At 40.3% G+C, this 144,179-nt stretch overlaps 2 protein-coding genes across 2 annotated transcripts in view; both read left to right on the forward strand.

Moving 5' to 3' along the window:
• The first annotated feature begins 13,286 nt into the window (after positions 1–13,286).
• Positions 13,287–83,012, forward strand: LOC136872033 (probable cytochrome P450 12a5, mitochondrial). Its single transcript, XM_067145856.2, has 12 exons — positions 13,287–13,353; positions 20,376–20,558; positions 26,190–26,323; positions 35,830–35,942; positions 36,460–36,576; positions 48,024–48,100; positions 51,585–51,786; positions 59,001–59,163; positions 65,386–65,555; positions 74,351–74,429; positions 82,000–82,206; positions 82,874–83,012. The coding sequence occupies exons 2-12, from the start codon at positions 20,381–20,383 to the stop codon at positions 82,979–82,981; spliced, it is 1,548 nt and encodes a 515-aa protein (XP_067001957.2). The 5' UTR covers positions 13,287–13,353; positions 20,376–20,380; the 3' UTR covers positions 82,982–83,012.
• A 21,965-nt stretch (positions 83,013–104,977) lies between these two features.
• The window catches only part of LOC136872035 (probable cytochrome P450 12a5, mitochondrial), a 71,211-nt gene continuing 32,009 nt past the window's right edge, over positions 104,978–144,179 (forward strand). Inside the window, exons 1-6 of the mRNA XM_067145858.2 lie at positions 104,978–105,057; positions 116,747–116,932; positions 129,680–129,813; positions 134,435–134,547; positions 135,089–135,205; positions 143,210–143,286. Of these exons, the coding sequence (XP_067001959.2) occupies positions 116,758–116,932; positions 129,680–129,813; positions 134,435–134,547; positions 135,089–135,205; positions 143,210–143,286 (616 nt within the window). The 5' untranslated portion in view covers positions 104,978–105,057; positions 116,747–116,757. The remainder of the gene's footprint in view (positions 105,058–116,746; positions 116,933–129,679; positions 129,814–134,434; positions 134,548–135,088; positions 135,206–143,209; positions 143,287–144,179) is intronic.

The raw sequence follows: 144,179 nt of genomic DNA on the forward strand, positions 1-144,179 counted from the left end.
GAATGGAACTCCTCGTCGACATGCAGGGCATACATTCATTCTATGGCAAAATACTTTAGAATCTATTGCACATAAATAGAATTGATCAGAGACCCAGTTATCAACATCACATAATCACAATAACAGCAACAAACACGCGATTCATTTACGCCGCAGAGCAGAATGAATACGTATCAATTAGCTGTAATTGAAAGCGGAGAATATCACTACAGAACCGCAGAAAAATATATTAAAACAAGGATCACCATACCTGCAATATTAGCCGTCAAAATAAAAAGAAGGATGGCAGTAATGGCAGAGTTTAAATCTAATAAATACCCATCTATAGCTCAGAAAAGCAACTCCGATCGGCGAAGAGCCCATTTTATATTCCTCTCTCACAACCACAACAAACATCAGTGTCAAAGAGATAAAGTTACAGTCTCCGCGGAAAGAATGACCTTCTGTGTCCATAACTGAGAGTGCCGCCCTCTCTAGTACAACCTTGGAACTAGTTAAGTCAATCAATGTAAACCCGCAAGAGGCCTTTAGCAATAATAGAATGGTGACTTTTATGAAACTGCCATTCAAAAATGGCTCACACAAAAAAAAATTAAGGTAACGGCAAAACAAAAACAAGGTCACGAAGGGGGTGAAAATGAAAGATTCCCTAGCCCTCGAATGCTCTAATAGAGTCGGGGTCGAAAAAGGACATGAGTTGACCAAGTGAGGTCGGATATGTTGGACGAAAGTGGGGAGTTTGGCACAAGTAAGTGGAAGCATTGCCAGGACTCAGCCAAAGGCCCCGTAATCGTCAACCCACGCTCCAAAGTTGAGAGCCCATTGCCTCTTATGACAGGCAGGGGATACCGTGGGTGTTATTCTACCACCCCCACTCACACGTGGGATATCATCATGGGAGTTTCTTTCTTTTTGACGACTTCCTTTGCTCTGTGTGAATGTTAGTGGAAGAGACTCACGCCCTCACACCCATCCAATCGGTGAGAATACATGTGTTTATATTTTATCAATTTTCTTCTTTTCCTCGTGTTCAGTATTATTATATTATGTCTCTTTCTTTCTGGCTTCTTTTTATCGTTTATGAGCATAATGGAATTACACTGGGTGTCCAATAGCTCTTATGCTCTTTTTTGCGCGGTTTGATCGTCAATTTTCCTTGCGATGTCTTATCCTTTACATCACGCTTTCCGTTTTTCGTCTCCTTGAATGCCTTGGTATATCCCACTTTCGCCTTCGGGCCTTATTGCCTTATTGATTTGAGACATGATGATCATATAGTTATTGGATGTATTTTGCGATCAATATTAATTGTATTGCTCCGCGATCACTGCTGATCATATGTAATTCCCAACTATATGATTGCTGGAATCTGGTCTTATCTACGAGGCCATCATCATCAGTGTCGTCCGACTCGTTGACTGTCCTTTGTTCCGAATGAGTAAATTTACTCATTTCAGATTCCCTATGGGAATCAACATCTATATCATCTGATGGCCAAGCAGGCATCAATTTTTGGTAATGAGACAAAGTATCTCATAGTGCATTGGCACTGCTGGTGACTACAATTGGCCTACGCAGTGGCCTCCACGGTATGCACTACTAGCCATGCGTCTTGGTAGATGTGCTAGGTACCAACTGATGAGCCCAGCCTAGCACACGGTGGCGAAACGCTGGCAACCAGGAGTGAGTTAGCTGGAGAATTTATAATGTCCAATAATGGACCATTTATATTGTTATTATAAATTTACTCATTCGGAACAAATATTTCAGATTATCTATGGGAATCAACATCTATAGCATGTATTGTCATTGTATTGGTGGTCAGAGGTGCCCAGGTTCGATTCTTGGATGGGCCGTCAATTTTCTTCCGCGTCGCGCTATTGGAGACAACTAAAGGAGAAGAAGAAAACTGAGACCTACTAAGGCAATATGACAAGTACGAAGTATATGGACGAAGCTGACACAACGTACAAGAATGTCAACTAATGTAGGATAAACATCTGGGGCAAGAAATAGTGGTGGGCCGTTTTTCCTTGGATGCTGGTTATACCAATTTATAATACGCGTGTTTGGAACAGGAAGAGCCGATCCACTGTATCACAACCATATTTCGAAGGTAACATTTCCCAGTATATATGACTCCCTTGAGCACCTGGTCGAAAAAACCGACAATATTTGGTTCAATAATACTGTAATATTCTCAGGTGCCGTTGGTTCTGGTAGTGGCTATTAACGCGCAACGGCTGTGGAGCCAAGCTCTGCATTCCATTTTTAATGTGTCTTGGGTTATTTGTAAATGGAATTAATTAAGTACTATCAATATTTTAAAAAATCAGGCGAAAATGCGTAAACTCCTTGCTGAATACAGTTTCGTAATGATACACTTTCCTCTTCATATTCAGACAACACAATACACTATAAACCACCACAGACACACGCAATTGTGATTCCAAACCTCCATATAATATTGGCGTCAGGAAGGGCATCCAGCCGTGAAACAAGGCCATTTAACATGTGCAATACAGTTCGCAGCCGCGACCCCACATATGTGGGAAAAGTGGTAGAAAAAGAAGAAAAGAAAAGAAGAAAGGAATGGGACTAGTTTACAATAGGATATTGTAAATAATTAATACCACTAACTTCCTTTTCGGTTTTCGGAGACGCTGAGTGCCGGAATTGTGTCCCGTAGGAGCTCTTTCACGTGCCGGTAGATCTACCGAGACGAGGCTGGCGTACTGTGCATCTTTAATTACCATCAGAATGAGGCAGAATTGAATCCGCTTACTTTGGCTCTGAAAGGCAGTGACTTAACCATCTAAGCCATTCTTCCTGGCAAGACATTTTCCTCCAAACATAGTAACTCATACTACACCTCAGCTAGAGTTAGCTATCCATCAAGACACTGTTATTTTTATGCTTTCTTAAATAATGTAGTTCTACTATAATGCAATCTGCTTTCCAATCCCTTCTTTGATATCTTCTGGAAAAGTCTTATGATGGCCATATTTAGCTTTTTTTTCTCCTTCAAGTGTTCCAACATCATTTCTTTCCCTCCAGCTATTTGAACCGAATACTTTCCTCTCAATGAACTTAACCAATTCACAGCTGCACGTCTGCCGATCAAGGGACGCTAATGCAGGTCGACAAATTGACAACAGTAAGACACATCTGAGAACAATGACATTTTATGCCATTTTCAGTAACATAAAACCATTCGATTTCTTGAGTTACGTAAAACTTCTGAAAAAATAATTATAATATTTCGGACGTTATTTTAATGAATAATTTAATTTAATTTCGTATAGCTACTGATAGCCTGGTGCAGACATTGTTTGACAGACCCTCCGAAAGCGATGGGTAGCACCTGTCGTATACCGAAAACTGTGTGTTATTGTAGTGGAGGATAGTGTCGCGTATGCTTTGTGAGTTTCAAGGATATTGGAAACGGTACAAACACACATTTTCCGAGCCATGCGAATTAACCATTGAGGGTTAAATTTGGGAATGGAGCCCGAGGCCCTCAGAACCAAAGGTGACTACGCTTACCATTCAGCCAAGGAGCTGGACATATTCATGAATGTGTCATAACTACATATTAACCGTGTGTTTCTAATAAATGCAACTGTTACCATTTTATTACCCAGCGAATTGGCGGTGCGGTTAGGGTCGCATATCTGTGAGATTGAATTCGGGAGATAGTGGGTTCGAATCCCACTGTGGGCAGCCCTGAAGATGGTTTTCCGTGGTTTCCCATATTATCACTAGGCAAATTCTGGGAGTGTGCCTTAATTAAGGCCATGGCCATTTCCTCCCCACTCCTAGCCTTTCGCTGTCGCACCATTGTCATAAGACCTGCAAGTGTCGGTGGGATGTAAAGCCAAAAGTAAGAAAAAACGAAATCAGTTATATCAATAAACTTATATTTCACACCCTGAAATTATCTACTGTTGATGGTAATTATTTCTGGTAACTATGACCGCGCAGCGCGTCGGCCTCTCGCCGCTGGATACCGTGGTTCAAATCCCGGTCACTCCATGTGAGATTTGTGCTGGACAAAGCGGAGGCGGGACAGGTTTTTCTCCGGGTACTCCAGTTTTCCCTGTCATCTTTCATTCCAGCAACATTCTCCATTATCATTTCATAGCATTTATCACTCCTTAATATATAAATCACCTTGGGAGTGGCGACCCCATTGTAATAACAGCCTATATATATTTCATTCATTACATCCCTGACCCGTTCCATGACTGGAAAACAGGTTGTAGGTTTTCATTTTTAACTATGACCCCGGGGCAGAGTGCAGACATGCGCTACACGGTTGTTAATTACGCTGTCTGCGAGTCGCTGTTCACCAAGTAGGCCCTACAATAACACGCATTCTGCATCAATGATAATAATATATTTTTATTTTGCTTTTTGCTTTACGTCGTACTGACACAGATAGGTCTTATGGCGACGATAGGATAGGAAAGTCCTATGAATGGGAAGGAAGCAGCCGTGGCCTTAATTAAAGTTAAACCTCAGCATTTTTCTGGTGTAAAAATGAGAAACCACGTAAAACCATCTTCAGGGCTGCCGACAGTGGGATTCGAACCCACTATCTCCCGGATGCAAGCTCACAGCTGCGCGCCCCTAATCGCACGGCCAACTCGCCCGGTCAATATGTTGGGTATTCAGCCCGAAGGCTGGCTGGATCCTCAACAGGTCCACCATTAGATGTCATAGATGGCCAAGGTGTCACTGAAGAGGCGTACTAGGGAAATAAGGAGTGAGGTAGTTTCCCGTTGCTTTCTTCACTGAACCAGAAGTTGCTATTGCATATCAGTCTGCCAAGCCCACTGAAATGCGTGCACCAACCGACCCTATGAGCAACTATTTCACACCATTCATAGCAGGGACTGGCTGCATAAAATATGGCATTACTAGCATCACTCATACCTCAACCACCTTCATATTGTCAAAGCCAAGGATAAGACTGAGACAGGTCAATGAAAGTAACAAATTTAGTCTAGCCCATACCAGAAGACATAATAATAATTATAATAATAATAATAATAATAATAATAATAATAATAATAATAATAATAATGCGATATACGTTCTAAACATTTGACAAGAGAACCGTGAGGGTCGAACTAGACAGAATTCAAGTAACGAAACTTGTATGAATGATCCTTTTAGTTATCCTAGAATTAATGACAGCGTTAAATCAACGGTAGTGTTATAAAATATTGGTGGAAAATGGCTGGAAGATATTGCTTTGATGATGACGTAAAATGACCATCGTGTCCGTTGTAGACAAATAGCTATAGTTCTATGTTTAAATTACAAGAAATATAGTTATACTAAAAAATTAAAGTTTTGACTAGACGTATAGAATTTGACATTCCACAAACCAACTTTTCTTATACGTACAGTGTATGCAAATATCAATAAATTAGGATTTAATCGAATAGAATAGAATAGAATAGAATAGAATACTCCCGTCCCCCAATTCCGGATCGCCTGGAGCTGGGGAGAGAGCATTCGTTTATTGCAATTCCTTGAATTATGATACATGACTTACAATACCCTCTTACAATTATTGGCTGTTACTATACTGAATATGAATTATTTTGTCCTAGACATTAACAATATTATATAGTCTAGGACAACATGTATCATCCCTACCTTAACTTACTAACTGAACGAATTTTTATTTATTACGTTATAACATTAAAAGAAAAGTTAGAATCAAAATGACAAATTTACATTGAATATATACTACATCTAACCTGAATCTGTCTGGTCGCGACATCCCCCCTGGTGAGGAACTCCTACCACCCTTCCCAGGGATGTCACGACCAGACCCGTCTCATGAGGCTCCGAAATCGAAACCTCGTAGACCCCTTAAGTTGTCAATATTGTTTCCTCACCACTCCTTCGTGTGACAGCCCACATGTGTGCGGATGACCTAGCTCAACATGTAGGCTGCCTCGCCTGTATTCCACTGCCGAGACGGAATCCATAACTCGGCTCATATTTCGCTGACTGATTGACAACTTGTTTCCTCTGGTTTAATATTGTTCACACCTTACTCTAATCTACACGTGCAGGAGTACTGAGTCAACACTATGCTTGAGATAGGATAGGCCTATCTCCTCCTATCTCAACTCTACTATACTACAGCAGCCAGAACAAACTAACAATCCCAAAGCAAACTAAAAACAGGCTAACAAACAACCTCATTGTAAGGAACACATTACTGCTAACATATTAATGAACTAAATTTACTAATTAGAAATATACAATTCCTAATGTATGAAACAACACTGAACAACTATAAGAGAAACATACTGCTAAACTTATAACCATTGTCGCCCTTACTTCTTAGCGACTTAAACTCTATAATGTTCTGTAAAGTTGTATTATATACTTATATGGTTAGAAGATATCGTTCTTATAACTCATACACATCTGCTATTTCAGAGATCTCTTGTTGTACAGTCGTCATATTGCTTCTCTGCTGCGCTTCTAACTTACATTGTCATCATGTTTTGCTTATTACATTTTTCTATTTCCATATTACCTCTCATTCCTCTAATAATACTTATAGTTACAAATTACTTGTCTATCCTCATGCTCATCTACATACATTTACTATCATTTACTAACACTGGTATTACTTTCAGTTATTGCTAATCTCATTTTAATTTCTTACACGACCTGATTGTAGGGAACTCATTACTGTTAGCATGCTGCTGAATTAAATCTGTTACTTAGCAATATACAACATCCAATATAAATGAACACTGAACAGTTACAAGAGAAACATAGTCCTAAACTTATAACTATAGTATTTCCGAGATCTCTTGTTGTACAGTCATCATCGTGCTCATGTATATTACATTTACTATCATTTACCTGTACTGTTATTACTTTCTGTTATTACAAATCTCATTTTAATTTCTTTCTTCCACATGCTTCTTAGAATACAGAAAAATTTAGCTAGTTTTCCTGGGGTAATCCATTCTCTATTTAACAGTTTGGTTATTGTATAAAATTCTTTCTCTCTTTCTACTTTTAATTTATATTCATCACCAAGGTATTTAGTTCTCAGTGCCTCCGTTCCCTTACATGTTCTCAGTAAATGAGCTTCTCCCATTATGTCATCACAAAATAAACACTGATTTACGTTATGTTTCTCACTTATTCCCTTATTTTTGTATAAACCCAAAAGCCACCACAACACACCTCTTAGTTCCCTATTTGTGATTCTATTTTTTCTTATTGACATGTATTGGATAATGCCACAGAATTCTACTAGTGTTCTTTTGGTTTCACATTCTTCTCTGATCGTCTGTTTCTCTATGTCCTTTACTCTAATCGTTAGTATTTTAATGAAGCTGTTTTCTTTACCGTTCATCTCCTTATCCCAATATAGCCCCATTCCTATTTTGTCTAGCATACCTTTTACTTTCGATAACCAATAATTCTCATCCAAGTGTCTCATCTGGTGCTGGTAGGCTAGATTTAATATTTCCCTCCCCTCTCCTCTTTTTAATCTTAACCAATATTTTACTATTTTCTTACTTATGTCTGCTTGGATGCTGATATCTCCACATATAGTTCTCACTCCACTATTTGCTGCACATTCTGGTAGGCCCATTATTATTTTACAAAATTTGTTACTTATGATATCTAGTTCTTTTTTATCAACTTCTATACCCCATATTTCAACCCCATACAGTGCTTTTGATACCACAAGGGCATTAAAAACATTTTTATGTACTTTGTATTGCAAATTAGGCATCTTCTTTTCTAAGGCCTTTATACTTGATAGGGCGGCCACACCTTTTATTTTTGCATGGCGTATCTGTTCCTTCCACAACCCATTCTTTGTTAATATTATTCCTAAATATTCTAATTTATTTACAACTTCCAATTCAGCACCATCTAACAGCCATCGCCTTTCATTTCTTTTTAATTTATTTCCTCTTTTGCAAACCATTACTTTTGTTTTTTTGATATTTATTTTCAAATTCCATGTATTACGGTATTCCACCAATTTTTTGAGGTTACTTTGCATACCTGCTGTTGTTAGTGAGAGCAGCAGGATGTCGTCTGCGAAGACTAGACCGGGGATCTCTTTGTTGTATAAGCAAGGGCTAGTATTATTCTCTTTCGCTAGGCATTCTATTACATCATTAATAAAGAGCAAAAACAGTATTGGTGATAGTTTACATCCCTGTTTAAGTCCAATGTTCGAGTGTATCTTTCCTATCATTACATCTTCTTTGACTTTAACTGAACATATTACTTCGGCATATAGTTCTTCTATGGCTTTAATCATTTTCATTGACATTCCTATTCCGGCCAGCTTCACAACGACAGCCCGTCTGCTGACTGAATCAAAAGCTTTTTGTAGGTCTATTGCTGCAATGTATAGTCTACCACCTTTCTTTCTTATGTACTTATCCATTAACGTTTTGATTATAAATACATTGTCAGTAGTTCTCATTCTTTTCCTAAAACCTGATTGGTATACCGAGAGAATAGAGTAATCTTCTGCCCATTTCATAATTCTTTTCGCTAAAATCCCAGTGTAGATCTTACTTAGTGAGTCCAACAATGTAATCCCCCTGTAGTTGTTCGTATTCGTTCTTTCTCCCTTTCTTTTGTAGATCGGGCAAATTACTCCTTCCTGCCAAGATCTTGGAATTTTTTTCCCCTCAAATATTTTATTGAATATTTTAGTTATTATTTCAATCATCTGACTGTTGTTACCTATCTCTTTCCAGAATTCATGCGTAATTCCATTAGCAGCACCTGATTTTCCGCCCTTCCCTTTTTTCATTACATCTAGTACCTCGTCTGTGGTTATTATATCGTCTAGTATAGGCAGCGTACACTCCATTTGTCTCAGTATACCAATTTCGTTTCTGTTCTCTACCCATGTGTCCTTACCCCCTAATAACCCCTTAAAATACGTTAACCATTCCTCATTAGATATTTTTACTTGATCATAGCTTTTATAACCCTTACATATTGTGCTAATTTTGTTCCATACTTTCTTTGTTTCATTTTCCTTACAGTACTTTAGTAATATTTTTGATTCTTTGTCCTGCCATTTACTTTTCTTATCGCTTATTAAATCTTTGTATTCTTTCCTCTGGTTACAAAAATCTACTCGTAAGGCCTGCGATCCCTCATTTCTATACCTTTTTAAAGCCTTAATCACTTGATTTCTCTTCTCCTTACACTCCTCCGTATACCATACATTTCTTTTATATTGTCTACTCTTACTCACAACCATTTTTTTACCAGCTATTTCTATTGATCTTTCAAGCATTCTTATTGCCTCATCTAGGTTATTATCCTCTATCATATACTCCATGCCTATTCTCAGAATTTCAAAGGTTTTACCCCTATAGTAATCTCTAAATTGTTCTCTCTTTTCCTCATTCCACCTGTATCTTACTAATTTTCTCTGTTCATAGTTAAAGAATTGTTTGTCTACTTCATTATCTTCCTCTCTCTGTAGCCGAATAGCAACTGGGAAATGATGAGACGCTGTCCAATTTTTTACCTGGATTTCTTTAATAAGAGTTAAAGCCTCTCTAGATGCCAGTACTAGGTCTATAACACTCCCTCCTGACTCAACTATATATGTTAGGTTGCCTGATTCATCTCCCAGCCATCCCCCATTTAAAATGTACAATTCCTCTATCGCGCATATTTCTAATAATTTCTCTCCATTTTTATTACACTCTTTGTCTTTGCTGCTCCTTTTTTCTATTAATAATTCCCCGATTTCTTTATCGTATAATGGATTATTTAGGCCAACCCTTGAGTTAAAATCCCCCATTATAATTATTCCTGCTTCTTCATTTAGTAATTTTATCTGATTTACTGCGTCGACGAGTTCTTCAAAGAAATTTTCCTTCTCGAACGGGGACCCCGATGGATGGTTATAGCCAAAGCCAATAAACATATCTCTCCCCTTTTGATTTCCTTTTTTTGTTTTGACCCAGATCATGTCCTCACATCCTGATTCCCATATCTCCACTTGTTTGCAAATTTCATCTTTTGCGATAACTGTTATCCCTCCTGGGTGACGCCCTTTCGTACTCCTTTTATATTTTGTTTTACTCCAGACCTTAAATCCCGGTATTATCACATTTTTACTAGGCGGCAACCATGTCTCTACTATACCAATAATCTCACTCTCTCTCATTAAATCTATAAATTCATCATTTCCCAGTTTACTTAGTATACCCTCTATGTTGATTAATCCCACTACCCAGTCTAGTTACTTGTTCATAGGTATATCTGCTGCTACCAGGGCCTTGCTTCTCGTTATTCGTGGTTTTTCTATTTGTATAATAGATCCACTTGGGGAACTAATTATTTCCTCCTCTGACCCTCTAGCTTCCTCTGACCTAGTCAATCCTTTCTTTGCCCATATGTCCTTTAAATTTAACGCTGGCTTACGTTTCTTTTCTTCTTTTCTCCCTGCGGTGTCTTGCTTTCTCTGGATCACATCTCCTTCTTGGGTAGATCTCCTGGGTTGGTGATGTCCGGTTTCTGTCGTCACAACATCCAGTTCGTTGTCCTTGCTTGGTAGGATTGCACACGTACCTGTTGACTCAGGAGTGCTGGCGTCGCTCACTGTACTGCTGTACTTCCGCTTATCTGACGTATCAGGACAATGCCCTAGCTCACGTAGTTGACCAGCTGTCCATGCCCTGCTCCACGAATCGTCTGATATAATAAGTCTGTTTCCACGTATAAAGGCTTTTAGTCCCGAATGCCTAGCTTTTCCTTGATGAAAGCGTAGTGTTCGTACATTCTCCATTTCTTCCTTGTCTAGATCTTTCTTTATCCATATCTTCGTGCCTTTCAAGTTTCTGCTATTTTCCAAAATTTTACGGGCCTTCAAACCAGATACCATGCAGACTTTTACTGGTCTTTTTCCCATATTTCTTCCTAATCTGAAGGCGTTATCAATATCACTATCATTACACTCTATTTTCAAATTCTCTCTGATTAGAGAGAGTACTCTATCTATCAAGTCATTGAAGTTCTCTTTCCCTGGTTCTGCCAATCCATAGATTATTATGTTTTTCTTCCTCGCTTCTTTCGACCGTGTTTTTTCTTTTTCCTCGAGTTTCCTTAATTTTTCTTCTACCTCCAGTGCTTTCTTCTTCAAACCATGTATTTCATTTTTGTTTTGTAATACACTCTCTTTAATACCCTTCAGTTCTGTTTGTATAAATGATTTCAAGTCCTTGAAATCATTTTTCTGTTCTAGTAGCATTTCTTTGGTCTTTTCTGTATGGCATTCTTGCATGATCTCTTTAATCTTCTCGATATCGTCCCATGTCAGTCCTGGGCCAGGGTTCATCTCCACTCCGCCAATCACTAATAGTACCATCACTACAACTAATGACACTATTGTATGAGTGATGTTGATATCGTTTTTCACCGTTTGTAACGATTTCTTCCTACATCGGGCCTGCCATCTGCCTATCGCACCTCTGTATTGTTCAATTGACACTCCCATGCTCGCGCACTCCTGTACTTCCCGCACGTTCAGCACTACGTCCGTTCACCTCGCTAGCTGAATTGCAACTGAATTTAGGATTTAATCCTCCTGAATCGTTTACAATTGAAGCTGAAATACTACGCATTGTAAAAAACGTGGCCATGTAGTTGTATAGCGCAAGCTAGTCACATAATCTTTCATTAGCACAAGCGAGGGTACTGTCGATTTCCTTTTCATAGTCACTAGCCATGTTGCGAACAGCTGATTTAGGAGTATCTCCGTCTCGACTGGGATTCCAACCCGGGACCCTCTGAACCGAAGGTCAAGGCTAACAATCACGCGAGGAGCCGGATTGCTAAGACTGATTACCTCGGATCGTGTAGGGGTATTTCAGTCGCCTTGGCAATGAATACTGCAATTTATTCGAAACGTCAGCAAACTGTACGTAATGTACAGAAAAACAACAACACGGTTCAACCCGGAAGAATACTTGAATAACTACACACCGTCGAAGCTCACTTCTAAGAGACTAAATCGTAAGTAAAAGCAACACGAAACTAACTTTTCCCTCATATGCATTGTCATTTACTCATTTAATTTGGAATGATTAGACTCTAAAATCCTTTGATTCTTCCGTTCCCACCATTCACTGTATAATGTAGGTTTCAGAAGAGCTGCCTATCAAATTCCCTATGACTGCTTTTACCATGCCTGTTCTATCCTGCTAACCTATGTATATGATATAGGCCTACTTACATTAGAAGGGTATGTTTTGAGCAGTGGGATATGTACGTATGTTCCGTCCTCAGCTCTGAGGCTGGTTGGATTCTCAACAGCTCCCCCATCAGCTGTCATAGATGGCCTAGGCATCACTGAAGAGGTGTACTAGAGAAATGAGGATTGAGGTAGTTCCCCGTTGCTTTCCTCACCGATCCAGAAGTTGCTATTTCATATCAGTCTGCAAAGCCCACTGAAATGCATACACCAACCGACCCTATGAGCAACATTTTCACACCATTCATAGCAGGGACTGGCTGCATAAGGATTGGCATTACTAGCATCGCTCATACCTCAGTCGCTTTCATATTGTCAAAGCCAAGGATAAGAGAGAGACAGTTCAATGAAAGTAACAAAATTGCCTTAGCCCTTATCAGAAGGCACAGTGCACTGTAAACACTAGGTCCTGCCAGCAAAGGCATAGCAGTGGGGTATTAACAAATAAATGCACATTTTTTTACGATTTTGCTTTATGTTAGGTTTCATTGCGACGATGGGACAGAAAAGGGCTAGGAACGGGAAGGAAGCGGCCGTGGCCTTAATTAAGGTACAGCCCCAGCATTTGCCTGGTGTGGAAATGGGAAACCAAGGAAAAACATTTTCAGGGTGCCGACAGTGGGGTTCGAACCCACTGCTTCCCGCATACACGGCCCTAACCACACGGCCGAATCGCCCGGTGCCAAAGAAACGTATAAGGTTATCAAACACGTTTCCTCTTGTGTTTTTACAGAACAATGTATTTTGTAGTGTGGACTAGCCAAGGTCAGCTGTGCAAGGCGAACAACGTATCTCAGAAAGCGATCATCTTTCAAATTGTTGTTGGCCCTCGCGTGGTCTTGGCCTTGGAGCAGATTGCTTTTTTTGCGAAGTCACCAATCTCAAGAACAGCAGGCATCAACTGATGATGTAACCCGCTCTGCAGATAAGGAGGGATCCACTCTTTTGTATTAGGAAGTAGCCACAGTCAGATTTTAACATCAGTCAGTGATTGTCGTAGGTCCTGCTCTGAGCCAGGAAGATCGAAGTTCTGAACCAAATACGAGTTTGAGGTAAGGCTGTAATGTTCAAATTGATTCTGTCGGAAATATGATGTAGTACGGTTTGTCACATTCAGTTCTATGGTAGTTATTTTGATATACTGATCACCTATTTTAATTTTTATTTTTTGCTAGTTGCTTTACGTCGCACCGACACAGATAGGTCTTATGGCGACGATGGTACAGAGAAGGGCTAGGAGTGGGAAGAAAGCGGCTTGGCCTTAATTAAGGTACAGCTCCAGCATTTTGCCTGGTGTGAAAATGGGAAACCACGGAAAACCATTTTCAGGGCTGTCGACAGTGGGGTTCGAACCCACTATCTCGCGGATGCAAGCTCACAGCTGCGCGCCTCTAACCGCACGGCCAACCCGCCCGGTGACCTGTTTTTAACGGCCATTTCAGATACAAGTGTTGTAGTCTATGAAACTTCGCGAGGTCTGTGGATATTTTATTGTGAAAATGGGAAAACACGGAAAACTATATTCAGGGCTGCCGACAGTGGAGTTCGAACCCACTATCTCCCGGATGCAAGATCATAGCTGTGCGCCCCTAACCGCACGGCCAACTCGCCTGTTGACCTGATTTTAACAGCCATTTCAGTTAAAATTATTGTAGTCTGTGAAACTTCATGAGGTCTTTGGATATTGTAGCATGAACATCAGCGTTTATAACTCTAAGAGAATGTGGAGAAGACCACGAATTTGAGAGCCATGTGAGAATGTATTTATCGCATGGATATTAATGCCGGGATGTCTGAGAACATGTTCGGCTCGCCTGGTGCAGGTCTTCCAATTTGACTCCCGTAGGAGACCTGCGCATCTGGATGTCGTATTGAATTTCCTGTAGGTAAGGGTGGTAGAATAACACCTGCCTGTCGTAAGAGGCGACTAAAAGGGGCCCCAGGTTCTCTAACTTGGGAGCGTGTGTTGGCGACCACGGGGCCCTGATGTCTGAGTCCAGGCATTGATTCTACTTACTTGTGCCAGGTTTCTCATTTTCATCTAATCTATCCGACCTCCCTTGGTCAACTCTTGTTCTTTTCCGACCACGACGGTGTTACCTCACTCGATGCCTAGGGTGTCTTTCATTTCCTAACCTTTCGTGGCCCTTGTCCTTCTTTAGCCGGTACTTTCATTTTTTGAAGTGCGGGATCCCTTCCATGTTTTCTCTCTGATTAGAGTTACATAGAGGGTAGTTGCCAAATTGTACTTCTTCTCAAACAATAATCATCACCACCACCGGATGTGGTATGATGACGATAATGCCGGTGTCGGCAAGTAGTCTACTCCTGTCGTATAATACGAAGGGGTCTGCTCAAAGATTTATCGTACCCATCCGACGGACGAATTGTTGCCACCGGCAGCGTCAGATGGCCTCTCTCCATATGAACAGTGCGCAGAGGTTTGGTGTTGAATCCAGACTTTAGGAACGCAATCTAGTGATTAGAAATTGTATACCACCACCTCTCCTACCCCGTGGGCAAGCATACTGATGTTGAACTATTTTTCGAACAACGGAACTCGAACCTCTAAACATGGTGTCAGACCATGTAGAATTCAATGCCACCAGGCGGACTAGAGAAATTTCTAAATGCCAGTTGCCAAGTGAAGCTGTCGTTATAATAGAAACAACCGAACTTAACTGTGATTGGCAAAAGGAAATGTGGCCTGCCATTATGAACAAATCCTCCCGAATACCTGTCTTACATCGGAAGCAACGTATAGTGTCTTATACCTATTTTGTTTCCCGGATAGCGATAAGAGACATGTGATTCAATATAATTTTACTCACTGCCCTACGGTAATTTATGGAGAAATACGCATACAATGTGGAATACCGTAGTGAATCACGGGCACACTTGTTAGTATACTGTAGAATAAAGTGCATTCATTAAAATTTATGAAATATTGTTTTTGCTATTTGTTTTACGGCGCACCGACACAGATAGGTCTTATGGCGACGATGGGATAGGAAAGGCCTAGGAATTGGAAATAATCAGCCGTTACATTAATTAAGGTGTGCAAATGGTGAAACCTCGGAAAAATCTTCATGGCTGCCCACAGCGGGGCTCGAATCCATTATCTCCCGGATGCAAACTAACAGCTGTGCGCAGCTAACCAACTCGCCCGGTTTTTAGGAAGTTTACGAAGTTTGAACGATTTCCCAGTCTTCTTGCAGTCAAATATTATTTCTGTGGATCTGTGGTACATTGTCAACCTCTAGATCCCGATATCGTGGGTTCATACCGGCAGATGCACTCGGATTTCTGAAAAACGTAAATTGGTCCTTTCCATCTCTCCATCTCGTACGTTTTCGGCATGTAAAATATCTCTTGTTACTCACTTCATGTTTAAAAAATGTATATCTCAGGCGTAGGTCATCCAGAAGTAATCTGTGTTAGAGGATAACGGAACGTCGAAATTGACGAGCAGGCAACCTAAATGGTGTCAAAATTAAATGCCTGTACAATATGGTTGAGGCCATACTACTATAATTCTTATTACAAATTACGATACTTAAGTTGAAATTATTCAAATAATTATAACAACAACGTAATCTGGATCATGTCTGTATATATAAAATAACATGTCCTGACCGACTGACTGAGTGACTGACTGACTGATTCATCATCGCCGAGCAAAAACTCCTGGCCATAACGAAATAAATTTTGGGGATAAATTTATAATAGAGTCTAGGTGGTCACTCAGGGAGGATTCTTGTATATTCCGTCGCTAATGGGGTGAAGAGGGGGTGAAATTTTAAATGAGTATATCTATATCTCACTGATATCTTACTGATGTAAAATTTGGTAATTGGAATCTCGCTTAAAAATAAACACGTATTTTTTGTTTTCGGAAAATCCAATTAAGCTGGGTGAAAATGGGTTGAATACCTTTTATGAGGATACTTACCTCTCAAAAACTTAAGATGTTACAGACATGAATATTGGTATTTGGAATCACCTTTAAAAATAAAGAAACACCTTTTTGTTTTGTGAACAGGAGGAAATTGGTGATAAATGTTTAAAAGACTGTACCTACAGTATATCACAAAAGCGTAACATGTTACAGACTTGAAAAATTGGTATTTGGATTCTCCTGTAAATGTAAAGAAATGTAGATAATTTGTTATCGAAAAATCAACTCAAGAGAACCTGAAAAACTAGGCGAATTTCTAAACTGAGGATATCTATAGTATATATCAAGAATTTAACATGTTACTGGCGTGAAATTTGACATTTTTAATCTTTTAAAATTTACGTATGGTGTATATTTTTGGTGTCGAAAAAAGCACCTAAGGGGGTAACGGGGATTGAATTCTTTTAATTAGGATGCTTATATCTCAAAACTGAAGATGCTACAGAGGTGAAAATCGCCATCTGTAGTCCTTAAAAAATAAAGCAATGCTCATTTTGTGTGTGGTTGAAAGAACTGAAAAATTAGTTGAGTTCTTTGTATGAGGATTCTTATATCTCGAAAACTAAGATATTACATAAGTTAAATTTGGTACTTGAAAACTCGTTTGAAAATAAAGACACATGTCTTCTGTTGTCTTTGAAAAGTTCACGTAATGGGAGTGAAACAATCTAAAAATATTTGAATTATTTATATGAGGATACTTATATCTAAAGCAGCTAAAGATGTTAAGGAGGCGAGAATTGGAATTTGGAATCTCCTTTAAAAATAAAGAGTCAGGCATATTTTTGTTTTAGGAAAATCTACCTAAGGTGAGGTGGTGTTTGGTGGGGGGGGGGGGGGGAGTGAGTATAAGTTAAAGAAGGAGCTGAATTCTGTTTATGAGGACACTTATATCTCCAAAACTAAAGATGTTGCAGATATGAAAACTGGTATTTTGAATCTCCGTTAAAAAAAGTGAAATGCGGATTTTGGGGGAGAATCAACTTAACGGGCGGAGGGGAGATGAAAAATCAGTTGAATTCATTTTATAGGATACTTACATCTCAAAATTTTAAAATGTTGCAAACATTAAATTTTGTATTTTGAATCTTCTTTCAAAATAAAGAAAAACTTATTATTCTGTTTCCGGAAAATCATGTTACGAGAATGTGAATGAATTGAAAAATTTGTTGAATTCCTAGTTTGAGAATACTATGTCTCAAAACTAAAGATATTAGTGACGTGAAAAATTTGTATTTGGAATCTCTTTTAGTAATAAAGGAACAGGTATTATGTTTTCGAATTTCCACTTAAGGGGAGTGAAATAATTGACAAATGAATTGGATTATTTGTATGAGGCTACTTATATCTCAAAGAACTAAAGATGTTGCAGACCTGAAAACTTTTTATTGGAATATCCTACAAAAATAAAGAAACTTGTATTTATTCGACTTAAGAGAATACTGTTTCTCACACGTACAGTTGTATGTCTCATGGTCATCTTTGGTCCAAAAGACAGCGCCACAAACGTGGTTTACAAAGAATTTCTGGGGTAAACGGGTTCATGAATTTTAAGGTAATGTCTTAATTATAGTACTGAGGAAAGATTACTGTTATCAAATTATGAAATCCATGCGAGCGAAGCCGCGGGTAACTGCTAGTCTAAGACATTCCTTTAGAAAATATAGTTCTCTAAATAAGTAATCTTTCGTTTCTATTTTGCTAGTTTTTACAATAGTTATTTTTTAATAACTTTTGCCAAAGGAAAAGGCCTTGGGGATAATGCTTATATTAATAAAACACACTGAAAAATGAAATGAGAATCCATAGCCTGTTTTCATTCATTCGACCGGGTCAGGAACGGAATGAATGGAATCCCAATATAGCGGCGAGGATAGTAATTGTGCCGGCTGCCGAAGTCTGTCGCATTCCTCTGGGGCAATTATTAATGACTGTCAAATGTAATGAATCGATATAGAAGTGTGTTACTGTAATGAAACATGACAGGACAAAACCGGAGTATCCGGAGAAAAACTGGTACCGCCTCTGCTTTTTCCACAACAAATCTCACATGGATTGATCGGGATTCTAACCATAGAACCCAGCGGTGAGAGGCCGGCACGCTGCCGCCTGAGCCACGGGGGCTCTACTAATAAAACATACCACCATGTCGAATTTCAAGCAAATTCCTACAACAGTTTTCAAATTAGGATGAAAACAGTGCTTTACGGAAAATTAGTGACAAACATAACATGACTAAGTGGGATATAGCAAGTCGTGTACGAGGACGTTCTTAAAAATGTATTTAAGAGTATTCGAGTTTTTCACAGTAGTACAGATAAAATGCATTTTGGCATAAATATGTTTCATAACTGCGGTTCATTCGAAAATTTGTGTCGTACAGACACAAAAAGACCTTATGGCGACGATAGGACAGGAAAGACCTAGGAGTGGGAAGGAAGCGGCCGTGGCTTTAATGAAGGTACAGCCCCAGCAACTGCCTGGTGTGGAAATGGGAAACCAAGTAAAACCATCCTCAGGGATACCGGCAGTGGGGTTCGAACCCATTGTTTCCCGAAAGAAATCTCACGCCTACGCGTCCCTAAACGCATGGTCAACCCGCTTGGTAGTAGGAATATCTAAAGTCACTTACAGTATATTGATGCACAAGTTATAGGAAGACAGCTGTCTTTTATAGAACATCTCACTACGTGTGGCATTTTGAACAAAGAGTACATGCTGCGTATATTCAGAAAAACCAAACCCAAACCCCATGGCGCAACAACCGTGAAGGGCCTATCAAGCGAGAGCCTGCAGATTACAAGGTGTCGCGTGGTCAGCAGGCCGAATTTTCTCGGCCGTTATATCTTGGCTTTCTAGACCGGGCCGCCAGATAGCTGCTCAATTGAAATCATGTAGGCAGAGTGGACCTCGAACCGGCCCTCAGATCTAGGTAAAAATCCCTGACCTCCTCGGGAATCGAAACAGGGGCCTCCGAATAAGAGGCAGGCACGCTACCTCTACACAACCGGGTCGTCATATCCTTAGAAATACAGCATATATTTGAATACTTGAAGTGTATTTTAGAGGTGATAAAAAGGAAGGGTAGGGTGCGGGGTAAGACTGTCCATCAGGAATACAATTCTGTTAGGCACGTAAAAGACTGAAAAATGTGTGTAGATTTTGCGTTTGGAGGAATCAGAACTGGAACTGTCTTCGTGTATTCACCATGTGAGGCTGCAGATGAGGGTGAAGTTGCCAAGTTTTATGAAGCACTGAGTTACATCGTCAAAAGTCAACAGCAAGGATAGGGAAGTGTTAATGGGCGATTTCAGTGTCAGATTTGGAAGTACAACTGAAGGATATTTCTTAACACTGTTCAACTTCCCTTTCCTGTCATTGGCACAAGAGTGTATATTTCGAGAGATGAATGACCCTACTTTACCTTAGACTTGCTTTAGGTGTTCACTGTGTAATTCCAGAGATGATGAGTTCAAGTCTAATACTCATGAACCCTGTGGTTTCCGATTTTCACACCTGATAGGTAATAAAGGTCACGATTCCTTCCTTCCCAGTCCTGGCCATTTCCTGTCGCATTGTCACTAGCTCCCTCTGTGGAGCATTGGTAGAGCGTTTGCCTCCGGCTCCCAAGAGAGGGGGCTCGAGCCTGGCAGGGGTAGTCGGATTTCTGAAGGGCGGAAATATATCCTTCCGAAAGTGCATACTTTACGATGTCGGCATGTAAAGATCTTTGGTGCCACAATTGATGTTCACCCAACTAAATTAATTAAAACTCAGCCATGGACGCCCAAAACAGATTCGGTTCACTCTGCCATCTAGTAGGCCTACAGTAAAACTATGAATCGAGATTGACGAACATGCAGCGAGGGACGTCAAATTAACAGACCTGCGTACAGTAACTAAGATCATGCGATTATTATTATTATTATTATTATTATTATTATTATTATTATTATTATTATTATTATTATTATTATCCCTTTATCACCAAACTCTCTGTCTTTGTCGGCACGATATTAAACCATTAGGAAATAGAAGAAAAATACATTTTCTTATGTTTAATTGTGAGTAATTGAAAATATTAGAACTGAAAATCAACCATTTTGACAGTTTCAGCTGAAATGATACGCCAAGGCATCTTGAGAATTTGCAGCCTACATCCAGAAACTCGCGTGTTGCTCTTTAACAGATGTACCAGTGCGTCAGCGGTACAACATGATCTTAAAGATGCGAGGCCCTTCGAGGAGATACCAGGACCCAAGCCATCCGAAAATGATCCGACATTCCTCCCAGGAATTGGTGAGTAGTTTCACGTCAATCAATCAATCAATCAATCAATCAATCAATCAATCAATCAATCAATCAATCAATCAATCAATCAATCAATCAATCAATCAATCAATCAATCAATCAATCAATCAATCAATCAATCAATCAATCAATCAATCAATCAATCAATCAATCAATCAATCAATCAATCAATCATCAGTGATTACCATTTTCGGCTGTCCCCCAGGTGGAAGATATCCTGTCAATTATTCTATTCTAAGCCTTTTCTTAAGTGACTTCAAAGAACATTTCCCTTGATAAATTACTTTAATTCCTAATTCCTCTTAATACAAATTAATATTTGCCCCAATTTGTACTGTTGAATCTCCAGTTTTATCTTCGCATTATGATTTCTGCTATAATTAAAATTCCCATTCAAGCTTACTCATCTACTAATGTCTTCTCACTCCATTGACAGCTCGGAGTATACCGCGTAGTCGAGCAGCTCGTCTCCTTAGTATACCCAGCCTAAAGTTCGCAACATTTTCGTAACACTACACCGGAGATAACCCAGAACGTATCATAGCGCTGCGGGACTGCGTAGCTCAGGCGGTCGACCCGCTGGCCTTCTGAGGTCAAATTGGCGGGTTCGAACCCGAGTGTGCCCGGCGGCATTCACTGGTGCTCAAATACGTTAGTCTCCTGTCGGTAGATCCAGTGGCACGTTAAAAAACACCTTCGGGACAAAATTACGCGATATCGGCGACTCCGAAAACCGTAATAGTAGTTAGTAAGACGCAATGTATATGATTATTATTACTAATAATAATAATGATAATAATATTTTCTCGTTTAGGGCCATTTGAGACCATATGAAGTAACCATAAGGCATTTCTGGAAGCCCTTTCTTGCAGCACTAAGGCGTCGCATACTTCTTCTGTCCGTCAATATTTTCTCTCCTTTCCAGTCGCTGTTCTGCTTTTGTTCATCGTGAAAGCTTTTAAAGTTGTTGATCACTGATCTGCATTTTGATCGTTTAGAGATGTCTTTCTGGTCCGACTCATTGGCTGACTGGTCAGCGCTGAGACCTTCAGTTCAGAGGGCGCCGGGTTCGATTCCCGGCCGGTTTGGGGATTTTAATCGCCTCTGATTAATACTTCTGGCTCGGGGACTGGGAATTTGTGTTTGTCCCAACACTTTCCTCTTAAGATCCACACAACACACTACACTACCAATCACCATGAAACACGCAATAGTGAATAGTGATTACATCCCTCCATATAGAGTTGGTGTCAGGAAGGGCATCCGCCCGTAAAACAATGTCAAATCCACATGTGCGACACAGTGCACACCCGCGACCCCACAGGTGTGGGCAAAGAAGAAGAAGAAAACACGTCTTCCTGATTCAGTCCCATGCTCTTGAGATCCCTGCTTACTTCCTTAAACCATTTATCCGAGACGTTAGGTCTGTTGTCGAACACATTTAAAATCTGCTTCGTTAGTCGGGTTGCATCCATCCGCAGAACTTCAGTCGTCGTTTCTTTATGGATTCCATCAAGCATTCATTATCCTTGTATATCTCTTCCCTTTCTCGCAGTCTATACTACTCATGTGTTAAATTAAGACACAGTATTTTGCGAAGGATCTTGCACTCCTGATTCTCTGCTTTTCTCAATGCATTTCCTGTCATTCTGAGGTATTCACTTACGTAGACATTCCGATTTGATCACTAACACTATTGTTATTATTATTATTATTATTGTCCTTTGTATGATTTCTATTCCACGTATCAAGTAATCTTGGTGTGTTCCCATAGAATGTAATCCATAATATAATTAGGGTCTTGTCAAAGACTTATATATGTTCTCTCCTTTACATCCTTACTGCAACACTTAAAAAAATCCGTAACTATATGTAGAGACCTCTAACCTTCACATACTACCTCGTTCATGTGCTTACACCAATGAAGATCTTTCCTTATACTAATAACTAAATACTTACAGCGATACCCTTCAGGTACTCTCAACCCCTTCAGCACAATCATTAAAACTGAGAGGACTTCTCCCTGACTTCTCGACCCTTCTACCATCATACCATTGCTACTGTCTATCTCATAATATTACCGAGGATTTTTTGTAGATACTTACAATACTATCACTTATTTATTACACTATACAGTTTTGTATCATCCGTAAAACGCATTATCTCTGATTCCAGTTCATTACTCAAATATATAGGGAACCATAATAATACTGCATTGAAGTGTTTCCGCTCTTAATGATACGGGATCAAATAATGCTTCACCTACTCTAAGTCTCTGACTTCTATTTTCTAGAAATTTAGCCACCCAATCAATCACCCATTTGTCTACTCCAATAGCCCTCATTTTCATCAGTAGTCTCTCATGATCTACCCTATCAAAAGCCTTGGGTAGGTCAATAGCGATACAGTCCACTTTTACGATATAAAATATCTTCTATATCTTGCAGTAATCCCATTAGTAGAGCCTCGTTGAAATAACCTTTCCTAAAGCCGAACTACGTTCTATTAAAACGCTTAGTACTTTCGCAAACGTGTATAATAAAAAAAGAGAAAGAATGATTTGCCTGAGCTTAATTACAAAACATTTTAATATGACTGGCGTGTATTTACCCCCTTTATGTTTATCATCTTTTCCTCTTTATGCTAGGGCTACAATTGCAACAGTGGTGGTGGTGATTATTGTTTTAAGAGTAAGTACAACTAGGCAGCCATCCTCTATATAATATTAATCAGAGAGAAAAATGGAAGGGGTCTGACACTTCCAAGAATGAAGGTATTGGCCAAAGGAAGGCAAGGGTTCAAAGGGCATGAAAATGAAAGACTCCCTAGGCCTCCATGCATAATACCGTCGTGGTCCGAAAAGAACAAGATTTGACCAAGGGAGATCGGATAGGACAGATGAAAGTGAGGAGCCTAGCACAAGTAAGTGGAAGCAATGCCAGGACTCAGCTGAGAGCCCCGTGGTCGCCAACCCACGCTACAATTGTAACACCTTATTAATTTAGTATATCTCATTCCTGCAAACTGTAAGCACATAAACATTTCAGATATCGCACTATATCACAACCTATTACCTTTCGTATGTCCTTAGTAATCTTATCAACCCCAGATGCTTTTATTGTTTTCAACTTTTGTATCGTTTTGTAAATGACTTTATTAACATCGGTAAATTTCAGTACTTCGCCAGAGTTTGTAACCTCCTCTACCTGGATATTATCCTTATATCCAACTATCTTTATGTAATGCAGACTGAATACTTCTGCCTCCTGTAAATCTTTTCCATCAATGATCCAAAAAGTGTGCTTTCTGGAACCTGTTTCTGCCTAAAAGTATCGGTAAATATTCTTCCATCTTGCACTAAAATTCTTACGACAGTCAATTACCGTTACCATCGTGTCATTCTTAGCTTTCTGTTTTGAGAAATTCATTTTGATGCGAAGTTCTTTCAATCTCTCTTTACTTCCACAACCAGTCCTACTGTCGTGGAACAAAGTATAGACACCCGAGTGAATTCGTTAATAAGACGTTTATCCTTTGTCACACATACAAACAAGATACGCCAAAATTTAGCTTATATCATTTACGTGTAATTATATGGAGTAGAAATAGTTATCGTACTCAATTAAAATTTTTACGCAGCTTGAACAAAAACAGTGCCGGTAGTTTTTCCATTTCCATCGCAGCGGTCTCTTTGAAAATTCATAACTCTAAAAGTATTGATCTGATCGTTACCAAGTTTTAATATCGCCTGAACTAACTTATTTTTATTCTGTGCACTAAGTTTTTTATTTCATCTGATTTTTGTGGAAAAGGTTTTTGTCAATTTTGTGAAACATTTCCGCATTGCTGGGTTATCATAGCCGTAACAATTTCCGCTTGTTATGAAGTTCATGATAATGTCAGGCTAAAATCGAAACTGTGTTTTGCCTGCACGCAATTGCAGAATAAAATAAGCTAAATTTTGTGTAGCTTGTTTCTGTGTGGGACAAAGTATAAACTTCTTATTAACGTATTAAATCGGGTGTCCATACTTTTTTCCACGACAGTAAATCTATTTCTTTCTAACTTCAGTTTCCTTCCTCTTGATTTATCTTTTTATTATAGCGATCTTTACCACACTCTTTAACAACTGTTATATGATCTATCCCATACGCTGTTTATATTTTTACTTATTATTTCCTACCGATCATAATTGCCTTTTAAAATATCCACCATATCTTTCTTATCAACAATACGATATTGGCAAATATTCATACATTTACAACCTTTCTTTTCATCGTATTTACTACTCGTTGGCTGAACGGCAGCGTACTGGCCTTCGGTTCAGAGGGTCCCGGGTTCGATTCCCGACCGGGTCGGGGATTTTAACCTTAATTGTTTAATTCCAATAGCACGGGGCTGGGTGTATGTGTTGTCTTCATCATCATTCCATCTTCATCACGACGCGCAGGTCGCCTACGGGAGTCAAATAGAAAGACCTGCACCTGGCGAGCCGAACCCGTCCTGGGATATCCCGGCACTAAAAGCCATACGACATTTTATTTTTTTTTCATCGTATTTACTTTTGACACGCACAAAAAAGCTTCATCATCTGTTATACCATCTGTCTCTTCAGTTTCTCTATAGAGCTCATCTGGTTTTACCAGCACAGCATCCAGAATACTTCCCCTCTAGTTCGCTCAAACTTTTTCTGATTCTGCTATCGTCAGTCACAAACATTCAAACGCAATTGGTCTGCTACGGATGTCTCCCAGGTGGCAGATTACCTGTCAGTTGCGTGCCCAGACTTTTCTTAATTGATTCTAATGTATTTGGAAATTTATGAAACACCTCCATTGATACATTATTCGAATCCTTAATTATTATTCTTCTTCTTCCACCACTTTTCCCACATCTGTGAGGTCACGGGTGCGAACTGTGTTGCACGTGTGGATTTGGCCCTGTTTTACGGCCGGATACCCTTCCTGACGCAACCCTATATAGAGGGATGTAATTACTATTGCGTGTTTCTGTGGTAGTTGGTAGTGTTGTATGTTGTGTGAATATGAAGAGGAAAGTGTTGGGACAAACACAAACACCTAGTCCCCGGGCCAGAAGATTTAATCAAATGCGATTAAAATCCCAGACCCAACCGGGAATCGAACCCAGGACCCTCTGAACCGAAGGCCTCAACGCTGATCATTCAGCCAATGAGTCGTACTAGTCGAATCCTTAATTCCTATTCAAATAAACTAGTATTTGGCCCATTTTTCCTCTTGAATTCTAACATTATCTGCAATTTATGATATTTCGTACTTTTAGTAACTTCACAGAAGGTTATTTGTCTACTAAAGTCCTTCCCAGTTTAACTTATTTACGATTTCTTGGTCATGTTTTATGTCATTCGCTTTACCCTCGTAGCTAACATTTGGTAAATTGAGATCAATCTCCATCTCAAACGGACCCCGTGGTGTACTACTTAATTTAGGACCTACTGTTGTAAGATACATTTTTCCCCTAATGTTTCAAGGTTCTCATATATCTACCCTCTGTTCAACTGTTTAACACGGAGAGAAAATTCAATTTATTCATACACAATGACCATAACATTCAACGCGTTTATGTACTTTCTCATTTCAGGAAATTTATCAAGCCTCGATTTCAACACTCTGTCAGAAGCACTTTATAAGAAGTACGGAAAAATTGCCAGGTTGTCCGGAGTACGGAGTGATAAGCAAACGGTTTATCTGTATGATCCACAGTACATTGAGACGGTGAGTTTTTACTATATGGCCTATTAGACACTCTTTTTAAATAGTGTCTTCAAGTCTTTAATATCAAAAATTATTTCCAATAAGTACTATAGTCCTTCAGGATAAAATTGAAGCATCACACTGACGGAATATATTCAGCTGGAAAGTGTTAGCTCCGAACAGCTTTGGTAATCTAAATTAGAACACCGCTAATCTAGAACACGCTTGCTCTTAAACGATTATATTTTCGATAAAATTTTCCTGCGTCATTAAACGGTCTTGAACCATATATTTTAATAATTCCCATAGGACATGCCTCAATTGTATACGTAAAATTATCATACTCAGAATTGCTTTGCTTAGTTGTTTGAGAAGTGCATATAATATATTTTCTTTTGCCTCATCCAATTTAAATCATAATATATACTGGAGTGAGATAACACCAAGCAAATAGGAAGTATTGCAACAAATGTTGTTGAATTGTTGTTGTAATCTACGGTTTTACTGGGAAGTAACTCCAATTCAGAATTGAGATCTGTAGACAACAGAAATGCACAAAATATCAGTAATAATGTACAGATGTATTAAGGAACAGAGTCTTGTTTCATCTTGTTTCTGACCGTCCAAGTATAGGGATGATAAATTGACTTGTTTATGTTGGCTGCGTTTAGTCCTGTGCACTGAAGTAGATGTTTCTAGTAAATCACTGGTCCAGTAATTTTGAGGTTGGTACACTTTTCCGTCTGCTATATATTGATTCCAGCTAGATGTGCAGCTAAGTATTTTCCCATCTGAAGTACGCCACTGCTTCTTTCCTCTGCTTCCTTTTGTTCCTGCCCAATGGCTCATTTATTTTCTCCATTTCTACATTGTGGTAAGTTGGATAGTTTCATTTTCCCACGTTTTATGAGTTTTATTTTCGATTAACTTCTTGATTGAGTTAGCTGCGAGAGATTTGGTTCTCAAGTAGGTACTAGTGCATTTTTTGCTAGTTTGCAACAAATGTCGAAATTTTACAGGAAGAGAGCAGATTACATCAGGTCAGTCACAAAGGTCAGTGACATTTTAGAAAGGGTATTTACCCTAAAATGGCAGTGAGCAGGCCATGTTGCTCGGAGAACTGATGGTAGGTGGACAAAGCTTGTGCTTGAGTGGTGTCCGAAAGATCATCTCAGACCAAGAGGAAGACCACCGGACAGATGGGATAAAGACATCCGGAAGATTACTGGGATCAATTGGCAGAACATCGCTCAAGACCGTCCCAGATGGAGAGACTTCGTGAAAACCTACCTTGTTTCGGACTTAAAGGGGCCACATCGTAAAAACGATTGAATATGGCTGATAATGATAGTGATAGTGATAGTGAAGTATACCAGGCGACTTATTCATAGTCATTTAACCCTCGGACACTCGCGCTAGGAATAGATGCAGGGTTATTCGCGCGGGCTACGTATGTAGCCCAAACTGAAATTCGATCTATATGACTTGTACACGCTGTTTTCAGGTTTATTTGGTAATAATACCTTAAATAGTAGTGTATGTAAATATTCTAAGCCAAATTTGATGACCATATGTAGGTTTCCTTTTGTTGAGAAGAGAAAATAAAATCCCTTGGAGAAAAATTTGATTAGATCTCACACTAAGCGTAATCTACAATGGAAACAGAAAAAAAAGAATTACATATTTTAAATTCATTTATATATATATATATACCTAAATACCTACATTAGAACATGTTTGTACGATAGATAAATAAAAACAATATTAGGTTAAAAAAAACTGTCTTAGAGTTTCTGTGAACTTTTAAAGGAATTTTAGCACTCTATCAAAGCACTTATTTCTGTATCGGTAAATTATGCAACACGACCACGTTAAAAATTGTCTCTCAATTTACCTATATAAATATTTGTCGCTGTGGTAATCATTTGTATTATATTTCTATCTATAAAAAGTTGTAAATATTCAAGTTCAGTTTTCACACTGCGAGATATTGCCTGAGGGCCAGGAAAGTGCACGATCATATTATGGGCTCTTGTACGCACATTAGAACGTGGATGATCCCTTAGGCACTGGAAATTGTCCTTGGCAGTGAATCATTTGGAATTATTGCTGCCGGTACTTGCATCGTCATTTGTCGCTGGACACTCGGGTACCTTCAGATTCAGTTTGGTGTACTTCGTGTGTAAGTATATCCTGTTCACTATCGTCACTATCATTACTTTCATCTAACCACTGACTGATAAGAAAGTCATCTACTTGGCCACATGCGCAGCGATGTTTCCTTTGCTCAGTTATTGTCAGCACTGAAACAGCAAATCTCGCGCGAGCTACTGTTGTAGCCCGGACCACTTCTAATCTGTCTGGTGCTTAAATGGCGTGCCTAGTCAAGCCAGAAACACATTAGCCAGTTAAATGCAACATTGACAGTCAGCTATAGAGAGTATCAATATTCCTAGCCACGAATATACTCTGTACTACACCTGTAGCCCGCGCGAGTATCCGAGGGTTAAGGGAAGTGGTGCGTTCAGTAATGGGGTATCAATTGGAAGTAAGCTAGTGTGTTTTAGACGGCAGAGGGGTTATCAGAATCAGATTTTCTTTACGTGTGAGTGTCTAACCATTGTCCCGTTTATGTACAGGGTCGTGTATGAAGTGAGATGAATATTCGTACAGAGCTTTTACGGCCGGAGGCCTCTTCCGACGTCAGCTTCCTCAGATGAATTAATGAAATGAAATGGATGACTTGATATATAATAAAAGTAATGGATAGGTTGAAACCCGGTCCCGTTAAATAGCCTAGTCCTGTCGAATATAACTAAGGGAACTGTTCAAGCATTAGCGTCGCCATCCGACGGACGAATTACAAATGACAGCATCAGAAGCCCTCACTCCGTATGAATACTGAAGAGAATTATTAGAAATTGTACACCACCACCTGCCCGCCTCTGTGGTGTAGTGGTTAGTGTGATTAGATGCCACCCCCGAAGGCCCGAGTTCGATTCCAGCCTCTGCCATGAAATTCGAAAACTGGCACTGAGGACTGGAGTGGGGTCCACTCAGCGTCGGCAGGTCAACTAAGTAGAGGGGTATCGATTCTCTCCTCAGGCATCGTCGAAGTGGATTTCCGTGGTTTCCCAATTCTCCTCAGGGGAAACGTGTAGATGGTACCTAACTTAAGGCCATGGCCACTTACTTCCCTCCTCCATCCCTATCTCTTTTAATCTTCACCTACCCCCCACAAGGCACCTGGTTAGCATAGCAGGAGAGGCCTCCTGAACGACGTACTAGTCCTCCGCCCCTGTCGTATCCCCGACCAAATATCTCACGCCCTAAGACACTGCCTTTGATGCGGTAGAGGTGGGATCAGTGCTGAGTCCTTTAGAAAATCCAACCCTTGAGGGTAAACGGATTATAAAAATAAAAACTAACAAACGTACCCGCGCTTCGCAACGGAACTCTACAATGTATACGGATTTCTCCGGAAATTACTGTAAAGGCAGTGAGTAAGATTATATTAAATTCCAAGTCTCTTAGCGCGATCCGAGACACAAAACAGGGAGCACGCCGTACGTTGTTTCCGATGTAAGCTGGCATTGGGGAAGTTTTGTGGATAACGGTAGGCCACCTTTCCTACTGCCAATCACAATCGAGTTCGGGAGTTTCTACTATAACGGCAGGGTCACTTGGCAAACACCATTCACAGTGGAGGTGGAGACTTTTCATTATAAAGACAGACCCCTTTCCCTAATGTCAGTCACAATCGAGTTAGATATATTTGGTTACAATCGAGGAATACAGCGCTATCTAACGTATCCAAACTCGAGATACGACAATGAGACATTGCACCAACCTTCCCCGGGAGGAGTATACTTTGAATATGAAGTTTGGTCGAGATCTATATAACCGTTTCGCCGTGAACACACAAAGAGTCACGAAACTATAAACCACTGACACGGTCTTGAGTTGACCTAAAACGGAAACATATCTGAGAAATAGGCCAAACAAACGAAATTATGGATAGCGCACCCCCTACACCATTATTTATACAGATACGCATGAACACGTAGAAAATAGGATTATAAGAGAGGACAGCCGGGCAGGACATGCATGCAATTACCAAGTGGATGTATTGGAAAGTAGAATGTCAATCCAAATAGAAGCAAAAAAGAAGCAAGACAGAAATTAAAGCGGAAAACAGAAGTAAAATAGAAATTCAGTATATAGCAAATGAAAGAAAACACCTTACTGTGTGGAATAATGGGTTACATTGCGCTGTACTGTTCAAATATTAACAACACCCCTTAATGGTATTCGGGGATGATTGCAACCTTCATTAGTATTCCACTAATGTCCGGCAGAATGGCCAATTGACGTCTCCCTTGATTTCCACCCGAGGAACAACCACGACTTTGCAGGAATAATGACAAAAATAGCAATACAATACTTCCGTGCTGGTGCTGGCAAGCAGTCAGAGACGTTGCCATGGTAACCTGTAGGTTCGTTGTCGGTCTGTCGGGCACTCAATGAAGAGCATGCGACTCGCATAATATAGTTATTTTCTCCGTCATTTGAAGAGTAAGCGAAATTATGTACATAATAAATGTTGTTTATAATGAGGGGGCGTTTAATATTCACCTCAAGGATTTTACATAAAATCAATAGTATAAGAGAAAATGGAAGAAAGCTGTTCCGTTTTCCTATAAACCCCACCTATTCAGAGATTTTTATGACATATGCATATCAAAACCTTCCCCGGGAAGAGTATACTCTAAATTTGAAGTTTGGTCGGGATCTATCCAGCCGTTTCGCTGTGATGGTGGAAAAAGCAGACAAACAGACGCGACAAATAAAATTACTGATACAGTCTTGTGTTGACATAAAACGGATAAATATGAAAAACTGGCAAAACAAACAAACAAATAAAAGTACGCGTAACCCCTACAAATTTATTTATATAGATTAGCATGGACACATTTGTAAGTACAGACCTTCATTTCGAGAGTTACTGCTTTGAAACTGCATGACATATCGACAAATGAATTGCACCATCAGGCGCCCCTTTTAGTGTTCTACATGGTTGGTCCTATGACATTTTCTGTATCTCCTGTATTTATGGGTTAGATAGAGTTAGAATTATTGAATAGGTTGAAATTCGGGTACAGATTTCACACATTTCTTTATTTTTTTGGTACTAATGTGACAGCTGGATCATAAAATGTGGCTACAATTTGGTCACTGGTCGTGTCAATGCGTATTCTGAATGCAATTATTCTATCCAGCCGATAATATATTCGTTTCTAAAGTACGAAATTAACTTGCAATCGAGAAATCCAGCTCTATTTAACGTATAAGTGATAGAGATACAAACAAAGGTCATAGGTCGAATGCTTATCTCTCCAAATTGAACAGCGATTTTGCTATCTGTTTTGTGACACGACTTACCGTTTAGCCACCAATTACCCGAAACGCAGGTCTGTACCGCTATTAAATTTGCATCTATATTTCGATATTTTCCCTGGCCAAATCTTATACATTGGGAGAGCTTGGAATATTTCCTCAAAGAAAAGAGTGTGCAGGTTTCGGGATTAGCACTCAGATACATGCGGAGTAGCAAGAAAGTAATGCAGTTAATAATGTTCAATTTTTAATAGAAAATAGGCTTATAACTGATTACAGTCGGGTAGGATATACCGGTATATGTACATACAAAGTTGATGTATTGGAAAATAAAATGTCCATGAATAAATTGTCGCGGTGAGTTACGAATATAAGAAGACGGTAACAAGGAGGAATTTTCGGTGCAGGTATTCTTAGGTAAACAGATAAGAAGATGACTTATGGTGTTATCACTTAAGCCGAAAGAGGCAAGGCAGAGGACAGATATTAAAACGGAAAACAGAAATATAATAGAAATACAATAAAATGTTTAGCAAATGTCAGAAAACACCTTATGGTGTGAAATAATGGGCTACACTCCGTGGTACTGTTCAAATATTAACAATGTCCCTTATTGCTATTCGGAGATAATTGTAACCTTCAACGATATTCCGCCAATATCCCGCAGAATGGCCGATTTACGTCTCCCTTGGTTTTTACACAAGGAACAACCACGAGTTTACAGGAATGATGACAAAAATGGCAATATGTTACTTCCCTGCTGGCAAGCTGTCAGAGACGTTGCCATGATAACATGTAGGTTCGTTGTCTGTCTATATGGAACTTTATGAAGCGCATGAGACTCACAGAAAATAGTAACTTTCTCCGTTATTTTAACAGAAAGAGAAATTATATACTTAACAAATGTTGTTTATAATGATGGAACGTGTCACATATAATCCACGGATTTTACAGAACATTAATAGTATTAAGAGAAAAGGGAAGTAAACTGTTCTAGTCTTACTATAAACGTACCGTATATTCAGAGATTTTTAAGTCATATACGTATCCAAAACGTTCCCCGGGATGAGTATACTCTAAATATGAATCTCGATTGAGATTTGTCCATCAGTTTCGCCGTGATGGTGGAATAAACAGACAAACAGACAAAAACAATTAAAACCACTGATACGGTCTTGAGTTGACCTAAAACGGATAAATATCTGAAAAATTGGAAAAGAAAACTAAATAACAGACAGCGGACCCCCTATAACTTTATTTATATAGATTTATATATTACCACTACCTCCCCTACCCTGCCGGCCAACATTCTGATGGTGAAATGTTTTTCGACTAACTGGAATCGAACACGCGTACCACGTTGTCAGGCCATATAGACTTGATGCCTTAATGATCATGGTCACCAGGCGCGATTATGTTTTCTTTATGGGTGAAATAATTGAATAATATTCTAAGAGGAAGGGGCTTTTTTATGCGTCCCGGCATATTTCGCAACAGAGCTCGCTAGCTGCAGTCGCTTAAGTGCGGCCAGTATCCAGTATTCGGGAGATAGTGGGTTCGAACCCCACTGTCGGCAGCCCTGAAAATGGTTTTCCATGGTTTCCCATTTTCACACCAGGCAAATGCTGGGGCTGTACCTTAATTAAGGCCACGGCTGCTTCCTTCCCTCTCCTAGCCCCTTGCTGTCCCATCGTCGGCATATAGAATGTATTTCTTTTTGCTATTTTGCTTTACGTCGCACCGACACAGATAGGTCTTATGGCGACGATGGGACAGGAAAGGCCTAGGAATGGGAAGGAAGCGCTCGTGGCCTTAATTAAGGTACAGCCCCCGCATTTGCCTGGTGTGAATATGGGAAACCACGGAAAACGATCTTCAGGGCTGCCGTCAGTGGAGTTCGAACCCACTATCTACCGGATGTGAGCTCACAGCTGCGGGCTCCTAACCGCACGGCCAACTCACCCGGTATCTATAGAAGGAAGGTAACAAGCGTACATGGGGAAATATATTATCCTTACTGAATTTCAGGTAAGAAAGACTTGTCTAGAACAGGTAGAATATTTCAATCAACTGCTTATGATGTTTTTCGTTATAAAAGGCAATACGGTAAACAAAATCGAATTAGCGCTGTGAGCACGTACTTGCGATACATGTTACCAAACTTACTTCATGTTACAATTTCACGGGAAAACGGATCAAACTCGATGTTTTGCAATTATGACGGGGACATTGTCGTTTTCTGCTTCTTTTAGTACGTAATGATCCTAGCTACATGATTTACCAAAAGGAAATTCCGAAATACTTACAGAGATTTAAAGTGGCGTGCCGTTTGAACGAACTTGTCAAGTCCGCGGCTCAATGAAACAGCGGTCAGAGTCCAGGTCGACTCCCGTATCAGTTATTTCGCGCATTTAAAAAGAAGATTGACTAGCACTATGTCTCCAATTTTAACGTTCACTCTTCCACTTTTCTTAGTTAAATTCATTTGAGTTGCCTTTAATACAGCCAATATTTTCATGGAACGTTTTTGAAGGAGTTAATAAAAAGCATTAGTTGAAAGGGTTGAAACAAATTTTGCCTTCATACGAGGGCAAGTCAATAAGTACCTGCAATTTTACTCCAATTGTTTTTGGTTGGCTCTATGGCGTTTTGTGCTCACCAGCCGATAGATGGCACCATTTTCTACGACTATGGTAGGTTTCAGCGTTATCAGATCAGTACAGCTTGCACTGATGCGACGTAAATTTGGCTGCGCCACTCTCTGTTTATTCCAAGGAAGAACAGCATTCCGTAATCCGTTTTTTGTGGTCTGAGGGTTTACCAGGAGGGGAAATTCATAGAACAATCACTCGCCAGTTATTCAGGATCAGATGATGCTTTTGTTCAATATTGGCATCAGTTACGTCTGCGAATGGACGCCCGGATCTTTCCTCATCCTTCACGCTCGTACGACCCCTTTTGAACTGTTCATTCCACTGGTAAACACTTTGCTGTGGCATAACACTGCCCCCTATTGTTCCAAGATAAGCCAGATACGCTTCCTTAACAAAGTCTGTAATATTTTTTCTATGTTTCTCCTGGCAATGTTCGCCACAAATGTAGCAGAATGCATTGGGGTCATTCAAATCTCTTCGTGAAACTCTCATTCTGATCTGAAAATTAAAAAAAGAAAAGCTTGTTAATTAAAATTAAACAGAACAAAATAATATTGAAGTAATAGATAAATGGATGCTTACAATACTGTAAAGACTTATTAAGACTTAATAAGACTTAATTAAAACAGAATATTAAATTAAAAAAAATAAAAAGGTGCCGATAGCATTATTATTTCAACACCTTATATCTCAAAAACTAGAGCCAATCTTGAAAAACTACTATCATTTATGGACTCAGCACCCTCCATATTTTATAAATTCGCTGAAAAATCATTGGCAACAGAAGAAAGTTTCTTTTTGGTTAACCAAACCAAATCCCAAGGTGCAACAGCTCCGAAGGACCATCGCCTACCAAGCGACCGCCGATCAGCTTCTCCCTCCCCCCACCAAGCACGAGGTGTCGTATGTTCATCATGACGGATCCTCTCGGCCGTTATTCTTGGCTTTCTAGAACGGGGCCGCTATCTCACCGTCAGATAGCTCCTCAATTGCAATCACGTAGGCTGAGTGGACCTCGAACCAGCCCTCAGATGCAGGTAAAATTCCCTGATCTGGCCGGTAATCGAATCCGGGCCTCCTGGTAAGAGTCAGGCACGCTACCCCTACCAACGCGGGGCCGGCTTTTTTTTCTTTATAACCAGTGTAATTTTACTGAAATCTTTTAGAGAGATAACTACAGCTTATTGGACATATCTGGGTTCCATTGAAGGTGAAGGAACTTAAACGTCTGTGCGTTATTAATGCCTGCATTTATAACTCGAATAAAAAATCACATGGTAAAGAAAATTCACATATTTTACATGAAAACAAGAAAATCAAATTCTTATTAACGTTCAGTTTCTATTAAATTTTACTTGTATGGGCTAAATGTGTAATATAAATGTTTTCTCACGAAGAATGTGCCATATATAATGGGGCTTTCACGAAATATATTTCATTTTATCCTATGTAGTAATACAAATATTCCTGTTACAGATTTTCAGAAACGAGGGACAATGGCCAGTGAGACCAGTCTTCGATTCAATTTTAAAGTATCGACGTGAAATGCGGTCCGATTTTTTTAAAGGAATTGAAGGAGTAAAATCCACGTAAGATGTTAACCATTTGTACTTATTATTGGTTGCATGAAATTTCAATGAAAGTAATTCAAAGCAAATATTGCAATAGACCAAAACATAACTTTCAAGATGTTAGTATTAAGTTTATTGGTTTAGTGAATCACGTGCATGTTAGTACATAGCACTCGAGATCCGTAACTTACAATTAGTTACTGTTCTTATTGTTATTGCTTCTGGTGATGATGATGATAATTGTTAATGTTTGGAAGGAGTCGTGAAGGAATAGGGCATACCAGTGTTATTGTATCTGGCTTCTCACAAAGGCAGTCGTTATTCGATTCCAGGCCAGTTTGTGAGCGATTTTCGAACATTAAAGTCCAATTCTCCGGCTTGTGTCACGCGATAATGTTAATGTCCATGATTCATTGAGATTTCCTGAGTCTAGTCAAATCATTAACATCGCAATCATCGTCACCTATCACAGACACTAAGTGAAAATTCATTCATCAGTGTGTTAATAATTATGAATTTTCGTCTTTTTTTGCAGCCAAGGTAAACAATGGCACGATTTCAGAAGCAGCGTTAATCCGGCTATGATGCAACCACGTAACACGAAGTTATATGTTGGACCAATAGATAGCGTGGCTAAGGAATTCATTCAGAGGTAAGGTTGAAAATATCCCTTCTTCAGTTTTTCACACAAAAGTAACAAGTTTACTACCAAAATTTATTAAATAAGTGAATTGTCTGTCCGCCGACGAGGGTGAACAATTAAATACAGACTTCGTTAAAATGGAGGCTGTCTCTAATTTTAATTTGCACTAGGATATGTACCCGTGCTTCGCTACGGTATTCTACATTGTATATGGATATTGAAGTAAATACTGTACGTGCAATAAATACGATTGTTTTAAAATTGCATGTCTCTTAGCGTTATCCGAGAAATGGTATGCGGAGGTCCCCATACGGTGTTTCCAATATAAAGTGTGGGTTGCGGAGTTGTGATGATTACGGCAGGCTCACTTGCCTACTGCCATTCACAATCGAGCTGGGAAGTTTATATTATAATTGCAGGTCCCATTGCCTTCTGCGCGGACACAATCGATTTGAGTACTTTTCATTACAATTTCAGGCCCCTTTCCAACTTCCAGACGGATTACAATTGAGGAGTTTTTATTATAATGGCAGGCAACTTCCCTACTACCAGTCAAATTTGAGTTGTGTACTTATCATTATAATGACAGGCACTTTTACCTGCTGCCAGCCAGCTTACTGCTAGTCACACAGAGCTGGTGAATTTCAATCAAAATAGCAGGTCACTATGCCTAATGCTAGTCATATTTTGGATGGGTACATTTGTTTACAATGGTGGGCACCCTGGCCTACAGCCAAACACAATCGAGTAGGGGAGTTTTGAACAAAATTGCATTCTCCCTTGCCTTCTGCAAGTCAAATCGAGAGGTGAATTATGCATTGCAATAGTAGGCCCTCCTTACTAATGCCAGTTACACAGAAGTTGGAGAAGGACCCTATTCCTACTGCCAGTCGAAGTCGGTGTGAGGAGTACTGATTAAAATAGCAGACACACCCCATCTCGATCGGTACAAATCAACATGAATGAATATATATAAATCGACATACGAAAGTATATGCATGTTTACAATATTTCAGACCATCTAAAGATTAACTGCTGCTAAACGGTACCTCATATCGACAAAGGATTGTATCATAAGACGCAGTAATTAGCAGCCTAAATGGCTGGTCCTATGATATTTTCTCGCATATCATCTATTCATGGGTCAGATTGAGTTAGAAACGTTGAAGACGAGAAATTTGTGTAAGATTATCTTACATTGCATCTGGACCGTCGCGTGGTATGTAGGCGCCCCCACCCCAGGTATAACTCGTAATTTTGTTCGTTCCAGTTTTGATTCGGGGGGGGAGAGGGGGATGACACCCTAGCTCTTTAGAGCCGCTCCATTATCCACCACCTATGGACCCGCCGTGTTGCGGACTGGAAAAACAGGCAGCTATTATAAATAACAGCATCACGGACCACCCACCCTCCACTACATATTTGATATACATACACTAAGATTTCATTTATTCATATACAAAATACAGTGTTTGATTTTTCATTATTTGTTCTTGTTTTGGTAGGTACTCTTTTTTGTCGTCTATATACAAACTTTGAAACATTGAAAGGCATTCGCGTGGCTTATGCATGAGCAAATGTTGTCAGAATTTCTCTAAAGTCTAAGTTTTAGCAGTGTCATTTTCTATTGCTAGAATGGCGAGAGAGAGAGTTCAACCTTTCCTGTGCGACTGTAGAGCGCAAATAGGATTTTATTAGCTTAAGCCTACCAAAGCTTCGTTCGGCACTAGCAACTGTCACTGGTATTGTTAGTAACACTCTTAATGCGACCCACAAGTTTGTAAACAAATCTTCACTGTTTGTGTTTTCGGTCATACGCAATATTTATTTTTGTGTGACTGTGTTCTTTCCATGATCCAAAATCGATCTTACAAGTATAAGTTCAAGATACAGTTCAATGTCGTTGATATCAGACACTTTGGTTGTTTTGTCAGTTAATATCTCTCAAGGTCCCAACAACTTTGTTTTAGATATTTCCTGGAAGTTGAACAACATTACCCAAAAATACCCAAACTTGCTGGTGTTCTTTCAATGCAGTTGACCTCCTCTTAATTGAGTTAAAAACTTTATCCACTAATGGATAAAAAAACTTCTTTCATAAAGGTCTCTTCAGGTGACGATTGCACTTCCCCAGAAGACTCATACAGAAATGCGTTTTCGTTTACGAACCATTTTCTCGGGAAAAACAGGTTCGATACTAAGTTCATCAGCTATTCCTTTAGCGGAGACTAGCAAATGTGCCCGTGCTTCGCTACGCTACTCTACATTGTATACGGATATCGAAGTAAATTACTGCACATGAAGTGAATACGATTTTTAAATTGGATGTGTCTTGGCTTTATCAGAGAAACGGCATTGTGAAATCCACAGACGTTGTTTCCAATGTAAGTGTGATTTGCGGAATTGCGATTATAACGGCAAGTCCACTTGTCTACTGCAATTCACAAAGAGGTTTTCATTTAACGGCAGTTCCCATTACCTAGTACGCGGACAAAATCGATTTGGGGAGGTTTCATTACAATGGCAGACCCCATTTCCTACTTTCAGATAGATTACAGTTGAGGAACTTTTATTATATTTGCAAGGACCTTCCGTACTGCCAGTCAAAAGTGAGTTGCGTTCTTATCATTATAATGGCAGACAAATTTTCTAATACTACTCAGGTTACTGCCAGTCACACCGAGTTGGTGAGTTTCCATTATAATAGCAGGCCACTATGCCTAACGTCAGTCACATTTTAGATGGGTAAATTTGTTTATAATGGAAGACACCCTTGCCTACTGACAAATAGGATCGGCTAAAAGAGTTTTGAAAAATTGTACGCTGCCTTGTCTTCTGCTAGTCGAATCGAGAAGGGAATTATGCATTAAAATAGTGCACAGGAGACGGAGAACGACCCCATTCTTACTGCCTGTCAAATTCTTTATGGGGAGGACTGATTACAACAGAAGACGCCTTCCTTCTGACAGTTACTATCGATTTGCAAAGTATTTAATAACAATGGCAGACAAACCCTTTCTATATCGCTACAAATCGACGTCAATGAAAGAATATAGTCGTCATACGGAAGTATATGAATGTTTACCTTCATTTACAAAATAACTCCTGCTAAACGGTACATCAAATCGAAAAACGGATTGTACGATACGACGCACTTTCTGGCCACATTTAGCGATCTAAATGGGTGTTCCTATGATATGTTAACGGTATGATTGTTTTAGAAAATATGAATAGGGTGAAATTGGTGTAAGCTTTTCTCATACAGAATTACTTTTCAGATATGTGACAGATTAAAACATACAATTTGGCATAAATACGGCTATGGGTGGGCCAATATTCGTGTAGAATTTGATGATCCTATCTTTCCTATAAATGTGTCAAACAAAGAAATATACTTGTGAAAATCACCAAATTTACGAACAATCCAGAAATACGGCCGGCTTGAACTCCTTTATGTACACCTGCCATTTTGGCTCCGATATCGTATCCCTGAGCACAACTGTCTGTCATGTTCAAACCACACTCTTCAATTCTTTTGAACAGTGAGTCAGCGAGAAATTCCCCATTGGTTACTTTGACAACTCGGTAGGCTATAAAGCTTTTTTCTACTTTGATCTTCCCGTCATCATCTTTAGTGACGTAGCGAGTCGTTAATGAAACTTGCTCCTTGTGACTTATGTGTGGAGTACAATCAAGGTTAACGGACAAAATATCTGGCTTCCTTTATTTTCATCAAGATACTTTGCTTCACTGAGTCACCTAGTATAGTTATTAGCTCATTTTGTATTGACACACTTAATAAATGAAATTGTGTTTCATTGTTTGTTATACGTCTTAAGTGTTCCATTACTACATTATCAAATTTCCGTAAAAGTTGCACTAGTCCAAGAAAGTTGCCATTATTTTTGTGAAAACTTCCGAATATGACACACGAAAAGCCGTATTGTGCTCTGCTAGATATAAAGAAATTTCCACTAGCCGTCGCAATACTTCTTCTGATCTCTGTCCCTCAGTTTCAATTTGCTTCATGATGCGCTGGTTGATTGATATCTCTCCTTTAATTTTGTTTCTGCTTCAAACCACGTGGTCAAATTTTTTAAATGGTATGGTGACAACTCATGGGATTTTAAACGGTCTGCCATATTTTTCCAGTTGTGAAAACCCATTGCTTGATCAGAACGTGATTTTGATGAGGGATTAAACAATCTAGAACAGAAACACTGGGCAGAATCTGATTTTTCTGAATAAATCAGCAATGCCCTAGATATGTTTTCTCCATTTTCCAAAAACCGATGCCAAAATTAGTTTGAAAGGTGCCTACTTTCGTAATTGTTTGGGTAATCATGGTCTTCCTTAGAATATTCAGTCGGGCCTTTCAAAACAAACTCATCACGCTGAATGTGCATAATATGCGCTGGCCACGTTGCAGGATCTAAAGTAATCACCGGCACCTGCTCCGATTTGGAAGTAAATTCAATTTCGGTTTCATTGTCTGTTGACAGTTCCATTACTCTTTTATTGCCCTTATCACTATCACGATCACTGTGGTCACGATCGCTTGTAACGGTATCATCAGTAGGGGAAGGTACAGGTACACATTCAGTGTCTTTGGCCCCTTGACTGCTACTTTGTGACGAGGAACTACAGCTAGGTGCAGACCTACTGGTCTCAGCCGCGGGAACATTTTGTGTTGTATTAGTTTAAAACAAATTAGTTTTGGCACTTTACAAAATAAAGCCTCATTCACTAACTCACTTTCCTTGTACAACGTTCTCCTTTGCACCCCTGACAACTTCTTCGGCACAATTCTTGAGTTTTCCACTAATCACTATCACTATGGACTTCACAACAACTTCGTTCAGTATTCATAAAGCTCGTAACGCACAGAAAAATAAACTATTAGCAATTGGCGTAAACAGCGACGGAGTTTCTATATCAATGTCGCTATAAAGTAAAGTAACCAAGACAAGAGTAAACTGTGTCCGACGCGCACTGCGGCTGTATACACAGCTACTACAGTGGATTATGCATAGAGAGAATTTGTGCGCACTCAGCCATAAATCCATTGTATTATTGTATAACATAGAGACCAATACAGTTGTCTATAGAATTAGACTACGAAAACATAAAATATTATATTATACCCACGGCGGCGCCCCCCCCCCCCCGGCCCATGCGACGGCCCTGCATTGCATTACATTTCAGATAATTATATGACATAGCTTTTGGCTCACATACGGGTACGGGGTGGGCCAATGTTCGTATAGAGTGTGATGATTCTATCTTTCCTGTAAGTGATTCAAAGTATGAGTTATGCATGTAAAAAGTACAAAACTACTTAAAATCGAGAAGTAGAGACGAATCTAAAGCTTAAGGGATACAGATACGACAAAAAGTCATAAGACCAAGGTTGAAGATCACTTCAAATTGAACGGAGATTGTGGCATCCATTATCCATTCCGATTATCCCACGAAACACCTCGAACCGAAGTTCTGCAGGATCATTAAAATTCCCTCCATATTTCTATATTCTTCTGGAATAAAAAGTGAAAAATTTAAATATCTTGGAAGTTTTCCGTCCGTTACAGGCTAAAATGTATAATTTTGCCAAATTTCAATATTCTTGCTGGCAAATTATGCCGCAATCTGGTAGCTGTACCAAAATTTCACCAAAATAGTCAATGTACAGACACACACGTTCGTTACGATTTTTTTATATAGATAGATAAGGAATCTGCTCCACGTACAACACCTTTTGGCCTATGTCCGCTGGACTCAATCTGAAAAACCGACCGTTCATGATATCTCACTTATTAATCCTCCTGTAAAAGAATGCACATGAGAAAAGAGATTTAGAAATGAATTTTCATTAAGGATTGTAGATTTCCATTAATTTCGGATGTGCATATTTTGAGAGAGTGCAAAATCATGGTTTCGGTTTCGGATAAACCCCCACTAACTTTAGGTATTCAGAAATAGTATTGGACCCAAAACCTACTCAAGGACAGGTGGATTCTAACTATCAAGTTTGGCAGAAATATACTCAGTAGTTTTCAAGTTATAAGAACTCATATAATCAAACAGACAAACCAACAAACAGACATCAAAGCTAAGAAATATGCAGATGGTCTTTATTACACCGGAAACGGATAACTGTACGGAAATACCGCCAAAACAGTCAATGTACATTCACATGGTCGTTACGTTTATATTTACATAGAGGACAGAGAATCATGGGCACGTTTGTAAATGCAAATCTTCACTTCAAGATCCGGCTCCATGGTTAAATAGCATGCTGGCCTTTGGTCACAGAGGTGACGGGTTCGATTCCCGACATGGTCATGAATTTTAACCTTACTTGGTTAACTTCGCTGGCAAGGGGGCTGTGTGTATGTACCGTCTTCATCATCATTTCATCCTCAACACGTCACGCAAGTTGCCTGCTGGAGTCAAATCAAAAAGACCTGACTCTGGCGAGCCGAAATTTTCATCGGACACTCCTAGCACTGAAAGCCAAACGCCCTTTTACTTTCATTACGAGATTTACTGCTCCTAAATGGTAGATCATCAAACGGTTTGCACCCTCAGACGTTCCTTTTATCGCTCTACATGTTTGGTCTTAAAACATTTACTCATATCTCCCATATTTATGGGTTCTATTGAGTTACGCTATTTGAATGAGGTGAAATTTGGGTACAGTTTTAATATTTTATATTATTTGTCACATACTTATGTGAACATGAAATTCGGTTCGCGTATAGCCATTGGTCGTGTCAAAGTGCGTGACAAATTCGATGACACTGCCTTTCCTATAAGTGTGTCAAACTATGTAACATACGTGTGAAAAGAACAAAATTTACGAAAAATCGAAATACACAGCCAAATCTACCCTATAAGGGAGAGAGATAGACGACAAAATGTCACAGGAACAAAGCTGTAGATCACTCCAAATTGAACGGAGATTGTGCCATCCGTTTTGTGATAGGACTTACCGTTTAGCCGCGAAGTACCTCGAAACGAAGGTCTGCAACGTCATTAAATTGCCTCCATAGTTCGATATTTTTCGGCATAAAAAGTAAAAAATTTAATGATCTTGGAAATTTTCTGTAGGTCACCGGCTACAACGTATCATTTTGCTTAAATTCATTTTTCCACCTCGTGTGGCAGATTGTGAGGCAGACTTGATTTATGGGCGAGGGAGGTAAAATTTTGGACTTTCAGTAAACTATAGCTAAAAATATGCAGATGGTCATTATTACCCCTTAAACGGAAAGCTGTACGAAAATTTCGCCAACAGACATACGGTCGTTACGATTTTATTTATAATAATAGATAAGGAATCCGCTCCATGTACACCATTTGGTCTATGTCCCCTGAACTTAGCCTGAGAAACCGACCTTTCATGATATTTCCCTCATTAATCCTCCTGTCGAAAAATGCACATGAGAAAAAATTAGAAATGGATTTCCATCAACTTTGGTCGATTTCCAGACACGTTGATCTTGTACTGTATATATTGTGGGAGAGTAAAATTCACCATTTCGGTTCAATATAAAACCCCAGTCCATTCCGGGAATTTAAAATGTTATTGACCTTAAAACCTAACCTTGGAGGGGTGGATGCTAAATATGAAGTTTGGTTCAAGTATCTCCAGTAGTCTTCAAGTTGTAAGAAATATGCTTTACATGCACCCACTCTTGCGTTAAGTCCGGTGGGACTTGTACCGAAAAACGGTCGGTTCATTATATCTCCCTTATTAATCCTGGTATAGAAATGATGCACATGAGAAAAAAGGTTTATAAATTAATTTACATTAAGGCTGGTAGATTTCCATTAAGCTTGGTTGTGTATGTTTTGGGGGAGTGCAAAATTACGGTTTCGATTTCGAATAAACCCCCAGTCAGTTCAGGTATTTAGGAACAATATTTGCTCTAAAACGTACCCAAAGACAGGTGGATTCTACATATGAAATTTGGTGGAAATATATCCAGTAGTCTTCAAGTTATAGAAAGGCAGACAAACAGACAAACCGACAAACAGACAAACAGACAGCAAAGCCAAAAATTATGAGATGGTCATTATTACACCTGAAAGGGATAACTGTAAGGAAATTTCGCCCAAATAGTCAATGTACAGACACACGATCGTTAGGATTTTATTTATATAGACTTACTATAAATAGAAGGATTTCAAGGAAGATTGAACAAGAACCCGGTGCGAAGTGGTCCGAGAACAGAATAGAATAGTGAAAGGATGAAAGAATATTGGAAGGAACGGAAGATAAAACAACAAGATATGAAGAACTGAATTGAAATTGGCATGTGGTCCTTAGCAGGCATCAAAATAATAATAATAATAATAATAATAATAATAATAATAATAATAATAATAATAATAATAAATTGGGAGGAAAGAATTGGTGCTGCTTTAGATGCAAGGCCGGCGGGTGGAGTGGCGGGATGGCCACGGTTGGTCCATGGCTCTTCAACTTTGCACTAAGACCGACCACCCGCCATCACCTTCACTATAACAAATCTCCCTGGCCATGGCGTTATCCTCTTGGTGTCCCGCCTCCTCCTTCAGGGAAGGAATGAATACTTGCATTAGGATAGGTTGGGTATGGACGCATGGGTGGACGTTATACAGGTTTTTGCCTGCAAGTGGTGGCTTGTCAACATTGCATTCCAACCGATAAACCGCCATCTCCTTCACCATACCAAATCTCTCTGATCAGGGCGGTAAACCCTAGGTAGCCCGCCTCTCCTTTCAGGGAAGGAATGAAAACTTGCAGTAGTTTAGATTAGGGTTGGATTCCGGGATGGATGCAGAATAGTCTTCGGCCTAAAAAATGGCCACGGCTTGACCACGGCCAGGCAAATCTGCATTCCGACCAGCCAACCGGACAGTGGTTCTGAGGCCACGACTCTACTTTGGCTATACACTTCTGCATTCGGGAGATGTTGAGGGCGGTCCACCATCGGCAGTCTTGAGAATATTCTTCCGTGGTTCTTGCATTCTCATACACCAAGGCGAATGCCGATAAATTTCAAAGTATACCTTACGGCCACCAACCTTATCAAACTTCTTGGAATGACAGACGACGTTATTTTTTGGGAGGCCCACATACCCTCCCGGTATAGAATGAAAACATATGTATTTGTAGTAGTAGTAGTAGTAGTAGTAGTAGTAGTAGTAGTAGTAGTAGTAGTAGTAGAAGAAGAAGAAGTTGAAGTAGTGTCAATCCAGATGTCGATTTGTTGCATTCCTCCATGTCGCCAAAATCTTTGCTGACCTTTTAATATCTTATTAACTACTTCAACCCACATCTACACTATGCTTATCATATTCTTGAATTGGAATTCATCACTCCCACCCCCGTCTCCAGTTACACCCACGACCACCTGAACATGTCTTGAGTGACTCAAGATATGCCCACCTTTCCACCACTCCTGTTGGTCAAATTTCATCTAATCCATCAAACCTCAGGAACTTGATTCTGTAAATCATATTTTGTATTGCGCTTCGCCATTCCAATCGCCAATATTCTTCTCTAACACCACGTTCTTAGGAATTGAAAATTAATGTTTTATTGGTCCACTACGGAATGTTCCAAAAGTTTAATTAAATCCCTTGGGGCTTGTAGAGTGAGCTGAATAGATACAGTTTTGAATAGGAATCCATATCAGAAAATGTAGAGGTGCCAGAAGTAAAATTTGAAAAGAAGTATTTAAATGATTCTGCTGAGTGAAGGAACAGTAGTAATTTAATTTGTTGTGACTAAGTTAATTAAAGTTCTGACTAATCAATGAAAAATATGAAAATCCAGAGCCTGTTTCCAGTTATTTCACCGGGTCAGGAATTGAATGAGTGAAGCCCCATCTAGCGGCGAGGACAGGTATTGTGCCGGCTGCCGAAGCCTGTTGCACTCCTCTGGGGCAATGATTAATGAATGACACACGAAATTAAACTAAATTGCAGAGTGTTGTTGGAATGAAATATGACAGGGAAAACCGGAATACCCGGAGAAAATCCTGTCCCTCCTCCACTTTGTCCAGCACAAATCTCGCATGGAGTGACCGGAATTTGAACCACTGAACCCAGCGGTGAGAGGCCGGCGCGCTGTCGCTTGAGCCACGGGTGCTCTTTCGAACTAACCAACATCCACTAACACTTTCATTAATATTCTAATATGTGATTTTCTCCCTTAGTAATGCCATTAAACGCAGCCATGTTCGATTACTACCTCTCATGCCAGAGAGTATACACTTCCTCTAATCATGGAAGAATACTCTGATGAATACTCTTTGACTCTCTAACCCTTCGCAGCTTCCAAATATATTCAACAGATAGCACAGCGATCCTAACAACTTATATTCTGCTAAGAAAAAGAAGTCTACATACAAACATATCCCATCATGACATTATCTGGGAATACCCGTGGAAGGATAACCTAGCTACGCTAGGAGGAGTGAAATCCACGTATCTTAAAAAAGTTCTCTGTCTGGCAAGAAACGCTCCTTTGCGACTAACCTATGAATTCACAAGAGAACTGTTCTGTAGTGAAGAACTGCGATTAAAAATGTCATTGCCTTCTACGACATTATACCAAAGGACAATATCAAGAACTGCAGGATAAAAGCGAATATATAAACATACGTCATGATTTGCCCGAATGAATGAATTCTGACTACGAACTGCGGCATATCACAACGCGGAAATAAAACCATTGATAAGGGCGAGATTGAACAATATGACTACGACAGCCATATCAAGACGGTTTATCTGACCTATTTACAACGAATGCTGCGGGGCAGTAGGCCTACGTGTCCTCTAGTTCTTGTTGTAAATTTATGCTTGTCTTCTATTCCTTCCCTACCGGCCTCGCAGTAGCGGCAGCGAGCCTGCCTCTTACCCAGAGCCCCGGGCTCCATTCCCGCCGCATGACGTATGTCTATCAGGATCAGGGCAGGTTCGAGATCAACTCAGCCTACGCGAGAAGAATTAAAGATCAATATAACGGTAAAATGGTGGCCTTGGTCCAGAAAGCAGGAATAATGATCAAGAAGATATGTAGCGCTGACCATGCGTCCCCCGGTAATTTGGAGGCCTTCTGACTAATCAGCAGTCTCCTGGTAATTTTCAGATCTCTGGGCTGAGTAGCGGTCACCTGTTAGGGCAATGTCTATCAAGGTAGTAGGGCCATGTGGGAAAAGGAATTCCGTCTCTAAGACTATACATGGCATTCACATTGATTATAGTGAGAATATATTCTTTCATAAGTGAATGAAATAAATTAAGTAAATAAGTACCATTTCTTGAGAGTTACGAGCCTTTCCAAAGGAAAATGAAAAACGATTATATGTTATTAAATTAAAAGTAATCACTTGAACATAGGACATTTTGTGTCATGTTATACTTGTTAATAAATACATTTCATTTTACTTTCCGGTCCAAAGAATGAAGGATCTACGAGACCAGAATGGACAGCTGCCTGATGACTTTATGGAATACTTCTTTCGATGGGCATTTGAATGTAAGTATACCTCTCATGTAATGTCCTTCACTAGACCAATTGACCTTAGCAACACTCATAACCAAGGACTAAATTTTAAAAGAAAAAATTTAAATCAAATCGGAGAAAAGGGGAGGGGGATAATAAAAAGGGCATAAATGGAAGGAAATTATACAAACCTTAAAAATTGAAAAGTGAGAACTGTCTATGTCAATTTTCACTCCATCGAGCTCGATAGTTGCAGTCGCTTAAGTGCGGCCAGTATCCAGTAATCGGGAGAGAGTGGGTTTGAACCCCACTGTCGGCAGCCCTGAAGATGGTTTTCCGTGATCTGCCATTTCACACCAGGCAAATGCCGGGGCTGTACCTTAATTAAGGCCACGGCCACTTCCTTTCAATTCCTAGGCCTTTCCTATCCCATCGTCGCCATAAGATATATTTGTGTCGGTGAGACGTAAAGCAAATAGCAAATGTTCACTTCATTGCATAAGGAAAGAGTTGTACTTACATACAATCAATATTTCTGTATGCGTTAAAGACGGATTCTGCCTCTTTGAATGTAAAATTGACCGCTCAACATCAACAGAAACCATTCTTGAAGTTTTGGTTTTGATTCTGTATTCCCAATCTGTGCATGTCACCAGTATTTCAATGTCCGGATATTTCTGCCAAAATTTGTGTGAGTTATCTCAAGTTTGCTCGGTAATTCTTCTATCACACCCCATTTAGTATCTTTGGATTAACTCTCTTCCTCCAGTCTTGTGACAGCCTACGGAAGAAATTTCAACGTGTGGAGTGCTTAAAGTTCGGTCTCCGAATGTGGGTTCTCAGTAAATCATTTACTTGCGCAACAGTTCCAGATCCTTCGTCATCCAACGACAGAATAAAGTGGTGTTGATTGCTGTTTTGAGAGGAAATTCAACTGGGCAACCATACTCTATTAACACTAATCAGAGATAAACATTGGAAGGGGGCAAACACTTCGAAATATCAATGTATTGGCCAAAGAAACACAAGGGCCAACAAGAGCGTGAAAATGTGAGACCCCCTAAGTCTCCGTACGTAACACCGTGCCGGGCTAAGTGGCTCAGATGATTGAGGCGCTGGTCTTCTGACCCCACTTGGCAGATTCGATCCTGGCTCAGTCCGGTGGTATTTGAAGGTGCTCAAATACGTCAGCCTCGTGTCGGTAGATTTACTGGCACATAAAGGCGACGAAATTCTGGCACCTTGGCGTCTCCGGAAACCGTAGAGGTATTTCGTGGGACATAAAGCCAATTTAATAGTAATAAAAATAATAAAGGGGTAAATAATCAAAAGGGAAAATGGAAGGAAATTAAAACAATCCTTAAAAATTGAATTGAACTGCTAATAATAATTACATTATTATTATTATTATTATTATTATTATTATTATTATTATTATTATTATTATTATTATTATTATTATGCAACGCCGTTGAGGTCGGAAAATAAAATAAAGAGGAGTTGATCATGGGAGGTGAGGGGCCTGGACCAAGCAAGTGGACTCAGCTTAGGGCCCAGTGGTCACCAACCCATACTCGCGAGTTGAGAGCACCTGAGCCCTTATAGTTGCCTCTTACGGCAAGCAGGACATATCGTGGGTTTTTTCTGCCACTCCCACCCAAAGGGGGCGACCAAAGAAAACTTTTTGAAATGTTTACAAGAAAAATATCAGCACAAGAAATCCATGTTCCCCACCTGGTTATAATGGGAAAGTTGGGTGACGGTAAGGCTATGATCTATAACGGTGTATTCTACTGGGATCCTCAGCTATGAAGTCCTCTACCGTGTAGTATTTAATTCCGATTGCTTCTCATGCTCTGCGCAAAGCATGTGCGACGCATATTATGTGATGCAAATTAGAATACACAGGTTTCAACAGCGAAAATGCTGAGGTAATGTAATGTGTCCGGTCAGTAACAACTTACCATACTTTATCGTACTAAATCCCCGAAGATCGGAGTTTTTTTTTTTTTTTTTTTTTGTTAGTTGCTTTACGTCACACCGACACAGATAGGTGTTATGGCGACGAGGGGAGGGGAAAGGGCTAGGAATGGAAAGGAAGCGGCCGTGGCCTTAATTAAGGTACAGCCCCAGCATTTGCCTGGTGTGAAAATGGGAAACCAGGGAAAACCATCTTCAGGGCTGCAGACAGTGGGGTTCGAACCCACTATCTCCCAGATGCAAGCTCACAGCTGTGCGCCTATAACCGCACAGCCAACTCGCCCGTTAAAATGTAATTAGTCACCTTCCTGGGTTATGTAATATTGAGGAGACATTCACCCTCCATGTGTATGTTTATACTCTGATGAGCAATTGAATAAGATAGTTGCCTGCAACACTCCCTTCCCCCCTTTTGACGATAGCAGTGTGGAGTGACAATGACTTCACACCACACTGGTTGAATGTGATGTCATACAGTCCCATGAAAAATGCGCAGCCTCCCAGACACATTTCGGTGGAGAGTCAACGGCAGGCAGATCTCTCTCTCGACAGCATCCTCGGTATGTTCATTCGGATTGATATCTGGTGACCTTAGAGACTAGGCAAGCATCCTCATCGATCCAATGAACCACAACTGGACGGTGTTTTGGTATTACTGTGCGTACAGATCGTCTGCACTGTGCTGGATGTGAACAAAACACACTGCTGGTTCTTTATCGCTAGTCGGTGAGGGACGTTGTCAGATGTACCAGGGTCCCATTTCACTCCACTTAAACAGTGCCCATACGATGAAACAACCACCTCCGATTTGAACAGTACTCTTCTGACAAAACAATCGATTGTCTCAGGTCTTCGTTGACGCACTCGCACCCTGCCATGTGCATGTACAAACTGCTACCACGACTCATTTGTCGAGGTAAACTTTCTCTGTGCTTTGACGCGTGGTCCTGAGCCAGTGTCATTCATTGTGCCTTGTGACGTGCGGTGAGCAGTGGTACTTTTGTGGGACGGTGGCTTCTCTCATTGCGAGGACGTGGTTCTGGATGGCATGGCTGCTCAACTTTGTTGTCCTCCAACATTGAATCCGCGAGTAAACTGTTGTAATGTAGCCGTCTATCCGCTCTTACTCTCCAAACCAGTCGATGGTGACCCCTGCCAACAACCCGTTGTGACCAAAGATATTCATTTTACCCTAATATACGTGCTCATGGCTACACAGAACACGGTAGTGCATGGAAGGTTCATTACCTCTGTGATTTAGGAGATGGAACAGCCCATACGTATGGCATCGACAATCTGGCTATTATCACCATGATCTCGTGTTTTATCCACCCTTTGTTCACCACCTCTTATTCACATGAACAATACGAGATCTGACGGCATCGCAGTCATGTACCACGTCGAACTATTACATTCGCCAGGCTACCATAGTGCCATTTTGATGATAAAACTGCAGCTATCTCTAATTGAACTGCGCATCAGTGTATGCAAATTATATATATGTATTTTACATCCTTTTTTCTTATCTGATTAACAGCAATATCCCTGGTCGCTTTGGATACTCGACTGGGTTCTCTGCAGCTGAATAATAAACCAGATTCTGAAACCGAGAAGCTCATCAAGGCTGCGCAATTGGTTTTTCGGGCAATGTTCACACTCGACCTTCCGCCTTATCTCAGCCCGTCCGAGAGGGAGAAGTTATGGAATGAGATGGTAGAGTGCATGGATTATTTCAACGAGTAAGTAGTATTCCTTCTCCACTCTTCTCTTTATCTTCCTACACTTGCATTTGAAATTACTCCTGCCATTACAACATTACCATTACATAAACATACTCTTAAAATAGCGGCAAAGGCCACTGTGGAACATCCGTGTGAATGAAGTACTCCCTGTGCTTTAGGAATTTTAGTTATCTTCAGCTGAGCAACATAATGTAGGATCCATGACACTTTTGGAAATGTGTGATCCACGGAATTTATTAGTTTCTTTTTCGTATGAAATCACGATAAAATGATGGTGTACGAATTTCCGAAAGGAGTGTTACATGGGGATGCACTTTTATATATCACATAGAGTTACGTATTATATATAAATAGGTTTACTCACATAAGATGTCCACGTAAAATAACTTCTGAACAGTGGTAAAGGATACCACTCAGCTTTTACTTTTTGTAAGGCTACTAAGAGGCTCATGGCAGAACTAGCAGTACTTTTCCAGGGTGTGAATATCTGCTGAGGTGCCGGTACTTGTCTCTTTAAATGGAAATACAATTTTTCCTGCTTATAGGCCTGAACTTACGGACATGAGAAATACATTGCTGTGATTATTCTGAGAATCGGAAAGTGGAATTTACTCAAACTTGCTTCACATTCCAGCCTGTAAAATCGAACAAAACCCAGACACAAAACGATGCCCTACTTATGAAACCTGCGATGTCGACGATCTGAGTTCGTTGGCCTTCTGGCAGCTATGTAATAATAACAACAATGTAACTGGTTCTGTGTTCCTCTGACTACTTTTATGGTTCCTCAGAGACGGGAGATGTCGCAATTTTGTCCCTTATGATTTATTGTACTTGTGGGTAAATCTACCGAAACAGGACTGACGTATTTGAGCACCTTCAAATACCACCATACTGAGCCGGAACCGAACCCTTCAACTTGATCTCAGAAGGCCAGCTCTCTACCGTCTGAACTTCTTCTCAGCCCTGCTTGCAGCTACTGCGGTCAGGAAAGAACTGTGATAAATAGTATGGTTTAACACATTTCACGTCGTCATTGGTAACCAGGAAAGGAAAACGCATATGATACGGCTTCTGAGAAAAATAGAACACGCAACATAAAGGAGTTTTGCATCCCTCGTAGCAAAGAGTTGGCGTCTGTTGACAAAATAAACTAATGAAAGACATACATACCTATAATGTGTGCGTTATTTATTGACCAACGATAGAATAAATGAGAGGCTCTGCTACAATACGACTTGGCTTTCACAGTTTACTGCTGAATACTGCACACACTAATAACTTTATTACCGAGTAACACATCCCTTTGCATTGATGCATGCCTTAATTCATCTTGGCGTACTGGCGTACTGTCCTCAATTCATCAAGGTAATTTCCAATTCCACAATGGTGTTCTGGCGTACATGTAGCAGAGTGGTTAGTGCGACATGGCGTCAATAAACAATCCTTTCATCAATTTCTGCAAGGCCTATTCGATAGTTTACATATCGCTCTAATCGAACGATATCGTCATCACGAAAGAAGTCAGCGTTGAGAACTGCACGATGGAAAATTGCGTCAAAGTGAATAGGGGAGCTGTGACAGTTCATCATCCGGCCAATCAGAGGCCGCTTAGCGGGTCACGTGAATTTTGGCAGCAAATTTGAATTTTGGCGGGAGATTTTAATTTCGGCGCGAGATTGGAATTTGTAAACAAAGCCAGGTGCGTTTTTGACAGCCACAAGCTTCCTTGAGAGCTGTCATCCGCCATCTTTAAGCAACAACGCATCGCTAAGCTCAGTGCAGCCATCTTGACAAGGCTAAACCTCATTTTTGTCAACTTAGGCACGTGTTGGCGGGCAATACGAAAAATTCCACGTGTTATTGTTTGTAAACAAAGCCATATGCTATCTTCACTGCCACGTGCCTTTTTTGACAGCTGTCACCCGCCATCTTGCATCGCTAACCTCAGTGCTGCCATCTTAACGGCACTAAATCTCATGGATGCCACGTTTGGCATGTGGTAGCGGGCAATTTAAAAAAATCCACGTGCTCATCAAAGCCACGTGCTTTTTTGACACCTGTCATCCTCCATCTTGCATCGCTAACCTCAGTGCTGCCAAATTTAGCATCTACATTTGAAATATGGTGGCAGGCAATTTGAAAAATTGCACGTGCTCTTGTTTTATAACAAAGCTATGTGCTTTTGACAGCTGTTATCCGCCATCTTGCATCGTTAACCTCAGTGCTGCCATCTTTATCTACTACCTTTGAAATGTGGTAGCAGGCAGTTTGAAAACTTCCACGTGCTCTTGTTTGTAAACAAAGCTATGTGCTTTTGACAGCTGCCATCCGCCATCTTGCATCGCTAACCTCAGTGCTGCCATCCTTACGCTACTAAACCTCATCCTTTGGCATGTGGTGGCAGGAAATTTGAAATTCCACGTGTTTTTTGACAGCTGTCAGCAGCCATCCTTAATCAACAGGGCATCGTGCTGCCTTCTTTATGGCACTAAACCTCAACCTTTGACATGTGGTGGCGGGCAATTTTAAAAATTCTACCTGCTCTTGTTTGTAAACAAAGCCACGTGCTTTCTAACAGCTGCCATCTTTAATCAACAGAGCATCGTGCTGCCGTCCTTACCGCACTAAACCTCATTCTTTGACATGTGGTGGCGGGCAATTTGAAAAATTCCACGCGCTCTCTTTTGTAAACAAAGCTATGTGCTTTTGACAGCTGTCGTGCGCCATCTTGCATCGCTAACCTCAGTGCTGCTATCTTTACGCTGCTGCTATCCTTTGGCATATGGTGGCGGGCAAATTGAAATTCCACGTGCTTTCTTGACAGCTAACAGTGGCCATATTTAATCAACAGAACACCGTGCTGCCATCTTGACGGCACCATCGTGCTGCTATGTTTACAACACTAAACCTTATCATTAGGCATGTGGTGGCTGGCAATTTGAAATATTCCGTCAGCAGTCATCTTTAAACAACAAAAACTTTAGTGCATTCGCGAACCTAACCTCTCATCCACCATCTTGAAGGTGACTATCCTTAGTTTTACTACAAGATGCCTTCCCGACGGTAATTACAAAAGATGGCAGCTTCTAGCTTAGAGGCTACTACAAAAGATTTCGGTTATACTTAGGCTGTTGAGGCCTCCTTCTCTTCCTCCTCCTCTGTCAAGGCATAGCTCTATCAAACAAGTTTAAACACGCATCGTGAAGGCGAGAGTGCGCACGTGCTGCAGCTATGACGTCAACCAGAGTTGTGCATGTTAAGACTTGCAGATCAAAAAAGAAGTGATTGAAACATAACAAGACTAAAATCAAACACTGTACTCGATGTCGTTAACTTCAACATTGGTTCAGAGCATTGCTTGATGTGTTCAGATCACTAAATAAGTGATTAAAATATACCAAGACTAGAATTGAACACTGTACTCGATGTTGTTACTTACATCATATCAGGGGATACCTTTGTTCTAAGAAGGTCAGATCACAAAAGTGATTGAAACATAACAAGACTAGAATCGAACACTGTACTCAATGTTATTAACTTCAACATATGATCAGAACATTGATTAATGGGTTCAGAACACTAAATAAGTGATTCAAACATAACAAGACTAGAATAGAACACGATACACGATGACGTTACTTAAGACACGTGTTCAGAACCTGTCAGGGGATACCTTTTGTTCTAAGAAGATGGATTCGAACAGAGAAAAAATAAGACTAGAATTCTTATACACACCTTAAAGAGCTATTTACATGTTTCCACCTCATAGGCCTTGAACATAAATGAATTTTAATTAGCAAAATTTTATTCAGAAAACTTTCAAGATTTTTAGGATGATTCTGCAGTTCGTATACCGTAGTTGAATGGACACAAAAGGTTCCATTAATGTAAACCGCACATCAAACCCAAGGAACTTACTACTGTATGTCCACAAGGACATAATTCAACTTGTGAACTTTTTAGTATATGTTTGACACGCAAGTCTTCTACTTGTGCAATAAGTTTATATTATGCGTCATTGTTTTTACTGCAGATTTCATTGTGTCTTATATCACGCAATTTAATGTACGTCATAAGTTATATATTACGTTGCCTATTTTTCTAGTACAACTGAAGATGACGCAAATGCGCGTCGAAACTAGTTCTGTAATTAATATGTTGTAATTACATCTGTTTAACAACATTATTATTATATTGAAAAGGTGGACAGATAAATGTATTTATTGTAAATCGAGTACAGTGTTTGATTCTAGTCTTGTTATGTTTCAGTCACTTATTTGTTATCTGCAAGTCAACATGCACAACTCTGATGACGTCATAGCTGCAGCACGTGCACACTCTTGCCTTCGCGATGCGTGTTTAAACTTGTTTGATAGAGCTATGCCTTGACATAGTAGGAGGAAGAGGAGGAGGCCATAACAACCTGCGTATAGCCGCCATCTTGTGTAGTAGCCCCTGAGCTAGCAGCTGCTATCTTGTGTAATTAGCATCGGGAAGGGAATCTTCTCGTAACACTAAGAATAGTCCACTTCAAGATGGTGGATGAGAGGTTAGGTTCGCGAATGCACTAAAGTATTTGTTGTTTGAAGATGAAAGCTGACGGATTGTTTCAAATTGCCCGCCACTACATGCCTAAGGAAAAGGTTTAGTGCTGTAAAGATAGCAGCACGATGGTGCCGTCAAGATGGCAGCACGGTGCTCTATTGATTAAAGATTGCCGCTGTTAGCTCTCAGAAAGCATGTGGCTTTCTTTAAAAACAAGAGTACGTGTAATTTTTAAAATTGCCCGCCACCACATGTCAAAGGATTAGTTTTAGTGCCATAAAGATGGCAGCACGATGCTCTGTTGATTACAGATGACTGCTGTCAAAATGCACGTGGAATTTTTCAAATTGCCCGCCACCACATTTCAAAGGTAGTAGCTGAAAATGGCAGCACTGAGGTTAGCGATGCAAGATGGCGGATGACAGCTATCAAAAAAGCACGTGTCTTTGAAGAGCACGTGGAATTTTTCCAATTGCCTCCTACCACATGCTAAAGGTAGCATCCATGAGGTTTAATGCCGTTAAGATGGCAGCACTGAGGTTAGTGATGCAAGATGGCGGATGTGAGGTGTCAAAAGTCACGTGGCTGTGTAAAAAGCACGTGGCTTTGTTTACAAACAAGAACACGGGGAATGTTTTAAATTGCCGGCCACCACGTACCTAAGTTGGCAACAGTGAGGTTTAACCACGTTAATATGGCGGCACTGAAGTTAGCGATGGGTTGTTGTTTAATGATGGGGCATGACAGCTGTCAAAAAGCACCTGGCTGTCAAAAACGCACGTGGCTTTGTTTACAAATTCAAATTTCCCGCCAAAATTTAAATTTACCGCGATATGACGTAATCAGTTACGTGACCCGCTCCGCGGCCTCTGATTGGCACGCTGTTGAACTGTCACACCTCCCCTACTATAGTCTCATCTATAATGTTGGCGATTCGGTATCATTATGGGTCGAATGATGTCTCAGTATCGTGTAGCACTGATGTTGACCTTGGTAACTGGGAGAGTTGTTTCGTGTCTGCACGTACTGAACAGTGCGTCTGAGAGTGAAGCCTTCCATACTGCCTCTAAATATGTTGCCGACTTTCGACAGGAACAAAGCTTATGCGGCACTCATCGGTAAAAAGAAAATAAATATACTTAATCTATTATAATAAATTGTGAATTCTGAACAGAATACTTAGCATACTTTTCGCCCTATTTGTGCCGCGCCCCATGATGTATCGAGTTGGGCCTTGCCTTTGGGCGTCGAGCGTGAAGTTGGGCCTCATACAACATTTTTTTTCTCACAGTTTGAACTGAAACGTTGTGACTTGTTACTCTCCGAAGATGGTGGTGTTTCTTTCAGAGTTACTTTAGCTCTTGGACCACCGGCGTGAGGCAAGTTACTAACAGTTCCTGTCTCCCTCTACCGCTTCCATGTTTGAAGAACCACATCATTTTGGTTCGAACACACACGTGGATTAACTGTCCTTTGTTACCTGAAAATGGGTTTCCGTGCTTTCCCATTTTATACCTGGCAAACGATGGGATTGTAGCTTAATAAAGGCCACGGCCGCATCCTTTCCACTCCTATCCCATCGTCACCATAAGAACTATCTGCGTCAGTCCGACGTAAAGGAAATACTAAAAAAAATAGGATGACAAGATCCAGTGTCGTATTAGTCATGCTAAATGGTATGTACTTGTTAATTACTTAAAAACAAAAGCATAAAACCCATTTTTATCTTAGTTTACTTTCCAAAGGAGTCAACTGTGTTGTCAATCATTGCAAATGTGGAATACTTATACTTATTTATATACCCCATGTACACACTCACATTTACCTTTTATTTCCATATCGAAGGTAATACAGACAAAAGACTCATTTAAAAGGCACAAAAATGCAAACGTAACATGGTTAGGATTCTGAATCTTGCAGTTGTTATGGCCTTTAGTCTGATACACCTCAATTGTTACTTTATTGTTCTGTAGTGTTGTATGATTTTGGCTACTGTTTATATTATTCCCTGTTAACACTTTGGGACTTCCTTAAATTTATTTATCTGGGCTGAGTGGTTCAAGCGGTTGAGGCGCTGGCCTCCTGACCCCAACTTGGCAGGTTCGATTCTGGCTTAGTCCAGTGTTATTTGAAGGGTCTCAAATACGTCAGCCTCGTGTCAGAAGATTTACTGACCCGTAGAAGAACTCCTGAAGGGCAAAATTCAGGCATCTCGGCGTCTCCACAAATCGTAAAAGCTGTTAGTAGGACGTAAAGCCAATATTATTATTATTATTATTATTATTATTATTATTATTATTATTATTATCATAATTTAATGTTTTTATCTTGATTGTCATTGGTCTATGATGGCAATTCACATGCCAGTGCACAACACGTACAATTTCACATGCACAACAGGGAGCTGTGATCGTACTTTCATTCATTACAGTTGACACGTAAGTAATGTTCCTGCCATGTAGCAAGAGGGTTACAGAGCAAGATTTAATCTAGTCCAGATTTGACCGGGTTTTTAATGCAAATTCGTGATGCGGTCAAGTAATTATCTGTAGTAGAGCAATTACTTAAAGCTGAACGTGTCTGATTATTTTATAAAATTTCTGGCATCTATTTCTCTACCGGATTTTGCACTGATGTTTTCAATTTATTTTTCTTCTTTCCAGAGTGGTCAGTAAGTACATTAAAGAGTCCCAAGACAGGATAATGCAGAGGTCACCCGACTCTCAAAAGGATATGAGTGTGCTAGAGACTCTTCTCGTCAGGAATGAAAATCCTATGTATGCATTCGTGATGGCGCTCGACATGATGCTTGCAGGAGTAGACACGGTAAGATACGATTAGTTAAATGGATTTTAGATTTTGCGAGGTTTGACTACCATTTGTTCGCATATATGAAAATCCCGATGTTCATACAGTTAATTAAGAGCCTTGGCCTGCCTAAGCTACTGCTGCCTAGACAAGTATCCTGAATACATTTGTCAACGTGATGACATCCTTAATTATATTGCTTGAGACGCTTCACTGCCTTTCATATCAGAAAACAGAGCTATGACCGAGTCATACCGGAAGGTTTGGCACAGAATATGTACCTTGCGATAGCTATTATCAGAATAAATTATCCGTCAGTATGGGTTTTATATGTTACTATTGACATTTTATTTCTTACTTCAAAACATTTGGAGGACGAAATCGATGCACAACCACTCCGTGATGTATAAGATGCAACATACTTCTAGAAAGAGATCGACATCATTATTACAAACTAAAGGTCCCAGTATAACTATTTCTTACCTACAGTACATGTATATTCAATTATTGGAAATGTACCTCTTACACATCTCGAATATCAGTATGTCTTTCTACAGTATCTCTGCAGAGGAGATTGGGTGCCATCTATATATATAAAATAAGAGTTTTATCTGTACATTGCTCAGAATTTAAAAAGGATGGTATTTCTGTATCAGTCGTATCCACAATAACAACGAAATACAATTATTACTTTAGCGTTATTTATGTCTGTCTGTCTGTCTGTCTGTCTGTCTGTCTGTCTGTCTGTCTGTCTGTCTGTCTGTCTGTACACGCATCACGAGAAAACGGCTCAAGAGAATTTAATGAAAATTAGTATGCAAAGTCGGTAAATAAATCGCTACAATTTAGGCCGTAAGTAATTTTATTCACGCTGACTGAAATGGTAGTTTAGGGGAAGGCCTAAAATTTAATTCTCAAATATTTATGTCATTAGTGGCCGTATCTTAATGAAAATCGGTGTGAAAAGTCGGAGAAGAAGTCGCTATAATCTAGGCTATAAATCATTGTATTCGCGCTGAGCAAAATGATAGCCTAGGTGAAGGCCTATAATAGAATTCTCAAATATTTATGTTAATAGTGGACCTATCTGAATGAAAATCGGTATGCAGAGTCGGAAAGTAAGTCGCTATAATCCAGGTCATAAATAATTTCATTCACGGTAAGTGATATGGTAGTTGAGGGAAGGCCTAAAATTTAATTACCAAATAATTATGTTGTTAGTGATCGTATCAATAAATACTACACAACTGAAGTTATATAGTATTAAATTTCCGATCATTTATGTCTTATACATTGTTACCATACCGGCTATGATCACAGAGATATTCATAAATTTGTATTTTTGTTACTAAGTCCATATCAGCGCCGAGTCACGAGAAAATGGGTAAACAGGATTTATCGAAAATCGGTATGTAAAGTCGGAGAATAGGAACTAGAGTCTATGCTATAAATAATTTTATAAGAAGCCCTAATATCACATAGTCGGAAGAAAGCTAAATGTGAAGGCCTACAATATAGAAAGCTCATAAAATTTATCAACAATTACATTACTTTGACCATTGTTTGTTGTCATGTGCTTTGTGTCTTCTGTTGCCATTCATCTCCGATAGATAGGATTACTGCTGCGTGCCGAGTATTTTTTAATTTACCTTACGTCGCACCGACACAGTTAGATATTACGGCGACGATGGGATAGGAAAGCGCTAGGAGATTGAAGGAAGCGGCCTAGGCCTTAATTAAGGTATAGTCCCAGCATTTGCCTGGTGTGAAAATGGCAAAACACGCAATAACATCTTGAGGGCTGCCGACAGTGGGGTTCGAATCCACTATCTCCCGGATGCAAGCTCACAGATGCGCCCCCCTAACCACACGGCCAACTTGCCCGTTCGTACCGAGTGTAACAGTATGCCTGAATATTGGCGGGAAGTAGCTGGGAAGTTAGATAACATTCTTCATTAACGTGCCATTCCTCTGATTTCTAAATTTTCTGATACTAATGGTACGTAACGCACTGCTTCATCATAGCATTCAAGCTGTTAAATTCCTACTCTGAGGCACTGAATGGAATGAGCAGTGTGCATATTTACCGGAATAATGGCAGAGGAGTTGTCACGGCTGTCTGCGGCCTGGTCATTCCAGCTTTGGAACTTTGGACTGTTAGATCGGCACCGCAGTACTACTTTTTAAAGGTGGGGAAATGTGCAGTTTTTCATTTGATCGAGTACTTTATATGATAACATTGCTTTTATTCGCCACTTTACTACTGATGATCCTTGTTGACTTCAGTGAGGAAAGCCAAAAAGTCAGTCTTTCAGAGAATCCCGTAGCGAAGCAGGGGTACATCAGCTAGTATTCATATATATATATATATATATTCATTTCGCGGAACATTATTTGCATCGCTTCTCTGATAGCAAAAACCAGCTTTTAATTCATAATTGCGATCTTATCAGCGCTGCCGTACTTCTTCTTAATGAAGACGCACATAGCATTTTCTTGGGTGATGATTTCGTGGGTGCGTAGGTAATGTCGCAGGTGATTGTTCATTTCCCTTGCCATCCTAACCACCTGGAAAGGAAACGTCCCATCGGGCCACTGACGGATGGTAGACTATGAGGTCTGTCCACTTCCACTCCAATCCAATGTGCAAACGCTCCGTCGAGAGAGCCACGGACGGCACACACGAGATCTGCTGGTGTACAATCCTCTCGCAGCCAGACGGTGTTTCTGATGCCTGCTGTTTGCAGGCCTCGGAAGTAACGAGTTATTCAACATGCTGAGATTGGAAACTTGATTTACTGGTTTACCAAGGAAATAAGGACCAATCAGATGATCTGAATTCAAGCCCGCCCACATCATCACATATGGAGGGTTACGTCTAATATCTTTACAAACGTGGGGATTCTCTCTTGCCCAGAAGATGAAGTTCCGATTTCATGAACTACGGTACATGGCACATTCATTCTGCAGCTTCAGTGTTGCAGATGTTTGCCACAACAAGGCTCATGCTACATAGCACCTGTCTAAATTCCTGTCTGATAATTTATTCACACGCGCAGGCTGGGAAAATTTCAATGTCAAATCTTTGGTGTGGTCACACATGGATGATCGAGGAACTTCTTACTCGGCGAGACGTTTCCTTGTTGATTTCATCGACGATCTAGCCACGGACAGAGTGAAGTAGAACAATTTTCCTGTCGCCTTGAAAATCTACTTCGTTATCCGTTTTTAACATTAATGTGCTGAAAGACTTTTTCTGCATTTCAACAAGTTACCGCACGTGGAACCCTACTGCATCAACAAGTCTCACTATCCGTCATTCCAAATTATTACTGACTACAGCTTGCTCTTTGCCTTTGCTGGCAGGACCTAGTGTTTACAGTGCACTATGTCTTCTGGTATAGGCTAGAGCAATTTTGTTACTTTCATAGATCTGTCTCGGTCTTATCCTTGGCATTGACAATATGAATGTGACTGAGGTATGAGCGATGCTAGTAATGCCAATCATTATGCAGCCAGTCCCTGCTATGAATGGTGTGAAAATGTTGTTCATAGGGTCAGTTGGTGTATGCAATTCAGTGGGCTTGGCAAACTTGACAAGTCTGGCTCGGTGAGGAAAGCAACGGGAAACTACCTCACTCCTCATTTCCCTAGTAAGCATCTTCAGTGATACCTAGGCCATCTATGACAGCTGATGGCAGAGCTGTTGAAGATCCCACCAGCGGAATCGCTGACGGATTGAACATACATACATAGCTTGCTCTAGGGAGCGTGCGAATGAGCCAGTTTCCTACCGTAACGCTCCTAGCGGAAGCGTTACTAAACAGTTGGTGTGTTAGCTATCAGATTGCAGAATGACTCCGACTGTTGTGTGTTTAGGATTTCGAAAATTAAACTGGCATCGAAGTTACTTCAGGGATTTTCTTCTTTAAGAAAAGGGGAAATGCTGGCAAGCAGCAACCATATAAGGAACGTAAAAGAAGTATGCAGTGAAATCACGGTGGAAATGCTTGAGGGGGACGAGCAGTAACAAGCCACCGTACACTGTAAAACTGTAAATAATATAATTGTAGTACATTATTTGGACTTCATCTTTAATCACATAGTAGAGATAGCTTAGTTCTATTTTAACAAAATTAATGTTAATGCTAATTATGCGCCATGTTATTTACAGAACGATTCCCCCAGACATTTGTAGATTGGAGAATGCGAATTCAAGGCAAGCCGTTCAAAGTGCACTCCTTACAAAATGGCAAAACCCGAAGAAAGCTCGTGGCTACTTTTACTGGAAATGGGAAATTACTTAGATGATAAATGAAATCCTTTGAAAAGATAAAGCACGTAGACTGTTCGGTTACTAAAATATTGCAGGCAGAGAACATGTAAAGTAACGTATGATGTAAATGTAACTCTATTGCTTAGTGCGGAGTATAATGGTGCAGTTGAGGGAAGTGGGAACACCCTGTTGAGATGACTTCCAAAGCTTACGAGAAAAACTCACTCAGTGCATAAATGCTACTCCGTTAATTATAAACAAGGTATGAAACAATCAAAGTTCCCGGTGAACCCGTAAATTATAGTTTGTAACTAACTGGTGGCTTGCGAAAATTCTGTAATTCCGATGTTATAGTAAATCCATGTCAGAAACAATACTTTTTGCAAGTGGTTTAACGTCGCACTAACACACCCAAGATTTTCGGTAACGCAAGGATGGAAAAGGGCTAGGACAGGGAAGGTAATATTCATGGCCTTAGTTACGGAACAGCCCCAGCATTTTCCCGTTGTGAAAATGCAAACCATCCTTTGAGTTGCCAACAGTGGGATTCGAGCCCTTATTTCAGTTGAAACTAAATAACTGTCGTTGTGTTAAAAATGATTAAGAAGAGAAATGAACGTGTACCTGCCAGTCAAGAAGCACATCGAATTAAAACACCGAGGAATGCTAATTACGAGGAGGTCGTAGGGCAGTTCCATATGTGTAAAGACATAAATACGCCTGCTGTCAGATACGGGAGGAGTTTTTTGCTAGTTGTTTTACGTCGCACCGACACAGATAGGTCTTACGGCGACGATGGGACAGGAAAGGGCTAGGAGTGGGAAGGAAGCGGCCGTGGCCTTAATTAAGGTACAGCCCCAGCATTTGCCTGGTGTGAAAATGGAAAACCACGGAAAACCATTTTCAGGGCTGCCGACAGTGGGGTTCGAACCTACTATCTCCCGAATACTGGATACTGGCCGCACTTAAGCGACTGCAGCTATCGAGCTCGGTACGGGAGGAGTACATAAATATGAACACTTGTTCCATAGTAAAGTTTTATCATTAAATAATATTTCAGATGGATTAGTATTTTGTTCAGATGGCCAATATCTGGTAGAAATTAAGTATCCTTTATTCTTGTAGGGATAAGCCCATTTTTCTTCATGATAATTGTAATCTGTCTTACCTTTACATGTTGGATAAACGTGACGTTGAATTAAAGAGGAGTTACACAAAGGCCTACTACACACAGATGGAAGTATATCTTTGTTCAGTTTGTGATTTCTTTGTTTGTATATTATCCGAACTGAAATGTAAATTGGGTACACAGAAATGTATTCTTAGAAGAAAAGCAGGAATTAGGATGTGTATCGTGTAAGTCCTCTGCTTCCAGTTCAGTTTGCCTCAGCTTTATTATTTTATACAGTACTTCACTGAAATTCTCTCCGCTGCGTCCTGTCTTATGTTACTAGTTTTGAACATCATGTGCAGAGTTGGCTTGTATCTAGGGTTGACTGACAAAATATCCGCTGCAAGCAGGAGAATACGTAATAGGGTTACATTTTATAACACACTGTAAGGTTTACCATATTCTTGTATGTATGATCAGTCCGTCAGCGCTTCCGCTGGTGGGATCCTCAACAACTCTGCCATCAGCTGTCATAGATAGCATAGGCATCACTGAAGAGGCGTACTAGGGAAATGAGAAGTGAGGTAGTTTACCGTTGCTTTCCTCACACCATATTCTTACGGATATGTAAATTACGTAATCCTACATCCTGAATTTCCATATTCCATAAATACTCCTATTAGTGTAAACTGATTTAAGTTACTTGCTAATTATTAGAAGACACTACTTTTCACAATATAGAAATGTGTATTTAAATAATGTCACCAATATTGGGATCACAGAACCTGAGAGTTTGCAATAACAGCAGATAAATAAGTAAATAGAAAAATAACTAAAATCGTTTCTGTTTCAGACTGCTAACTTAACTGCAAAAGCAGCTCATTTTCTGTCGAGGAATCAGGACAAACAAGAGATTCTTCACGAAGAACTGAAAAGAATATTGCCAAGGAAAGATCAAGAAATTACTGCGAATGATTTGGAAAACATGAAGTACCTTAAAGCCTGTCTCAAAGAAACAGCAAGGTATTATATTTATTACCACGGTAATTTTAAGTCTACGTAAAATGCAAGTAGTGGCTGGTTTTACTAACGTTATATCACATACTGTGTTTCATATTTATCTGTTTGTGGCGCTTTGTGTGGAACCATAAGTTAAGTAGGAGAATCTTATTTTTGGTTTATTTTATATTTTGATAGTGGATAAATTTGTGATCATTTTCGTGAAAACCAGAAGTCTCTATCTTAAAACTGATCACTTTGAGTAACTTTGAAGTTGTAAGAAAGTATATCTTTAATTTCGAGAAAATCGATTAGAAACTGGGATATAGTACTCCAATAATATATTAAGGACTTTCACTGGACAAAGGAACATCAGCTTTGATTTCAAAAATAATGTTTATAAATATTTGGGAGTTATATTATCTGGAAATTAAATATGTAAACATATTCATAATTTGAAAAAAAATAATAAGTAAGTGATAGTCTTGATGACACACTCATATATGCAGAAGTTTTGTGTTAAGACGTACAAGCTATTGCATTTCAACTCAGGGAAAGAAAACACGAAGAGGATGAAGATACAAATTAATTTCTACGTTATAGTAACATAGAGGTGCATGGAGTAGCATTCTAGAATTCCTGAATATTACCAGGTATAAGAAGCCATTCTCCGCCAATATATACAATGTTATTATTAATTTTTGAACTAACAGATATATATTTTCAATTTAGACAGTAATAATTACAATTTCGTGTGGCTATTTCTAGCCGAGTACATCTGCCATGTGTAGGTAACAGCGGTGTTATTGTGGCGGAAGATAATGTTATGTGTATGTTGCAGAGATGTTGGGGACAGCACAAATACCCAGCCCCCCGGGCCACTGGAATTAACCATTGAACGTTAAAACCCCCAACCCGACCGGGAATCGAACCCGGGACACTCTGAACCGAAGGCCAGTACGCTAACCATTCAGCCAATGAGTCGGATAATTTAGACAGTTATGTATTTTGATATTCTGGCGGAAAACCATCTTCAGCCCTGTCGATGGTTACCGTAAGTGTTAAAACAACGTTCTCTCAAATTACCGCCTAAATAACACGATATATACCGCGTAGCCAAATCACTCTGTGCACTCGCTCTCTCTCTCTCTCTCTCTCACACACACACACACACACACAGAGGGAGAGAGATACAGAAGGTCTCCGAATCGCTGCACTGTACTAGAAGTTATATCTTGTAGTTGTGCATGACGCGCCGGTAATTTTGGTTGCATGCTACAGCGATTTCATGGCTGGTAGAAATTACGTTCTGTTACGAGTTGCGTCTGTCTAAGTGTAGAGGTGTGTTTTCGTCGAAATAAGTTGTGATGATGATGATGAACACGATTAATAGAAATACGTTATATTTCGTCGATTAACGTGAATATAGTGGGTTTTTTTTTGCTAGGGGCTTTACGTCCCACCGACACAGATAGATATCATGGCGACGATGGGATAGGAAAGGCCTAGGAGTTGGAAGGAAGCGGCCGTGCCCTTAATTAAGGTACAGCCCCAGCATTTGCCTGGTGTGAAAATGGGAAACCACGGAAAACCATTTTCAGGGCTGCCGATAGTGGGATTCGAACCTACTATCTCCCGGATGCAACCTCACAGCCGCGCGCCTCCACACGCACGGCCAACTCGCCCGGTGAATACAGTGTATACTACAGGGAAAGCCAAGGTTTGTTAACCCGCAGCATTCCTTGTAATGTCTAATGTTACATCACCAACGTTAATTTTTATTATAATTCGTAACATCCTAGGCATAAAATCCAGGTTCTAGAAGCGGCCTTTTTTTTTCTAATGGCACCATAATTTTTTCCTGCATACAGTCATTGAAACAAATCCTCCCTATAATCTGGATTTCCCTCCTTCGGTTTTCCCGTTTATGGTGGTTGGGAGGAACTAGACCTCCGTACCCGGAACTTTCATCTCCTAGTGTTTCAGTACAATAATTTGTGGTTTCCTACAGCCGTCCCTTTCAGAGTCAGTACTGTACGATCTGAGTATACAGTAATTATCTAGTACTTTGAGTTAGGAGATATCTCACTTTCGTTTCAGATAATACTGACACAGCACGCATTATAATTGCAGTTTTTCATCATTCAGTGATTAAAAATCGCCAGTATTGGTCGTATAATTTAAGTGTATATGCTTCCTAGCACGTTTCAGTGATCGGATACCCGTTTAAAAATTCATCACGCCAATGTTGCTTAAATGTGTATTTCTGTATACCTCGTCACTCTACCAGTGTTGTGATTTGGGGACTCTCTCATCGTCCCATATTTGTAGAGGTGAGAGATCTCAATATTCTCGTATAATGAAGCGGTCAACCTTCCACCGAAATTTCCGCTAATGTTGCTTCACTGTTGTAAGTCCGGTGAATTAGAATTTTCTCGTAAGAATGAATATTTCTGAGAAGTTGCAGCCAGCTCGGTTTTCTGCTTATTTCCGATGTAGCAGAGATGTTTCCGCCAGCCTTACCAACTATATGTACCATTGCTATGCGTTCTTCGTTACGTTACTGTTGTAAGACGCCACCGAAAGTGCTAACCATGACTTCTAAAACACTGGGAATATTCTGGAAATATATTACCCATAAGACAATATTTTTCGAAAGTCCTAGAAATACGAGATATGTGCGAAGATATAAGTATGTATTACAGATTTACAGGTCTACAATTGGAGCAGGATTTGAACCAGAGAACTATCCATAAGAAAATTGCCACCCTATTCACAAGCACAAATGGAACAGCTCCATGTATCTTTAGATAACTTTCAGTTTTCTGATTCACAACGGATGAGATCTTCCCTGTGAGCCATGTGAACTTGACTAATACGTGGTTCAAACATAACAAACGACGACCTTACACGGGGCCAAGGCGTGAAACACCGCAAGGTATAAAATAGATATAATTACGACTAGTCAGAGATTCAGGAATCAGGTATCAGATTACAAGACCTTCAAGGGGCAGAGAGCCCTTAACTTGGTGGTCATGAAATGCCGCCTGAAGATGATAAATTGAAGAAAGGAATGTAAACATATGGGATCTACACAAGATGAAGGGAAGGAGAGTGAGGGATTTTTTCAATGAACTACTTGCAGAATGACTAATTGAAGTGGCTGATGGAAACACAATTGATGCAGAGTGGGCAGTCGAGAAGAATGAGATCAGTAAAGCTGCTGATGAACCATTAGTAAAAAAGGCAAGATCAAGTAAGTTTTAGTGGATAACTCAGGAGATATAAGACCTGACTGACGAACGGCGGAAGTAGAAGAATGCAAAAATTGAGGAGGGCAGGAAGGAATGCAGGCGATTAAAGAATGATGGCTGAAAAGGAAGTGCAAGGGTGTTGAAGGTTATATGCTTTTAGGAAAGGTAGATGATACATGTAGGAAAAATTATGAAAAAATTTGGAGAAAGAAAGCTAGGTGTATGGATATTAAGAGGTAATGTGGGAAACCACTTTTGGCGAAAGAAGACAAGGCAGAAAGATGGGAGGAGGGAGGAACGTTTCCAAGAATATTATCAAGGGAAAGAAGTAAGATGAAAAGTTTCTGGAACAAGAAGAGTCTGTTGATGCTGACGAAATGGCAGACCCAATTTTCAGGTCAAACAGCGGCAGAGCTTTGAGAGACCTAAATAGGAATAAGGCATATGGAATTGGTGAAATACCCGAAGAATTACTGACAGCCTTAGGAGAATCCATCATACTGTTGTTACTTCATTTTGTGTGTAAGATATAGGCTACAGGTTAAGTGCCGTCCAATTTTAGATAAACTATTGTTATATTGCTCCCAAGAAGTCAGCTGCTGGAAAGTGTGAAAACTACCGCATCTCACACTTGCAAAATTTTAACATCAATTATTTACAGAAGAATTGTAATACAAGTTGAAGTTGAGCTCGGAAAAGGTGAGTTTTCCTTCAGAAGAAATACAGGAACAGGTGAAGAAATCCTGACCTTCATTCTAATCTTAGAGGATCGAGTTAAGGACAAACCCATGTACTGCACATTGCATCTGTGTATCTATAAAAGGCATTCAATAATATTTATTGGACCGAACTATATGAACGTGATCGGATTCATATACCGAGGAAGAATGATTATTTATAATCTGAACAAAATACCAGTCTGCACAGATTAAAATTGGGGGCGATGAAAAATAAGTGGCTATCCATAAAGGAGTAGGTAATATTGTACTTTGTCTCTTCGTCTTTTCAATATTTACATAGAACAGGCAGTAAAGGAAATCAAAGATAAATTTTGAAAAAAGGAATCACAAACCATGAAAATCAAAACAGATATTTGCCGATAATTTTGTTATTTTACCCGAGTGTGGATATTTTATAATGAAAATGTTGTATGATATTTAGACAGCCTTGGAGAAGGAGTACAGGACGAAAATAAATAATTATAAATCAGAATTAATGGAGTGAAGTTGAAGGAAGTCAGGTGATGCAGGAAATATTAGATTAGGAAATGAAGTCGTAAGGGAAGTAGGCGAATACTGTTTCTTGGCTAACAGAATGACTGACGATGGCAGGTATTACAAGGACATAACATTATGACCAGTACAAGCTAGAAGGTTTTTTTTTTTTTTTTGCTAGTGACTTTACATCGCACCGACACAGATAGGTCTTATGGCGACGATGAAATAGGAAAGCCCTAGGAGTTGGAAGGAAGCAGCCGTGGTGTTATTTAAGGTACAGCCCCAGCATTTGCCTGGTGTGGAAATGGGAAACCACGGAAAATCATCTTCAAGGCTGCCGACAGTGGGATTCGAACCCACTATCTCCCGGATGCAAGCTCACAGCCACAAGCCCGTAACCAAACCGCCAACGTGCCAGGTATAAGGTATCCTTAACAAAATATTTCTCACTTCAGACGTTGATGTAGGAATTAGGAAAGTGTTCTTGAAGACTTACGTATGGAGCGTGGCATTGCACGGAAGAAAAACATAACGGCAAAGAGTAGAACGTTTTGAAATGTGATGTTACAGAAAAGTGTTGAAGATGAGACGAATAGATCGAATCACGAGTGGAGATGTACTTATCGAATTGTTGAGTGGAGAACGATTTGGCTACATTTGAACAGAGGAAGAGAGAGAATCGAAGGAAATATCTTAAGACACCCAGGACTTGTTCAGTTAGACATGAGGGAAGTGTAGGTGATAAGAATGTTAGTACTAGGCCAAGGAATGGATAGCCTATTACAAGCAGGCTGAATGAAAAATTAAGCAACAATCCATAAAGGTGCATGCACTACTACAATTTGTCCTCTTACCTTTCCAATGTTTATATAAAACATACGGTAAAGGAAATCAGAGAGGAATTTGGAAAGGGATGTAATGATAATGTAGAACTGAAAAGGTTAGCACAAAATGTGGTGGCATGCAGTCAATGGTTTGAACACCGAACACACATTAAACAATGAACAAGACGTACTTTCCTACTTATACAGTAATTATCGTTAGTTTTGTTATTAAGGAATACTTAATTAGTATACATCAAAGTATTATACGGTTTAACAATAAAATACGTAGATTAAATAGATTGATGTAATCATCAAAGCTACATGTTATTGTAACAAATACAATGCTTCGTACTTAACTGCAATGCCAGAAATACAGCCTTATATTAAGGTTCTCGAAGGGAAGCAAACATACCTATTTAACGTTATGTTAAAACAGTAGCAATCTTATACCAGTGACTTTTCCCAACCATTTCGCTGACATTTGGCTTGCCATTTCGGCCAACATGGACGGTGATTTTGAGATTACCTGTGTATGAACTTGTCAGATTATTAAAGTCACATCTACACACACACACATATATATATATAATAAGAGTTTTGTCTGTACACTACTCAGAATTTGAAAAGAATGATATTTCTGTATCGGTCATGTTCACAGTAACAAGAAAATGCACTTTTAACTTTTCCGTAATTTCTGTCTCTGTGTCTGTATGTATGTATGTATGTATGTATGTACGTATGTATGTATGTATGTATGTATGTATGTATGTATGTATGTACACGCATCACGAGAAAACGGCTGAAGGGAGTTTAATGGAATTCGGTATGTAAAGTCGGGGGATAAACCGCTACAATCTAGGCTATAAATAATTGTATTCACGTTCGGTGAAATGGTAGTTTGGGGGAAGGACTTAATTTAATTCTCAAATATTTATGTTATTAGTGGTCCTATCGAAAAATACTACATAACTAAAGTTATATAGAATTGAATTTACGATCATTTATGTCATACATTGTTACCGTACCAGCTTTGATAACACAGATATTCATCAATTTGTATTTCTTTTTTGCAAAGTCCATATCAACGCCGAGCCACGAGAAAATGGATTAACAGAATTTAATGAAAATCGGTATATAGAGTCGGGGAATAAGAAACTACAGTCAAAGCTATAAACAATTTTATTCACCCTGGATGAAATTGTCGTGGTTTTTTTTTTACTAGGGGCTTTACGTCGCACCGACACAGATAGGTCTTATGGCGACGATGGGATGGGAAAGGCCTAGGAGTTGGAAGGAAGCGGCCGTGGCCTTAATTAAGGTACAGCCCCAGCATTTTCCTGGTGTGAAAAGGGAAGCCACGGAAAACTATCTTCAGGGCTGCCGATAGTGGGATTCGAACCTACTATCTACCGGATGCAAGCTCACAGCCGCGCGCCTCTACGCGCACGGCCATCTCGCCCGGTAAATTGTCGTTTAGGGGAGGGCGCCTACTATTTAATTTTCAAATACCTATGTTATTGGTCCTATCGTCCGACTCGTTGGCTGAATGGTCAGCGTACTGGCCTTCGGTTCAGAGGGTCCCGGGTTCGATTCCCGGCCTGGTCGAGGATTTTAACCTTCATTGGTTAATTCCAGTGGCCCGGGGGCTGGGTGTTTGTGCTGTCCCCACATCCCTACAACTCACACACCACACATAACACTATCCTCCACCACAATAGCACGCAGTTACCTACACATGGCTGATGCCGCCTACCCTCATCAGAGGGTCTGCCTTACAAGGGCTGCACTCGGCTATACATAGCCACACGAAATTATTATTATTATTATTATTATTATTATTATTATTATTATTGGGCCTATCGAAAAGTGCTACATAACAGAGGTTATAGAGAATACTCTTTCTGATAATTTATGTTTTATTCAGTTTTACCGTACCAACTATGATAAGAGTGGTATTTCAGAGTGGGAAGAAAACTAAATGTGAAGGCCTACAATATCGAAAACGCATAACATTGATCAACAATAACATTACATTGACTATTGTTTGTAGAGATGTTCTTTTGTCTCCTACGCTGATACTCAACTCCCATAGATGGGATTACTGCTGTGGACCGAGTATAACAGCCTGACTGAATATTGGCGGGAAAGAGCTGGGGACTTAGAAAACTTTCTTCTTTAGCATCCCATTCCTCTGGTTCATACATTTTCTGATACTGTTGGTACGTAACACAATGGTTCATTATGGTATTCCAGCTATTCGACCCCTACTCTGACACGCTGTTTTGAATGAGCACTGTGCAGACGTAAGGCAGAGGCTCACCTATGACCTGGTCAAGAATTACAAATTTAGGCCTATTCCAAATTATAGCACCACAATTCACTTAATGACTCAAAATTCAACCCTGAAAAGAGCTGTTTTTTAAGAAAAAATTCTTCCTCTTCGTTTTTATTAAATTCTACATTCATTTTATTCCAAATTAGCAGTGAAGAGGGGAGTTTCTCCTCTGGCTTGAAGAAAACATTTGCCTCAAAGTCAGATAGATTTTTCCGCCACCAGTGTAGTGAATTGAGATTTTCTGGCTCATCGAGTACTCCTAGGAAACATATTAGTAAAAGGGCATAGTTTTTGCCCTGGTACTCTTCACTATTAGACCCCCGCCCCAATAAAAAGGACAAATAGTGTTCACGAAGCACAGCTGTTTGCAACTTGGTCATTCCAGCTCTGGAACTTTGGACTGTTAGATCGGCAGCATAGTACTGTTGGTTAAAAGTGAGAAAATCTGTGGTTTTTCATTTGATCGAGTATTTCATATGAAAGCATTGTTTTTAATCACACCATTCCTACTGAAGTCATTGTAATGACCGATGTTCATTTCATTTGGGAAACCACTAAGACAGTCTTTCTGAGGATGTAACCAGGAGGTGGGGAGTGAATGTCTGCCATTATAATGAAAACTACCCAACATGATTGTGACTTATGCTAGGCAAGCGGGCCTACCATTACAATGAAAATTCCATAACCCACTTTTCATATGAGAAAAGACGTTTGGTGACTTCCCCGTCGCGTTTCTAGGGTAACAATCTTGCTCACTACGTGTGCACTACCTAACCTAGAATTCCGTAGCGAAGCACGAGTACATCAGCTAGTTTTGTAATAAATTAAGGCTCCTTTCACAGAATCTAGCAGAATAATAATAATAATAGTTGTTCATTTCAGTTCGTTCAGTGACGTTGTTTTTTTACGGAGCTGTCTGTACCTCAGTGTCACAAAATCCATTTCTCTTTGTCCACTGTTTCCTAAGTGTGTTTGCTTAACCTAACTGGGGAGAAGAAGGATTTTCTAGAATTTTCTATAATTTTAAATAATGTCAATGGTTATTCAGTAACTTCTGAATCTAATAAATAAACAGATATTGAACATTGTATATCATGTAAGTTATTTTATAATATGTGTATCTGTTCATTCATGCTGAATTACAACTACGTATCTTATATTGACATCCCGGTACCACTGTGTCTTACAGGATTGCACCCATCTCGGCAGCGAACTTCAGGAAAGCGCCCGCTGATATGGTGATCGGCGGCTACCTAGTTCCGAAAGGGGTAAGTTAAAATAAACAGCGTACCTTCAACTTCAGACTGTTCTTAAGATGTATATAAATTGACCGGCAATATTAATGGATTACTTGAATGTTTAAAGGTAAAAGCACGTTAAATTGTGAAACATTTGTTTTAATATTTACAATGATAATATTCACAAAAAAATATCTAAGTAACTAAAGGTAGCAATAACGTATTTCAAAACGTATTGGTTTTTACTGTTCTGTATCAATCCTTGGTGTTTCGAAATAGTTGATATGGCAGAATAGTGCGGTAGATTTAAGCCCTACATATAAAGTTCATCCTTTTATTGGAACATGGCAACCTGATCGAATTTAAATCTACAAAATCGCTGAAATCAGAAGAAGCTGAGTGTTCGCATTGGAACAAATAATAATGTTATTTAACCCCCAGAAAACGGAGTTGAAATGGTTATAACCTAGCCGTGAGGCATGGCTTCTCACAAAGGCGGTCAGGGTTGAAAATCCGGTCATTGGATGCAGGATGTATCAATATTTATGAAGGTAACGGAAAAACAAAGACTAGGTAATGAAGGGGGTGAAAATGAAAGACTCCCTAGCCCTCGAATTCTCCAATAGCGTCTGGGTCGAAAAAGGACATGAGTTGACCAAAGGAGGTCGGATATTGTGCCCTTTTCAAGGCAACAACTGCGGTGAACTTCTTCCTTCTTCTGTGCGCCGGCTGCTCCTGTAATAAATGACATTTAAATGATACTCACCGCTGCATGTAGACTCTTCTTCCTCAGTCGCGGACCGTCCGGATATCCCCGAAGATAGGCCACCCGTCGATCAGGGAGTGAGGAAATGAAAAGATGGGGTAAACTAACTACAAATGACTGTACCCAATGACTGAATTAAAATTTAAATAACAAACTGATTTATTGAATAAAGTGCAAAGTGCCAAAATGAAAGTAAACTAAACTGGTGAAAAATGTAAACAAAGTGAAATAAATAGAAATTTTTTAAAAAAATTAAAGATCTGCCTTACAATAACACAAATGTCTGCCTAATAAAACTGACTGAAAGTCGATCAAAATAATAATGTTCCAGATTATGTTGACACCGGCTTCCAGACGCTGACGTGAATAAATTAAAAACTCTGGTCAGAAAATACCATCTCATTTGAAATATGAACTGTATTCCGTAGAGAAAAAAATGTCACTCAAAATTAATTAATGTATATAATGTCATATATATATATATATATATATATATATATATATATATATACAGAACATCTCAAAGAAACAGTCTGATGGAAGACTATTGGATAGCATTACTCAATACATGCTTGAGTAGAGGAAAAATTCATTTTGTTGTTATGATGTACTGTTTAAAAGCAGTAAATCGAGAAATGATTGTCTGACTAATTAACGTGCCATTAAATTTTGTAGAGGTCCGCTGTCTTTAATTTCGTTCATTTTCCGAATTTTTCAGATATTTATCCGATTTAGGTCATCTCAATGGTTTTTAGGATTCGTGTTTGTCCGTCTGCGATTTAAATCTGTGAATAGATTGGGGATTTAAAGGGAAATCCCAGCATGTTGCTTCCGTTTTCTCTCATGCTATTGAATTTCTGTAAAATCCGTGCGCTACATGTGAAATCCCGCTTTATATTAAACATCTTTTGTTATGTAGGAATACATAATTTCGCAAGGTCACTGGACACTCTTTCGTTTGAGGGAATGCTCCAGGCTCTTCAAATGTATTACTTTTAGGCCCCGGAAAATGTCGTTATATGGAGGCAATTTCAATGATTTGCCGCCCTTAGTTTCGTGGTAACTTATTTCTACACGCTATGTCATTTCACAAAGCCGATTACACAATCGCTGCTCGATTTGGAGAGATCTTCAACTTCTGTCCTGCGCCTTATAGTCGTATCTCGTTTCTTTACACTTTAAGACAGCGCAGCATTTTTCAATTTATTCAAATCTCTCCAACTCGATTGTGACTGGCGTTAAGCAAATTGTACCTCTCATTGTACCTGCCATTACTATCAAAATTTTCCCAAGGTGCACCTTAAGTCGAAAACAACGTATGGGTTCTCCCCGATTTGTTTCTCGGATAGCCCTAAGAGACATGCAGTTTAATATCATCTTACTCACTGCGTGTAGAGTAACTTATACCGAACTCCGTATACAAGATAGTATACCGTAGCGAAGCACGGGTACATTTGCTAGTTTATAATAAACAAGAAAATCACAAAACTCAACTTGAAAGAGTGGCCAGGGTCAACGTTGGTGTGTTAATTTGACACGTAAACACAAAAGGTGTGGATAGAACACACAACACCACGACAAGGGTATCACATTACAAAAGACAATCAATCCCTGTTGGCCTGTAAATCATAGAACAAATGCCTTCACTGTACACACTGTAGGCATAAAAATGTACTTAAATGGTCAAAAGCACTGGAGGTTGGTTGGAGAGTGGGGGGCGGGTTAGGCGGGTGTTTGCTTACCTCTGACTAGGTCGCACAACAAAACTCATAATAAATAACCAAGTCGATCTTCATTTTATCCACAGTGACTTACTATAACATCGACATTCATATGAAACCACAATCACTTGGTCACTCCTCACACAAGACTACAAAGAGAAAATAAACAACACTCTAAGAATCTGAAGTTCCTTAACATATACAAATCGTAGGAATTACCCTGCATGTGTCTTATATTCGTTATGTGTCTTACCAGTACCTCGATGTCCATCCATATGAAGTAAGTTCCCTAATTGAGGGGTAAGTAACACATCACTCTGAATGGTCATTAGTGAGGACTAAACCAGCCTACACTACGTAATGTGAAACCGTCTAGGTTCACGAAGAACGTTATTATTATTATTATTATTATTATTATTATTATTATTATTATTATTATTATTATTATTATTATTATTATTATTATTATTATTATTATTGATTCTTTATGCACAACTAAGAGGCGCGTTTTAATTCATTAGCACTTTTTTGTTTTTTCTTCTTCTCTTCCCAAAATCTCTTCATCCTCTCGGTGTCTTCCTTTTTACGTTGTTTGTGAATTAAAATTCTGAATTTTATTCTATGTTGAATGGTTTCTTCATGAACGCCGATTTCAGTTAGGTATTCACTGATTTCTTTTAGACAATTATTGTGATTTTTCATTGATGAGCTTAAATTTTCTTTGTAAACCTGATATTATCCCTTCTATATAAGTGATGATAAAATTGTAATCACCGTTTCCTGATTGTATCTGTGTTTTTTCTGTAACTTCATAGTTTTCATGTGATTTATTTTTCATCCAAATTCCATTTTCACATTTTGGTCCTTGATATTCCTGAAGATTTTTCTTTCTTGTCTTTCGATCATCTTTATTCGCTATCTGCCACCAATTATAATAATTTCCGATGCAAAATGTGCTTCTGTTTTAACTACTGTCGTAATTTTGCTTTTTTGATATAGTTATTTAATTGTATCTGTTCGAAGTAATTTTGAATGCTCTTTGAAGATTAATAATTATTTCTATCTAAATTACCTAAATTACTTAAATTTATCTACTTGAGCGGTATTTCCATATTTGGTGATTAATGGTTGATTGTTGAAAATTTTTTATTATTATTTTTATAATCATCATCATTATTATTAGTATGGCTCGTAATCACAGCTACAAAACTTGACTTTTCTCTTTTGCAAACTGTAGGAATATAAAATACAGTATATTCATCCATGAGCGCTCGAGCAAAGAAAATTACGGTCTGAAGTAACCTGAGCAGCCCAACGAGATTGTACCAAAGCGTTCTCTCTCTAGCAGCTCAGACAATGGATTCAATCCACACCGAGCTCGATAGCTGCAGTCACTTAAGTGCGGCCAGTATCCAGTATTCGGGAGATAGTGGGTTCGAACCACACTGTCGGCAGCACTGAAGATGGTTTTCCGTAGTTTCCCATTTTTCACACCAGGCAAATGCTGGGGCTGTACCTTAATAAAGGCCACGGCCGCTTCCTTCCTATTCCTAGGCCTTTCCCATCCCATCGTCGCCATAAGTCCTATCTGTGTCGGTGCGACGTAAAACAAATAGCAAATAGCAATATGGTTCAATACACAACAGGGCTGTTATTGTGCCTAACCATATAATTATAAACGTTCATAAACTGGTTATATTGTTCATTATAACGTCATTATACGTCGTCTGGTCCTGTCGCTTTAACCATACTTATCCGGCTCGCATTTTCTAACACCTTTCAATAGTAACTGGTTGAAATGGTTCAGCACCCACTGTAGGTGGGTGATATAATACTTCATGGCAAATTTCTTTGACGTAATCGCCCCATTGTTGTAAGATTGCTGTTGGCTCTCAAAGACGTTGGTGGTTATTTTTAACCTGTCTGACGTCTTTTATATCCTGGGTAGCTCGATGACGAGATTTTGTTTCGTATCACTTCTTAAAATATGAATGTGTAGCAGTTTCTTAGACAGAGGGATATATTACATTCAAGGCATCAATTGCTACAGACTGAGATAGAAATATTTCAGCAGAGAAATCCACACCAGTAAAGCAACAATTATAAAACAAAATCTATATATATAAAAGCACATGGCCTGACTGACTGACTGACTGACTGACTGACTGACTGACTGACTGACTGACAGACTGACTGACTGACTGACTGACTCATCATCGCCGAGCCAAAACTACTGGAGATAAAGAAATAAAATTTTGAGGATACATTTATATTACAATGTAGGTGCTCGCTAAGGGAGGATTTTCGGATATTCCGTCGCTAAGGGGGTGAAAAGGGGGTGAATTTTTAAAATGAGTGTGTCTATATCTCAAAACTTTAAAAGTTTACAGATGTAAAAATTTGTACTTAGAATCTCCTTTAAAAATAAAGAAACAAGTATTCTTTTGTTTTCGGAAAATCCCAATAGGAGGGGTGAAAAAGGGTGAAAAAATGGTTGAATGCCTTTAATGGGGCTACTTATATTTCAGAAACTGAAGATATTACAAACGTGAAAATTGGTATTTCTGATCTCCTTTAAAAGTAAAGAAATATGTATATTTTTGTTTTTGGAAAATCCAATTAATGGGGTTAAACAGGAGTGACAAAATTAGGGTGAACTTTTAGAAAGACTATATCTACAGTACATCTCAGAAACGTAAACCATTACAGCCGTAAAAATTGGTATTTGGAATCTCCTGTAGAAGTAAAGAAACGTGGGTGATTTGTTTTTGGAAATTCCACTTAAGGGGAACTAAAAAGCGGGTGAAATTTTAAAATGACATTTTCTACAGTATATCTCAAAAACTTAACATGTTACAGAAGTGAAAAATGGTATTTTTATCACTATTAAAAATAAAGAAGCGTGTATTTTTTGTTTTCGGTATGAGCACTTGGGTGGGTGGGTGGGGGTGGGGGGTAAAAGTGACTGAACATGGGGTTAAATTCTTTTAATTAGGGTACTAATATCTCGAAAACTGAAGGTGTTTCAGACGTGCAATTGGATATTTGGAATCTGCTTTAAAAGTAAAGAAACACGTATTGTTGGAAAATCCAATGAAGGGGGGGGGGTGAAAGAATTTAAAAATTAATAGAATTAACTGTATGAGGATACTTACATCTAATAAAAACTAAAGTTGTTACAAACGTGGAAATTGATATTTGGATCTCCTTTAAAAACAAGGAAAAACGCGTTTTTGGGGGAAAATCATCTTGGGGGGTGGGAGTGAAAAGGAGTTGAATTTCTTTTATGAGGACACATATCTCAAAAACCAACTTGAAGAATGAAATATGCTTCACAATTTATATAGTATAAACCAAAGTCTTCTATACCAAGTGATAATGCAAGCACAGATGTTTCAAAACAGGCATGACGAACGACTAATTTGTAGATAATAAATTTGAAATGTCCCTTGAATGTTTCTATTCTTGAACGGGTCTCTAAAATTAACAAGCTAATTAGGGGTTTCTTCAAATAGACTTTGGAAAACCCCATACATTCAATATTTTCATTCTCCTTATTATTATTATTATTATTATTATTATTACTCTTCTTCTTTTCTTCGTGAAGCATCCGTATGTACAGGATGAAGCGTAATTCGCGCACTCGGGCGTCGCAGCGCGACTCCTCACATGCCAGCAATAAAAAAATGTCTCTTACAAAATTTCGTCTTGCGAGTACATTCGGCAGAAAAACGACGTTGAAGAGTAGCAATCTGGCAACACTGTAACCACATGTAGGGTAACTACCTCTGTCAGCAGAAGTTAGTCGTACCGTACACTTGGTGCAGTGGATAGAGTTTCGGGGTAGCATGCAGGAGATCGAGTGGTCGATCCTGGGATGAGGCGTATTTTTTTATTTCCAGGTGGTATGGTATCTGGCATCTTAATCGTCAACAGCGATTGCAGTGTGTCCTCTAGAAACCATTTGCACTTACATACTACGATCCTAGAAATGGACGAACAATCGTTTTCATTGGTCAGCTTTGAAAGGCGCCCTTTCCACGTCGTGGGCGTGAATTTATTCGCACCACTTCATCTACTAGATGTGAAACCTCTTTGTTTCAGCTGTCTATTTCTTATTAGTCCAACCAGGTATTTGTTGTTTCATCGTTACAAAATGTTGTAAATGTAGGATACATGTGACCTCAGAAATGGTGTCTTACTGTATTACAGTACGTAATGTCAGATGGAAAGTCATCATCATCATCATCATCATCATCATCATCATCTGTTTACCCTCGAGGTTCGGTTTTTCCCTCGGACGTAGCGAGGGATCCCACCTCTACCGCCTCAATGGCAGTGTCCTGGAGCTTCAGACTCTAGGTCGGTGGATACAACTGGGGAGTATGACCAGTACCTCGCCCAGGCGGCCTCACCTGCTATGCGGAACAGGGGCCTTGTGGAGGGATGGGAAGATTAGAAGGGATAGGCAAGGAAGAGGGAAGGAAGCGGCCGTGGCCTTAAGTTAGGTACCATCCCGGCATTCGCCTGGAGGAGAAGTGGGAAACCACGGAAAACCACTTCCAGGATGGCTGAGGTGGGAATCGAACCTACCTCTACTCAGTTGACCTCCCGAGGCTGAGTGGACCCCGTTCCAGCCCTCGTACCACTTTTCAAATTTCGTGGCAGAGCCGGGAATCGAACCCGGGCCTCCGGGGGTGGCAGCTAATAACGCTAACCACTACACCACAGAGGCGGACCAGATGGAAAGTAGCAAATAAAAAATGCGCCTCAACCCAGGATCGAAGCATCGACCTCCTGCATGCCAACCCAAAACTCTACCCACTGCACCAACTGTACAGCACGACGAGAGCTTGCTGACAGCGGTAGTTACCCTACATATGGTTACAGTGTTGCCAGATTCCTACTCTTCAACTTCCGTTTTCTACCGGATATACTCGCAAGACGAAAATTTGTAAGAGACATTTTTTTATTGCTGGCATGTGAGGAGTCGCGCTGTGACGCCCGAGTGCGCGAATTACGCTTCATCCTGTATATCCGCAGGAAATAAATATGTCCGGCCATAATAGCTTCTGAAAATTATTCAATCACTTTTATATTCTTGTCCTCACAGACTGAAATCATCATGGACCAGAAGATACTGTGTAATCTTGAAGAAAATTATCCAGAGCCTCAAAAGTTCATTCCTGAAAGATGGCTGAAGGATGGTGATAAACTTCAGAAAGCACATCCCTTTGTATATTTGCCTTTTGGATTTGGACCCAGAATGTGTCTCGGAAGGCGATTCGCTGAGCTGGAGTCAGGGGTATTAACTGCAAACGTAAGTATTTTCAAACTTTTTATGAGACTTTGAGAGCAACATCGGTTACGATTCCTTGTGTGCTGAAATTAGGAACACGGTCAGTCTAACACAAACCGTAATGTCCGCAGCTTCTAAAGTTAACTATTTTCACTAGCGAGAGGAATTATACGAAAGCAGTGTACGAAATGTTGAACTTACTAGGCAGAAGATAAGAAAAATTGATGACGGATTATTCATAGAGTATGTAAAATACACACAAATGGACATATTCAATACGTATCTATCCCTTCTGTTATTTGTTTTATAATTTGTGGTTAAAACTTGAAAGATACCTTAAAACAAATTTAATTGATATGTATAATAGATATATAACTACTTATTCTTAAACTTGTAAAGTTATTTCACTGCTGTACAAAGAGTTGAAACAAAACTATGGGATATCAATTCACCATTCTGTAACTCAAAAAGAGAAATTGGAACATTTTGTATTAGCACTACGGAAGGTAATTAATGAAAACATGTTTATAATATTTCAAGTTCCGTACTAAGCCTTTACACTATAAGTGGTTAAAAGTGGAATAAATGGCCGTAATAAAAGCTTTTCTGTTCTAATATTGTCGTCCTTACATAATCCAGTTTAATATTTGTGGAATATTACTGACTATTATTGTTTTTTGTCTTTCAGATATTCCGCAATTTCCGTCTGGAGCATGACGAAGATTTGAAGGAAATAGTTCACGGTTTATCTGCTGTTGGAAACAAACTGAATTTCAGAGTAGAAGACAGATCGTAGTCCTAGGAACCATTCGTCCCGCTGACCTTCCTAATGAAGCAATGTATCGATTTTTGCATATATTTTATTTCATACAATGTTATAATCGCCGTCTTTCCTTACTTGAAGGACTGCGGAAAATGAGATTTTACGTTACGGTATTTACTTTCCGCACTCGCTTATTTGAAGTCGTCTCGGACTGGTTGAGCTCCACTTCGCAGTAATGTAAATACGGACAGTCTAGAGAAGCGAAAGTTAACCTTCATCATCATCATCATCATCTGTTTACCCTCCAGGTTCGGTTTTTCCTTCGGACTCAGCGAGGGATACCACCTCTACCGCCTCAAGGGCAGTGTCCTGGAGCTTCAGACTCTTGGTCAGGGGATACAACTGGGGAGAATGACCAGTACCTCGCCCAGGCGGCCTCACCTGCTATGCTGAACAGGGGCCTTGCGGAGGATGGGGAAGATTGGAAGGGATAGACAAGGAAGAGGGAAGGAAGCGGCCGTGGCCTTAAGTTAGGTACCATCCTGGCATTTGCCTGGAGGAGAAGTGGGAAACCACGGAAAACCACTTCCAGGATGGCTGAGGTGGGAATTGAACCCACCTCTACTCATTTGACCTCCCGAGGCTGAGTGGACCCCGTTCCAGCCCTCGTATCACTTTTCAAATTTCGTGGCAGAGCCGGGGATCGAACCCGGACCTCCGGGGGTGGCAGCTAATCACGCTAACCACTACACCACAGAGGCGGACAAGTTAACCTTGTTGAATTGTTTCCCCGTCTGATGCGGCACTGTGGTTCCGTACCCACCTACACCCAAGATGGATTCTCCGCATTCCCAGCTCAAGAAATCTGCCGCCATCACAATGGTGACTAATGTTTAGCTCAATTAATTTCCGATCGATAACTATCACATAATAAATTACAGTATATCATAATAGTACATTATGCAACAAGACTTTATTGGCAATAATCAAGACACGAGTATGTTTACAGACTGAGCGAAGCGAGTTTTATCATTTCCATACGAGTGTCTTAATTACCATTATAGGCGAGTTGCATGAGACTGTTTATGCTCGACGATAATTATAACTCTATTCTTTTAATATTCATAAATTTCTGTCGAGATGTCGCTTGAGAGTTGAGTTTACTGAACAGAGCGCGGAGTGCATGCGCCGGGTTATTGATTTTCGTAAGTGGATCATAGACCTTGAAAAGTGATATGTTTTCAAATCTTTGACAGAAGGCTATCATAACCTAGCTTTATTTCAAATACAGATTGCTTATTGTACAGTTGATGATGTGAATTTGTGGGAATGTGCCGTGTGGTTGTGGAATGTTGGAAGTAAAAGATGCATTGATGTTAATATATGAGTCCGATATGTTTGATTTTGGAAACAAGTGCGGAGGTAGTACTTTGAGCGTAGGTGCGATAGTATCCTTACCTAATTGGTCAAACAGTTGTATCATAATGAAAATCTGAACTCTGGTTGGTGGAGGACCTGTACTATAATGAAAATCTTAACTCTGATTGGTGGAGAATCTGCATCATAATTAAGCTTGAACTATAATGAGTCTCATAAAGATTCAGTTTTTCGGCATGTAAAACTTATATTTCGGCATCGTCGAGTATAAAGTTAGTATTACCATCATTAAACCATGACCGAGGGATCATATTTATGACTCTGGTTGCTTAGTGGCTGTTAACTGCTTCAAATAACTTTAATTCGATGTTTTATTGAGACATAACTCCAATTTTTGACTCACAATTTGCTTCACGCCGCGCCGGCACAGACAGGTCTTATGGCAAAGTTGGGATAGGATAGCGCTCCGAGAGGGGAGGAAGTGACCGTTGCATTAATTAAGGCATGCCCCAGAATTTGCCTGGTGTAAATATCAAAAACCACGTAAAACTGTTTTGAAGGATACAAAAGCTGCGTTTGAACCCACTGTTTCCAGAAAGCAAGGTGACCCAAACCACGCTGCTAGTCGGTCCATTTACACAGCTTTCATATTTTTCGTTGCAACACAAACACACGCACGCAGAAAATAACAACGTTTTTGCGTGAATCAATCATGGATAAATTGCGTGATAACGTGTCAATGTTACTGATAAAAATACATTCAATTTAAATTAATTCAATTCACCATATTACCGGTATGAAATAAAATATTGTGCGCAACAGAAATGAAAAATATTTGTTAATCGTTTCAAATTTCTGTGAAAAACCTGAGTCGTAAAAATAAAAGATCACTTTCCGTGGTTGTTGAGTACATAAACTTTATACAATTTTATAAAAAGTAAATAAAATTTGTCACCACAAGCTTATAATTAAATTACTTTCCCCCTCATGATCAAATTCTTTAAGAAATACTGTATTGTATATCTGCTAGTTCCATCTGTATGTCAGTGACAGAGTATCATCCTTCAAAGCTCATTCAAAGGTAAGTAAACATCTGAAAGGAGGAATGAAAACGCATTCAGGCTCCAAGTCATACGATATCGTACTGTACCGCAGAATACCCGACAAAGTATATTGCAACTCGCACGTCACCAACTAGAGGATTGGTTCTTCGTCATCCAGTACAGCAAAACGAAATACCGAAGTCAAAATGCCTGCAGTCGGTAACTAAGATCATATGTGGTGATAATTATATAATATTAATTTCGTTTGACTGTTGAAAACCTGGTGCTGTCCTTGTAAGGCAGAGCCTCTAAAAATGGTGAGTGACAGCTGCCATGAATAAGAAACTGCGTGTTCTTGTGGTGGAGAATAACGAACTATGGATCATATAGCCGTTCAATGCCGCCTCTGGATTTTAAATCACAAAAGAAGACCTGGATATTCTCTCAGTTGAGGACCTTACAAAGTAGGGAAAATGTATTTGATGACTTGCCTTGTATATGTGTGTGAAAAATATTGTGGCGGGTTATTAGGGTCTTAAAAACTACAAAATACTACGCAAACTTATAACGTGTTCTGTTATACACTAAATTTCTTGATCTACCATTTACAGTAAATATCATGTTCACTCGCTCTTTGAGTTTTGCACTCAACACAGTATTCCTTTACTCTCACACACACTTTCAAACTCACGTACTTACTCCAGATGATCTCGATGTATGCCCGGCTCATCCAACTCATGTTTTCCACACGGCTTCTTACAGCGCAGTATCGTTCCAGAACAGTTCACAAGCCTGGGAGAACTCCGTGTAGAAATCAAACCCGAATCACTCACGAACAATGACTCGTCACGGATTCGCGACCCCCTCGTGACTCCTTGTGCGAATCCCGCACTCAAAACCGATTCATTAGAGATGATTAGCGTGTGCTAGTTGATCTGTTTATATACGCCCGCTGAAGATTCTACTACCTTCCACTTCCAGGTAATTCTTGACGCATCGTCCATTTTAATCAGCTTACACCTTATTCTAGGAGCTTCCATATCGCGAGTTCAACAATTCGACGGCGCTCTTGTATTCCTCGTTTCCGGCCAACCCACATTATCACTCCTCCGCTTGTATTATCACTCCTGTTGTCCTTATTGTGATATGCCAGCTGTCCTGCGCCTCAAATGTCCACGCATGCCACATTGTCAGCAGATGTTTCCTCTGGGACTTCGGCATCTCTGCGGCAGTAAGAGTCACTTCGGTGGTATGAGGAGGATTTCCAGGTTTTTACACCTATGTGAGCTCGTACCTTGAACCGATAAGGTCGAATTTGTTGTAATCGTTGACACTTCCATTCCTAGGGCGATTTTAAGAGCATGGTTCAGGCAATGTTCCCCACTAGGTAACAGGAGTTGGTTAGATCGTGGCGTCGCGATGCCCGTCGACAAAGTTATAGACAGCCTCTTGCTGTATATGCTCCGGTTGTAATCCGCCTAAAGACTACCTACGCGGTGAATTCCAGCAGCAATTTACCCGTGCGCTGTTCCCTCTTCTTCAGTTAAATTCGGTAGAGTTCTGCCAGCTGATGGTCATTTCATCGTCCCTCTAGCGCCTTCACAAACTATTCGTATACTGCGCCCGGTCAGACACTGTGTAACACCCCTCCATGCAGCCCGACGATGGATTTTCACGGCCCTCACCTTCATCGTTCACCTTTGGCCAGATTATCGAACTGCGCCCTCAACATCATCCAAGCTTTCGTCCCATCGAAGCATAGGGTTTCCACTATAGGAATATGGTCCCGTCGTCCCTAATTGTAGGACTCGGTCTGGTCTCTAAGGCCATCATCATTCCCCGTAAATCACTCAACAATTGCCGCAAGTCCCGTACACCCGACTCTGTCTGATGTATTTCCTCTTGCCTCAAATCTCAGATATTTCCCTAAACTGTTTATCGACCATTTCATTCACCTTTTGTTTGAAGTCACGAACACTGCACTACACAACTTGCGATATTGTCTCGAAATGTTTTTCTACTATTTCACTTACACTACATCACACATACTGCCACGTTCTTCATTTACTTGAAAAGCATGCACCTCTTCCTCAAACTGTGCGGTCCACCCGTAGGTTCTTTCAATTCAGCTGAAATCTCATCCTGACTTGCCATATGTATGTCATGACAGGATTTAAATTATAAATTAAACTCACTCTTATTAGCTTTAAGTTCACCCTGGCTAGACTGTCGCTGCGATGTAAGTTTATCCCTGCTGAACTATAGTTGTGACTATTGCATAAAGCTTATCTAATACGATCTGAAATCCAGACTTAATTTCGTCAATTATTCTAGAAATTTACTCCCATTTAACACGCTATCTATTAACTCGCACTTCTGACACCAGTTGAGGTTGGTTATCAAGGTCCTTGAAAATACATATTAATTCACAGTGGGGTAGTGTGTTTCACTATAAGCTAGATTTCTTAAACTACTCTTTAGAGTTAATTTCCGCTTCACTCGTATTCTTGAGTTTTATCCCTCTCGTTGGCATTACCGTGTTTCGCTGGCTCCCTCGCTCTCGGCCTTTATTGCTTGCTATATATCTATTTGTCCGTCTGTTCCGTGTTGATGGATGAATTGAATTTTAACATAGCACGCCAGATTTAACGGCAGCACTGAAAAGTGGTGACGTGCATTTATAGTGGTTTGTAGGTTACACACATGATTGGTTATGTCATAATATTGTAATGGTTATAGCGTCCGCCATGCCACCTTGCTATGGCCGGGCTCGTCACCGTATCGGCCCACCCCCTTACGCTCGACCGCGCCAATCACGAGCAACACCTAAGTGCTAGGCCGGCCCATCCCACCTCCGTCCGCGGTCCTTCAGAAGAGGACTATGGAAATTAATCGACGATTAATCTGGAGTCTTCCATCTCGCGAGGTTCCTGGATACATCTAGCATCCGGACTGCTCTAGAAGAGTCGGCGCAGCTATATAAGGGAGGAGTTAGTGAGAGCGAGATTGAGTTTGCTGGCGTGAGTTAGCGGAGAGCGCAGTCAGTGATAGTCTGGGCTGTGGGGTCAGTCTGATGGATTATCTGCCTGTTGGAGCCGAGGACCCGTTCCTGTTTCCCTGACGTCGTGTGTGTGAGTCTCTTGAGGCCGGTTGCTGTAGAAGAACTTTGGGTGTTCTGGAGCAGCGCGAAGGGAACACTGGGTTGTGAACTCGGCAGTCGTGTTTGTGTGTGTGTGTGTAAATGCGTAATTGTATTGCTTAGTTAATAAATCTTAGAAATAGGCCGCTACCAGTTTCCGTACTCATTTATTTACTTATTTACCCCGCCAACACTTTACCAATGGTGTTAGAAGGGGGATGGACAAATGTGATAAACTAGTGGATAACCTCTTACGTTAAAACTGGTGTCAGAATCGAGTACCTGGTAGCTCATTTTGTAGTCCACAGAAATTTCTGCTAGTGAAATGAATTCCGAACAGCTCCAGATATTTCTAAGCAAGTTTAGTGAGCTTGAAACTAAAATCTTATCTACATATAGCGAACTCATTTATGTACTGAGATCTGAACGGAGTTGTATCCCGCACCAGCTGAAAACAAACTTAAGTGAACGGAAGGGTGAGCAGTTAAAGTCAGAAAACGAAGTGCGCTCTCTCGAAACCGAGGTAGACAATGACGATGTGCGGGACGACAACGAACTGGACGATAATAGGTCCGAGATGATGCTCCCTGTTGTGGAGTCCGCAGTTTGAGGCCCAGCGGTGGAAGTAAGTGCCCTGCGTGCGAAAACGATGCCTGTGGATACGTGAATGAATGCTGCTAGCAGTGACGGCGGCTACACCATCGTGAAGTAGGAAATTCCATGGGACGACGGGATTACTTCCAAGAGAACATGCCTGACCCAGTCCGAGACCGGATCGACGTCCAAGAAGAGAGCTGAATTCCAATCGCCGGACTACGTGCACAGAAGACGACAGTGCGACGCAACCCCCAGCCATGTTCGACTTACGAGGAGGTTGCTGGAGTGTTCGATGGGTACTGCGGTGTTCAGAAACCGAGAGCCACCTACCGAGTCCAGCTGCAGGAGAGGACTCAGCGCACCGATACAATGCCGCGAAAATTCGACGCCGAGATCGAGTGACTAGGCGACGTGATTGTGGAAGAGTTATCCCGAGGTGACACAAAGCTCGGGGCGGCTGACGTCTGTGAAAAACTACGTGGCGCTGAGACCCGTCCAGGGAGGACTATCAGCAGGAAACAGAACTACGAAGAGGCTCTAACGCTGGCCCATGAGGCTGAGTCAGCGACTGAAACGGCACGGCTGGATGGACCCCTACTAGGAGACGGAGCACCAATGGAAGATACACCGATGACCAACGAACGAGGATGCCACCTGACCAGGACACTTGTTCCGGCACAAAGCTGCGTGCCGGTAGCAACATCAAATTCCGCACCCCAGAAGAAATTGAATTTCAGCAGGGCTAAATCAAGGGCGAGCAAACCAGTCACGGGCCTTGTACCAGAGGACTACGAAGGCGCTCAAGCAGTGAAAAAAGACGCGGGTGTGGACGAAAGGAAAACCACCAATGTTTTGGCTGTAACGCGAGGATTTGCTGATCGTTATCAACGGGAACGAGGACAACGTCTACCGCACCCAGAGGATCCCCCATGTGAAGGTGGTGGCCAACCGAACAAACCGTATTGCAGCGTATCGTGGAGCAGCTCGAGACGAGCAGCCTTAAGGAGGGGTCAGTCTAATGGTTAAAGCGTCTGTCATGCCACCTGGCTATGGGCCGGGCTCGTCACCGTATCGGACAAACCCCTTAAGCTCGACCGCGATAATCACGAGCAACACTTAAGTGTTAGGCCGGCCCCTCTCGCCTCCGTCCGCGGTTCCGCAGCAGAGACATATGGAAATTATTCGAAGATTAATCTGGAGTCTTCCATCTCTCGAGGTTCCTGGATACATCTAGCATCCGGACTGTTCTAGAAGAGTCGGCGCAACTATATAAGTGAGGAGTTAGCGAGAGTGAGATTGCGTTTGCCGGTGTGAGTTAGCGGAGAGCGAAGTTAGTGATAGCCAGGGCGGAGGTGCCAGTCTGATGGAGTATCTCTCTGTTGGAGCCGAGGACCCGTTCCTGTTTCCCTGACGTCGTGTGTGTGAGTCTCTTGGGGCCTACTGCTGTAGAAGAACCTTGGGTGTCCTGGAGCAGCGCGAAGGGAACACTGGGTGCCGACGTGTGCAGACTGCGAACGGAGCTCGACGGATTGAGTGAACTGCGGAAACTACCCCGAGCTGCGAGACTGACGTGTAGACTGTGGGCCGTGAGAGCGCTAATGTGTGTGACTGAGTGGCTGAGTGAGTATAGTGTAAATAATGGAAGATTCTCTGTGTGTGTCATTGCAGATGGAACATGAGAAACTAAGAGAGGGATCGCGAACCGTGTAAGTGTGTAACAGTGTACTTGTGTAAGTTGTAAGCTCGGCAATCTTGTGTGTGTGTGTAATTGAAGTGCTTAGTTAATAAATCTTAGAAATAGGACACTACCAGGTTCTGTACTCATTCATTTACCCCGCTAACACGTTACAATATCATGCCAAGCCATCATAGCGAGCAATTCTACATGTTTACTTTGTCAGAAATAAGTATGTCACCACATTACGTGTATATTGGGCACGTTGATGATCTTTTAATGAGTGATAACTTCATCGCTCGTCTGCCATTTTCTCTCCTGTAGAATATTATCATGCCGATTTACCAGCCAACCGTGAACTACTATAAAGACAGATATCATGTGCCCAACATTTGCGTCCATGGACTCATGATCGGAGCTGGAGGGACAATCCTTAAATTTCTTGTACAGCTATGGGATTCTCTTGGTCTCAACCGGACACGACTTCATCACATCGCTATCGCCGCAATACGAGGTTCAATAACCATACTCCACAATCATCAATATAACATTTGAATAACCATAGGTCATACCACATTCCAAAATTATTCCTGAGCCTTGTGATGGTTATTTCTGTCTGGAGCACTAACAAACTCACCAGTAACTTAGAAGACATATTGTTGTGTAGTCGACATACTTTGTACTTGTGGCAGCTTCCTCATGGGGGAAGCCGTATTAAGAAAATGACAAAGATACAGTATATTCTAAGGTCGAAGAGTGCTAGCCTCGAAAGCGTTTGTTCTGTTGTCGATAATGAATAAATTGTGATTAAAACAGCATGGAAACTTTGAATTTCTGGGATGTGTGTATTACACACTTAATATCAGAAAGCTATCGAGCAGTTTAGCTCAGCACGTTGCGGCATGGCCATTTATGGTCGCTAGCTCTATATTCAGGAAACAGACGATTTCGAATTCCCGTCGGCCATCCCCGATATGGCTTTCAGAAGTTCCTTATTTTAACTCTATTCAAATGCTAGGACGGTACCACGACGTTCGAGCTACATCTGGAAGAGCAGATAAAGAACTGACAACCCGAACATATCCTCGGACACTCTTAACAATGATATTCATACATAAAAGAACGTTAATCATTTATGGAAAATCACTGGGTAATTATGTGAAATTTGCGAATAGTTTGTAGAAAACCTGTGTAGATATATATGTGTATGTTTGACTATATACCGGGCGGCTCACGAGCGCCGTGCTTTCTACTTATAAGTATCCCTTATGCACATGTGATGAATGGGATAACTATTAACTGATTTTCACAGGGGCACTACTGCCAGCAGGCAAGTTACGTCAAAATATTGAGCCCTTCCCACGTCCAGGTACGACACAGATATCAATTCCTGACAGTCAGATGTAATCTCAGGGTATCTCATCAAGTAAGAAAAAATTAAACTTCTCTGTAGGTTAGGCTTTACGTGAATTCCGAGAAAGACGGTTCGACCGTACGCGATAATCACCGATGAACGTCTCCAACATTCGTATAACAACTAGAAATACGTGTTTGATGACTTGACTTCTGAGTGTGGCATTGAATGGAAGTGAAACATAGACGATGACTAGCTCAGAAAGGAGGAGAACAGAAGCTTTTAAAATGTGGTGTTATAGAAGAATGCTGAAGGTGAGGTGTGTACATCGAATCACGGGTGAAGAGATACTGAATCGAATTGGTAAGAGTACGAAGATTTGACGAAATGTTACCAGAAGAAGATATAAACTAATAGGATAAATCTTAAGACGTCCAGGACGTGTTTGGGTAGTTATTCAGGGAAGGTGTAGGCGATAAGAACGACAGGGGTAAACCAAGGTTTGAACATGATAAATGGATTAGATAGATGTAGGATATTGTACTTACGTAAAAAATGAAGATATTAGCACAAAATATGGTGGCATGGACAGCTGCATCAAACCAGTTGTTGGACTGCTGACCCAGACAACACCACCACTCTGAGGGCCCATCCTGTTCACCTGCTCACCAAATGATCAGTTCTTAGTCAACTTCTTTGTGACCAATAAACTCACCGAGGGTTCATCAAAGCTGCATGATCTCACAACGGTACCCAGAAATTTAGCTTACCCATGAACTCAGCTAGAAACTCGCAAGATGTTCTCCTCCATAAATGAAGATAATATAATATCGTAACACCAACATACACCAGGTCGTAGGAAACGAAATATTATCGACTCACAAAATCTGCAGACAATGAAATGATGGCTTCGTTCATACTGGCCTTGGAGTCACCACTGTAGGAATTCCAGGGGATTATCATCATTAAAGACAATTCTGGATCACAGACTTCTTCTTGGCGTCGTCCCGGAAATGCAGCGTCCTAAACACCTTTCATGATCGTGGGCGTCGTTTGGTCAAAAATTAATATTCCTCATTTTCATCCTTACCGTATCATGCCAGCTTTTCTTTTCTTCCTTGTACAGCTGGGCGGGCACTGTTTACGTAAAAGTGGAACGAGAGGTTGGAGACGATGGAAAGTGGTATACTTATACTTAGAGCATGACCATAGTAACGGAGATACTTCTCCCCATTTTATACGCAATTGGCGCTGTGCTTAATTTCTGGCAATTTTTGTCTTTTCTGATATGGCAGACGGAGGAGATGTCGTTTCGAACTTATGAAGTGAAATTGGCGTTCAGTGTTTTTCTTGAATGGCGGGTATTTAGCTTCATGCTGCACAATTGGTTGTCATGTTATTCGGTATAACACAGAATAGGAATGAGATTTCCATCAAAATAATGAATTCAGTCTTCGCAACAGTTTACTGTAAATGTCTTGAAGTCCTAGGGTAAGTTTTAAATCGTAAATCACCGTGATCACTGACATAGAGGAAGCATTTTTGTTTCCATTTCTATTATAAATGACTTGCCATAAAAGTAACACCCAAAGAGTTTTCATGCGCACAGAGGAAGGAGGACTTAAAGTTATAAAGGTACTAGTATAAAAAATAAACCCCGCAAAATTGAAGCTGTTTCTTCTCCAATAGAGCAGCGATAAGAGGATATACTCGTGTACCAGTTATCATATGAAGTTAATTGCGCCAGTCATCATTACAAGCAATTCTACATGTTTACTTTGTCAGAAATAAGTATTTTACCATATTACGTGTATAATGGGCACGTTGATGATCTTTAAATGAGTGATAACTTCATCGCTTGTCTGCCATTATCTCTCTTGTAGAATATTATCATGTCGATTTACCAGCCAACCGTGAGCTACTATAAAGACAGATATCACCTAGACAACATTTCCGTCCATGGACTCATGATCGGAGCTCGAGGGTCAATCCATAAATTCTTGTGAAGCCATGGGATTCTCTTGGTCTCAACCGGACACGACTTCATGCCATCGCTTTCGCCGCAATACGAGGTTCAATAACCATCCACAATCATCAATACAACATTTGAAGAACCATACGTCATGCCACATTCCGAAATTATTCCTGAGCCTGTGATGGTTGTTTCTGTCTTGCGCACTAACAAATTCACCAGGAACTTAGAGGACATAATATTGTGTAGTCGACATACTTTGTCCTTGGGGCAGCTTCCTCATGGTGGAAGTTGTATTAATAAAAATAACAAAGATATATTCTAACTTGTAACAGTGCTAGACTCGAAAGCGTTTGTTCTGTTGTCGATAATGGATAAACTGTGATTAAAACATATGGAAACTTTGAATTTCTGGGATTTGTGTATTACACACTTAATATCTGAAAGCTGTCGAGCAGTTTAGCTCAGTACGTTGTGGCATGGCCAATTATGGTTGCTAGCTCTGTATTCAGGAAACAGATAATTTCGAATTCCCGTCGGCCATCCCCGATGTGGTTTTCCTTAGTTTATTATTTTAACCCCAGTCAAATGCTATTATGGTACTACGATCTTCGGGATACATCTGGAAGAGCAGGTAAAGAACTGACAAGCCCAACATGTCCTCGGACACTCCTAACACTGAAATTCATACGTAAGAGAATAGTTCTCCTTTATGAAACATCACTGAATACTTATGTTAATTTTGTGAACAGTCTGGAGACATGTGAATATGTGTATGTTTGTATATATGTTCGTATACTGTATATTATTTTAATACTCTTGCACAAGAAAGGGTCACTCAGGAAGCGTTCCAACTATCGTACAATTGCTCTGATATCTCATGCGAGTAATATTTTATTGAACATCATAAACCAGCGCCTGAAGTTCTACATAATTCCTCACATATCCATTGAGCAAGCAATATTTGTTGCAAGAAAAGGAACATGGGAACAGATTTTTGATATGAGGCAAGTAATTGAAAAATCTCGTGATTGTGTTGTCTGGAATAAACTACGGCAGGTTCTTGGTGAATTCGGCATTCCACAGCATCTAATATCATTACTGAAAAGTCTTCATCTAAACAACATTGCAAATGTAAAGGTAGATGCGAAAATTTCAGAATTTGTTAAGTATTTCGCAGGGTGTCCGACTGGGTTGCATATTATCACCTATTCTACATTAATATCCATGCGGGATATGTGATGAAGAAAACCCTCAATGCCTGGACTGGTTTCAGATTAATTGGTGGACGGAAAATCAGTAACTTGCGCTTTGCTGATGACAACCCTCTTCTTGCCAGCAGCGAAAATGAACTTGCAGAACAACCAGCAAGGGTAAAAGATGCAATTTTAGAATATGGGCTAGAGATCAACCTGAGCAAGTCCAAACTAATGGTAATTGACAGAGCGGCACAGATCCAGCTGAGAGGTCGATTAAGGGTACTGTAGGTGGTAAATGACTTTATATACATTGGACCGACCATCTGTGGTACCGAAAGTTTTGAGAAAGAGATTAGGGGATATACCACCTGAGGGGCGCGTTGCCATGAGCAAACTCACAAAAATATGGCAGAGCACAGCAATAACAAACGGTACAAAGAAGAGATTAGTTGATTCACTTGTGCTCTCTGTCTTCCTTTATGGTTTCAAGACCTGGACCCTCAAGGCAAGAGATAAGTAGCGTATCGACGCCTTTCAGACGTAGAGTTGGAGAAGGATGTCCCGTGTACCTTGGACAAAGAGAAGAACTAATACATCTATTATTCAAGAACTGAATATCTCCGAACGTCTCTCCACTCGCGTCATAAGGAGAATCGTCCAATTATTCGGGCATATTGTAAGACGGGATACTGAAAATCTGGAGAAGTGTATCATGGAAGGCAAAGTTGTCGGCAGAAGACCACGAGGAAGGATATCGAGCAGGTGGACTGATCAAGTTCTGCGTGCCACCGGTCTGACTCTTCAGCAGGCTTTAAGAGAAGCTGAACATCGTCAAGTTGGCGCCGCTTAATCCAGAATATTGTGTGAAGTGGGGTCACGACGCTCAGCAATGAGTTACACAACTCATCATGATGATGATAAATTATTTAATTTTGTATTTAATTGGAACACCCTGTAAGTGATAAATAAACATATCCTATTCCATGCATTATAAAATATGATTAAATACGTCGAAGTTGAAGTGAGTTATCTCAGGTCGTGCCGATGACACGTTTTCCATGCTTTTTTTTACGTCACCCACACATAAAGACGTACAAGTCTGCCGACAGGCTCTGAATGCGAAATTTTGTCAAATCCCTCTCATTCGGTCATTACTTCTTTCTTTGTGATGGGCATAGTCTTCTGTTGTCCTAAGATTTTATTGTTTCTCTAAGTAGTTCACCTTGCACATATATTAGATTGCAGCAGCCTCGTTTCACGTTACGTGTGTTGATTTATTCCTTTCTTGAGATACACTTTCTGCCTTTTCCGAGTTTTTGTTGTGAGAAACTCATAGAGAACGAGAAAATGAAATCATCAATTTGTGGCATAACTATTTTGTGCTACTGAAATATCTTCTCCCGTTTTAGACTGATGAATCTGATCCATCTAGTTGAATTTTCTTTTCCTTCTTATGCTGTTGAAGGGGCTGCCTGGCCGAGGCGGTAAAGGCGTGCTCGGTTCGCCTGGAAGGACGTGGGTTCGAATCCCCGTCAGGAAGTCGCAAAATTTAAGAAACGAGATTTCCACTTCCGCAGGTGCATATGGCCCTCAGGTTCCATTAGCCCACAAGAAACATGAGTACCAGGTTAATTCGTGGGATCAAAGGCGGCTGGGCGTAGTGCTAACCAATCTACCCCATCACGTGCCGAGGTTAACAATGGTGGAAGCCTTTACCTTCCACTCCTCCAAGGGCCTTCATGGCCTTTACGAAGGTGACTTTGCTTTGCTTTTAATGCTGCAGCATTTAAGGTACTGTTACATTCCATATTCACTGGCATTTTTGTGTATTCTATTCTGACGGTAGCCAATCGAAAAACCTAACATTGCTTGATTTCTTAAGATTTATTGTCCACGAAGCAGAAATGTTTTCCTCTTTGAAATGTATAAGTGTTCCTTTGCCTAATGCATACAAGTAGTGGTACAATTTAGCGCAGAATTCTTCACTGAGGTGCAAAGGCGTACGTTTCTATTATGAGTGGAGTGCGTATAATTTGTGCGAATGTGGTTCATCGCTTTTATTCTATATCGGTCACTGCGTCTGGATGTTTTGGCGGCTTATGACACTTTGAAAGGCTATGCTTATATTTGCTGGAATTAATCTCCAGTAACCTAATGTTATTTGAGACTGAGAGCAAGATGTTATACACTACGTTTCATAAGTAGAAACCGGCCTGCGATATTATGTTTCTAAGGATAGTGTCCTTTGTATGACACTGGTGGTGAATCACAACTCATGTCCTCCGCATTTCATTTCTCCAGGATAGTGCGTCAGAGATTCAAATTTTATTAATCTGTCGTCATGGGAGTGGTGGTGATTATTGTTTTAAGAGGAAGTAGAACTAGGCAACCATCCTCTACATAACGCTAATCACAGAGAAAAAATGGAAGGGATCCGACCCATCAAAAAATTAAGGTAACCGAAAAACAAAGACTAGGTAATGAAGGGGGTGAAAATGAAAGACTCCCTAGCCCTCGAATTCTCCAATAGCGTCGGGGTCGAAAAAGGACATGAGTTGACCAAAAGAGGTCGGTAAGGGTGGATGAAAGGTGGGAGTTTGGCACAATTAAGTGGAAGCAAGGCCAGGACTCAGCTAAAGGCCCCATGATCGTCAACCCACGCTCCAAAGTTGAGAGCCCGTGGGGCCCCGTTTAATTGCCTTTTATGACAGACAGGGGATACCACCCCCCACTCACACGGGGGATATCATCATGGGAGAACCATAGTGGAGACTCATGCCAAGTCTTGAAGGAATTCTTCCCTCGGTCGTCCTCAGCCTTTCTTCTCCGTGATAAGCTTTATAAACTTAAGTGCCTCTTTAAACTGCAGGTGACGTCCAATCATGTTAGGTTTAATTGGTAGAAATTATGTAAGTACTTAAATTTTGAGTTGGTGCAAAATGTGTTATTTCCTTCTATCCTTAACTTTATGTTTCCAGTAAACCTAGTATTTGCATCCCCTCTTTTATTTTAGCAGTTTTGAGCCCCCTTCTTCTTCTTAATCTGTTTACCTTCCAGGGTTGGTTTTTCCCTCGGACTCAGCGAGGGATCCCACCTCTACCGCCTCAACGGCAGTGTCCCGGAGCGTTAGACTTTGGGTCGGGGGATACAACTGAGGAGAATGACCAATACCTCCCCCGGGCAGCCTCATCTGCTATGCTGTACAGGGGACTTGTCGTGGGATGGGAAGATTGGAAGGGATAGACAAGGAAGAGGGAAGGAAGCGGCTGTGGCCGTAAGTTGTAGACCTCGGCATTTGCCTGGAGGAGAAGTGGGAAACCAAGGTAAACCACTTCGAGGATGGATGAGGAGTGAATCGAACCTCCCTCTACTCAGTTGGCCTCCCGAGGCTGAGTGAACCCCTTTCCAGCCTTCGTGTCAATTTTCAAATTTCGTGGCAGAGCCGGGAATCGAACACGGGCCTCCGAGAATGGCAGATAATCACACTAACCACTACACCACAGAGTTTGAGCCCCCTACTTAGACGTTTGGGAAAGGACTATCGGATCCAGATTCCGACTGTCTACGTCTGCTCTGGCCGAAAATCCACGGCCTGTGATTACATTTTCTTCACTGCATTTGCTATCCTCCATGTTTCTAGTTTCCTACGACGATGATTTGTTCCATTACTCTCTCTCTCTCTCTCTCTCTCTCTCTCTCTCGCTGGGTGGTCCATATTACTTTGTAGGGTAGGTAAACAGGTTACTAATATGTTAAAGAAACTGATTTATCTAACTCTCAGTTCAGACAAACATGGCATTAAATGAAAATTCACTAGTCATTGAATTAAACTGAGAAAAATGCGATACGCTGACAAGTTCATAGGAAATGCCGATAGATATGCGAGTTATTCAAACCTTTCCTCTCCATGTTGAACCAGCATAGCTGTCACACGTACAAACTATATAGCGCTGCAAATCCAGTACTTCTGGGAGAGGGTATACGAGAGTAGTCAATACGCAAACATTCGCTTGCACTTCATCCTTCTACCGTACAGGAGTGTAGAAACCGATCATTTTCTTCATTCAGCGCATGGCCTGGCTAGAGAAATATTCTTAGCGTATAAACACCTTGTCTTAAGCGTCCCTTCTTAGTCCTCCGCCCTCACTCGCACGGATGTCTAGCGCTAACGTCACCAATCTATGATGGTTTCACTTCACCTTGTCAGATAATTCGGGATAACTTGTGGCTTGAAAATTATATTTACAAAATATTGACAATCAATGAGCTGAGAAAGCTGCTAATCTCCGCGTAATACGAAACATCGTTTAGGAATTCTTGCAGGTGGATGCAACTAGTTTATTTAGAATATTAGATTGACTTGCAGCTTGGTTGCCGTTTTTGGTCAACTTGAAGATTTCGTCTTGAAAATGGTGAACAACACGTGCAACAAACGTGCCACATCCAAATGAGCGAACGCGTGTCCTTAAAAACGGTGGTAAACACCACAGAAACATTTGGCACTGTTAGACAATACGATTGCAGTCATATCACTCGAACCAAGCAATTGACAGTAATGAAAATGTTACCATATATGGAAAAATTTGTTAGCTTAGGCTAATTCTTGAAGTTATACCTTCTCAGTGTATCTCGATTATTATTTCCTCTAGTGTTGCAAAAATTACCTCATTATCTCTGAATCCACTCAACTTACTGATCTCAGTTTTACTTCCTATTTCATATTATAAGTTCCTGAACTAACACAGTAGAAGTCCGATAGTCCGGCACTTTCGGGACCGGCCCGGTGCCGGATTACCAAAAATGCCGGACTATCGGGCGGTAACACGGAGTTTTGCAGTAAAATTTTGATCAGCAGAATCATTAGTTTAATAACTTCAACTCAAAATTGGGGCAGCACCAAATTTTCATTCAACACATTCAGTTTACATACATGTACTGTAGCTGCAATATTTTAGTGTGACTTAAAAAAGTCTCGAATATCTTTTTGTTTTCGAGATCGTTGTCACTTGGCATAAAAGTTATTTCTGATGATATGTAAATCAATAAGTTCAGTGGCATTATGATCAGTATTACACTCAGCGAAAGTGATTAATTTATTTAGGGTCTCTGCGGCTAGATCACAAGAAAAAATACTGTAGCGAAAAGTGCTCGCAATCAAAACAATGAACTGAACCTGTGTGTGGTGACAGCCAACAATACCGATAGTGTCTAACAGTAGGAGACGCGTAGTGGACACTTCCGGGTGGTTTAGAACCGCACCGTGCGCTTCAGCTGACACAAACGTAAAAACAAAAAAATATCAAAAAAATCCTGGAATGGCGCCGGACCATCGGGCGTACCGGACTGTTGGATGCCGGACTAATGGAATTCTACTGTACTTTTAAAGAAGCCGTTTTTGAGTTTTTCCAATTAGGATAATGGAAAAGGTTGATCCCATTCCTAATGATTTTTGTTCAGATTGATGCACAACTGCAAAATGATTGTTGTACATAAATCCAGCGAAAACGCACCTTTTGTACGAAAAATTGTAAATATTTGAGAAATAAGGGGTGAAGTAAAACATCTACTTGTACAGTCAGGATAATGAAATGGTTCATCTTCCTTACAGCATTACCTCCAAACTCCCATAACAGAAACCAATCTCATTTAAATTAACAATGTATGAGTTTTTATGAATGAAAATACTTCGTTACCATTTTTTGATCTGAAACCAATGTTAGCGTCCCTGATGTCATTTCACTCAATGTTCTTGTAAACTCAAATATATCGTTAAACACTTCTCGTACGTCAGAACTAAGCACAGATGTAGTCATTCTCGCCACAGATAACCTTTGTGAGCACTGGTTTAGGTATTTATTACTTCACTCCAGTCAAGTAGCGTAAGGAAATCGTTGAAGGTTCCTTCATGTGGGCATCATAATGACTTCATCCTGGGCGAGCGTTCTCTCAAGGTAACTATGACCGCGGGGCCGAGTGTACGTAAGCGCTATGCGATTGTAAATTACGGTTTCTGCAAGTCGCTTTTCACCAAGTAGGCCCTACAAAAACACGTATTCCGTATCAATAATAATAATAATAATAATAATAATAATAATAATAATAATAATAATAATAATAATAATAATAATAATAATAATTGTACTGGGCGGTCCACCTCCACGCCGCTAATTCAAACATTGCGCCAGTTGAAACTCCTCTAGTGGAGGAAGCCTGAACTTTAACCACCATGTTTATTCTAAAGTTTCTCAGAAGATGTCGCTATTGTAAATTTTGAAGAGTTCTGAACTGTGTCTTTTTCGATTTATATTTGTTTTCTCTGTAGTGAGAAGTGTGAACATTCTCTTCTAGATGGCACTACTGAAGAACTACAATTGTGCACCCTAGTGCGAAGTGAAGGAACTGTTTTTTGAGAAATTTTGTGTTCATAAGTTTGTTCTTTGTTAAATTTCTTTCAGTCATTTTTTGGGTTGGCCGTATAACCCTTCTCTTTCCGCTTGTTTTGAATTTAGCCAATCCCGATTTTCTCTAATTAATTTTTGACCAATAACGTACGTCTTCTCCGATATGGATATGTTGCTTGATCCTAGCCAATAAAGTTGAGGGGGGTGTGGGTTCTCATTCTTGAAAGGTCTCGAATGTTCCGCGAGGGTATGTAAACTGCTGATTTTCTTGTCTCCGGGCCACTTCAGTAACATCTTTCCTAGTGTGATTATGTAGCAGGGGGCGAGAAGCGCCTCTTCTTTCGGGCAGCAGTTCTTCCATAAGGTAATGGCCTTTTAATAACTTCATTTCTTGCTAGCTCAGCAGTTTAACCCTCGCGGCAGGTTCGAAACCCTCTCGAGCTCCCTCTCATATTGTTTTTGAGGTGACTACGTTTTCATAACCGTTTTTCTTCGCTTCATAATGTAATAAAGTTTTCCTATCGTGTCACCTCCGTAGTATGCGATTAGCCCTTGCATAAGCGGCCTAGAGCCAAATAGGTTTTAAAAAGGTATATTAGGAGTGCAAGTTACGCCTCCACTCAAGTTGGTATTTTGGGGCCATGTAATTGTCCTGTTTCTTTAGTGAATAGGCCTCAGTAGGTTGGGTATTTTTACCCCTGTTCTTGTGTGCCAGCAGGGCAGCTTGAAAGTGGAGTTTGGTGTGGCCTTTGAATAGGCTTGAACTTTGAGAGCGGGTTGCTGTTTCTTAAATTGTATTTTCTGAGTGCCTCGAGCAGGCTTAACTGAGTAATTGGGAGCTAGTGCTCCTTGGCATGGTTGGGGTTTTCTGCCCCTTTGTTGAACGTTGTTCATATGTAAAGTTGTGCTCATTGCTCAAGGATTGCGTGTCTGGGGGCTCGAAGCCCAAATCCATTAACAAATTGCAATTGTACATTCTTAATTTGTTGATATGCTACTGAGTACCTGTTATTCTTGTTATTTCTTGATCTTGAAAAGAAAATATAACCTATGTTAAAGTTTTAAATTAACTTTAATTTCGTAAGTTGAGACCTATTCATCCCAGCACCTTCTTTCACCTCTAACTACCACGGATAACTCCGTAACAATAATAATAATAATAATAATAATAATAATAATAATAATAATAATAATAATGCGATATACGTTCTAAACGTTTGGCAAGGGAACCGTGAGGGTCGAACTAGACAGTATTTAACAAACCAAACTTGTATAAGAATGATCAATTTAGTTATCCTAGAATCAGGACAATGATCATTTTGCCGTTAAATGAACGGTAGTGTTCTGAACGATTTGCTGGAAAATGGCTGGAAGATATTAATATTGATGATGACGTAAAATGACTTTCATGTCCGTTGTAGATAAATAGCTACAATTCTACTTTAAAATTACAGGAAAAAATATAGTTTATACTGAAAAGTGAGGTTTTGACTACACGAATAGAATTTGACATTCTTCAATCCTACTTTTCTTACACGTACGGTGTATGCAAATATCAGTACATTAGGATTGAAATCCTCCTTAATCGTTTATAATTGAAGCTGAAATACCACGCAGTGTAAAAAACGTGGCCATGTAAATGTATAGCGCACGCTAGTCATATAATTTTTCATTAGCACAAGCGAGGGAACTGTCAATTACCTTTCCACAGTCACTAATCTAGCCATGTTGCGAACAGCTCATTTAGGAGTATTATCTCCGTCTCGACTGAGAATCCAACCCGAGACCCTCTGAACCGAAGGCCAAGGCTAAAAATCTCGTGAGGAGTCGGACTGCTAAGTAGTAAACAATATAAGTAATTATATATTACCTCGGATGTAGTAGGGGTATTTCAGTCGCCTTGACAATGAATACTGCAAAGTATTCGAAACGTCGCCAAACTGTACGAAATGTACAGAAGACAACAACACGGTTCAACCCGGATGAATAGCTAAATAACTCTGCACACCGTCGAAGCTTACTTCTAAGAGACTAAATCATAAGAAAAACCAACTGAAACTAACTTCTCCCTAATATGCACCGTCATTTTACTCATTTAATTTGGAATGATTAGACTCTACAATACTCAGATTCTTCTGTTCCCACCATTCACTGTATAATGCAGGTTTCAGGAGAGCTGCCTATCAAATTACCTATGACTGCTTTTACCATGCCTGTCCTATCCTGCTGACCTATGTATATGATATAGGCCTACTTACATTAGAATGGTTTGTTTTGAGCGGTGGGATATGTACGTATGTTCAGTCTTCAGCCCTAAGGCTAGTTGGATTCTCAAAAACTCCGCAATCAGCTATCATACATGACCTAGGCATCACTGAAAAGGTGTAATACGGAAATGAGGAGTGAGGTAGTTTCCCGTTGCTTTCCTCACCTAGCCAGAAGTTCGTATTACATATCAGTCTGCCAAGCCCAGTGAAATGCGTGCACCAACTGACCCTATGAGCAACATTTCTACACCATTTATAGCAGGGACTGGCTGCAGAAGGAATGGCATTACTAGCATTGCTCATACGTCGGTCACTTTCATATTGTCAAAGCCAAGGATAAGAGAGAGACAGTTCAATGAAAGTAACAAAATTGCTTTAGCCCTTATCAGAAGACACAGTGCACTGTAAACACTAGGTCCTGGCAGCAAAGGCATAGCAGTGGGGTATTAACAAAGAAATGTACAATTTTTTACAATTTTGCTTTATGGTGCACCGACAAAGGTTTCATGGCGACGATGGGATGGGAAAGGCCTGGGAATGGGAAGGAAGCGGCCGTGGCCTTAATTAAGATACAGCCCTAGCATTTGCCTGGTCCGAAAATGGGAAACCGCGGAAAACCATTTTCAGGGCTGCCGACAGTGGGGTTCGAACCCACTGTCTGCCGGATACAAGCTCACAGCTGCACGGCCCTAACCACACGGCCAACTCGCCCGGTGCCAAAGAAACATATAAGGTTATCAAACACCTTTCCTCTTGTGTTCTTACAGAACAATGTCTTTTGTAGTGCGGGCTAGCCAAGGTCAGCCGTGGAAGGCGAACGGCGTTTCTCAGAAAGCGATCATCTTTCAACTTTTTGTTGGCCCTCGTGTGGCCTTGGCCTTGGAGCAAATTGCGATTTTGTCAAGTCACCAATCTCAAGTACACCAAGCATCAACTGATGACGTAATCCGCTTTGCAGATAAGGAGGGATCCACTCTTTTGTATTAGGAAGTAGCCACAGTCAGATTTCAACATCCGTGAGTGATTGTCGTAGGTCCTGCTCTGAGCCAGGAAGATCGAAGTTCTGAACTAAATACGAGTTTCAGGTAAGGCTGTAATATTCATACTGATTCTGTCGGAAATATGATGTAGTATGGTTTGTCAGATTCAGTTCGATGGTAGTTCTTTTGATATACTGATGACCTATTTTTTCTCTTCTTTTTTTTTTTTTTGTTAGTTGCTTTACGTCGCACCGACACAGATAGGTCTTATGGCGACGATGGTATAGGGAAGGGCTAGGAGAGGGAAAGAAGCGGCCGCAGCCTTAATTAAGGTACAGCCCCAGCATTTGCCTGGTGTGAAAATGGGAAACCGCGAAAGACCACCTTCAGGCTGCCGGCAGTGGGGTTCGAACCCACTATCTCGCGGATGCAAGCTCACAGCTGCGCGCCCCTAACCGCTCGGCCAACTGGCCCGGTGACCTGTATTTTAACGGCCATTTCAGTTAAAAGTATTGTAGTCTATGGAACTTCGTGAGGTCTGTCGATATTGTAGCATGAGCAACAGTGTTCCTAACTCTAAGAGAATGTGGAGAGGACAATGAATTTGAGAGCCAAGTGAGAATTTATTTATCGTATGGATTTTAGGGTCGGGATGTTGGAGAACTTGTTCGGTTCGTCTGGTGCAGGTCTTTCTATTTGAAGTCCATAGGAGACCTGCGGGTCTGGATGTTGTATTGAACCCCCTGTTTGTAGGGGTGGTAGAATAACACCCACGGTATCCCCTGCATGTCGTAAGAGGCGACTAAAAGGGTCCCCAGGTGCTATAACTTGGCAGCGTTGGTTGGCGACCACGGGGCTCTAATATCTGTGTCCAGGCATTGATTCTACTTACTTGTGCCAGGTTCCTCATTTTCATCTATTCTGTCCGACCTCCCTTGGTCAACTCTTGTTCTTTTCCGGTGTTACCGCACTAGGGTGTCTTTCATTTCCGCACCTCTCGTGGTCCTTGTCTTTCTTTAGCTGGTACCTTCATTTTTTGAAGAGCCGGATCCATCCTGGAAGTGGTTTCCCACTTCTCCTCCGGGAAAATGCCGGGATGGTACCTAATGTAAACCCACGGCCGCTTCCTTCCCCCTTCCTTGTCTATCCCTGAGGCGGTAGAGGTGGGATCCCTCGCTGAGTCGGAGGGAAAAGCCAACCTTGGAGGGTAAGCAGATTAAGAAAGAGAAAAAATTTAATTGGAACACCCTGTACGTGATTAGCGTTACATAGAGGATGGTTGCCAAGTTTTACTTCCTCTCAAACAATAATCATCACGACCACCGGATATGGTATGATGAGGATAATGCCGAATCTTAATCATTATAAAATATCAAAACCATTTCTTCTTAACAATGCTGATGCAGTTATTTTATTATTATTATTATTAATTATATACAGTCGTATCAGCACACACTCTTTTTAACATAACCCGTTTCCGGACACTAAGGTCCATCATCAGCTTCAGAATTTAAATTTAATTCCACATGAGTGTGTTGTCAAAATTAGGTAAAATGAGTTTAAAATGTACCCCTGTTGACATCAGGCTGTTGGTCGAGGAAAAGCCAGCCCTTCCTATGTTGATGTCATCAGGGCTACATTTTAAACTCATTTTAACTAATTTTGACGACACACTCATGTGGAATTAAATTTAAATTCTAACACTGATGTTGGACTTTGTATCCGAAAACCGGTTATGTTTTAAAAAGGTGTGTGCTGATACGACTGTATATAATTATCACCATCATCATCATCTGTTTACCCTCCAGGTTCGGTTTTTCCCTCGGACTTAGCGAGGGATCCCACCTCTACCGCCTCAAGGGCAGTATCCTGGAGTTTCAGACCCTTGGTTGGGGGATACAACTGGGGAGTATGACCAGTACCTCGCCCAGGCGGCCTCACCTGCTATGCTGAACAGGGGCCTTGTGGAGGGATGGGAAGATTGGATGGGACAGGCAAGGAAGAGGGAAGGAAGTGGCCGTGGCCTTAAGTTAGGTACCATCCCGGCATTCGCCTGGAGGAGAAGTGGGAAACCACGGAAAACCACTTCCAGGATGGCTGAGGTGGGAATCGAACCCACTTCTACTCAGTTGACCTCCCGAGGCTGAGTGGACCCCGTTCCAGCCCTCGTACCACTTTTCAAATTTCGTGGCAGAGCCGGGAATCGAACGCGGGCCTCCGGGGGTGGCAGCTAATCACGCTAACCACTACACCACAGAGGCGAACTGTATATAATTAATAATAATAAAAAAGAGGATGATGCCGGTGTCGGCAGGTAGCCTACTCCTTAACACCAAGGGGTCTGCTCAAAGCTTAACGCCCCATCCGACGGACGAATCGCCACCAACAGCGTCAGATGCCCTCACTCCATAATATGAACAGTGCGGAGAGCTTTGGAGTTGAATCCAGGCTTTTGGCACGCAATCTAGTGATTAGAAATTGTATACAACCACCTCTACTACCCTGTGGGCCAGAATACCAATGGCGAACATTTTTTCGAACAACGGGACTCGAACCTGCTAAACATGGGGTCAGACCATGTAGAATTCAACGCCTTAACGATCATGGCCACAATGCGGGCTGGAGAGAATTCTAAATGGTATTAGTTAACCAACTTGTGATCATTTTACGTTCTATGCTTAGTTAACAGTAGTGACAGAAATTGGATGAAGCCGTAGGGGTTTTTAGTGTGTATTGATCATTCAATCAATACTTATCTCAACTAAATCTGCACAGTATCAGAGAGCGGGAGATAATTTTTTCAGAAATAAATTTAAATGAATTTTTGATCAGCGAGTAGAAAAGTGTCTTACCATCTTTGCATTCTTAAAACCCATATCTGCCCATTATTCAATTTTTTGAACATTTCTTTTCTTTACGTCGCACCGACACGGATAGGTATTATGGCGACGTTGGGACAGGGAAGAGCTAGGAGTTGGAAGGAAGCGGCCGTGGCCTTAATTAAAGTACAGCCCCAGCATTTGCCTGGTGTGAAAATGGGAAACCACGGAAAACCATCTTCAGGGCTGTCGACAGTGGGGTTCGAACCTACTATCTCCCGAATACTGGATACTGGCCGCACTTAAGCGACTGTAGCTATCGAGCTCGGTAGAACATAAAATTAACCGTCATTAATTTTAATACATATGCTTGAGTAGTGGGAAATTTTATTGTTGGCATGTCATGTCGGAAGTCCCAAAAGTAAATACACTCCGTTTAATATTGCAACCAATTCGAATTCTTTAATGTCCTTAATACTGACACTTTTTCGACACGTATTCCGTTAAAGATACGAAAATTTATGTTCATAGAACACCGATTCATACATTTCATTTTTCTGTAAGACATTGCCGGGCTGAGTGGCTCAGACGGTTAAGGCGCTGGACTTCTAACCCCAACTTGGCAGGTTTGATCCTGGCTCAGTCCGGTGGTATTTGAAGGTGCTCAAATACGACAGCCCCGTGTCGGTAGATTTACTGGCACGTAAAAGAACTCCTGCGGGACTAAATTCCGGCACCTCGGCGTCTCCGAAGACCTTAAAAAGTAGTTAGTGGGACGTAAAGCAAATAACATTATTATTATCATTCTGTAAGACATTATTGTAATATTGAGTTTATTGGGAGTTTATCCAGCGTGTATAATAAATAGTGGTCATTAACATCTCTGACCTGTAAGGTAAAATGAAACTCATTTTCTTTTTGTTTATGTATACACTGTACACTCATAGATTTTGTTGAAAGATAGAGCTTCTGAACTTAAAGACAAAGAGATGAAGAGTCATAATTCTAACGTCAAAATTCCTAGTACTTTCATCACCTACCCCGTTCTGTGAATATATTTGTGTTCAATGAATAGCTAAGTTCTTGAAATTTCAAATCTTTGTTGCAAATTGAATTGTTATCAAAGCACACACTGAAATATGATGAAAATTGTGAACATAAAATATCTTATCAATATATATCTATATAAATAAAGTTGTAGGGGTCCGCTGTCTGTAACTTCGTTTGTTTTGCCAATTTTTCAGATGTGTATCCGTTTTAGGTCAACTCAAGACCGTATCATTGGTTTATACTTTTCGTGTCTGTCTGACTTTGTTTAACCATCACGGAAACACGGCTGGATGGATCTCGACAAAACTTCAAATATTTGGAATATACTCATGTCGGGGAAGCTCATGATAAGCATATGCTTTAAAAATCTCTGAAAAGCTGGGGGGGTTTGTAGGAAAACCAGGACAGTTTTCTTCCATTTTCCCTTATACTACTGATTTTTTTGTAAAATCCGAGGGATATAAAACGTCCCTTCATTATAAACAACCCTTTTTTATGTACATAATTTCGCTACCTATTCAAAAGGCGGAGAGCGGAGAAAAATACTGCTTTCTGCGCGTCTCATGCTGTGCCTTGGGTGACCGAGAGACCGACAACGAACCTACAGATTACAATGGCAACGTCTCTGACTGCGTGTCAGCATGGAAGTAACGTATTACCATTTTCGTCATCATTCCTGAAAACTCGTGGTTGTTCCTTGGGTAGAAAGCAAGAGAGACGTCAATCGCTCATTCTGGGGGATATTAGTGGAATACCGTTGGAGATAACAATCGTCCTCCAATAGAACTAAGGGACGTTGTTAATATTTGAAAAGTACCGCGGAGTGTAGCCCATTATTTCACACCGTAAGGTGTTTTCTGGCATTTGCTATAAATTTTACTGCATTGCACTTCTACTTCTGTTTTCCGCTTGAATTTCTTACCTGTGGCTTGCCTTGTTAGGCTTAAGTGATAACACTATAAGTCATGTTCTTATCTTTCAATAAGTATCCCTGCACCTACATTTCTCCTCTGTTACCGCCTTCTTATATCCGTAACTCATATCATCACAATTTATTGAGGGACACTTTATTTTCAAATACATTGCCTTGGTATTTACATCGTTGTCCTATACGGCTGTCCTCCGTTATAATCCTATTTTCTATTAATTTCAACTTCATTAACTGTCTTCATTTCTTCCTTAATTACTCCGCATGTATGCAAATGACAATTCCGAAACCTGGACACTCAGTTTTTTTTAGGAAAACTTTCAAGCTGTTCAAATGTATAACGTTTGGCCCCGGAAAATATCGAAATACGGATGCAATTTTAATGACGGTGCAGACCTCCTTTTCGGGATAATTGGTGACTAAACGGTAAGTCGTATCACAAAACAGATAGCACAATCACCGTTCTATTTAGGCAGTTCTACATCTTTGGTCCTATAGGCTATCTTATTGTCCTGTCTCGATTGTTGGTACATTAGATAGTGCCACATCTCTCGATTATAGTAATAACTCTCCAGCTCGATTGAGACTGTCATTTGGAATAGGGGCCTGTCTTATAATGAAAACTCTCCATCTCTACTGGGAATGGCAGTTGCCAAGTGAACCTGACCTTATAATAGAAAGATCCGAACTCGACTGGGATTGACAACAGGAAATGTGGCCTGCCATTATGAACAAATCCTCCCGAATGCCTCCCTTACATCGGAAACAACGTATGGTTTCCTCCCTATTTTGTTTCCCGGATAGTGATAAGACACATGCAATTCAATATCATCTTACTCACTGCCTTACGGTACTTTTAGGAGAAATACGCGTACAATGTCGAATACCGATGCGAATCACGGGCACACTTGCTAGTATAGAATAAAGTGCATTCATTAACATTTACGAAATATTGTTCGAATTTTTAGGAAGTTATTTTGCTATTTGTTTTAATGCGCACCAACACAGATAGGTCTTATGGCGACGATGGGATAGGTAAGGCCTCGGAATTGGAAGGAAGTATCCATGACCTTAATTAAGGTTCAGTCCCAGCATTTTCCTGGTGTGGAAATGGGAAACCTCGGATAAACATCTTCATGGCTGCCGATAGCGGGGTTCGAACCGATTATCTTCCAGATGCAAACTAACAGCTGTGCGCCCCTAACCAAATCGCCCGGGTTTTAGTAAGTTTACGAAGTTTTAACGATTTTCCAAGTCAATATCTTGCAGTGAAATCATATTTCTGTGGATCAGTGGTACATTGTCAACCTCCAGGTCCCGATATCGTGGGTTCAAACTGGCAGATGCACTCGGATTTCTGAAAAGCGTAAATTGGTCCATTTCATCTCTCCAGCTCGTACGATGTCGGCATGTAAAATATCTCTGGTTATTCACTTCATATTTTAAAAAATTATATCCCAGGCGCAAGTCATCCAAAAGTAATCCGTATTACAGTATAACGGAACGTCGAAATTGACGAGCAGGCAATCTAAATGGTGTCAAAATTAAATGCCTGTACACTACGGTTGAAGCCATACTATTATAATTCTTATTACAAATTATGATACATAAGTTGAAATTATTCAAATAATTATAACAACAACATTATCCGTATCATCTCTATATATATAAACTAACATGTGCTGACTGACTGACTGACTGACTGACTGACTGACTGACTGACTGACTGACTGACTGACTGACTGACTGACTGACTGACTGATTCATCATCGCCGAGCAAAAACTCCTGCCTATAACGAAATAAATTTTGGGGATACATTTATACTAGAGTCTAGGTGCTCACTGAGGGAGGATTCTTGTATATTCCGTCACTAATGGGGTGAAGAGTGGGTGAAATGTTTAAATGAGTATGTCTATATCCCAAAAACTTGAAAGTTGACTGGTGTAAAAATGAGTAATTGGAATCTCGTTTAAAAATAAAGAAACACGTATTTTTTTGTTTTCGGAAAATCCAATTAATCTGGCTGAAAAATGGGTTGAATACCTTTTATCAGGATACATACCTCTCAAGAACTTACGATGTTACAGACATGAAGATTGGTACTTGGAATCACCTTTAAAAATAAAGAAACACTTTCTTTTTGCTTTTGGAAAATCCAATTAATGGGGGAGGGTGTTGAACAGGGGGGACAAAATGATAAATGTATAAAAGTCTATATCTACAGTATATCACAAAAACGTAACAAGTTACAGACTTGAAAATTGGTATTTGGATTATCCTGTAAATGTAAAGAAATGTACATAATTTGTTTTCGGAAAATCCACTCAAGAGAACCTGAAAACTAGGCTAATTTTTAAAATTAGGATTCCTGTAGTATATATCAAGAATTTTACATGTTACTGGCGTGAAATTCGACGTTTTTAATCTCTTTTAAAATTTAAGTATGAGATATATTTTTGTTTTCCAAAAAAACACATAAGTGGGTTAAAATGGGCATTGAATTCTTTTAAGTAGGATGCTGATATCTCAAAACTGAAGATTCTACAGATGTGAAAATTGCCATTTGTAGTCCCCTTTCAAAATAAAGAAATGCTTATTTTGCGTGTGATTGAAAGAACTGAAAAATTAGTTGAATTCTTTGTATGAGGATACTTATATCTCAAAAACTAAAGGTGTTACATACGTTAAATTTGGTACTTGAAAACTATACATGTCTTCCTTTGTCTTAGAAATGTCCACGTAAGGAGAGTCAAATAATCTAAAAATATTTGAATTATTTATATGAGGATACTTATATCTAACGAAGCTAAAGATGTTAAAGACGTGAGAATTAGCATTTAGAATCTCCTTTACAAATAGTCAGGTATACTTTTTGTTTTAGGAAAATCTACCTAAGGTGAGTTGGTGGTTGGGGGCGTGAATATAGGTAAAGCAGAAGATGAATTCTGTTTATGAGGATACTTATATCCCCAAAACTAAAGATGTTACAGATATGAAAACTGGTATTTTGAATCTCCGTTAAAAATAAATAAATACGGATTTTTGGGGAGAATCAACTTAACGGGCAGAGGGGGATGAAAAATGAGTTAAATTCCTTTTATAGGATACTTATATATCCAAAACTTAAGATGTTACAAACATGAAATTTTGTATTTGGAATCTTCCTTCAAAATAAATAAAAACGTAATCGTTTTTTTTCGGAAAATCCTCTTACGGGAATGTGAATGAATTGAAAAAGTTTTGAATTCCTTGTATGAGGAAATTCCACTTTAGGGGAGTGAAATAATTGAAAAATTAATTGGATTATTTGTATGGGGATACTTATATCTAAAATAACAAAATATGTTACAGACATGAAAATTGGTATTTCGAATGTCCTTTAAAAATAAAGAAACACGTATTTTTTTGTTTCCTGAAAATCTACTTAAGGGGATGGGGGGATGAAAATAAGTAATGGATGAGTTGAATTCTGTTTATGAGGATACCTATATCTCAAAAAATGAAGATGTTACAGACCTCAAAACTGGTTATTGGAATATCCTACAAAAATATAGAAACGTATATTTTTTCGACTTGAGAGTATACTGTTTCTCACACGTACAGTTCTATGTCGCATGGTCATCTTTGCACCAAAAGACAGCACCACAAACGTGGTTTACAAAACGTTTCTGGGGTAAATGGGTTCATGAATTTTAAGGTAATGTATTAATTACAGTACTGAAGAAGGATTAGTTTTATCAAATTACGAAATCAACGTGAGCGAAGCCGCAGGTAACTGCTAGTCTAAGACATTCCTTTAGAAAATGTAGTTCTCTAAATAAATAATCCTTCGTTGCTATTTTGCTACTTTTTAAAAATCTAGTTATTTTTAACAACTTTTCCCAAAGGAAAGAGCATAGGGGATATTGCTGATATTAATAAAACACACTGAAAAATGAAATGAGTATCCATAGCCTGTTTCCATTCATTCGACCGGGTCAGGAACGGAATGAATGGAGTCTCCATATAGCGACAAGAATAGTAATTGTACCGGCAGCCGATGCCTGTCACACTCCTCTGGGGCAATGATTATTGACTGGCAAATGTAATGAATCGATATAGAAGTGTGTTACTGTAATAATAATTTCGTGTGGCTATTTCCAGCCAAGTGCAGCCCTTGTAAGGCAGACCCTCCGTTGAGGGTGGGCGGCATCTGCCATGTCTAGGTAACTGCGTGTTATTGTGGTGGAGGATAGTGTTATGTGTGGTGTGTGAGTTGCAGGGATGTTGGGGACAGCACAAACACCCAGCCCCCGGGCCACTGGAATTAACCAATTAAGGTTAAAATCCCCGACCCGGCCGGGAATCGAACCTGGGACCCTCTGAACCGAAGGCCAGTACGCTGACCGTTCAGCCAACGAGTCGGACGTTACTGTAATGAAACATGACAGGACAAAACCGAAGTACCTGGAGAAAAACTGGTCCCGCCTCTGCTTTTTCCACCACAAATCTCACATGGAGTGATCGAGATTCTAGCCATAGAACCAAGCGGAGAGAGGCCGGCACGCGACACTGGCTCTACTAATAAAACGTAATACCATGTCAAATTTCAAGCAAATTCCTACAACAGTTTTCAAATTATGATGAAAACCGTGCTTTACGGAAAATTAGTGACAATCATAACATGACTAAGTGGAATATAGCAAGTCGTGTACATGGACGTTCTTAAAATGTATTTAAGAGTATTCGAGTTTTTCACAGTAGTACAGATAAAATACATTTTGACATAAATAGGTTTCAGAACTGCGGTTCATCCGAAAATTTGTGTCGCACAGACACAAAAAGACCTTATGGCGACGATAGGATAGGAAAGACCTAGGAGTGGGAAGGAAGCGGCCGTGGCCTTAATTAAGGTACAGCCCCAGCAATTGCCTGGTGTGGAAATGGGAAACGAAGTAAAACCATCCTCAGGGATACCTCCAGTAGGTTTCGAACCCACTATTTCCCGAATGAAATCTCACACCTACGCGTCCCTAAACACATGGGCAACCCGCTTGGTAGTAGGCATGTCTAAAGTCACTAAGTAAAAGTAAACTCATGTCCACATACCGAGGTGGTGCATCTCTTTTCAGGCACACTCCCAATGGAGGTGAGCTGCATGTACCATTTCAACCATATACCAGTCCTCCTGCCATTCTTAAATTTCTGGCAGTACCGGGAATCGAATCCGGGCCCTCGAGGACGGCAGCTAATAACACTAACCGTTACGCTACGGATATATTGATGGACACGTTGTAAGAAGACCGCTGTCTTCTGTAGAACATCTCACTATGTGTGGCACTTTGAACAAAGAGTACATGCTGCATATCTTCAGAGGAACCAAAACCAAACCCCAAGGCGCAACAGACCTGAAGGGCCTACCAAGCGACCGCTGCTGTCACCGAAAGCCTGCAGATTACAAGGTGTCGTGTGGTCAGCATGACGAATCCTCTCGGCCGTTATTACTTGGCTTCCTAGACCGGGGCCGCCATTTCACCGTCAGATAGCTGCTCAATTGAAATCAAGCAGGCGGAGTGGACCTCGAGCCGGCCTTTAGATCCAGGTAAAACTCCCTGACCTGCTCGGGAATCAAACAGGGGCCTCCGAATAAGAGCCAGGCACACTACCCCTACACCACTGGGTCGTCATATCGTTAGAACTAAAGAAATATATATCAATACTTGGAGTGTATTTATAGGTAATAAAAAGGGAAGGGTAGGGTGCAGGGTAAGACTGTAAGACTCTCCATGAGGAATACACATAAAAGAGCGAATGATTTGTGTAGATTTTGCGTCTGAAGTAATCAGGCCAGTGGTAATGGGAGACGTCAATGCCAGATTTGGAAGTAGAAGTGAAGGATATTTCTTACCACTGTTGAACTTCCCTTTCCTGTAATGGGCACAAGAGTGTAAATTTCGAGAGATGAATGACCTAATTTACCTTAGACTTGCTTTTTGTGTTGACCGTGTGGTTCCCGATATCATGAGTTCAAGTCGAACAATCATGAGCCCTCTGGTTAATGATTTTCACACCTGATAGATAATAGATGTCACCACTGCTTCCTTCCCATCCCTAGCCATTTCCTGTCGCATTATCGCCAGCTCCCTCTGGGGATCAGTGGTAGAGTATGTGCCGCCGGATCCCAAGAGAGCATGTTCGAGCCTGGCAGAGGTAGTCGGATTTCTGAAGGTCGGAAAACATCCTTCAGAAACTGCATGTTATACGATGTCGGCATGTAAAGATCTTTGGTGGCACAGTTGATGTTCACCCAACTAAATTAATTAAAACTCAGCCATGGACGCCAAAAAGAGATTCAGTTCACTCTGCCATTTAGTTCGGTTCACCCGGAAGGACGTGGGTTCGAATCCCCGTCAGGAAGTCGTAAAATTTAAGAAACGAGATTTCCACTTCCGGAGGTGCACATGGCCCTGAGGTTCACTCAGCGTACACCAACAATGAGTACCAGGTTATTTCCTGGGGGCAAAGGCGGCCGGACGTAAAGCTAACGGCTCTACCCCATCAAGTGCCGAGGTTGCGGATGATGGAAGCCTTTACCTTCGACTCCTCCAAGGGCCTGCATGGCCTGTACGGAGATGACTTTGCTTTTGTTGCCATCTAGTAGGCCTACAGTAAAACGAAGAGTCGAGATTGACGAGCATGCAGCCAGGAACGTCAAATTAACACGCCTGCACACAGTAGCTAAGGCCACACGATTATTATTATTATTATTATTATTATTATTATTATTATTAATATTATTATTATTATTATTATTATTATTATTATTATTATTATTATTATTATTATTATTATTATTATTATTATTATTATTATTATTATTATCCAATTGTCACCAAAATCCCTGTCTTTGTCGGTACGATAACTATTAGGAAATAGAAGAGAAATAAGTTACATTTCCTTGTTTTTAAGAGTGAGTATTTGAAAATATTTGAAAGTGAAAATCAACCATTTTGACAGTTTCAGCTAAAATGATACGCCAAGGCATATTGAGAATTTGCAGCCTACATCCAGAAACTCGTGTGTTGCTCCTTAACAGATGTACGAGTGCAGCAGTACAACATGATCTTAAGGATGTGAGGCCCTTCGAGGAGATACCAGGACCCAAGCCATCCGAAAATGATCCGACATTCCTCCCAGGAATTGGTGAGTAGTTTCACGTCAATCAATCAATCAATCAATCAATCAATCAATCAATCAATCAATCAATCAATCAATCAATCAATCAATCAATCAATCATTCAATCAATCAATCAATCAATCAATCAATCAATGAATCAATCAATCAATCAATCAATCAATCAATAATCAGTGATTACCATTTTCGGCTGTCGCCCAGGTGGAAGATATCCTGTCAATTATTCTTTTCTAAGCCTTTTCTTAAGTAACTTCAAAGAACATGGAAATTTACCGAACATTTCCCTTGGTAAATTACTTTAATTCCGAATTCCTCTTAATACAAATTAATATTTGCCCCAACTTGTACTCTTGAATCTCCAATTTTATCTTCGCATTATGATTTCTCCTATAATTAAAATCTCCATTCAAGCTTACTCACCTACTAATGTCTTTTCACTCCACTGACAGCTCGGAATATACCGCGTAGTCGAGCAGCTCGTCTCCTTAGTATACCCAGCCTAAAGTTCGCAACACCTTCGTAACTCTACACCGGAGATAACCCAGAACATATCATAGCGGTGCGGGACTGTGTAGCTCAGGCGGTCGACCCGCTGGCCTTCTGAGTTCAAATTGGCGGGTTCGATCCCGAGTATGCCCGGCGGCATTCACTGGTGCTCAAATACGTTAGTCTCCTGTCGGTAGATTCACTGGCACGTTAAAAAACACCTTCGGGACAAAATTACGGGATATCGGTGACTCCGAAAACCGTAATAGTAGTTAGTAAGACGTAAAGTATTATGATTAATAATAATAATAATAATAATAATAATAATAATAATAATAATAATAATAATAATAATAATAATAATAATAATAATAATATTTTCTCTCCTTTCTAGTCGCTGTTCTGCTTGTTCATCGTGAAAGCTCTAAAAGTTGTTCATCACTGATCTGCATTTTGATCGCTTAGAGATGTCTTTCTGGTCCGACTCATTGGCTGAAGGGTCAGCGGTGAAGCCTTCGGTTCAGAGGGTGCCGGGCTCGATTCCCGGCCGGGTCGGGGATTTTAATCGCCTCTGATTAATACTTCTGGCTCGGGGACTGGGAATTTGTGTTTGTCCCAACACTTTCCTCTAAGATCCACACAACACACTACACTACCAACCACCATAGGAACACGCAATAGTGATTAGTGATTACATCCCTCCATGTTGAGTTGACGTCAGGAAGGGCATCCGACCGTAAAACAAGGTCAAATCCTCATGTGCGAAACAGTCCACACCCGCGACCCCATAGGTTTGGGAAAAGAAGAAGAAGAAGAACATATCTCTTCTCCTGATTCAGTCCCATGCTCTTGAGGTCCTTCCTTACTTCCTCGAACCATTTATCCGAGACGTTAGGTCTATTGTCCAACGCATTAAAAATCGGCTTCGTTAGTCGGCTTTCATCCATCCTGAACAGATGTCCGCAGAACTTCAGTCGTCGTTTCCTTACGGATTCCACCAGCCGCCCATTATCCTTGTACATCTCTTCTCTTTCTCGGAGTCTATACTACTCATATGTTACCTTAGGACAAATTATTTTGTGAAGAATCCTGCACTCATGCTTCTCTGCTTCTCTCAGTGCATTTCCTGTCATTCTGTGGCATTCACTCGCGTAGAAATTCGGATTTGACCACTGGCATAATAATAATAATAATAATAATAATAATAATAATAATAATAATAATAATAATGTCCGCCTCCATGGCCTCCATGGCCTGTGCGGAGGTGTCTTTGTTGTTATTATTATTATTATTATTATTATTATTATTATTATTATTATTATTATTATTATTATTGCTGTTAAGGAACGAGATTTCCACTTCCGGAGGTGCATATGGCCCTGAGGTTCGCTCAGCCTACACCAAAATGAGTACTAGTTTAATTCCTGAGGGCAAAGGCGGCCGGACGTGGAGCTAACCACTCTACCCCATCACGTGCCGCGGTCAACAGTGGTGGAAGCCTTTACCTTCCACTCCTCCAAGGGCCTCCATGGCCTGTACGGAGGTGTCTTTGTTTGTTGTTGTTATTATTAATAATAATAATAATAATAATAATAATAATAATAATAATAATGTTATTTGCTTTACGTCCCACTAACTACCCTTTTACGGTTTTCGGAGACGCCGAGGTGCCGGAATTTAGTCCCGCAGGAGTTTTTTTACGTGCCAGTAAATCTACCGACACGAGGCTGACGTATTTGAGCACCTTCAAATACCACCGGACTGAGCCAGGATCGATCCTGCCAAGTTGGGGTCAGAAGGCCAGCGCCTCAACCGTCTGAGCCACTCAGCCCGGCATTATTATTATTATTATTATTATTATTATTATTATTATTATTATTATTATTATTATTATTATTATTAGTATTATTATTGTCCTTTGGATCATTTCTATTTCACGTATCAAGTAATCATAGTGTGTTTGCAATACATTGGAATCCATAATATAATTAGTGTCTTGCCAGAGACTTATAATAAGTTCTCTCCTTTATATCCTTCCTACAACACCTAAAAACCACCAATGGAGATCTTTCCTCACATTAATAACTAAATACTTACAGCGATAACCTTCAGGTACTCTCACCCCCTTCAACCCAATAATTAAAACAGAGGACTTCTCCCTTACTTTTCGACCCTTCTACCATCATACCGTTTCTGCTGTCCATTTCATAATATTACCGAAGTCTTCTTGTAGTTACTTACAATCCAGTTACGTATTTTATTACAATATACAGTTTTACATAATCCGTAAAACGCATTAATCTGTTTCCATTTATTTACTCATATATTATATAAGGAACCATAAAGGTATACCGCACTAAATGATGCAGGATCAAAAGCCTTGGATAGGTCAATCTCGATACAGTCCATTTTTACAATATGAAATATTTGCTATATCCTACTGGAATCCTATAAGTCGAGTCCCGATGAAATAACCTCCCCTAAACCCGAACTGCTTTCTATTAAAACGCTTAGTAATTTCGCAAAAGAATGATTTGCCTGAGCATAAATTCAAAACATTTTAATATGACTGGCCTGCTTTTACCTGCTCTATGTTTATCATCTTTTCCTCTTTACGATGGGGCTACAATTGTAACATTCATTTAGTATATCTCATCCTGCAAACAGTAAGCAAATAAGTATTTCAGATATGGCACTATATGCCAATTCCTTACCTTTGGTATGTCCCAAATAATCTTATCAACCCCAGATGCTTTTCTTGTTTTCAACGTTTGTATAGTTTTGTAATTAACATGATTAACATCGGTAAATTTCAGTACTTCGACAGAATTTATAACCTCCTCTGCCTGGACATTTTCCTTGTATCCAACTATCCTTAAGTAATGCAGACTGAATACTTCTGTCTCTTGTAAATCCTCACATAAACACTCTTCTTTTCCCTTAATGATAAAAAAAATTGTGCTTTCTGGAACCTGTTTCTGCCTAATAATACCGATAAATGTTCTTCCATTTTGCATTAAAATTCTTATGATAGGCTAGGTCAAGCAGCAGGGAAACCTTTCTGGACTAATAAAGAATCTTAGAAAGGGAGGGAAAAAGGAAATGAACAGTGTTTTGAGTAATTCAGGTGAACTCATAATAGATCCCAGGGAATTACTGGAGAGGTGGAGGGAATATTTTGAACATCTTCTCAATGTAAAAGGAAATCATCATGGTGGTGTTGCAAACGGCAAAGCTCACGGGGAGGAGGAAAATTATGTTGGTGAAATTATGCTTGAGGAAGTGGAAAGGATAGTAAATAAACTCCATTGTCATAAGGCAGCAGGAATAGATGAAGTTAGACCTGAAATGGTGAAGTATAGTGACAAGGCAGGTATGCAATGGCTTCATAGAGTAGTAAAATTAGCGTGGAGTGTTGGTAAGGTACCTTCAGATTGGACAAAAGCAGTAATTGCACCTATCTATAAGCAAGGGAACAGGAAGGATTGCAACAACTATCGAGGTATCTCATTGATTAGTATACCAGGCAAAGTATTCACTGGCATCTTGGAAGGGAGGGTGCGATCAGTGGTTGAGAGGAAGTTGGATGAAAACCAGTGTGGTTTCAGACCACAGAGAGGCTGTCAGGATCATATTTTCAGTATGCACCAGGTAATTGAAAAATGCTACGAGAGGAATAGGAAGTTGTGTTTATGTTTCGTAGATCTAGAGAAAGCATATGACAGGGTACCGAGGGAAAAGATGTTCGCCATACTGGGGGACTATGGAATTAAAGGTAGATTATTAAAATCAATCAAAGGCATTTATGTTGACAATTGGGCTTCAGTGAGAATTGATGGTAGAATGAGTTCTTGGTTCAGGGTACTTACAGGAGTTAGACAAGGCTGTAATCTTTCACCTTTGCTGTTCGAAGTTCCATGGATCATCTGCTGAAAGGTATAAAATGGCAGGGAGGGATTCAGTTAGGTGGAAATGTAGTAAGCAGTTTGGCCTATGCTGACGACTTGGTCTTAATGGCAGACTGTGCCGAAAGCCTGCAGTCTAATATCTTGGAACTTGAAAATAGGTGCAATGAGTATGGTATGAAAATTAGCCTCTCGAAGACTAAATTGATGTCAATAGGTAAGAAATTCAACAGAATTGAATGTCAGATTGGTGATACAAAGCTAGAACAGGTCGATAATTTCAAGTATTTTGGTTGTGTGTTCTCCCAGAATGGTAATATAGTAAGTGAGATTGAATCAAGGTGTAGTAAAGCTAATGCAGTGAGCTCGTAGTTGCGATCAGCAGTATTCTGTAAGAAGGAAGTCAGCTCCCAGACGAAACTTACCTCGGTCTGTTTTCAGACCAACTTTGCTTTACGGGAATGAAAGCTGGGTGGACTCAGGATATCTTATTCATAAGTTAGAAGTAACAGACATGAAAGTAGCAAGAATGATTGTTGGTACAAACAGGTGGGCACAATGGCAGGAGGGTACTCGGAATGAGGAGATAAAGGCTAATTTAGGAATGAACTCGATGGATGAAGCTGTACGCATAAACCGGCTTCGGTGGTGGGGTCATGTGAGGCGAATGGAGGAGGATAGGTTACCTAGGAGAATAATGGACTCTGTTATGGAGGGTAAGAGAAGTAGAGGGAGACCAATACGTCGATGGTTGGACTCGGTTTCTAACGATTTAAAGATAAGAGGTATAGAACTAAATGAGGCCACAACACTAGTTGCAAATCGAGGATTGTGGCGACGTTTAGTAAATTCTCAGAGGCTTGCAGACTGAACGCTGAAAGGCATAACAGTCTATAATGATAATGTATGTATGTATGTATGTATGTATGATAGTCAATTATCGTTGCCATCGTGTCATTCCTAGCTGTCTGTTTAGAAAAACTCAGTTTCATGGTAAGTTCTTTCAATCTCTCTTTATTTCCACAACCAGTCCTACTGACGTGGAAAAAAAGTATAGACACATGAGTTAATTCGTTAATAAAAGGCCTTTGTCACACATACAAATATGATACACCAAAATTGAGCTTATATTATTCTACGATTCATTACGTGGAATGTTCAACTTTTAAATCATTACATGATCTGAGTTCAGACCGGCGTAGAAATTTTTATCGTACCCAGTTAAAATTTTAACGCAGGTTGAACAAAAACAGTGCCGGTCCTTTTTCCATTTCCAGAGGAGCGCTCAAATTGAAAATTTATAACTTTAAAAGTAGTGATCTGATCGTTACAAACTTTAATACGGCCTGAAGTAACTTATTGTTTTTATTTCATCTGACATTTGTGGAAACGGTTGTTGTCAATTTTGTGAAACAAAATTTCCTCATTGCTGTGTGACCATGGCCGTAAATAAATCGCCTTCTTATGGAGCCCATGAGAATGTCAGGCTAAAAATTGAATCTGTTTCTTTGCCTGCACGCAGTAGCAGAATAAAAAAGCTAAATTTTGTGTAGCTTGTTTCTATGTGGGACAAAGGATAAACTTTTTATTAATGTATTGAATCGGGTGTCTATACTTTATTTTCCACGACAGTAAATCCATTTCTTTCTAACTTCCATTTACTTCCTCTTGATTTATCTTCATATTATAGTGGTCTTTACCAATGCTCGCCACCTTTAACGGTACACCCGTTTTCAAAATCCTTAACAAGTGTTATAAGCTATTCCATACGCTGTTTATATTTTTACCTACTATTTCTTACCGATCGTAATTGCCTTTTAAAATATCCACCATATCTTTCTTATCGACAATACGATATTGCCAAATAGTCACACATTTACAACCTTTCTTTCCATCGCATTTACTTTTAACTCCAAAAAACAAAGCTTCGTGATCTCTTATACCATCTGCCTCTTCAGTTTCTATAGAGCTCACCTGGTTTTATCAGCACAATATCCATAATACTTTCCTTCTAGTTGGCTCAACCTTTTTATGATTCTGCTACCGTCAATCACAAACATTCAAACACAATTGATCCGCTATGGCTGTCTCCCAGGTGGCAGATTACATATCATTTGCGTACCTAGATTTTTTTATTCCAATGTAGTTGGAAATTTATGAAACAGTTCCATTGATACATTATTCGAATCGTTAATTCCTCTTCAAATAAACTAGTATTTGGCCCAATGTTTCCTCTTGAATTCTAACATTATCTTCATTTTATGATATTTCATAATTTTAATAACTTCACTGAAGCGTATACGACTGCTAATGTCCTTCCCAGTTTAACTTATTTACCATTTCGTGGTCATGTTTTCTGTCATTCGCTTTACACTCCCAGTTAACATTTAGTAAATTGAGATCAACCGATTTAATATTTCTTTCTGTGTAATTATTTATTATTTAGCGTATGATGCTTACAAGACAATAAGAATTACATTAAATTATATTCTTACATATATACAATTTACAGCATTAGAACCACCTTTCAAATATGGATAGAAAGGTCTGCAATCCATCTAATTCCTTCTGGAGATGCTGAGTAGAGTTCATCCAAGGAACCGGGATATGCAAGTAGAGGTCACTCCTGCACAATATGCTTGATGATTTTCAAATCAAAACCGCAATCACATTGGGGGGAATTTATCCAACCCCATTCATATAGAGCTGCACCAGTCCGACCAGTACCGCATCGAATCTTGTTTGACTTTGACCAGGCTGTCCGAGATAGATTAAAGCCAGCAAGCCTTGTGGTGGGATCACTGATTGAACGTAGGCCATGAGGTATCGAGTTCAATCTTCATTTTAATCTCGGTTTAGAAAGACGTTTGACATCATGATGAATTGGAAGAGCATCATTTTCCAAGATCCTACGGCACAGACGAACAAAAGCTTGCTGTCTCCTAAGATGGGTTGGAGCGATGTTACATACTGCAGGCAACCACTGAGAGGAAGTACAACGTAGGGTACAAGAGATGTTATGCAATGTTTGACGAAGTTGAATATCCACTAGATAGCACTGAGAGCTATTTAACAAAATGCCTGCACAATATCAATCAATGAATAATCAATCAATCAATACTATTCTGCATTTAGGGCAGTCGCCCAGGTGGCAGATTCCCTATATGTTGTTTTCCTAGCCTTTTCCTAAACGAGTTCAAAGAAATTGGAAATTTATTGAACATCTCCCTTGGTAAGTTATTCCAATCCCTAACTCCCCTTCCTATAAATGAATATTTGCCCCAGTCTGTCCTCTTGAATTCCAACTTTATCTTCATATTGTGATCTTTCCTACTTTTATAAACGCCACTCAAACTTATTCGTCTACTAATGTCATTCCACGCCATCTCTCCGCTGACAGCTCGGAACATACCACTTAGTCGAGCAGCTCGTCTTCTTTCTCCCAGTTCTTCCCAGCCCAAACCCTGTTTTGTAACGCTACTCTTTTGCCTGAAATCGCCCAGAACAAATCGAACTGCTTTTCTTTGGTTTTTTTCCAGTTCTTGAATCAGGTAATCCTGGTGAGGGTCCCATACACTGGAGCCATACTCTAGTTGGGGTCTTACCAGAGACTTATATGCACTCTCCTTTACATCCTTACTACAACCCCTAAACAGCCTCATAACCATGTGCAGAGACCTGTACCTTTTATTTACAATCCCATTTATGTGATTACCCCAATGAAGCTCTTTCCTTATATTAAACCCTAGATACTTACAATGATCGCCAAAAGGAACATTCACCCCATCAACGCAGTAATTAAAACTGCGAGGACTTTTCCTATTTGTGAAACTCACAACCTGACTTTTAACCCCGTTTATCAACATACCATTGCCTGCTGTCCATCTCACGACATTTTCGAGGTCACGCTGCAGTTGCTCACAATCTTGTAACTTATTTATCACTCTACAGAGAATAACATCATCTGCAAAAATCCTTACCTCCGATTCCACTTCTTTACACATATCATTTATATATATAAGAAAACATAAAGGTCTGATAATACTGCCTTGAGGAATTCCCCTCTGAATTATTACAGGTTCAGATAAAGCTTCACCTACTCTTATTCTCTGAGATCTATTTTCTAGAAATATAGCAACCCATTGTCACTCTTTTGTCTAGTCCAATTGCAGTCATGTTTGCCAGTAGTCTCACATGATCCACCCTATCAAATGCTTTAGACAGGTCAATCGCGATACAGTCCATTGACTTCCTGAATCCAAGATATCTGCTATATCTTGCTGAAATCCTACAAGTTGTGCTTCAGTGGCATAACCTTTCCTAAACCCAAAGTGCCTTCCATCAAAACAGGTATTGATTTCGCAAACATGTCTTATATTATCAGAAAGAGTGCTTTCCTAAAGATTACATACAATGCATGTCAAAATGACTGGCGTGTAACGTTCTGCTTTATGTCTATCACCCTTTCCTTTATATACAGGGGCTACTATAGCAACTCCCCATTCATTTGGTAAAGTTCATTCATGCAAACAATAATCAAACAAGTACTTCCGATATGGTACTATATCCCAACCCATTGTCTTTAGTATATCCCCCGAAACCTTATACATTCCAGCTGCTTTTCTAGTTTTCACCTTTTCTATCTTACTGTAAATGTCATTGCTGTCATAGGTAAATTTGAATACTTCTTTAGTACTAGTCACCTCCTCCATCTGGACATTATCCTTGTAACCAGCTGCCTCTGTGGATCAGCGGTAGAGTGTCGGCCTCCGGATCCCAAGATAGCGGGTTCAAACCCGGCAGAGGTAGTCGGATTTTTGAAGGGCGGAAAAAAGTCCATTCGACACTCCATGTCGTACGATGTCGGCATGTAAAAGATCTCTGGTGACACATTTGGTGTTTACCCGACAAAATTCATTAAATCTCAGCCATAGACGCCCAAGAGAGTTTCGGTTTACTCGGTCTGCCATCTAGTGGGGGCCTAGAGTAAAACGGAACGTCGAAATTGACGAGCAGACAGCCAGATGGCTTCAAATTGAAATGTCTGCACACGGTAGCTGAGGCCATACGATTATTATTATTATTATTATTATTATTATTATTATTATTATTATTATTATTATTATTATTATTATTATTATTCTTGTAACCAACAATCTTTGCATGCTGCTGACTGAATACTTCTGCCTATTGAAGACCCCACACATACACACTCCCCTTGTTCATTAATTATTCCTGGAATGTCCTTCTTGGAATCTGTTTCTGCCTTAAAATACCTATATATATACCATTCCATTTTTCACCATAATTTGTATGACTGCCAATTATGCTTGCCATCATGTAATCGTTAGCTGCCTTCTTTGCTAGATTCAATTCTATAATAAGTTCCTTCAATTTCTCCTTACTTCCACAGCCATTTCTAACTCTATTTCTTTCCAGCCTGCATCTCCTTCTTAGTTTCTTCTATTCAGCTGGGGAAAATACAACAGCCAAAGCAGTAGTCCTGGGTGTACTGGTGTCGACACCCCGTGATGTTCCAGCTAACTTACTAAGTATGTTATTGCGACTTTTCAGCTTTGCAGCCGCTTTTCCAATATGATTACGGTAGGTCAGTGTCCTGTCCAATGTCACACCTAAGTACTTAGGAGAGCTATTGTACTTTAGGTATTGATTCCTAAACTTCACTCTAGGATGATAGTTTGCTTGTAGGTGACTAAGGTGAAATGTGGCAACCTGAGATTTTAAGGCACTTGGCTGGAGCCGCCAGTTTCTGAAGGACCCATCCATCTTCCCAAGATCTGCATTTAATATATCCTCAGCTTCATCAAAGGTGGTAGCTTGAACTGTATGATTTATATCATTTGCATAGATGAATTTGCGAGATAGAGTTTCGGGTAGCTCATGAGTATACAAGTTGAATAGCAGAGGGCATAGAACGGATATCTGCGGTAGATCGTTATTGACTCTATGGAACCTGTTCCTAACATTTTCGGTTAAAAACTTGGAATAGGCTGTTACTCAGCATATTACCAATCATTGTGACTATTTTAAGGCAAGGAACTGTCTTTATAAGTTTGAGGAGAATTCCTCTTCTCCAGACTGTGTCATAGGCTGCTGAGAGATTCAGGAAGGCAGAAACACTTTTGAGCTTCTTCTCGAAACCAACTTCTAGGTAGGAAGACAGGACAAGAGCTTGATCGCTGCAGTCTCGTTTTTGGCGAAATCCAGCTTGTGCAATAGGAATCAATGACTCAATTGCAGGAGCAATTCTATTCAGTAAGAGCCTTTCAAGTAGTTGGTAGATGACACTAAGTAAAGAAATTGGTCTGTAGCTTTGAGGTATCTTTGGATCCTTCCCTGGTTTTAATACTGCAATAAATTTGGCCTTCTTGAAATATGGAGACCGATGTCCTGAGTTCAAAATGGAGCTGAAGAATGTCGTAATCCATCGCTTGATTGCTGAGCCACACTTCTTAAGGAACTCTGGATAAACACCATCAAATCTTGCTGCTTTGACAGTCTGGAGACCATCTAAACCCTTTTCTATCTTTTCTAAAGTGAATGGATGTGAGTACACTGGAAGTGGTTTGACTTCCTGTTTTAACTGATAGAATTCCAGTCGTATCTTTCTACTGAACTTCGTTTGTCCTACTGTCTTAGATGTAGAAACGAGGTGGTAAGCTATGGATTGTACACTGATACATGAATTCTTTCTCTATGGTATAGATATTGGGTCCAATTTTCGTATATGGGACAATGTTTTCCTACTTGAGTGAGTAAAGTTGAAGGTTTCAACAGTATTGGTCCATTTCTCCCTTCTAGCATTGTCTAAGGATTTCAGAAGTTTAATTGCTTTTTTATGAGTACTGCCTTATTCAAATTCACAGCTTAGGCGATTTGTTTCTACATTCCAACCGGGGCCATAGTCTTTCCTATAACATCTAGGGATGCTTCTTTTGGCAGCGGATTTGATTAAGCCAACGAACCGGTCATAGTTCCCAGGGGTTGGTTGCACCCTTCTAATATTAACATCTGTATACCTTGCGTAGATATCCCAGTCACATTTTTGGAAGTTCCAGCGAGGTTGGGGTACAGATCCTATTACAGGGATATGCATACCGATGTAGTAAATGACTGGTCTATGCTGGCTGCGTGGAAAGTCCTGCAGAACTTGTCTTCGGATTTGTGGTGTTGGAGTCATCAGGTCCTGCGAGAAAAGAAAATATCAGGAGAATAGTTCTGGTTCCACCAAGCAGAATCAAATAGCAGTGTGAGATTATTTATATACATCCATCTATTCAAACGACTTATCCCCATTTTCTTCATTTCTGTCATATCCCCAATATGTATGATGGCTGTTAAAATCACCAAGTATTATACTATCTTCATCAGGTACAATGGTGACAGGATCTGGCCAGCAAACCATTGGAGGCTTATAGACGTTTATGATGGTAACATCCTGTATCTTAATGGAAGCTGAGAAGATATTCTAACGTATATCAGATGGCAAGACTGTATAGTCTTCAATATCACTCTTAATATAGATAGCAATACCATATTTTGGGTGATGTAGTTCTGTCGCAATCTTGTATCCGGGAATTTGACTCCTATTAGACAGCTGAATATCATCTTCTGTGTGGGTTTCTTGCAGTGCCAATACATCTACTGATTGTTCCTCGAGTATCTTGGATAGATATTCACACTTAGCTCTACTAATGCCCTCAATGTTAAAAGTCCGTATTAGCGCCATCGGCCACCTTGCTAGGTCTATACACCTCAAAAACATCAATCCGCCTTTTATCTTTAGAGATAAGCCTTAAATATAGTATTTCAAGTTTCTGTTCCTTAACTTCTCCGTAGATTACAATTTATTCTGTCAACTGCACGAACACTCGCCCTCCTATCGTTACTACACTGTTTCTACGATAAACACTCCAGTAGCGTGAGAACATTTCTGCATTCATAACAGCATTTCTCAGCCATGATTAATTAATTAATTACTTAATTAATTACTTAATTGTATTGTTTTTGGATTCACCATTCTCCTACAGTTTAACACTAAAGAATTTAACGTCATCCATGTATGACTTACAGCTCCCTATACTCTCATAATCGCTCCTTAGTCCGCCCCTTCTTTCCTGAATGTACCTCTCTACTACCATTATAAACAAACTCCATGTCAAAGGGACCCCGTGGTATACTACAAAATTTGGGAACCACTGGTATAAGATAAATTTCCCCCCCCCCCCTAATATTTCAAGGTTCTCATATATCTACCCTCTGTTCAACTGTTGAAAACAGAGATAAAATTCACATTATTCATAAAATAAACATTCAACGTTTTTGTTTACTTTCATATTTCAGGAAATTTGTCGAAGCTCGATTTCGTCACTCTGTCAGAAGCGCTTTATAAGAACTACGGAAAAATTGTCAGGTTGTCCGGACTACGGAGTGATAAGCAAACGGTTTACCTCTATGATCCACAGTACATTGAGACGGTGAGTTTTTAATATATGACATAATATACACTCTTTTTTAAGTAGTATCTTCAAGTCAGTAATATGAAAAGTCATTTTCAATCAGTACTAAAGTCCTTCAAGATAAAATTGATGCACCGCACTGACAGTCTTACCTCTAAACAGCTTTGGTAATCTAAATATTTAAACATCGCTAAAACGATTATATTTTCTAAAATCTTTCCTGCTTCTATAAATGCTCCACATCCACATTTTTCAAAGAATTCCCATAGGACATTCCTTCGCTTAATTGTCTGAGAAGCGCATGTCCATTTTCCTTGCCTTGGAGTGAGGTAACAGCAAGGAAACAGGAAGGATTGCAACAAATTTTGTTGAATTGTTCTTGCAACCTACGAATTGTAGGGAAGTAATACCAATTCACATTTGATATTTCTTGACAAATGTAATATACACTGACTGACAGAGCAAATGCAACACCAAGAAGGAGTGGTCAGAACTTTATGCCAATTGCAGGGTAGACTGACGTCATTGAGGTATGCTCATGATGTGAAATGCGCCGCTGTGCTGCGCACGTAGCGAACGATAAATGGGACACGGCGTTGGCGAATGGCCCACTTCGTACCGTGATTTCTCAGCCGACAGTCATTGTAGAACGTGTTGTCGTGTGCCACAGGACACGTGTATAGCTAAGAATGCCAGGCCGCCGTCAACGGAGGCATTTCCAGCAGACAGACGACTTTACGAGGGGTATGGTGATCGGGCTGAGAAGGGCAGGTTGGTCGCTTCGTCAAATCGCAGCCGATACCCATAGGGATGTGTCCACGGTGCACCGCCTGTGGCGAAGATGGTTGGCGCAGGGACATGTGGCACGTGCGAGGGGTCCAGGCGCAGCCCGAGTGACGTCAGCACGCGAGGATCGGCGCATCCGCCACGTCAACCGCCATTCTTCAGCATGTGCAAGACACCCTGGCTGTTCCAATATCGACCAGAACAATTTCCCGTCCCGTCGATTGGTTGAAGGAGGCCTGCACTCCCGGCGTCCGCTCAGAAGACTACCATTGACTCCACAGCATAGACGTGCACGCCTGGCATGGTGCCGGGCTAGAGCGACTTGGATGAGGGAATGGCGGAACGTCGTGTTCTCCGATGAGTCACGCTTCTGTTCTGTCAGTGATAGTCACCGCAGACGAGTGTGGCGTCGGCGTGGAGAAAGGTCAAATCCGGCAGTAACTGTGGAGCGCCCTACCGCTAGACAACGCGGCATCATGGTTTGGGGCGCTATTGCGTATGATTCCACGTCACCTCTAGTGCGTATTCAAGGCACGTTAAATGCCCACCGCTACGTGCAGCATGTGCTGCGGCCGGTGGCACTCCCGTACCTTCAGGGGCTGCCCAATGCTCTGTTTCAGCAGGATAATGCCCGCCCACACACTGCTCGCATCTCCCAACAGGCTCTACGAGGTGTACAGATGCTTCCGTGGCCAGCGTACTCTCCGGATCTCTCACCAATCGAACACGTGTGGGATCTCATTGGACGCCGTTTGCAAACTCTGCCCCAGCCTCGTACGGACGACCAACTGTGGCAAATGGTTGACAGAGAATGGAGAACCATCCCTCAGGACACCATCCGCACTCTTATTGACGTGTTTCTGCGTGCATCGCCGCTCACGGTGGTCCTACATCCTACTGAGTCGATGCCGTGCGCATTGTGTAACCTGCATATCGGTTTGAAATAAACATCAATTATTCATCCGTGCCGTCTCTGTTTTTTCCCCAACTTTCATCCCTTTCGATCCACTCCTCCTTGGTGTTGCATTGTCGCTGTCAGTCAGTGTACAAAATAACATTAATAATGTACAGATATGATAGGGAACAGAGTCTTGTTTCATCTTGTCTCTGACCGTCGAGTATAGGGCTTAAATACTGCCTTGTTTAAGTTGGGTTGAGCTGAGTCCTGTGCACTGAAGTAGGTGTTTCGAGTAAATCACTGATCCTGTAATTTTGAGAATGGGACAGTTTTCCGTCTGCTATATTTTGATTATTGCTAGATGTGGAGCTAAGTAGTTTCCAATCTGAAGATCGCCACTGCTTCCTTCCTCTGCTTACTTTGTTTTCATCCCATGCGTCATTTACTTTTACCATTTCCTCATTGTAGTAAGTTGGGTTGTTTCATTTTTCCATTTTTTCAAGTATTTTATTTGTGATTATCTTCTCGACTGGGTTAGCTGCGAGAGATTTGACTCTCATGTAGGTACTAGTGTATATTTTGATAGTTTGCAGCAGATGTCGAGATATTCCTTTAATAAGAATACCACGCGAATTATTCATAGTTATTTAAGGGAAGTGGGTGCGATCAGTAACGGGGAATCGGAAGAACGCTAGTGTGTTTTAGACGACAGAGGGGTTGTCTGCATCTGATTTTCTTTATGTGTGTATGTCCAACCATTGCCACGGTTATGTATGGGGTCGGGTATGAAATGAGATGAATGTTCGTACTGCTGAAGCGTTAAAGTCTCCATCCGACAGACGGATTACCAATGACAGCGTCAGATCCCCTCACTGCGATGAGTGATTAGAAATTGTATACCACCATCTCTCCGCCTCTGTGGTGTAGTGGTTAGTGTGATTAGCTGCCACCCCCGAAGGCCCGAGTTCGATTATCGGCTCTGCCGCGGAATTTGGAAACGGGCACTGAAGACTGGATTGGGGTCCAGTCAGCCTCGAGACGTCAGCTAAGTAGAGGGGTATCGATTCTCACCTCAGCCATCGTCGAAGTAGTTTTTCGTGGTTTCCCAATTCTTCTCCGGGCAAATTTCTGGATGGTACCTAAGATAAGACCATGGCCACTTCCTTCCTCCATGCCTGTCTCTTCCAATTTTCACATTCCCCACAAGGCACCTATTTAGCATAGCAGGTGAGGCCGCCTGAGCGAAGTACTAGTCCTTCTCGCCAGTCGTATCCCCGACCAAATATCTCACGCCCCAAGAGGTGAGATCAGTGCTGAGTCATGGGGAAAATCCAACCATGGAGAATAAACTGATTATAGAAATAAACTAACAAACGTACCCGTGCTTCGCAACGGAACTATATATTGTATACGAATTTCTCTTGCTTTGACAGATTTAGGACTCGTATTAAATCAATGAATTCTTCCCCAGAGAACTGTATCTAGGTAGAAGTACTTCCTTCACACTAACTGCTACTGCTTACACCTGCACTACACACCAAATCCTGCGTATCTTCAACTTAAGACACTGGAAGGTCAGAAAGAGCAGTGAACATCGGTATGGGGACATATCCGCTGTGTAGCACACGTTACCTTGCTGATTCCAAATCAGGATATATCTATTTACATTTCTTGTACAGATTGAGACCTTTCACATTCACAACACAAAAATAACATGCACTATGGCTCTCTCCACACCATAGGCACACCGAATTTTACCATCATTTTTCCTCCGTTCGTCCGATGACGTAGACTTTCTACATATCATTTACAAACCACACGGGGAACTCAAGGCTTATCTTGGTCTCCGAGTTTTATTTCAAAATACGTCAGATACCCTTGTTTCACAAAGTCCGTAATTTTTTTTCTATGTTTCTCCTGGCAATATTCGCCACAAAAGTAGCAGAATGCATTGAGTTCAGTCAAGCAACCTCTTCGTGAGGAATTCATACTGATCTGAAAATTGAAAAAGATAAATAGCAAGTTACTTAAAATGAAATAGAACAAAACAATATTGAAATAATCGATAAATAGATGCTTACAATCCTGTAAAGACTTAATAAGACTTAATTAAAACAAAATATTAAAATTAGAAATAAAAAGATGTCGATAGCATTATTACTTCCACACCCTATATCTCAAAAACTAGAACCAATATTAAAAAGCTACCGTCATTTATGAAATCAGCAGCCTCCATATTCTATAAATTAGTTGAAAAATCATTGGCAACATAAAAAAGGTGTTTTTTGTAGACCAAACCAAATCCCGTTTGCAACAGCCCCGAAGGGCCATGGCCTACCAAGCAACCGCTGATCAGCCCCTCCCTCCCCCCACCAAGCACGAGGTCTCGTTTTGTCAGCACGACGGATCCTCTCGGTCGTTATTCTTGGCTTTCTAGACCGGGGCCGCTATCTCAGCGTCAGTTAGCTCCTCAATTGTAATCACGTAGGCTGAGTGGACCTCAAACAAGCCCTCAGATGCAGGTCAAAATTCCTGACCTGGCCGGAAATCGAACCCGGGACCTCCGGGAAAGAGACAGGCACGCTATCCCTATAAGGCAGGGCCGGCTTTTTTTACCACTGCAATTTTATTGGATACTTTTAGAGAGATAACTGCAGCTTATTGGACGTATCTGGGTTACATTGACGGTGAAGGAACTTAAACGATTGTGCGTTATTAATGCCTGTATCTATAAATGGAATTAAAAAATCACATGTTAAAGTGTATTCACAAAATTTACATGAAAACAGGTAAATCAAATTCTAATTAGGGATCAATTTCAATTAAATTTTACTTGTATGGACTACATGTGTAATATAAAGGTTTCTTCACGAAGAATATGCCATATAGTATGCTGGCTTTCACGAAATTTACTTAATTCTATCCAATGTATTAACACAAATATTCCTGTTACAGGTTTTCAGAAACGAGGGACAATGGCCAGCGAGAGAAGTCTTCGATTCAATTTTAAAGTATCGACATGAAATGCGGGCCGATTTCTTTAAAGGAGTGGAAGGAGTAAAATCTACGTAAGATGTTACACTATTTGTACTTATTATCGGTTGCATGAAATGTCAATGAAAGTAATTGAAAGCAAATATTGGAATAGACCTAAACATGACTTTCAAGATGATAGTATTAAGTTTATTGGTTTAGTGAATGACCTACATGTTAGTACATACCTCTCGAGATCTGTAAATTACAATTATTTTCTGTTGCTATTGTTGTTGCTGCTGATGATGATGTGGATGATGATTATGATGATAATGATGATGATAATTGTTAAGGTTCTGAAGGATTCGTGAAGGAATAGGGCATACCAGAGTTATTGTATCTTGCTTCTAACAAAGGCAGTCGTTTGTCGATGCCAGGCCAGTTTATGTGCGATTTTCGAACTTCAAAGTCCAATTCTGAGGCTCGTGTCACACGGTAATGTTGATGTCCATGATTCATTGAGATTCCATAAGTCTAGTCAAATCATTATCATCGCCATCATCGTCACCTCTCATGGACACTAAGTGAAAATTCATTCATCACTGTGGTAATATGAATTTTCATCTTTTTTTGCAGCCAAGGTAAACAATGGCAGGATTTCAGAAGCAGCGTTAATCCGGCTATGATGCAACCACGTAACACGAAGTTATATGCTGGACCAATAGATAGCGTGGCTAAGGAATTCATTCAGAGGTAAGGCTGAAAATATCCTTCTCTTCAGTTTTTCACATAAAAGCAACAAGTTTACTACCAAGATTTATTAAATAAATAAATTGTCTGTCCTCCGATGAGGGTGAACAATTAAATACAGACTTCGTTAAAATGGAGGGTGTCTCTAATTTTAATTTGCACTAGCATATGTACCCGTGCTTCACTACGGTATTCTACATTGTATACGAACATTGAAGTAAATACTGTACGTGCAGTAGATAAGATTGTTTTAAAATTGCATGTCTCTTAGCGTTATCCGAGAAATAGCATGCGGATGTCCCCATAAGGTGTTTACAATGTAAAGTGTTGGTTGCGGAGTTGTGATGATAACGGCAGGCTCACTTCACAATCGAGTTGGGAAGTTTACATTATAATTACAGGTCCCATTGCCTTCTGCGCTGTCACAATCGATTTGAGGACTTTTCATTACAATTGCAGGCCCCTTTCCTACTTCCAGACGGATTACAATTGAGGAGTTTTTATTATAATGGCAGGCAACTTCCCTACTACCACTCAAATTTGAGTTGTGTATTTATCATTATAATGACAGGGCCTTTTTCCTGCTGCCAGCCAGCTTACTGCCGGTCACACAGAGATGGCGAGTTTCAATGAAAATAGCAGGCCACTATGCCTAATGCTAGTCACATTTGAGATGGGTACATTTGTTTATAATGGTGGACACCCTGGCCTACAGCCAAACACAATCGGGTAGGGGAGTTTTCAACAAAATTGCATGCTCCCTTGCCTTTTGCAATTCAAATCGAGAAGTGAATTATTCATTACAATGGTAGGCCCTACAATGGTAGTTGGAGAAGGACCCCATTCCTACTGCCAGTCGAAGTCGGTGTGGGGAGTACTGATTACAATAGCAGACACACCCTATCTCGATCGGTACAAATCGACATGAATAAATATATATATAAATCGACATACGAAAGTGTATGCATGTTTACAATATTGCAGACCTTCATCTACAGATTGACTGCTGCTAAACGGTACGTCACATCGACAAAGGATTGTACCATAAGACGCAGTATTTGGCGGCCTAAATGGCTGGTCCTATGATATTTTCTCGCATCGCATCTATTCATGGGTCAGATTGAGTTAGAAACGTTGAATAGGGTGAAATTTGTGTAAGATTATCTTGCATTACGTTTCGGATAATTATGTGACATAGCATTTGGCTCACATATAGGTACTGTGTGGGCAATGTTCGCATAGAGTTTGGTGATTCTAACTTTCCTGTAAGTGATTGAAAGTATGAAGTATGCATTAAAAAATCCAAAAATAATTAAAATCGAGAAATAGAGAAGAATCTAACGTTTAAGGGATACAAATACGACAAAAAGTCATACGACAAAGGTTGAAGATCACTTCAAACTGAACGGAGATTGTGCCATCCATTATGTGATAGGACATTCCGATTATGCCACGAAAAACCTCGAAGCGAATTTCTGCACCATCATTAAAATTGCCTTCGGGGATAAAAAGTCAAAAATTTCAAGATCTTGCAAATTTTCCGTCCGTTACAGGCTAAAATGTATAATTTTGCCAAATTTCAATTTTCTTGCTCGTCTAGCAGATTATGCCGCAATCTGTAAATATGATTGGGGGGGGGGGGGTAAAAGTTAGGACTTTCAGAAAACTACACCAAAATATATGCAGATGTTCATTATTACCCCTCAAACGGGTAGCTGTACGAAAGATTCACCAAAATAGTCAATGTACAGACACACAGTAGTTACGATTTTATTTATATAGATAGATAAGGAATCTGCTCCACGTAAAACACCTTTTGGCCTATGTCCGCTGGACTCAACCTGCAAAACCGACCGTTTATGATATGTCCCTTATTAATCCTCCTGTCAAAAAAATGCACATGAGAAAAAAGTTTTAGAAATGGATTTCCATTAAGGATTGTAGATTTCCATTCATTTCGGATGTACATATTTTGAGAGGGTGCAAAGTAATGGTTTCAGTTTCGGATAAACCCCCAGTAAATTTAGGTATTCAGAAATAATGTTCGACCTAAAACCTACTCAAGGGCAGGTGGATTCTAAATATCAAGTTTGGCAGAAATGTATTCAGTAGTTTTCATGTTATAAGAACTCATACAATCAAACAAACAAACCGACAGACACCAAAGCTAAGAGATATGCAGACGGTCATTATTACGCCGGAAACGGATATCTGTACGGTAATTCCGCCAAAATAGTCAATATACATTCACATGGTCGTTACGTTTATATTTACATAGATGACAGAGAATCATTGGTACGTTTGTAAATGGAAACCTTCATTTCGAGGTCCGGCTCCATGCTTAAATGATCAGCGTGCTGGCCTTTGGTCACAGGCGTGCCCGGTTCGATTCCCGGCATGGTCATTAAATTTATCCTTACTTGGTTAATTTCGCTGTGTGTATGTGCCGTCTTCATCATCATTTCATCCTCAACACGACACGCAAGTCGCCAGCAGGCGTCAAATCAAAAAGACCTGCCTCTGGCGAGCCGAAATTTTCGTCAGATCCTCCTGGCACTGACAGCCATACGCCCTTTTACCTTCATTTCGAGATTTACTGCTCCTAAACGGTAGATCATATCAACAAACGGTTTGCACCCTCAGACGTCACTTTTATCGCTCTACATGTTTGCTCTTAAAACATTTTCTCATATCTCCCATATTTATGGGTTCGATTGCGTTACGATATTTGAATGGGGTGAAACTTGGGTACATTTTTTAAATATATATTACATTATTTTCCACATACTTATGGGGAAGCTAGAATCATGAAATTCGGTTCGCTTTTAGCCATTGGTCGTGTCAATGTGCATAACGAATTCGATGACACTGCCTTTCCTATAAGTGTGTCAAACCATGTAACATACGTGTGAAAAGAACAAAATTTACGAACAATCGAAATACACAACCAAATCTACCCTATAAGGGAGAGAGGTAGACGACAAAATGTCACAGGAACAAAGTTGTAGATCACTCCAAATTGAACGGAGATTGTGCCATCCGTTTTGTGATAGGACTTACGGTTTAGCCGCGAAATACCTCGAAACGAAGGTCTGCACCATCATTTATTTGCCTCCATATTTCGATATTCTTCGGCATAAAAAGTGAAAAATTTATTGATCTTGGATATTTTCTGTAGGTTACCGGCTAAAACGTATAATTTTGCTTAATTTCATTTTTCCACCTCGTGTGGCAGATTGTGAGGCAGTCTTGATTTTTGGGGGAGGGGGTAACATTTTGGACTTTCAGGAAACTATAGCTAAAAGAATATGCAGATGGTCATTATTACCCCTTAAACGGAAAGGTGTACGAAAATTTCGCCAATAGACACAAGGTCGGTACGATTTGATTCGTATACAGTAGATAGATAAGGAATCTGCTCCATGTACACCATTTGGGCCATGTCCGCTGTACTTAGCCTGAGAAACCGACCATTCATGATATCTCCCTCATTAATCCTCCTCTCGAAAAAATACACATTAGAAAAAATTAGAAATGGATTTCCATTAACTTTGGTCGATTTCCAGACAGGTTGGTCTTGTACTGTATATATTGTGGGAGAGTAAAATCACCAATTCGGTTCCCCATAAAACCCCAGTCCATTCCGGAAATTTGAAATGGTATTGACCTTAAAACCTACCCTTGGACAGGTGGATGCTAAATATGAAGTTTGGTTCAAGTATCTCCAGTAGTCTTTAAGTTGTAAGAAATACGTTTTACACGCACCCACTCTTGCGTTAAGTCCGGTAGGACTTGTACCGTTAATTATATCTCCCTTATTAATCCTGGTATGGGAATGATGCGCATGAGAAAAAAAGGTTTATCAATTAATTTACATTAAGGCTGGTAGATTTCCATTAAGCTTGTTTATGTATGTTTTGAGGGAGTGCATAATCACGGTTTCGGTTTCGAATAAACCCCCAGTCATTTCAGGGATTTAGAAACAATATTTGCCACAAAACCTCCCCAAGGACAGGCGGATTCTAAATATGAAATTTGGTGGAAATATATCCAGTAGTCTTCAAGTTATAGAAAGGCAGACACGCAGACAAACCGACGAACAGACAAACAAACTAACAAACAGAAACCAAAGCTAAAAATTATAAGATAGTCATTATTAAACCTGAAAGGGATAACTGTACGGAAATTTCGCCAAAATAGTCAATGTACAGACACACGGACGTTAGGATTTTATTTATATAGATTTACTATAAATTGAAGGATTCCAAGGAAGATTGAACAAGAACCCTGGTGCGAAGTGGTCCGAGGACAGAATAGCACAGTGAAAGGATGAAGGAATATTGGAAGGAACGGAAGATAAAACAACAAGGTATGAAGAACTGAACTGAAATTGGCATGTGGTCCTTACCAGGCCTCATAATAATAATAATAATAATAATAATAATAATAATAATAATAATAATAATAATAATAATAATAAATGGGAGGAAAGGATTGGTGCTGCTTTAGATGCAAGGCCAGCGGGTGGAGTGGTGGGATGGCCACGGCTGGTCCATGGCTCTTCAAGTTTGCACTTAGACCGAGCACCCGCCATCACCTTCACTATAACAAATCTCCCTGGCCATGGCGTTATCCTCTAGGTGGCCCGACTCCTCCTTCAGGGAAGGAATGAAAACTTGCATTAGGAATAGGTTGGGTATGGACGCATGGGTGGATGTTATGTAGGATTTTGCCTGCAAGTGGTGGCTCCTCAACATTGCATTCCAACCGATCAACCTCCATCTCCTTCAGCATGGAGACCAGGAAGCTTGGAGGGATAGAGCATGAGAAGACCTAACGACCAGGACAACGACCCTCGATGATGATGATGATGATGATGATGATGATGTGATTTTGGAGATGCAGTACACTTTCAAAATCCTAATGTTAGTCAAGGTAAGGGTAATTAAGAAATATTCTGGTGGCGGTTGTGGAAATAGGTAACGGATTACCCAGCCTTGGAAATGAGATTGGCGCTGTGAGAAAACTGCTTACAAGGAAATAGTTTTTGCTTCGTCAGAAACTCATAGAGTTTAATGAAATACTGTGTCTACTGAAATTTAAAGAATACATCAATTAGTGAATACTTTGTCAGTTAAGGAGGTACACTGATATAAAACGTTTACTGCAAACTCAAGTGTCAAAGAAATAAATAGTATCGAATTACTGGAACACTTCAACATCAAATGCCACTTCAATTTACCTTGCTTGAACAAGGAGTAGTGCACATTTTAATTAACAAGGCATGGCGAATATCATAGTTTCGTAAACCCTAGGTGGCCCGCTTCTCCTTTCAGGAAAGGAATGAAACTTGTAATAGTTTAGATTAGGGTTGGATTCAGGGGTGGATGCAATGGTCTTCGGCCTGAAATATAGTCACGGCTTGACCACGGCCAGGCAAATCTGCATTCCGACCAGCCAACCGAATAGAGGTTCTGAGGCCACGGCTCTACTTTGGATGTACACCTCCACATTCGGGAGATGTTGAGGGCGGTCCACCATCGGCAGTCTTGAGAATACCTTTTCGAGGTTTTTGCATTCTCATACAGTAAGGCGAATGCCGAGAAATATCGAAGTATAGATTACGGCCACCAACCTTATCAATTCTTCTTGGAATGACAGACGACGTTATTTTTTGGGAGGCCCACATCCCCTTCAGGCATAGAATGAAAATATATGTAGTAGTAGTAGTAGTAGTAGTAGTAGTAGTAGTAGTAGTAGTAGTAGTAGTAGTAGTAGTAGTAGTAGTAGTATCAATCCAGACGTCGATTTGTTGCATTCCTCCATGTCGCCAAAATCTGTGCTGACCTTTTAATATCTTATTAACTACTTCAACCCACATCTACAGTATGCTTATCATATTCTTGAATTGGAATCTCCCACTCCCACTCCCGTCTCCAGTTACCCCCACAACCACCTGAACATGTCTTGAGTGTCTCAAGATATGCCCTACTTTTCCACCACTCCTGTTGGTCAAATTTCATCTAATCCATCAAACCTCGCGAACTTGATTCTGTAAATCATATTTTGTACTCCGCTTCACCATTCTAATCGCCAATATTCTCCTGTAACACCACATTCTTAGGAACTGAAAATTAATGTTTTATTGGTCCACTACGGGATGTTCAAAAAGTTTAATTAAATCCCTTGGGGCTTGTAGAGTGAGCTGAATAGATACAGTTTTGAATAGGATTTTTTTATCAGGAAATGTAGACGTGCCAGATGTAAAATTTGAAGTGTTTAAATGATTCTGCTGAGTGAAGGAACGGTAGTAATTTAATTTGTAGTGACTCAGTTAAATAAAGTTCTAACTAATCAATGAAAAATATGAAAATTCATAGCCTGTTTCCAGTTATTTGACCGGGTCAGGAATGGAATGAATGAAGCTCCATCTAGCGGCGAGGACAGGAATTGTGCCGGTTGCGGATCCTGTTGCACTCCTCCGGGGCAATGATTAATGAACGACAGACGAAATAAAATTATATTGGAGAGTGTTTCTGGAATAAAATATGACAGGGAAACCCGGAATACCCGGAGAAAATCCTGTCCCTCCTTCGCTTTGCCCAGTACAAATCTCGCATGGAGTGACCGGGATTTGAACCACTGAACCCAGCGGTGAGAGGCTAGCGCGCTGTCGCTTGAGCCACGGATGCTCTTCCGAACTAACCAACATTCATTAACACTTTCATTAATATTCTGATATGTGATTTTCTCCCTTAGTAATGCTATTGAACGTAGCCATGTTTGATTACTACCTGTCATGCCAGAGAGTATACACTTCCTCTAATCATGGAAGAATGCTCTGATGAATACTCTTTGATTCTCTAACCCTTCCCAGCTTCCAAATATATTCAACAGGTAGCACAGCGTTCCTAATAACTTATACTCTGCTAAGAAAAAAAAGTCTACATACAAACAGATCCCATCATGAAATTATCTGGGAACACCTGTGGAAGGATAACCTAGCTACGCTAGGAGGAGTGAAATCCACGTATCTTAAAAAAGTTCTCTGTCTGGCAAGAAACGCTCCTTTGCGACTAACCTATGAATTCACAAGGGAACCGTTCTGTAGAGAAGAACTGCGATTAAAAATGTCATTGCCTTCTACGACATTATACCAAAGGACAATATCATGAACTGCAGGATAAAAGCGAATATATAAACATACGTCGTGATTTGCCCGAATGGATGAATTCTGACTACGAACTGCGGCATATCACAACGCGGAAATAAAAACATTGATAAGGACGAGGCTGAACAATATCACTACGACAGCCATATCAAGACGGTTTATCTGACCTATTTACAACGAATGCTGCGGTGCAGTAGGCCTTCGTGTCCTCTAGTTCTTGTTATAAATTTATGCTTGTCTTCTATTCCTTCCCTACGGCGCAGTAGCAGCAGCGAGCCTGCCTCTTACCCAGAGCCCCGTGCTCCATTCCCGCCACATTAGGTATGTCTATCTGGATGAGGGCAGGTTCGAGATCAACTCAGCCTACGCGAGAAGAATTAAAGATCAATATAACGGTAAAATGGCGGCATTGGTCCAGAAAGCAGGAATAATGATCAAGAAGATGTGTAGCGCTGACCATGCGTCCCCCGATAATTTGAAGGCCTTCTGACTAATCAGCAGACACCTAATCACGCTGACCACGTGTCTCCTGGTAATCTCCAGATCTCTGGGCTGAGTAGCGGTCACCTGTTAGGGCAATGTCTATCAAGGTAGTAGGCCCATGTGGGAAAAGGAATTCCGTCTCTAAGACATTGATTATACTGGGAATTTATTTGATAAGTGAATAAAATAATTAAATATGTGAAGGTACCATTTCTTGAGAGTTACGAGCCTTTCCAAAGAAAAATGGAAAACAATTAGATGTTATGAAGAAAATTAATCACTTGAGCATAGGACATTTTGTGTCATGTTATACTTGTTAATAAATACATTTCATTTTATTTTCCGGTCCAAAGAATGAAGGATCTACGAGACAAGAATGGACAGCTGCCTGATGACTTTATGGAATACTTCTTTCGATGGGCATTTGAATGTAAGTATACCTCTCATGTAATGTCCTTCACTAGAGCAATTGACCTTAGTAACACTCATAACTAAGGACTAAATTTTAAAAGGAAAAAATGTAAATCAAAACGGAGAAAAGGGGAGGGGGATAATAAAAAGGGCATAAATGGAAGGAAATTAAAACAAACCTTAAAAATTGAAAAGGGAGAACTGTCTATGTCAATTTTCACTTCACCGACATCGATAGCTGCAGTCCCTTAAGTGCGGCCAATATCCAGTAATCGGGATATAGTGGGCTTGAGCCCCACTGTCGGGAGCCCTGAAGATGGTTTTCCGTGGTTTCCCATTTTCACACCAGGCAAGTGCCGGGGCTGTACCTAATGAAGGCCACGGCCGATTCCTTCCAATTCCTAAGCCTTTCCTATCCCATCGTCGCCATAAGATATATCTGTGTCGATGCGACGTAAAGCAAATAGCAAATTTTCACTTCACTTCAGCCCGGCGCGTGAAAATGTGAGACCCCCTAAGACTCCGTATGCAACACCGTGCTGAGCTAAGTGGCTCAGACGGTTGAGGCGCTGGTCTTCTGACCCCAACTTGGCAGATTCGATCCTGGCTCAGTCCGGTGGTATTTGAAGGTGCTCAAATACGTCAGCCTCGTGTTGGTAGATTTACTGGCACTCCTGAGCGTCCGGCACCTTGGCGTCTCCGGAAACCGTAAAGGTATTTCGTGGGACATAAAGCCATATCATAACAATAATAATAATAATAATAATAATAATAATAATAATAATAATAATAATAAAGGGGTAAATAATAAAAAGGGAAAAATGGAAGGAAATTAAAACAATCCTTAAAAATTGAATTGAACTGCTAATAATAATTACATTATTATTATTATTATTATTATTATTATTATTA

Source organism: Anabrus simplex, chromosome 4 (genome assembly GCF_040414725.1).
Source record: "Anabrus simplex isolate iqAnaSimp1 chromosome 4, ASM4041472v1, whole genome shotgun sequence".
Taxonomy (NCBI): Eukaryota; Metazoa; Arthropoda; class Insecta; order Orthoptera; family Tettigoniidae; genus Anabrus; species Anabrus simplex.

Bases quoted from the DNA above. Each gene is read 5' to 3' on its own strand.
- LOC136872033 (XM_067145856.2), top strand. From the start codon at position 20,381: ATGATACGCCAAGGCATCTTGAGAATTTGCAGCCTACATCCAGAAACT. The intron at 20,559-26,189 runs GTGAGTAGTTTC...TTCTCATTTCAG, and splicing joins GACATTCCTCCCAGGAATTG to GAAATTTATCAAGCCTCGAT. The intron at 74,430-81,999 runs GTAAGTTAAAAT...TTGTCCTCACAG, and splicing joins GCTACCTAGTTCCGAAAGGG to ACTGAAATCATCATGGACCA.